Raw genomic sequence first — 144,179 nt, 5'->3', positions numbered from 1 at the left:
GAAGTTTCTAGTTCACCTGTACATAGAAACCTTGGTTGAAAACGGTTTCTAACCAAACACACCTAAACTGTCAGTGGAAAGGGTTGAAGGTCAAAAAAGGAATTTTTTCCATTTTATCTTTATAGATTGTTTGAAGAGTTTTCCAGAAGCATGTATGAATTTTATAAATTTAGGAAAGGGAGAAAACAGTCTAATTTAGCATCTTCTTGCTGAAAACCCAGCATGTTTTTGCCTTGCTTACCCAGTGGAAATTTCTTCATAATAACCTCCACAAGCTTGAAGGAAGACATTGCATCCCACCTGCTCTTTGGATCGCTTTCACCAGCTGTGCTAATTTAAAAACTGTTTCCATTTTTGGTCAATAATCTAACTCTGCTACAAGATTTCCATGTGCAATAAAATTTCTTTTAACCAAATTGGTTTTGTGTTGGGTTTCTGTTTAAATGGAAAACAACTGTTGTTTGGAGAATTAAACTCATCTAAATACACCCACACAAAACTACAGAGAAGATAATTTAATTTTCTCCGATGCTTCAGAAGTTATTTACAGAATATTCTCATTTAGAAGACAAGTTATTGTCACATATGATGGCATAATATACATGACAGATGTGGAATGTTGAGCTAAACTAAAATGATAACAACCTGAAAAGTTGCTATATGGTATCAACACACCTGGTATCTATTTCTCTTGAAAATCAAGTACAAATCAGACTTCTGGTTTTAGCCAAGACAGAGCACCCTACTTCTCCCAGGTTCTCCCTCTTACAACCGTGGGCATCACAAGCAAACATGGGAAGACTGAAAGGAGAAAGCAGGTGAGCTGCCTGGGGACTTCGGGACTTGAGAAACAGCATGGGGTGAGTTCTGCTGAGGAGGTTCCAGGGTCCGCGGGCACGCCTGCTGAGTCGGGCACTGTGGCTGTAGGTGCACCACAGGGTGACGGGAGACCCCAGAGGAGGCTCTTTTTTATACTTGCTTCAGGTGGAATCTGGCACAGGGAGCAGACTCAGCAACAGAACCTAAAGAGTAGAGAGGAGCGATGTTTCTGGTGACCAGTGTGTCGCTTAAAACACACCACTGAGCTGCTCCAGGAGCAGGTGAACACTTTGAACCCAAAGGCCTATTTTGCAAACACAGACAGCTGGCCCACTGGTCCATGAGGTCCATGAGGGCCTCTGCTGGGAGCACCTAGTACAGGAGCAGAACCTAGAGGTTGGGCAGTTAGTTTCCTGCCCTGGTCCAGATCCATCACTGAGTTGAGTGGAGTTCAGCCTAACACGCAGCACCAGGAGATGCAGCCTGGACATGGACAGCTAGGTAAGAGGCAAAGGCTGTGCCAATGATGGCCAGAGTAGCAGTCCACACTTTAGCTGGAGCACCTGTGAGATGTTCCCCAGGAATTCTAGGGAATGTAGAAGAGGTGGGAACCTAAAAAAGCAGGAGTGTGTAGGAGGTGGGGAAGGAAATAATGATAGTTTTGCAGACAGGGGTCTCAATCGATAGAAATCTAGGCCAGTGTTCTCAGTCTTGGCCACCTGTGGAATCACCTGGGGGGTGATGCCTGAGTCTTGCCTCCATGAGCAATGAACTAAGAAAGAATTCTTGTTCTGAAACAAATCATCTCCAGATTCAGTTGAGTTGCACTGGGGAATAAAATTAAGGTGTGTGTGTAAGTTGGAGGAAGGAAAAGAAGGGATGTGTTGCTCTGGTCTGGGCATGAAGTGCATACATACAATGTGTCTATACAATGGAAAACAATTTGATGTTGGCCACACAAAGGAGGAAAAATCACGAGTGAATCAGAGACATGTGCTGGGCTTGTCTCTGCCCTGCCTTCCTCGTCGGGGCAAGATTCCTAGCCTGTGCTAATTGATGGACTTCTCTCTGGCAGAAAGCAGGATGTGAATCTCACCTCCAAAGTGAATTGGAGATATTCAAGTTAAGGAATATAGGGAAATAGAAATAAAAAGCCACCAACTCATAACCAAAGTTCTTTTCATTCAAGTGTCAGCAAGTCCTCAGAGTGGATGTGTCCTATTTCATGTACATGAAGAGAAAGTAAGATGACATGAGGCCAGGAAAATAAATACTAGGTTTACAGTTAGAAGCTCTTTTGTTGATGTGGGCATGTCCATGTGTGATCCGATATAGTCTGAGCATTTCACGATGCACCAGGAGGCAAAAAGCCCTCGTCAAGGAAAAGCCCCACACATAAGAAAAATGCCCACGTGATCTAGCCACCCTGTTACCCAACGAGGTGTCCTGGGGGTCCAGGGAGAGTCTCTGGGAATATTTGTCCTGTTCCCTTCTCCCCAGTTCCCAAGCCATATTCCTTCTGTTCAGCTAATTGGAGACTCATTTGGGATTATTAAGATATTTCTGTCCCTTTCCCCATAAGGTAAGCCTAGGGTATCATAAATATACATTATTCTTGGTTACTTAAGTTAGAGTTTATGCAGTTTGATCATTTAAAAGGAAAAGATTTAGATTGGAACCAAAATCTGTTGATCTTTTTTGCTAACTGGGGCCAGCCTATATAATGAAAGGAGGGACATTGGGGCCACTGGTATTATCAAATTATCTAGTTTGAAACAACAAAGAGACTTAGAAGAATGCTAACTGGCACAGGGGACACATACTTAGAACACTTGTAGGGAATTTGACAGTGAAAGGAAAAAAATGTGTTATTTTTATCAAGTACCCTTCTGCAGGCAACTGTTGACTGTTGTAAGTTTTCAGAGCTGGAACTCTGCAAGGGATAGACCACACCTCCTAATATTTATTTGAAAAAAACTTAAGACACATCTCCAAGGAATTCATCCAAACAATTAGTGTTGAATGGAGAAAGAGTTTACTGCAGGTTGGAGTCATCAGAGGAGGCTCCCTGGAGGAGGTAGTATTTGGTTCTGAGGTTTGAGTGGAGTTGACCAGGAGTACAGGAAATGGAATGGCAACCCAAATAAGAGGCACAGAACATGCCAAGCCATCGAGGTGGGAAAGTTCAAGATGTTTTCAATGGAAACTAAAAAAAATGGCCTGGTTGAAGGGGCGATGATCAAGAAGATAGCTTATTGAATGCATTTTTAATGGTTTAATTAGGAAGGAGAGAGAGATGCATTCCAATGACATACTTCTTTACCAGTTTAAGAAACTTGTTTTTTAACCAGAGGTACCACTAATATCAGAAGCACAAGGGTAAATCTAAGTCACCAAAAAAGGCTCTTTTGGGTGCAAACATTATGGCAATTAAACCCAATACCCAGATGATTGACAAAAGCCCCCACCCTCGGGGAGCCCAGTATCCGCCTTCTCCCGGCTTATACCCCAGCAGATGAAGACTTATGGAGACATTTTACCCTGAGAGCTCTAGCTGCCCAGTCATCTTTGTAAGTTTCTCTAGTCAGTTCATGATTTTATTCTCCATTTACTTCATGCATCACTAGTCTCTTTGAACCTTCAATGAACTCCAGACCTGTGAAAGGAGTTTTAGAAACCAGGCTAGCGGGTGAATCCCAGTCATTACCAGGAGCTTGCAATGGGCTCTCTCTAGTAGCATCATTTTCTAGGATTTCACTTGTCCTTTCCTTCCGTGAATTTCTTCTTCTGCACTTCACACATACTAACTCTGAGCTTTCTCCTCTGACCTGTCTACTCTCCCACAGTGGTGTACTGATCAATTGCTCTCTAAAAAAAAATAAAGCCTTGATTTGCAGTGTTTGTTGGTTTCTGTGGTATAAATACTCCACCACAGCTGATGTCAAGCTGCTACCACCTTGAAATATTTAACAACCTACCAGAGAGTTTAGGCCCGGGGCCTCGCTTTCTGAATTACCTGTTTTGCTCCATGCTCCCTTCTCATTCTCCAGACAGCTCTTCCAATGGGCCTCTACTCTCTGGCCTTTAGAGGGATTGTGTGCTTGCTAATAGGGTTACAGCAACCAGGATCAGCTGACTGAAGTATCCTTGAGTCACTGATGTTAGACCTCTGGATGCTCTGCCTTGTATTCTACTGTTCTACGTGTTGGGGCTCACCTTCCATCTTTCATGAAGTTCAAAATTCTAGCAGGACCAGGTGATGTTGAATGCACACCAAGAAGCATTCAAAAGCTACTTCCTTCTGCAACAAAATTCTGGTTCCTTAGCATTCTGGGCACAGTTCTTTTGTACACTTGACAAGAGGCGAGAACTCTTATGCACTCCCCTTCAGTGCTTGGTAAACTACAATTACCTGGGATCTTGTTAAAGATGAAGATCCTGACACAACCAAGATGGCGGCATAGGTAAACACCTGAACTTGCTGCCGCACACAACCACATTAAAACTACAACTAAAAGACAAAACGAATATCATCCAGAACCATGGGAAGGCTGGCTGAGTGGAAATTCTACAACTAGAAGGAAAGAGAAAAGCTCATTGTGTCCAGTAGGAGGTGCAGAGGTGTGGAAGTGTGCAGGTACGCTGTTGTCTTTTTCAATCACGAGGGAGATACAAGCTCCCGACTGCTCTGAACTCCAGTTCCAGGTGAGAATTCGGGGACCCAGACTCATACGGAGAGAAACTGGACTGTCTGGCATCAGGCCAGAACGTGAGGGCAGCTTTCTCGCAGAGGTGCTTGCAGCGGTCATTGTTCTTACGAGGCTGCGGGACACAGACCCCGGAACCTCTCCGAGGCAGAGCAGACTGGCAGCCATTGTGGTTTGCTCCGCCCTGGTGATTTCGTGAGACCCTGACCCACCCAATTTACAACCCCACCCAAGCTGTGCGTAGAGGCTTTTGCATATGAATGACTTGGCCTTTCTCCGCCTAAAAACCTGGACAGACTCAGTGAGCGCCAAAGCCCCACTGAAGCCAAGTCCTGCTCCATAAGGGTGTCTCCAGCACAGAAGTTCTCCCATTGTAGACACAACTGGTCCTCACAGTCAATTGGCCTGGAGGTCAGTTCCTCCCGGTGATACCAACAGCAATCAAAGTTTCACAACAACAAGACTGTGCACACAGCCCACAAAGGGGTGCACCAAGAGTGTCCACCTCAGGTAATTAGGGAGGCTGAGCCACTGGGCCCTATAGGACACTTAGCACACAAAGCCACTCTATTAACACAGGGAAACAGCCAAAATGCGGAGACAAAGAAACAGGTCACAAATAAAAGAAATGGAGGAAAGCAAACTGCTGGATATAGAGTTCAAAACCATGGTTATAAGGTTACTCAAGAATCTTTTAGAAACCTCCGAAAAATATTGTGAGACCCTCAAGGATATGAAAAAGGACAAATTAGAAATTAAGCATACACTGACTGAAATAAAGAATAATATACAGAGATCCAACAGCAGACTAGAGGATCCCAAGAATCAAGTCAAAGATTTGAAATATGAAGAAGCAAAAAAACACCCAACCAGAAAAGCAAAAGGAAAAAAAATACAAAAATGTGAAGATAGTGCAAGGAGCCTCTGGGACAACTTCAAGTGTACCAATATCCGAATTATAGGGGTGCCAGAAGAAGAGAGAGAGCAAGATATTGAAAACCTATTTGAAGAAATAATGACAGAAAACTTCCCCTACCTGGTGAAAGAAATAGACTTACAAGTCCAGGAAGCTCAGAGAACCTCAAACAAGAGGAATCCAAAGAGGAACACATCAAGACACATCACAATTAAAATGCCAAGGGCAATCTTAAAAGCAGCAAGAGAAAAACAGTCAGTTACCTACAAGGGAGTACCCATATGACTGTCAGCTGATTTCTCAACAGAAACTTTGCAGGCCAGAAGGGAGTGGCAAGAAATACTCAAAGTGATGAATAGCAAGAACCTACAACCAAGATTACTCTACCCAGCAAAGCTATCATTTAGAATTGAAGGTCAGATAAAGAGCTTCACAGATAAGAAGAAGCTAAAGGAGTTCATCAACACCAAACCAGTATTACATGAAATGCTGAAGGGTATTCTTTAAAAAGAGGAAAAAGAAGAAAAAAGTAAAGATAAAAATTATGAACAACAAAGTGACAACAAATACATATCTATCAACAAGTGAATCTAAAAATCAAGTGAATGCCAAAACCGGTTTGGCTCAGTGGATAGAGTGTCGGACTGCGGATTGAAAGGTCCCGGGTTCGATTCCGGTCAAGGGCATGTAACTGGGTTGCGAGCACATCCCCAGTAGGAGATGTGCCTGAGGCAGCTGGTGGATGTTTCTCTCTCATCGATGTTTCTGACTCTCTATCTCTCTCCCTTCCTCTCTGTAAAAAATCAATAAAATATATTTAAAAATAAAAATAAATAAAAAAAATAAAAATAAAAATCAAGTGAATAAAAAATCTGATGAACAGAATAAACTGGTGAATAGAATAGAATCAGGGGCATAGAAAGGAAGTGGACTGACAATTCTCGGGGGGAAGAGGGTGTGGGGGTACAGGAAGAGACTGGACAAAAATCATACACCTATGGACGAGGACAGTGGGGAGGGGGTAAGAGCAGGGGGTGGGGTGGGACCTGGGTAGAGGGGAGCTATGGGGGGAAAAAGAGGAACAACTAATAATCTGAACAATAAAGATTTATTTAAAAAAAAGAAAAAGAAGAAAAAAAAGATGCAGATACTAATTCAGGCATGGGGAGGGTGCTGACAATCTGCATTTTTAACAAGCTCCCAGATGCTGTGCGTGCTGCTGGCCCCAGGACTGCAGTTTGGGCAGCATCAGAGTAGATGACTCCTCAGCTCCTTTCCAATGTGGTCATGTATCTCATGCAGAATCTCAGTCCTCTGTTATGGAGGGCGTTTCATCTATATCCAAAAGTTCTGATAATTTTGGAGGTCTGCCAGCCCTTCACCTCTGCAACCCCACTGTCCTCATCTTTTGCCATATCTTGGCTCAATTATCAATTACATCAATTCTGACTTGCTTTGTTAATATTTCAGGAATAAAACAAAAACCACAAAACAAAAATATATTGTGTGGAAGTGAGGGAGGAACCAAAGTTAACAATTATCTTCTTATTAGAAAGTTTTGAAAATATAGAAGGAACTAAATGAATTGAATTGAATTAATTTGAATTGAATTAGAGCATGCGTAGCTTTGAAAGCAACAGACTAAGGAAGATGGCTGGATGTAGACAGAGCTTTTCTATAATCTTGTAATACTCAGTTGGATCACCACTGGAAATTTAATAGTCCATGTTCTTCTCCTATTGAGCATTTATAGCTAAAAATCCCTATGTTTATATATAAAGCAGTGAGGTCTGAAGTTATATTATTTTAGCATATGGTATTATTTCTGATATGCAAATTTTGGTAGAGATTTAGGGCAAGTAGTGCTAAAAATTAAAATAAGAAAAGCCACCATCTACATTCTTCAACAGTAATATTTCCCACTCAGAGTTAGTGTTTTCAAATTACTCACCCTTCATGTTGATCACTTTCATACAGTATTCTATTGTCCTATTACCACTTTACTGAATCAACACATGAAATTTATATAAGAAAACAACAGTGCTCATGATTTCAGCAGCTCAGTAGTCAAGCCTTTCTAACTAGAGGGGAAGATATTAATTTTGAGATAAGGGGTCAAGTGTTTGGTCTTCCAAATGCATTTTTCAGAATGCATGCACTCCAGAATTTTCAGCTAATCTGCATGTAATGTAATATTCAATAGCATGAAGAGAAGATATTAGAAAAAGCATCTTAGTTCATATCTGCAACAATTAAAGTATTAGCATTGCGGATGGTTTTTATTGAAAGATTAAAGTTATTCTCTATTTTGACAGGTAAGTGCAATTCACTAAATAAATATTTGCAATCATTAAATAAATATTGGATATCAGCTATGTGCAAGACACTGCGCTTGCTACTATAAAACAGGCTGACCCAAAGATGGAAGAGTTACTCTCCAAGTTCTAAAATGTATTTTCTTTTCTCTACCTGTCAATGTTTCTCTTGGAGGCATCCAATCTATCCTATTAGACCGTAAAGTGGCCACATTTTTGTTCATTTAGCACAACTCCCTTAAAACTTTGGCCAAACCACATCAACTTTGTTAGTAAAATGAACATTTCTCAAATGTGCTTTTTTTTCTGGGCTTGAGTTATCTAAAAAGCATGTTTGAAGTAGTACCCAGTACAATCTGACAAATAGAAAATGTTGACCTTGTGAATAATTCCCCACTTGTTTAGTAGGTCTGAGCATCTGGGTGTCTGATGAAATGTATACTAGGATGCCACTCTTTCCACCAAAAGTTTCAATTCTCTGTGTGTGCGCACAGTACTTTCATGATTAGGAAACTATAGACCAGTGATGGTGAACCTATGACACGCGTGTCAGAGGTGACATGCGAACTCATTTTTTTGGTTGATTTGTCTTTGTTAAATGGCATTTAAATATATAAAATTTTTGTTTTACTATGGTTGCAAATATCAAAACATTTCTATATGTGACACAGCACCAGAGTTAAGTTAGGGTTTTTCAAAATGCTGACAAGCCAAGCTCAAAAGGTTCGCTATCACTGCTATAGACTGAAATGTACCACTGATTCAATAATAGATATTTGGAGAGGAAAGAAGCCTCTCTATGAAATGTATACATGGTTATAAATGTTGTAATAGAGAAAAAAAGTATCTCTTAGAATCAGGTAATATAATGTTCTCACAAACATACATATACATACATATATAATATATATTTTTGCTCATAAGCATACCCATATATACTTTTTAATATCTCTCTCTCTCTCTCTCTCTCTCACACACACACACACACACACACACACACACACACTATCTATGTGGGAAAACCTCCAACATCACAGCAAATATATTTCAATTTCACATCCTGATTAACACATGCCATTAGTAGAAGCACACTTCTCACATAAGTGATGTAATTTTCACAGTTTGGGTGCCATTTTCTCTTCTTTAACTATTTTAGTGCAAATGAGAATTTTAGGGCGATGATGTCTTGGGAAGTTTAAGTTTATGGCAGTCAGGAAATTCCCAAAGTAGATAAAGAACTTCTAAACATCACATGTACACACTATGGCTAAGTATAAATAGATCCTAACGTTGATTTTCATTGTGTTTAGAAGCATCTCGAAATCATATAACAAATGAAACTGGATTCTTCTTATGTTGATTTATATACTTTATTTAGGGTCAATGATTTTCTAAAATTCCATAAAATAAAGAAGTCAGATGTGACATTTTGACAGGGGAAGTTAAACATGGCTCCTAACTAACCTCAGGAGAAAAATATAAGGCAAAGGATGAAAGATAAACAAGAATAGAAGATGGCATAGCCGTCTGTCAGCCTCCCAAAGGATATGGTGGTTTTCATGATGGTGTTTTCTGTTTTCTTTTTCATGTTTTACTGGGCATCATGCTGCTCACTTAGCAACATTCCGGTATAGGATTGAGGCAGACACTACTGATAACAGTTAACTGGCTTTAGGCATCACTGGTAGATATCCTGGCTTGTTGACTTTGGTCAATGGTCTTAAAGCACTGGCTTTAACCCAAGATAAGAATCTCAAAGCTGCTGAATAGAAGATAGACTTTTTAACATGTATGTATGTATGTATATGTGTATGTCCATATATAAAAATGCAGGGCAAAAGATACTATACACAAAGTAAGTCGTTAGAGAAAGTAAATTTCCAGTTCCAGCAGATAGTGCGTCAAGATAATCTTTTTTATTTATTTTTATTTTTATTTTTTGCTAAAAGTATTACAAAGGGTATTACATAAGTGTCCTTTTTTACCCCCCTCCCTTAATGTCAAGATAATCTTAACCTAACCCATGACAGACAACTGGCAATGCCGGATAACGTACAGCAGTATTTTTAATCAGTGTACAGAAGTCTCTGTAAGAAAAGGACACCCCCAGATGCTAGAAACAAAGAGGGAACTGAAAACCCGAGAGCTAAGAATGTCTTCCGACGAAGGGGCTATTCTGGAAAATAGCTGTCCACTGCAGCAACCTAAAGGCTTGAGTAATTTTTCCCATTATGTTGACTTAAAATTCTGTAAATTTTACCTTAGAGCTACAAGCATGATGTGCATGTATTTTAAGTGTGTAACTTGATGAGCTCTAAAAACTATTCACACCCATGTCTCCATCACCCCAGGAAGTTCCTTAGGCCCCTTCCAGTCCATCTCTACACCCACAAGCAATTACTGTTCTGATTTTTGTCACCATGAATTCTTATCACCATGTTCCTGGATTTTATGTAAATAGAGTGACCTTATATGTATTATTTTATGCGTGGCTTCTTTCAATAGTGGGGTAGGAAGATCCAGATATCTACATATAACTATGTCTAAAAGGGTGCTTAACTGACAGAATTTAATGATGATGACAAAGGGCTACTACATTGAAAAGTGGACAATAGCAGTCTCCTGTTCTGCCTCATTAAGAGGCTGTTGGGGCCTGGCTAGTATTGCTAGGTGGTTAGAGCATTGGCCCGTGCACCCAAGGGTGGGGGGGGAGTTCGATTCCCAGTCATGGGCCCGTACCTGGGTTGCAGGTTCCATCCCCAGCCCCAGTGTGGGAGGCAACCAATAAATGTATCTTTCTCCCATGAATGTTTCTCCTCTCTCTCTCTCTCTCTCTGTCTGTCTCTCTCTCTCTCTGTCTTTCTCTCTCCCTTTTCTTCCCTCCTTCCACTCTCTCTAAAATTCAATGGAAAAAATATCCTCAGGTGAGGATTAACAACAACAACAAAAAGAAGCTGTTGATCCTCTCGCTGGGTAGTTCAGTTGGTTAGAGCATTGTCCTGATATGCCAAGATTGCATGTTTGATCCTCAGTCAGGGCAGATATAAGAATCAACCAATGAATGCATAGATATGTGGAACAACAAAATGATCTCTCTCTCTCTCGCTCTCTCTTTCTCTCTCTCTCTCTCTCTTTCTCCAGTGTGGATGGGGAATAGCATTAGTGTTGGGCCCATCTTCATGGTACAAATTATTCCTGTCACACAGGTGTGCATCTGTGTGCAAATGTTGACTTTTTCTTCAAGGATCATAGTTTCAAGATTTGATCTCCACAGGATACAATTATTTATAGACCATCTTCAAGCACCGAGTCTCTGTTACTTTGTGAACCTGAGTAATCTAGCAGCTGCCTGTTTCTAACATGGACATGATGGGTCTTCCCTTTCTCTGGAGCTGGGGAACAGGCAGGCTGCAGTCAGTTTTCCTGGGACAAAGATATGGGAAGGCTTCAATACCTACCATATTTTTCCGTGTATAAGACACTAATTTTTTCTAAAATCGTTAGGCTGAAAATCGAGGGGCATCTTATAGACGGAAGTCAGCCGAGGAGGTAGCTGTGCAGATGTGTAGCTGCCCCTACCTTGTCAAATAGGCTTCCTCCAATCACAAGCCTTATTGTTACTGATGTCAGCTGGTGCCGTAATTGGAGGTGGAGGTGGAGAGTGTGCCGATGCAACAGGGACCAGAGCATTCTGAGCCCATAAAGATGTCAAAAAATAAAAAGATAAATACCGGTAAGCGATTGTCTTACTCTGCAAAATTCAAACTGAATGTAATCAGCTATGCAAAAGAGCATGGAAATAGAGTTGCAGAGAGACAATTTGGACCTCCTCCCACTGAGTGTCTGATTAGACAGTGGAGAAAACCGGAAGAACAACTCCTTAAGATGCCAAAAAAGAAAAAGGCCTTAAGAGGAAAACCAGCAAAATGGGCAAACTTGGAGCAGAAGCTTAAGACTTGGATTATGGCGCCAGAGTGGTTTATGTTGTCAACCAAGCTTATTCAATGTCAGGCAAGAATGTTTGCAAGCGAAATGAACATTGTTGATTTTACAGGAAAGACCAAATGGTGCTTCAATTTCATGAGGAGAGAAGGGTTGGCCATGAGAACATGAACAAAGTTAGCTCAAAAATGACACCAGTTTATGAGGATGATCTCACATATATAAACAGTGACTCAGAAGACAGCAGTGATACAATAGAAGTTGAAGAAATTGATATGTCTGGAACTAATCGTGATGAAGAAGAGAGCAGTGATGCAACAGAGGCTGAATAAAGGGATATGAGGCATAATAGCATAGTACTGGTATGTAAACATTACCTGTGGTAATTACTAAATAAAAATGTGTTCTCTGTTTTATGTTCAAAATATTGTTTTCTTAATTTTGGGTTGGAAAAGTAGGGGGCGTCATATACATGGGGGCGTCTTATACACGAAAAAAAACAGTAGTTTCCTTATAAAGGTCTCTTTCTGTTTGAAGAAGCTCTTGTGCAACATCTTGATGCTTCCTCCAATCAACAATAGCACAGAATTCCTAGTTAATTATTTTATCTCCAAATTACATGCATGGCAAGCAGTCTGGAGCAGGGAGAGGGATCCTAGACTGGTTCCCTCTTACTTTTTCTAAAGATAGTGGTGATGATGGTGGCCTAGAAACACTATGACATTTCTTTGGCTCTCCAGATATGGGAATGAATGAATGAATGAATGAATGATTTGTTTAATGCCTGGGGAGAAGCTAAAATACCCAACTATAAATACCCCACCTTTAAGATTTTGTTATGCAGGTGGGCAAAGGGTGGGGGTGGAATAGAGACATCTGTAATAATGTCAACAATAAAATTAAATTTAAAACATGTTTTAAAAAGAAAAAGAAAAGGATTTGTATGCACATCACTGCATTCGGGTGAGTGAGCATTTGGAAGCTTACTAGGCAATGATTGATGCCGACCCTGAGGAACATATAGACCCGCAGGCCTGTGCCATCCTTCAGGTGCTCCAGACAAATGGGCACACCGTCAGGAGAGCTGTCACTCCCGGCTTGTTAAATGGGGCCGTGCCAGCTTCCCGGGCTGGAAAATAAATGCAGGTGATAACGGCCTAGCAAAGCTCAGCCCACATACCACGCAGGTGGCCTTAGCTGATGGGCTTTCTCTCAGCTCCTCTCCACACAGGAACACCTAGGTCAATACATAAATTACTCTTCTAGTCCATAATGGCCACGGTCTTTGTTAGAAGCTCCAGGCAGGATTTAATTCCAGCAGTTTAGGCCTGGAATGGACCTTGAAATCCAGTCAAATCAAGGCTGCTGGCATTCAGATCTGTGCTTCGTGACTTCTCAATCTGAAGTGCCACTGGCCACCTTCTTTAGCCCAGCAGGTGAAGGAAGGAGAAAACATTGTTGGGCTGAGGCGGAAGTGGGAAGGAGAAGGGAGGTGAGCCATGGCCCCCTGCCCCGTGCAGGAATGGAGAAGTAGAGGAGAAAACGTCAGTGAGAACAGGGGACTGGGAGGCTGGGGGAGACCAGTGAGAAGTTGCAGACCTCAGACACTGGAGGTCACAGCAAACACTGATGAGGAGCAGAAGGGACCCAAGGAAGAGGCTGGGCTGTGAGGCAGAAGCAGAGGAGGTGTCTTTGAGCAGCCAGTCCCTCGCAAGGGGGTGCCTGCTGTGCAGGTGCCTGCAGATGCCCGCGGCCTCCCTCTTGGCCGGGCAGTCACTGCTGAGCAGTGAGTCAGCACCAGGCAGTCATTCATCCTTTTTTGAAAGCAAATTTCTAGTCATTTCTGAAAGAAAGAAAAAAGATTGAGGGAGAGCTGTTTTTCTCCCCTTCAGAACTGATGTGAGTGAACCCATCATGTTTTACTAATACGTGTAAAAGCAACCACATCTTAAGAGCGGCGTGGGATTAAGGAATGAATGCTACTTGAGTACATGTTATCCAGCAGCAACACATGAGGATCCATCAATGCACCACCACCCACTTGAAATATTCAGAAAACCAAGTGGAGCTTCCTCGGGGGGAGATAGAAGAGGGAAAGGGGAGGTAAATGGTGATGGAAGGAGACATGACTTGGGGTGGGGAACACACAATACAATATACAGATGATGTATTACAGAACGGTACACCTGAAACTTGTGTAATTTTATTAACCAATGTCACCTCAATAAGTTCAATAAAATAAAAATAAAGAATAAAATCAGCTTTTTGATGAAAAGTAAAATAAAATAAAAAGAGACTAGAGTGGGCCAGCTCACTCACCCCATGTGTTTCAATAATAAACACAAATGGGATCTGCATCACCTTCTGTCCCCGGCCCCTCTCCACACTTTCAGAGCCCCCACCTTCTGCTTGGGGCCCTCAAAGAACCCCACACACCAGCCGTTTCCTCTCATGTCCCAAAACCTGGATCTATCCTTCCGGGCAGCACTCCCTTTCATGCATAAACCAGTCACAGGTATAGGTTCTATACTTAAATATCCTGGTTCAAATCCTGCCCCACTCCCCCGCCAACCTTACTGGCTGTGTAAATTTTGGATGTGTATCTTGATTTCTTTAAGCTTCAATTTCCTCATCTCTAAGACAGGAACTATAGTACCAAGGGTCATCGTGAGAATCAAGTGCCATCATTTGTGTAAAACACATCCCACAGTATCTGATGCGTAAGCGCACAATAAATATCATCATCGTCACGGTCCTTGTCATCGTTGTCTCAGGTCTTTTCCCCACTCAGATTATACCTGCTCTCTGTCTTCCTCCCTCAACATACAGGGGTAGTCCCACCTTACCAGGGCTGACCGGCAGACCCTGAATGACGGGTGAATGGTTACTCTGACACACGTTTCTGTGAAAGAGAAGCTAAGGGGCTAGTTGGCATCAGGAGCCAAAAAAGCCTTGATTGCCTGCCTTCTTAGGTTTTTATTGTCACAACAGCTTGAACTAAAATTAACCTCTAGATACAATCAGCAGGGTAAACAACCAGGAGGAAACACATGCTTCTACGAGGTTGGGTCTAAAAGACTAAACATAGAGATTTTAGTAAAACACTTGGGAGATCAGACTTGTTTGGAAAGGTCAAGGTAGGGGCTGTCGCCTTTGGCAAGGTCCCTCTAGAGGCCTCCGACCTTTAGGAGAATCCTCCTTCCAGACTTTCCAACCAAGTCCCATGCTTCCCCACACCACCTCACATGCTGTCTGACACTGGTCTGCTAATCCAAGGTATGCAAAAAGCAGAGGATTTGGACAATGCCAGGACTGAGAAGGAACATTCTTGATTAGATCTTTTTGGACATTTCAAGCCATGCAAAGCAGGTCTGGATGTTACATATCTATACTAATAAAAGGGTAATATGCTAATTAGGGTGGTTGTCTTCCGGACGTCCATCCAGACATCCATCCAGACAAAGCCACAGCAGCTGTGAGGCCTGGGGCTCAGGAAGCTGTGGGCTCACGCAGATGTGAGGCCTAGAGGCTGCAAGGCCCAGGGATCACGGCAGCTGTGGGCTCAGGGAGCTGCGAGATCTGGGGCTCAGGCCTTGTAGCTGGCAGTGGCAGCAGCAGTGGGGTGATGGAGGCAGTGCCTTCCCCTGATCAGCCCAGTCGCCTCCCGCAGAAGGAGGCCAGACTGCCCGGGGGGAGCAGGCCTAAGCCGTCAGTAGGATATCCCCTGAGGGCTCCGGGATTGTGAGAGGGGTTAGGCCAGGCTGAGGCCCCCGCCCCAGTGCACAAATTTTCATGCACCAGGCTTCTAGTTTATTATATTGCTGGTCCATCTGATGGAAGTGTGGGATTCATAGTAAGGGTGCCCTAAAGTTTTGACCAAATAACTTCTCTGACTAGCAAACCAGGCCATCTGCTCCTTCTTTGTATCAGGTGGCTTCTAATCTGCTTGAAACAGGAAAGTTACTATAGAACCTACATTTATAAGCCGGTAACTATAGCATCATGTGGTAACACCACCATTCAGATAGACAATATTAATGGTGATGACAGCTACTATTTATTGAGTTCCACTATGTGTCTGCATTTTATTAGTTGATTCCCATGGTCAACATATTTCATCCTTATAACAACTCTTCTAGAAAAGCATTATTACCTTAATTATGCAGATGAGAAAATTAATGCAATGTGGTTTAGAGTCACCCAGTTAGCGAGTGGCAGAGCCAGCTCAGCAACTTTTTTTAGGTTCTCCTGACTCCAAAACTACTAACCCATGCTGGGTGGCTGGAAACCGGGAGAAATGGTGGCAATTACAAGAGTGTGGCTGAAGAGTGAGCAATTTCATAAGGAAGAGAGGTGAGGGAAGCATCATAGGAGATGAATTTGACCTTGTAGGATGAGGAGTTTGCCAGGTCAACAGGAAAGAGAGGGCTTGAGCAAGAGGCCATCTGAGCAGATATGAAAGCACACTGTCTCTGGGGAACTGGGACAGAGCAGCCAAGTGTGCCAGTGAACAAGAGCACAGGGGTGGAGCTACTGCCCCTGTAAGTGGACTGGTGTGTCCCAGCACCGGCAGCACCACCTCACCTCCCCCACGACCTCCAGCGTGGACTGTGTGGCCTTGCCCCTCTGGCACTGCATTTCCGATCTGTTCTGCTCTGCTCAACTCCCACACAGTGCTGCCTGACATTTCATACTGATGTGCTGGGACCAACCCGGCTTCCTTTCCTGGTCATCATTGACCCCTCCAAATAGTCTGCGCCCAGAAGCTCAGGACAATCCACCCATCCAATCTAGCTTGAGACTGAGGACATTATCCACACGCTATCCATTTCTCAGCCCCGGAAATGGGCTTGGGCTTCACTCGTGGGCCAGGGATTTTAACCAGGGATATGTGGATGGGCTCCATGGAATCATGAACTATTAGAATTCCAGGAAGAAACACTCATAGATAACAGAACAAACTGATGGCTGCCAGATGGGATGGGGGTATGGGGACTGGATGAAAATGGTGAAAGGATTAAGAAGTACAAATAGGTAGTTAGAACATAGTCACAGAGATATAAAGTATAGCATAGGGAATATAGTCAATAATATTGTAATGACTATGTATGGGGCCAGGTAGGTACTAGATTTATCAGGAGGACCACTTTGTAAATTATATAAATGTCTAACCACTATGCATACTAATTAAAATGATATTGAATATCAACTGTAATTGAAAAATAAAAAACAATAAATTTAAAAAAAGGAATTCTAGAAAAACTATTTAACTGAACTGCTAAAGAAAAACTACGTTTTCATTAGATTCCTGAAGTGTTACCTTAGGTGGCTAGATATTAGGAAGAACGCAAAGGGAATCAGACACTGAGCCTGCTTGCTTCCCCAGGCAGCTACAGCTTCATGCACAACCCACGCCCAGGGGAGCATAGCATTGTCCCTCCAAGGGGATTAACACCCCCCATTTCTCCCTCCAGTACTGGATTGTCAAAATGGGGCAAGGGGAGGTGCCTAACCTTAGAGGCCTGTCAGTCTAACCTGGGAAAGGGATCATTGGCTAAGGGGTGGACCCATGAGAAGCCCAGGAAAGCGTGGGAAGTTGATTGGTTATTTTGAAAAACCTCCTAGTTAAAACCCCAGGGGAACTTTCTATCTGTCTATCTATCTATCTATCTATCTATCTCTCCCTCCCTCAACCCATAACACACTTGCCCCTGCACTCTCTCGTTCTCTCCATAAGCAACCATGCGGGTCTAGGCCACCTGGGGCTCTTGACTGACTGCAGGGGCTCCAAAGGACTATGCTTTAATCTGAACCAGAAACTCTGGACACTGGCCATTGCTTTGGCCTTGATGAAGACGCAGTTGGGCTTTTTCCATGGCGGGATGAGGGAGATGGGACATTGGGAACCCGGGAGGGGCAGCCTTCCGGAATAAACCTTGCCACACCACAGCCTCCTGTACTTGGGTCCTTGGACTGCTGTCCTCAAAATCCCAGGGAAGAACCTGATTTCTGCCCAGCAAAGGGCAATATGACTTTCTTAAAAGATTAAAAACCATAGAAATGCTTCAGTATTGAAGCCACTAGCTACATGTGGCTATATAAGTTACCTAAAGTTAAATAAAATGTAAGATTCAGTTTCTCAGTCTCACTAACCACTTTCCAACGTACCTGTGGACATTAGCACAGATTGGAGAGCATTTATGTCATTGCAGGAAGCTGTTCGATAGTGCGGGCATGGAGCATGGGGAACCACTGAGGACAGTACACAGAGCAACCACGTGATCAGTTACATGGTGTGAAAGGAATGGGGGTCAGATCTGGGCAGGGAAAGCCACGAGGCTCTAGGAGGGACTGATCTTTTGCCATAGCAATGGCCATAGAGCTGGGGGGTCACAATCGCAAGAAATGTTTCAGGGCATTTGGGGAAGAAGCGAACTAAAACACAGAGGCAGAAGAAGATGCCAAAGCCAACTCTAAACCTCATTTGAACAGTGGAAAATGCCAACACATTACTTCTGGCCTCCCTTTTCTTCCACTGTCCCCTCATTCACCTTAGACACCCTGGCCAGGTCCGGGTCAGGGCCTTCACGCTGCTATTTCCTCTGCCTGGAATATTCTTCCTCTAGCCTCCAAACGTCTCCTTTCCTCTAATCCTTCAAGTGTTTGCTCAGTGTTTGGGAAACCAGCCTGAGTGACTACACTCAGCAAATGCCACAGAAGCAGGTGTGAGGGTGAGGAAGCTGATGAGTCATTCTTCGTGTGTGAATCTGTCAACAAAATGCTGGGTCATCACAGATCAGTGACAGTATTCACTGAAGGGCAGCATTTGGAAAGAGCTGACTTGCTCTCACCCCAGGTACCGAAGGCCCTCAAGTATCCGTATCTTTTCAAATCTTCTCTCAGGAAGTATCCTGATAAACGTATTAATACTGGGTTCTAAAATAGTAATATGTGCCAACCCGAGTGCTTTTCATTTTAATGTGGGAAAGGGTCTTAGCACAGACTGGGTCTCTAATGGTGGCTTTTCATGTACAAGTCTGGTGAGAACCCACTTCCATACTCCTCCCCTCACAGGGGGCCTTCTGAGCTCACGGCCTGACTAAAGCAATTTTTTGAGAGGCATTCAGCAAAGGGTGGACAGAAAAATTCTTTGTGACTAATTCCCCATTACTCATAAAACTTAAGTGGCTCAAACCTCCCCCCTCCCCCTCTGAGCATGTTGGTAATCACTATGTTACTGTATAATATGAACATTTCCCAATAGAACTAAACTCAGGCCTATAAATATACATGATTAAGGCTTCAAATATAGCACTGCTTTCTTTTCATGGGGCTATTTCTGTGTGGTGATTGCCTGGCTGATTTGCAATTTTCAAATACAAATGGTTTTTCTCCATAACTAAGGGTACTTGGCAGGGTGCTGCACACCCAGGCCCTCTCTGTGCAAAAGTCTGTTAAACAGTGTTAAGTGCTCTTCTGAATTACATAAGCAGAGCTGACACCCGGCAACTCCAGATTCTGCAGAGATGAAATAGTGTCTGTTGGGTTCTCTTCTGCTGCTAGAGGAATACGGACTCTTGGAATAAACAATGAAATGATCATGAGCACATAGCACTGTGGTATTCTAAATTAAATGCACCGTGGCAGAAATGAGGAATTAATGCCGATGGAGATTTCTCTAACACTGGATGCATAAGGAACTAAAGCTTGTTGAAATAAGAATGATGTCAATAAATTCATAACTATGGTGACTGAACCAAAGAAGTGGCTGAAGCAAACTCATTCCATGGCTCTCCATCTAATAGAGAGAAAAGTAGACTTATGACTTATGATCTCAGTATCACAAAAGAACTTTTCCAATAGCATCATAGACCATACAACCCATCTCTGAGCCAGGCCTTTGTACACAAACATAACAAAATGGTTATATTTTGAAGCAGCTTAGAGAATGATGGACTTTGGAGTCAAGTTCAAATTCCAGTTCTTACTTATAAATTTTGTAGCTTTGGACAAATAAGGCTTAGAGAAGTTTTCTCATCTGTACAATGAGGACTTTAAAGTACTACCTAAGTTTCAGGGTTATTGAGATTAAATGAGACAAAGCATGTAAAAAAAGCCCAGTACCTGGCAAATACTAAATACCCAGTAAATATCTGTTAATGTTTTGTCCAAAAAAAAATCTATCTTTAGTGTCTCTCATTGATTCTGAACACTTGGTAAACTAAAAAACAATTCTAGTTTGTGATACGCAGAGTTAATTGGGAGGCTGAACTAGTTGATGTATAATAGAAATTTAAAGTGCAAGTCTTGATAAATCCTATCTTTCCCCTTGTTGTATATTACACTCTTTTAAAACTATTGTTGTTTAACCTGTTCCGACTTTGCTTAAAATCAAATGGTTTTCTAATAGAGTATCACAAAAACTCACAGCAAACCTATACTTACTGATGAAATGTTGAAAGCTTTGTTCTTAAGATTGGGAAAATACAAAGATATTTAACATGACTGCCTCTTTTCAACATTGTGCTGGAGGCTCTCATTAGGCCAATAAAGCAGAAAAGGGAAATAAAGACATATAGATTAAAAAGGAAATAAAAGTGTAAAGATTGAAGAAGAAATAAAACTACCATTATTCACAGATGACATAATTATGTATGTAGAAAACCCAAAAGAATCTACAAACTATAAGTGAATTCAAGATCGCTATATACCAATATACAAAAATATATTACATTTCTATACTTTTAATGTAATTAAAAGTATCATTTACAATAGCATAAAAAGATTGAATACCTAAGAATAAATTTAACAAAAGATGGCCAAGGTTTTATACAGAAAACTATACATTATTGAAATTAAAAAGACCTAAGTAAACGAAGAGATATATTCCTAGATTGTAAAGATAGCAATTTTCATAAAATTGATCTGTAGAGTCAATACAATTCAAATAAAAATCTCAGAAAGTTAAAAAGAATTTTTTTTATAGAATTGACAGGATGATTCTAAAATTTATACAAAGACTAAGGATAGCCAATATCTTGAAGAATATAGCTACAAAATTACACAACCAGATATCAAGATTTATTATAAAGTTATAGTAATTAAAACAGTGAAATGTTGGTACAAGAATAGAAAAATATACCAATGAAACAATTCCAGAAATACACCCCACACATATACTTGATTTATGACAAAGGTGACACTACAGGACAGCAAGGTAAAGGATGGTTTTCTAGTCCTAGTTGGTTTGGCTCAGGGGATAGAACGTCAGCCTGCAGACTGAAGGGTCCCAGGTTCGATTCCAGTCAAGGACACATGCCTGGGTTGGGGGCTCAATCCCCAGCAGGGGGTGTGCAAGAGGCCTTTGATCAATGATTCTCTCTCATCATTGATGTTTCTATCTCTTTTTCCCTCTCCCTTCCTCTCTGAAATCAATAAAAAATATATATGTTAAAAAAGGATGGTCTTCTAATTAATAGTGCTCAGTTAATCTTGGTCCCTACCTCACATTACACAGAAATAACAGTTTAAGGAAACACACAATAAGTACATTCTGTATTATTTCATTTACATAAAGCTCAAAAACAGGAATAACTATTCGTGACATAAACGGGGGATCTTTCTTTTGGCAGGGAATGGCCAGTAGGGGCCCAACAGGAAACTTCTGGAGATCTGGCAATGTTGTATTTCTTGATTTGGGTGATAATTATATGACTGTATTCACTTTATAAAAATTTATTGAGTTGTTCACCTATGACTTGTGTACTTTTCTGTATGTTTAATATATTTCAGTAAAAAATTAACAGAAAAGCCGTAACCGGTTTGGCTCAGTGGATAGAGCGTCGGCCTGCGGACTGAAAGGTCCCGGGTTCGATTCCGGTCAAGGGCATGTACCTTGGTTGCGGACACATCTCCAGTGGGGAGTGTGCAGGAGGCAGCTGATCGATGTTTCTCTCTCATCGATGTTTCTAACTCCCTATCTCGCTCCCTTCCTCTCTGTAAAAAATCAATAAAATATATTTTTTAAAAAATTAACAGAAAAAAGTGGTCACACATGGTTGACATTGGAACCAAGAGTCTATATATTTCACACACAAAATACTCTTCTTCTAGTGCCATTTTGTTCTAAAAATAAATGTGAACATTTCATACAATATATTACCAAGTGTATCCCTCAGGATCCCTAAGTGCCTACTGAGATGTAGAACCTCCTGCTCATGCGAAGTCCTGCTAATTCAGAAACTCCTCATAGCTGATACATTAATCTGTCTGAGAGGAGCAAGAGAACTTTGCATTCATTTCACCTGCCTTCAAAATTTCAAACTAGCCAGGTAATTCCTATCATTGTTTTTGGTTTTGTTTTTGTTAATCCTCACCGGAGGATTTTTTTTCATTGATTTTTAGGGAGAGTGGAAGAGAGAGGAAAAGGCAGAGAGAAACATTAATGTGAGAGAAACATATTGATTAGTTGCCTTCTGCATGAGCCCTGACCAGGCCCGGGCTGGGGAGGAGCCTGCAACTAAAGTACATGCCCTTGACCGGAATTGAACCCAGGACCCTTTGGCCTGCAGGTGAACACTCTATCCACTGAACCAAACTGGCTAGGGCTGTAAGTTCACTTCCCATGCCCAATGTTAATAATATTATGGCAATTTGTAGAGGGCCGCCTGGGAGGCACCTAGGCATTTTCTTATCATTATTGTCAGCTGAACTCAGAGCATAGGCAGCCACGCCCTGGGAACATACTTCCCCAATAAGGCTGGACATGTTAATCAGGCAGGGGCGGAACTAGATATGTAAATCTAGGCCTTTAAAATAAACCTGCTGTGTGGCTCTGGCTGCTTTTTGCCGCCTCTCCATCAGAGAGGATGGCGCTCACCTGGCCCCAGCTTAAAATCTATTTCTGCATCTTGGTCTTTCTTTAATTTTTTAATCCCCAGCTCCTCTACTCAGCAAATGGACTGTTTCCTTTTCCATGCGGGACATGGAAAAGAGAGAAACAGCCCTCCACAGCAATTTAAGAGAACCACTTGATCAATTGAAGTATCAATGCCAGTTGACAGTCATGACTTCTCATCAAAGCTAGGACTATATTTCTGCAGAGGAGACACATTCTCTGCTTGCTCAGAGGAGCCCACCATTTATTTAATGAGTTCAACTAGATCAAAAGTGCAATGGTAGCCTCTAAAAAATGTATCACAATTGATTACTTTCAGTTGTTTTAAAAGTAGATTTTACTCCCGAGAACTTTAACTCAATGTTCATTTTAGCTCCCAAATGTGCTAATGCTAGATTTGTGATAAGTAGTTAAATTGGGAGGCTGAACCAGTTGGATGTATAATGATAATTTAAAGTGCACGTTTTGGTAAATCCTATCTTTCCCCTTATTACATATTAGACTCTTTAAAAACTATTGTTATTTAACCTTTTCTTAAAAATCAAATGGCTTTAGGATAATTAACTAGCATTTTGGAGACATAGCTTAAGTACTATTTACTAGAGACCCTTCCATTATGTTCCTCAGACCTTTTTCAAACCAAAAGCAAGTATTAATTTGGCTTTCACCCATAAGTCTAAACACTGCAAACATTGAAGCATACTTTCCAGAGACCTCTTATTTCCTGTTCTGATTCTGGCAAGGTAGCCTCCTCTCTGGTATTCTAACCTTGGGAGGAATTCTTCGGTAGGATCATGCGCACAGTTAAGTATTGCTCTTTATACTTTGTCTCAAGTAAGTAAGTTTAAAGAACAACAATGGTAAGGGGTTTGCCTGAAAAGCAGATGGTGGGTCTAGTCCCTGTTCAGTCGACTGTGTTGTCCCAGTGGTTGGCAAACTGCAGCCCCTTGAGTGTGGCTCTTCCACAAAATACCATGTGCAGGCGCGCACGTACAGTGCGATTGAAACTTTGTGGCCACACTCAAGGGGCCAAAGAGCCGCATGTGGCTTGCGAGCTGCAGTTTGCCGACCACGGTCGTAGGCAAACCATCCATGCCTCAGTGTTCTCATCCATGAGTCAATGGGACAATTTCTGGCATCGTTTTCTGTCAAACATACAGGAGGTGCTTGATAGTCAATGACTGCACAAGAAATAGGTAATTTCAAAGACATTTCCCAACTTTTTATCATATTTAACTCAATCCACTTCTGTGAAAGGTAGTCAACCAGCAAAATAAAATGCAAATTAACCAGGTCTCCTGTTCCACCACTATTCTTGGGGCAGTCTGGGAATAGAAGAAACTAGCACTGGAAGGTGCTGCTAGAAAAAGGGGCAATGAAAATACAGTGATATAATAAGCACCTTTAAAAAGGTGTATTAGTCTTTTTTTTTTTTTTTAAGGCGAGGAAAAACTTTCTCTCTACCTTAACATCTGTGGCTGGGGCCTGTGAATCAAACTCATAAAAGACAGCTTAACAGGAGAAAAAGCATACAGACTTGTAAATGACTGAACTAAAAACCAGAAGAAAAAACAAAACAAAACAAAATGGTCAAGTTTATAAAAGAAAATTTAATTGATATTTTAAATTTTACTTCCATGGGGGCTACCCAGGAAAGAAAAGTCAAAAGAAGCAGTAAGACTTGGAAGCTTATGTCCCGTTTTGACAAAGAGTGATCAATTGTGCAGTAAATAGGCAAAGGAAAGGGGGGTGGGCTTCTAGAGGGGGTGAGTCGTGCAAAAGTAAATATATGGGGAAACTGATGGAAAATAAGGATTATGTTAGGTAAGGTTTTTTTTAATGTAGGCTCATCTCAGTGCCATCCGTTTCCAATGATGAGGACCAGAGGGGACACCTTTACAAAGGAAAATCTATGCCATTCTTCCTGCATCTATTGCTTCTCAATTGCCTTCAACTCAAAATAATCTTTATGCCGAAGTGGCGTATTTTAGGATGGCATATTATGACCCCTTAATATTCTAAGAAGCAATCAGAGTTCAATTGCTTCTATAAAAGTATTAGTTTCCAACCTGTGTTCTGTGGAGCTGCTTAACATAGAGGACCCAAAAGGGAAATAGTAAGTCATTACGTTTCCTAAACTTATTTGACCGTGGAGCATGATTTTCATAGTATGTTTCAAGACAAATGTTTCCTGTAATACATATTGAGAAATAGTGGGATCAGCCACATTTGTATGTAAGTGCAAAAGTTTAAGTGGCCACTGAAATAAGTATAAGCCAAAAGGGAGAGAGCAACTGAATGAAGCTGCCAAGTGTCAGTGAGCAGTAGCCATGCTGCCTTTGAATCATGCTCTGGGACTGAGCTCCGGTTGGTTCCTAGGAAGAAAAACTAAAGCATCGAAAGCTTCTGGGTCCCACTGAATTGAACCCCTTTCTTGGGCACTAAAGAGCGCCAACGGATGAAGGAAAACAGTCTCATGCGCTCATCTCCATTCGTGCCTCAGTACGGTGCCAGCTGTATTATTCTTAAACATCTATTAACATGATTGCTTCATAATTACAAAGGCTAACTGCCAAGCATTTTTCACAGGAAGCAAGGCAATGCTTGTCTTTAATTGCTCTATTGGCTGGTGCAAAAGGGTCAACATTTAAAAAAAAATCTTTTAAATCTTATTTTGATTGAAGAAACACCTCTAAAAATACCACTTGAGGGGCTTCAAGATAAAAAAGAAAAAGCACATTCAAGGTACAAAACTGAATAACTGCAACAATATGATGATTTGGGGGTAGGGAGTACAGGATCCAGGAGGATGGAAGTCATGCCTTCCCTCCCGTTACGCTGTGCTGCCAGAACTCTAGTTCCAGAGACCACCCTCCATGCCATGCCAGACCTACTCAGGTTCCCAATCAGGGGGCATGATTCTTGATCCTCAAAGGTCAATTCCACCCATGTCCCTTCTTCATCCTCCTCCATGCTCCCTGGAAAGGGGCAGAGCTAAGCACCCACATCAGAGGATTGGTTGCAAATCCTACATTCTCAAAGCTTCAGGGAAAAGGGGAGAGAGAGCGACTAGTATTTACCGAGCACCTAGATGCCAGATGTTTTCATGAACATCATCTCATGAACAAACAAATCTTTTCCTTATTTTGTACATAAAGGAAACTGGGACTTAGACTGGTTATAAAACCAGTCCAAGGTCAACCCAAATGCTGATGAGTAAATTAGGTTAAAATTTGAGCCAGGTCTGAGTCCAAGGTCTGTTTTATAATATCATGCTGTCTCCTGATCATAAAACACTCATTTTATATGGGAGCATAGATGGCCCATTTCTCCCAGGATCTAGCAAAATATCTCAACTTTCCTCATCACTTCTAGAGACCTGATAATGTTTAGATCTTGTCATTCATTTGCCCAAACCAATGAAGCTATTTATTTTCATCTCTGGTAATAAACTTTCTTAACTCAGCATTTTTCAGGAAAAAAAAAATCTAAATTCTTGAATTGCTTCATTTCACGCTCATTCTCTGTGCGTGCATCTTTTTGGCTTTTAAAAATAGAGTCCAAATCATTGCGTATTCAGATATGACACACAGGAAGGAGCAACGGGAACACTAATGTAGTCTCTGGGCGAAGAGTACCTGTGTCTGTAGTTACCCTAAATTAAACAGAAAACTCTCAGATTTATAAATAAACCAAATACTATCCTAGGCCTGTAGACTTGGATTCTACCCCTCTCTTCACAGATACTACCCTAACTAAGAACATTTGATTCAGCCTCATTATTTAAAACTAGAGGCCTGGCACATGAAATTCATGCGTGGGTATGGTCCCTAGGCCTGGCCTGCAATCAAGGCCATCTTCCCCAGCTGCCCGCAGCCGGCCCTGTCCCAATGCCACCCATCCCCAGTTCCCCATTTGCCATTGTGTGATTGATGCCTGACGGCTGGGGGAAGGGACCGAGAGGTTGGCTGTTCCTGCCTGCTCGCCCAGCCCACCCCCGCCATGGGTGGCCATCAGGCAATTGGAGCCTGCTGGCTGAGGAAAGAGACTAAGAGGTGGTCAGTGTGCCTCATAGTGACTGGTCCAGAGGTAGTTCTGGTCGTTCTGCCGTTAGGGTCACTTTGTATATTACCCTTTTATTATATAGGATAGAGGCCTGGTGCACAGGTGGGGGCAGGCTGGCCTGCCCTGAAGGGGGCCTCAGATCGGGGTGGGGGGTCCCCGCTGGGGGGGGCGGCCTGGGCGAGGGGCCACGGCAGTTTGCAGGCTGGCCATGCTCCCGGTTGGGGTGGGGGTCCCCACTGGGGGACGGGGCCAGCCTGGGTTTGGGGACCCTAATCGAGGTGGCAGAGCCCAATGGGGAGTGGGGCCGGCCTGGGCTTGGGGATACTGAGGGTTTGCAAGCCACACCCCCGATCAGGGTGGGGGCGGGGCCAGCCTGGGCGAGGGGCCACGGGCAGTTTGCAGGCCGGCCACACCCCTGGCTTTGTCAGGAAGGATGTCCAGAAGACGCCCAGTCTATCCCGTTTAATTAGCATATAACCCTTTTATTAGTATAGACTAGAGGCCTGGTGCACGACATTTGTGCACTGAGGGGAGAGGGTCCCTCAGCCCAGCCTGCGCCCTCTCAGGAAGCGGGCCTAAGCTGGCAGGTGGACATCCCCCGAGGGGTCCTTAGGGCTGCCATGGAGGTGGGAGAGGCTCCCACCACTGCCACTGTGCTCACCAGCCAGAAGCCGGGCTCCCTGCTCCTTAGTGCTGTCTTGGAGGCAGGAGAGGCTCCCACCACTGCTGTGCTCACCAGCTGTGAGCCTGGCTTCTGGCTGAGCAGTGCTTCCCCTGTGGGAGCACACCAACCACCAGGGGGCAGCTCCTGCATTAAGCATCTGCCCCCTGGTGGTCAGTGCACATCATAGTGACCAGTGGTTCTGCTGTTCCGTCGATTTGCATATTAGCCTTTTATTATATACTAGAGGCCCGGTGCACAAAAATTTGTGCACTCGGGACGGGGGGGGGAGGGGGGGTCTCCCAGCCCAGCCTGTGCCCTCTCGCAGTCTGGGACCCCTCAGGAGATAACGACCTGCTGGCTTAGGCCTGCTCCGGGGTGGCAGAGGGCAGCCCCTGGTCGGGCTCAGAGCAGGGCTGATTGGGGAGTTGGGGCGCCGCCCCCTGTGACACTCAAGGCAGGGTCGATGGGGAGGTTGCGGCGCTACCCCGTCATGCACAGAGCAGGGCCAATCAGGGGGTTGGGGCGCTGCCCCCTGTCACTCACAGAGCAGGGCCCATCAGGGGGGTTGGGGAGCTCCCCCCTGTCACACACAGAGCAGGGCGGGTCAGGAGGTTGGGGCGCTGCACTCTGTCACACTCAGGGCAGGACCAATGGGGAGGTTATGGCTCTACCCTTTCACACACAGAGCAAGGCCCGTGGAGGGGGGTTGGGGCGCCACCCTCTATCACCCACAGAGCAGGGCCGATCAGGGGGTTGGGGTGCCACCACTGTCATACTCAGGGCAGGGCCGATGGAGAGGTTATGGCTCTACCCCGTTACACACAGAGCAGGGCCCGTGGGGGGCAGGGGGAGTTTGGGGCGCCGCACCCTGTCACACACAGAGCCGCAGGGTGATCAGAGGATTGGGGAGCTCCCCCCTATCAGGCACAGAGCAGGGCTGATCAGGGGGTTGGGGCACCTTCCCCTGTCATGAACAGAGCAGGGCGGATAGGGAGGTTGTGGCCCTGCCCCCTGTCACACACAGAGCCGCAGGGCAATCAGGGGGTTTGGGCGCTGCCCCTGTCACTCTGATCCAGTGCCAGGGGGCCTCACGGCTCTGCTGATCCCAGTGCTGGGAGGCATATTACCCTTTTACTAAATAGGATAGAGGCCTGGGAGCTGGCTGGTTTGCCCTGAAGGGTGTCCTGGATCAGGGTGGGGGTCCCCACTGGGGTGCCTGGCCAGTCTGGGTGAGGGGCTGAGGGCTGCTTTCAGGCTGGTGATTGTTGACCGAAGCTCCCAACCGCTCCTTTTTTTTCTCTTTTTTTTTTATTTTATTCTGGGCCAGCTTTAGCTCTGGCTCTAGCTCTGAGGCTTCCGCTGCTGAGCATTCTATAATTGAAACAATGTATAACTCCAGCTCTGAGATCCCAGCCGTTTGTTTAGCTTCTATATTTGTTACAAAGTTTCAAACTGCCGGCTCAGAGACCTGCAAGGCAGGCGGGGACCGTTGCAGTCTGCAGTCACTGAAGCAAGCAAGCCTCATGTTTGCTTCCAGCTGCCTGGCTGCCGGCCGCCATCTTGGCTGACAGTTAATTTGCATATACTCACTGATTAGCCAATGAAAAGGGTAGCGGTCGTACGCCAATTACCATGTTTCTCTTTTATTAGTGTAGATGATGATGATAAGAGTTGTTCTCTTAAGTTCCTTAAAAATTCTATAGTTAACTGCAACTCATTGGCCTTTCCAGAGATAACACAATCTGAGATAATTCAAATCCCACCACCACAGTCCTTTTTAAAATTTCTTTGACAAATGCAAAGGACATACCCATCTTCCAGTTAAATTTCCTTTTGAGTCCGACAAGAAATCAAGCAAAGAAAAAGGTATAGTGATCCAGCTAGACCGTGATTTATAGTGTTTGGAAAACAGTTTACTTAATGAGGAAGTACCATAAAAGTTTGCTTATCTTGGTCACAGGTATTATAATTCATATCCCTAAAGGGTAGAGAGAAAAATCATTCTTTTCCAGGAAAGACAATCCTATATAATAAAAGGCTAATATGCAAATTGTCCCGACTGAGACTGACCTGGAATTCAACTGGATAGGGCTGACCAACTGCCCACGGACCCTCTCCCAGCCAGCACCGCCCCCGATTGCCCCCCCCCCCCCGCCCCCAACCCTGATTGCGGCTCCTCCCTCTGGTCAGTCTGGCCCAATTGGCCCTGATCAGGGCGGGCCGGCCAGACCCCACCTGTGCACAAATTCATGCACTGGGCCTCTAGTAATACCATAAAGCTCCATCCCTCTTGCTTAGCCTGATACTATATATTCACCTGATACTATATGCTTACAATGAAAATAATTCTGCGGGTGCAGGTCCTCACACAGATGCCCGTAACCCCTGCTTTCGAAATCTTATACTCGGAGACATCTAACAGGCTACCTGGCTCAATCCTTACTGGATAGCAGACAACCTACCTTCCTAGGGACGTTTCCTCATCATTTCATGCCCCTCATCAGCCCACCACTTCCATTTCCCTTCCTCACCCACATTTACACAAGAGTTCTGAGGCATGAGACACTTGTGAGAGTGAATCACATCCACTACCCCCTGGTAGAGCTGAACAAACACTAGTCACTCAAAAATACCCTCCCCTGGCCTGATTCCTGGGTTTAATTTCCTAATGAAGTGATCATTCCTTCAAGATGGAGGATCAGAAGCATTTCAATGGCTGTGTGTAGTTCTTATTTACTTCATCAAAGGTTCTTTGGACATGGTCAAGCCTACAGGTACATGTAGTAGAGGTGATATTTTGGGGGAAATGCCTCCTTTAGCCACTCTAGCAGATGTCAAAATGGAGGAGAGAAGTAGTGGGCAATTTCTCTCTCCACATATACAAATATTCACCCTTTCTGGCCACCCATGCAGGGACCTTATAAGCAGAAGTCCTTGTCAGGAAACTTTAGTCACTCTCAGATAACTCTACCTTCAAGATCATCCTTCTGCCTCATTCATGTGAGGACAGCACAGTACTCTCAGTACAGTGCTTCTCAAACTACAAAGTGCTTATGAATCCCCTGGGGACTAGGTGGAAATGCAGATTCAAATTTAGTAAGTGTGGGGTAGACTCTAGTGCAAGGGTGGGCAAACTTTTTGACTCGAGGGCCACAATGGGTTCTTAAACTGGACCGGAGGGCCGGAACAAAAGCATGGATGGAGTGTTTGTGTGAACTAATATAAATTCAAAGTAAACATCATTACATAAAAGGGTACGGTCTTTTTTTTTTTTAGTTTTATTCATTTCAAACGGGCCGGATCCGGCCCACGGGCTGTAGTTTGCCCACGGCTGCTCTAGTGCCTACATTTCTAACATGCCTTCAATGGACACTGATGCTGCCGATTGCAAACCACGCTGGAGTAGCAAGGTCTGCGTCTCTTTCCTCTCCCAGAACTGGAGCACATAATACCTTAAGGTCTCTTTGTGGCTGGTTATCCACCAAAAGAACTAAGCCAGGCAGGAGACGCAGAACCTTGGCATGCTGCTCTCACTGCCCAGACTCCAGTCCTTCCTTCCTGCCCAGGTGGAGTTGCCACATTCTTGCTTAGCTAAATGACCAACCTGGCTCAGCCCCCCCAGCCTTATCTGATGCCACTCTGCCAGCAACTCAAACATCCGGAGCACCTGCTCTAGGACACATTCCTGGGCCCTCACCTGAGATTCTCATTCATTAGGTTGGGAGTGGCCCCAAGAAGAAACAGACACTCTAGGTCAGTGGTTCTCAACCTTCTGGCCCTTTAAATACAGTTCCTCATGTTGTGACCCAACCATAAAATTATTTTCGTTGCTACTTCATAACTGAAATGTTGCTACTGTTATGAATCATAATTTGATATGCAGGATGGTCTTAGGCGACCCCTGAGAAAGGGTCGTTCAACCTCCAAAGGGGTCGCGACCCACAGGTTGAGAACCGCTGCTCTAGGTGATTCTGATCCATTAACAAATTTTGGGGAAGGAAATACATGTAACCTCTTCAATGGATTTGAGAAACCTGTAAGCTATGGTTGTTAATGCCTTTACGTCAAGGCAGAATGGTTAAAAACAAAACAAAACAAGCTGAGCATTTCATTCTATGATAGAACTATTTCCCCCCGAATTTCAACACTTGCTTAGGGGCATTTATGATTATTTCCAGTGCAATCTGTCTTTTTCTTTTTTATAGAAGTTCACTAAAAGTGTAAAATATGTCCTATATATCCTATAGAAAATTCTTTTAATGTAGGTATGATTAAAGATACACTCAATTAATGAGAAAAGTATCAAAGGAATGATGATTTGCCCCCCTGATTGAACTGGAGTTGTTCATATACATACAATTTAAAAAATATATCCAAGAAGAACAAACACTGATATCAGTTAACAAAAATAAGGACTGAACATTATTACCTTTAAAATGGCAAAGGCAGATACAAAATACAAAAAGTAACTTTACAGATGAAATGTCCTCCCTAAGAAAGGCTAGCATTGGCTATTTAGTCTCTGGGGCAGATGTGGCATCTTGCTGGGTGCCAGCCTCTGTGGGCACAGCCTCGGGGCCAGCCACAGCAGCAGTGACTTCGGAGGCAGCGGAGGTGGCTTCTGGACTGGAACCAGTCCCTGCCCCACCAGAGGTGGCCTCCATCTCACCGGGGGTGGCCTCAGTCTGAGAGGCTAACAGTTCGTGACTGACGCTGGCATCTGTTAGACAGGGGATGTCAGCCTGAGTAGGCATGCCCTCTTCTTCTGTTTCCATTTCTGTTTCCTGGCTTTGAACCTCCTCACTTTCTTCTACCATAGCAGGTGGTAACTGCAATAAAGTCTAATAAAAAAATAAAGAAAAGGAAAATATCAGTATAAATGAACTCAAGTAAAAAGAATTGGCTTATAAAGTTAAGCTCTCACATTAACATTATTATCTTCCTAATAAATACTGTTCGCTGTTAAGAGTTCTCCAGAACAATGCTGGCTATTTCATTTTACAGATGAAAAGCTCTGATGACAATGGCCTACGTTTTGCTGAATATGCCAACACGGATATCACAAATGATTAAAATACATATTAATTCTCTAGAGAGGAAAATAATATGAAAACCTATTAGATTTTTTAGCAAAGGGATTTGCTGTCACACTTCTGGAAAAACAGTGGCTGATTAGGACTGATTAACACACCGAGTCGAGAAGGGCCAACTTTGATCAAGGAGCCCTGTGAGGGGCAGGGAGAAACCAAGCCCTGGGACAAAGCCATGGCAGGGAGGGGGGAAGGGACCAGACTCTGTCCCACCCAAACACTGGAGCAGCTCTAGATGCTGAGCCTGGTTGCTGGAACAGGTGGGAAAGGGGTTAGTGAAAAATGAGAGGGCTTACCAAGAGGCATGAGGACGCTTTGGGGGATAATAAATATGTTCATTATCCTGACTGTGACGATGGTTTCACAGGTATATACATGTGTCAGAACATCATACTGTATACTTAAATAAGTGGCTTTTGTTGCATGCTAAATTATATCTACATAAAGATGTTTTGAAAGTATGGATGTTACATGAATAATAACAACCCATTTTGGTTTAGTTGGTTTTCTACAAGGAATCACATATTTAAAGATTTATTTTGAGGTGAAAGGAATACAGTCAATAATACTGTGATAATGCTGCACAGTGATTCCTAAATTAGTGGGGTGATCACATTGTAAGGTATAAAAATGCGAAATCACTATATTGTACATCTGAAATTAATATAATTAATATAATATTATAAACCAGCTACACTTAATTTTTTTTTAAAAAAATGATATATTCTGCAACAGATAAGATTCTTTAGTAAGAAGAAAACTAAGAGTTAGTGCTGAGAAAACTCACCTGATGATAGTGATGGGTGGTCTGTATCAGGTGCATATACATGTTGTACACAAAGTTTGCCATTTGGGGCATATTCTTTATTACTTGTACTTCATGAGATGGCCTCTCTCCATTCTAGAAAAGGCAAAAGGGAAGTTAAATATAGTGAAAAACACTAAAAGCTAGCATTCCAATAGGAGCCCATCTCTCTGTTTTATGTGTAAGCACTATTGGGTTTAGAGTACATAAAGATGTAAGTGTGAGAATCTAATAAAGAAGGAAAAAAAGTGATTCCATTTAAATGTAGAAAATGTAGAGATCAGGAGGGAGCCAAGAGTCACTAGCTTTTAATACAATTTCAGGCTGGTAAGTCCAATATGAATTTTGGTCCACTAACTAATGTAGAAGAAAAAGAGAGAGCAATCATTTGGAGAAAAAAATCACCAAAGTCTAAAGTAATGGTTCCTCATACTGTATATGTTCCAAAGGCAATTCTCAAGATTATTCTGAAAGAAAATGTTAAAACTGTTCTTCCTACTGATGTTTTTCTAAAAAATAAGAAGCTAACATTTACAATGAGAAGCTAACAATATCTAGACTGTCAGTCATGAAGGTGAACATTCAGAAGGAATTTTTACTAATAAAGAATGCATATACAGTAAGAGATGTCGGCAAACAGTAGTCTAAAGTGTCAGCGTTGTGTATCTATCAGGAGCATCTGGGGGAGAATGTTCATCAGAGGCCTGGGCCTGGCCCCAGAGATGTTCATTCAGTGTCTGAGATAGAATGAGGTGCTTCAAGTAGAGTAGTATCTGACCACAATCTCAGAAACAATGCTTTCTATTTGTTCAGGAAAGTACAAAATTTGCACTTTTTCCTAAGCTATACCAGAATAAAGATGAACAACTTTCCTATTTATAATCAATCATACAAAGTCTCCCCTTTCTTACTACAGAAAAAATTCAGAAAACCATAAAGGTAAAAAACTTTTATCAAGAAATAAATAAATAAAAGTGTCTTAAATAAAAGTAGCAAATCATTTAAGGCACATAAAGTTAGAAATACTCAGTACATTAAGTAGCATTCCCAGAATTCGGCAGGGTGGCAGGCTTGCATGTCAGCAGGTATTCTTTTGCTAATGGTCACTTTCTGCAATGGTCACAGCATGTGTGTGCAGAGGCTCCCATGCTGCTACAACCACAACACTGCCTTCAAAACAGGAGGGTTTTTTGTTTTGATCCGTTTGCTTATTTTCAGGTGGCTTTGCTGGGGAGCTGCCTCTTCTGGGAGGCAGTGCTAGCTGCTCAGCCCTCACTGCCCATCCCCACAGCCTCTTGAGCAGAGCATGGGGAGATGCTATCTGACCTCAGTCCCCAGGCTTGAATCCATGGTGCTATGCAAAGCACCAGTTTCTACACTTCTGCTCATTCATATTGCCTGAACTGCACTCCCAGTTTTCACCAGGTATGTCCCTGCAGCCCTTGGGATTCAAAGCACCTGGGGAATCCTTTCAACCCCAAGACACAGAGGCTCTGCCCCAGACCTCTTGTCAGGAACCTCTGCTTAATCATTAGCCCACAACAGATGGAGAACCTAAGCGCTACAGGATTGTGTCCAAACTTCAGAGATTGACTCTCAAGGCTTTACATGACCCCACCCCATCATATCTCTCCACCGGTTTCTCCAATTCCTCTACAGCAGCATTTCTTTACCTATTTGGAAGGTACTTAGCATTATTATAAAACAAACACACAGAATTTAATCTTGTTTTTTCCCTAAGAGGGAAGAAAAATGTACTGTAAACATTTAAAAGTTTTGTTTAAATTCCAATGGATCTCCAAGACATTTCATTAAATGAAAAGGCAAAGCCCAAGTCTATATAGTATGCTTACCTCCATGTAAGAAAGAAAATAAACAGGTATCTGTTCCTTTGTGCCAAGGTAATATATAAAGAATAAACCAAAAACTAAAGAGATTGCTTTTATGGGGGAGAGGAGAGGAAAGGGAAGAAAGAAGGAGGGAGAGGAAACCGGAAGCAGGGATGAATGAGGAGGGAGTGGTATTTCTCTGAGTATAACTGTTTGTTAAGTATACGTGTATGTGCTGCTCCCTCCCACATTTTCCCAGAATGTATGTTTCTTAAGTCTTCTCCAAGAGCTAAATTATTTATTACTCTGTTAAGTTCTCCTTACAAAGCTACACAATGACTATGAACATGGACTCTGGAGTCAACCTGCCTGGGTTTTCAAATCTCGAATTCTTCATCCACTAGATGCACGGCCAAACTACTTCTCTAATCCTCAATTTCCTCATGCGTAAAATTGGGTTAATAAGAAAACCTCCTGAGCAGGGCTGTTACTGAGATGAAATAAAATAATGTACATAAAGAACTAATTGCTTGATACATGATGAGTACTCAATAAATGTTGGCATTTATTATTTTTATATAGAAAATCTAATTTAGTTCCTTAATGCAAGCAACATTCTTAAATCAGTACGTAATTGGAAGATCTGTCTGATCATGTTCCTACCTAATGTAATCATCCATAAGAGAATACAGCTCAATAGAATGAAGAAGCCCTACCTTTCTACAGGTTGGGAAAGGTTCCGTTGGAATTATATGCAAATGGAGCGGGCGGGCTGTGAGCTGGCTGAAAGCTGGAGTGAGTTCGAAACAGTTTTGGAAGAGGGATACTCTGGCGAAGATATAAAGTCCAAGTCTGGCTCGAGACATGGCCACCACTAAGCGACGAACATCCCTTTGGGGAACAAACAAAATTAACATACATCAAGATTAATAACACATTTATGTAGCTTTTTAAATTTTTCTTACATATTCTACTAAATATTCCTATTAAGCTGTGTCAATAAAAAGTTAAGTTTCTTCAAAACTTAATAGAGTAAACATTAAGTTAATCAATGTTATGTGACTAGTAAACCAAGTACAAAGTTAATGCTTTATCGCTAATCTATGCGTTGGCTTCTTCTTTTGGGAGAGATCACAAAATAACTGATGCACTGACTAAAAAGATCCAAGTAGCTACATTGGTATTATGATATAGTTCAGTTGTCAGTCACCAGTAGTAAGTCAATCTGAACCAATCTTCCTCCATTTCTTCACCTACAAACTCCAATGCTCCTCAAAGTGAAATTTTACTTCCTGGGTAATTCTCACCACAGTTTTATACTTATTTGTAATAATAATTACAAATATAATCATATATAGTATGATGAGATGGTATAACACCACATAACACCCTGTCTTTTTTCATGTATTACTCTAGTACCTGGGCTCAATGTGAATTCGAAACAGTTTTGGCCTAAAATAAGTATTCAGTGTTCACATAAACAGTAATAAAATGGCTAAATTGAATGACACAACTACGCATGTGACTATCTAATGAATTATATCAGTTTTCTTTATCTTTTAAAAGGAATATATGCTTTTAAAACTTTATTTGAGTCAAATCAATTTATAAAAAGAGTGATATCCATTAAGTCTAACTTTAGTATGTGTTTTAGTAAAAAAAAAAGATAATTTTAGTTTCAAATGTAGAGGACAGTTTTTCTGGAGATGTTCTTACATATCTATTTGGATTTGTATTTTACAAAAAAGAAGACTTTCATGAATAATAATAAAGTTTGGTAAGATCATCTAATAACCAGGGATTCTCCCATCCCCCCACTACACAAAACTACGAGGTGTTCACTTAGGTAGGAGAAAACATATCCCTTCCCATAACGTTCTGGTCTCCCCTTCACACCCAGAAGGCTCTTCACTCTAGGCAGGGCACAGACCCAGGGCTGCAGCAGCCCTGACCTGGCTCCTTGGAGGAACCGTGCTCTCGTCCTCAGGGCTGCAGTGCAGCAAAGAGGCTTTGCAAGCCTCATCTCCCTGCGCAGGAGGAGTGTTACACTAAGATCCTCTGCAGATGCAGGTGTGGGCACCTGCTAAGGATATGCCCAGTGTCTCCCCAACTGGACTCTAAGCTCCAAGAGGGTAGAGATCACGAATATTAGAATTATTTATACAGACTCAGAACCCAGCACACTGCCAAGTAATAGACTGACTTGAAAGAATTTATAATGAATGACCAAACACTATGAGGATGACAAACTACCAGTCAGAAAAGTAAGTGAGCAGACAGGGTTCCTTGGAGCTGTATCTTGAACTCAGAGCAATGAGATCACCACCTGCTTTCAGTCCCCCAAACACGGCTGGGCAGAAACACTGCCCAACAACAGGCTGTCGTTCTGACAGACCCTTATGAGGACAACACAGGAAGTGACAGTCTCACTGCTTTGCACTTAGCAGGTCCCCAGCATTTCTATTGGTACCTGGGCTATTGAAATCAGGTGGGGACAAGAACAACAAATGTTGGGAAAGGGACTAGAAATGTCTCACTACTCTGGCTTCTGAACGGGTCCACAGTGTCCTAAGACACGTTTCTGGAACTAAAGCAGAATAATCTGGCTCCTATCATCTCCTAAAGAGTCTACCCTGGATGAAAAAGATGTGGGCAAAGGCAATATGACCAGCACAGGGAAACAGAAAGGGTTAAACGCAGAGTTACACATGACTTAGGTAACTACACCCAAGAGAAAGGAAAACATGTCCACATAAAACCTGGTACATGAATGTTCATAGCAGCATTATTCATAAATGGCCACAAAGAAGAAAAATCCCAAATACTCATCAACTGATAAATGATCAATGAAATGTGATATATCCACACAATGGAATGTTATTTGACAATAAGAAGAAAGAGGTATTCATACATGGTACAACAGCAATGAACCTTGAACACATTATGCCAAGCGATTCCATTTAAACAAAGTGCCTAGAACAGGTAAGTCTAGGACAGAAAGGAGGATAGTGGTTGCCGAGGACCTGGGGAGAGAAGGGAGTGACTGCTGATAAGTATAGGGTTTCTTGTGATGAAAATGACCTTAACTGATTGTGAAGATAGCTGCATAACTCCATTAATTAATATGCTGAAAATCACAGGCTTGTACACTTAAAATATATGAGTTGTATAGTATATGAATTCTATCTCAATAATGCTATTATTTAAAAGAGAAATAAGAAGGAAGTAGGTTTCCTTGATCTCTTGAAACGTAAAAAACAAAATATTAGAAAAAGAAAGATATGAAAGATTATCTCTGTGAACCAAAATATCCAAGAAAGGTTTGGTAAAATTCTAGCTAAGGTACCTAGGGAATTTACGTAATTGGAATCATAAATAATACTTAAATTAAATTTCTCCTGTATAATCTAACAACACCCGAACCATCACCAGAAACCCCGATGAAGAAGCTGGACGTTCAAGAGCAAATTTTGGCAAAGAAGATTGATTACGTGGATAATGGTATTTTTGCTTAGAAAATCTTGATATTAGACGATACCAAAATCAGGTTCTTTTTTAACCTTTCATTTATAATAAGCATTTTATCATCATCATCATCTATTTCGTTTTTAAGTTTCTAGAAAAGTCAGGCAAAAAATAGCAGAGAGCTAAAGTCATGGGAATCTAGAAAAGACAAAGCACTACAGAGTAAGAAAAGAGGTGGGGAGGAGAGGAAGCAGCGCTCATGCACACACACTGAGTTTTTACGAGATTTAATTATATAAATCGTAATGATGCCCCATTCAGAGAGCAGCCAGCTGTAACTCTCACTGCGGAAAAGGAACTGCTTTTTAGAGAAGTTAGTCTCCAAATACTTGCTTGACAAGTAAATAAACAAAAAAATAAACTGTATTTTAGAATGCTACGGTCTTCAAACAATTTCTTGAAACGTTCTATCTTTGCTTACTCTTACATAAAGTTATCAGTAGAATGGAACCTGACCACTGGGCTAAGCTCCAAACAGAGCTTGACTTACTGATTACACTATGAGAGCTTCAAGAATTTTCTCTTTAATCTACAAAATAAAATAATAAAATGAACTCTCCATATAGTTTTGCTATTAAATCATATGAGATGAAGGTTTATATAAAATTAAACAGCTGCTTTGTAATAAGAAGATATTATTCCCATAAATCTCTAGCGCATAAGTACATCACAATAAGTGACAAAAATAGATTATTGTTTGTTTTGACAATTCTTAATCCTGAGAGAACAAATGGTTCCTTTATTCTCTAACACTGAAGCTGAGAGACTGTGTGGAAACACCAGAGATCCTGTGTGATGAAAAAGTCATTCTGAAGAGACGCTTGTACCACTTTACTTCTTTTAATTTCTGATAGATCCATTCTTACTCTCCAACATACAGCACCAAAAGCTGTCATAACAATTAATTATACTTTAAATTTTAAAAAAGTAAAACTACTTAGCCACAGGAGTTTAAAACTGAAGCAGAGAGTAAAGTTCAATGACATTATGACAGTTTTTCCTTACGCACCTCAGGTGGCCCACTGCCCTGGTTCGTACTAGAGAAAGAAGAATATAATCATTCTGTTGACCTTGAAATCTGTCAACAGTTGTCACCTAGAAAGAAAAAAATGGTAAATATGGCATACTTAAAATAATCAATCCAAAATAAACATGACCATATACTTGGCATTCAAAAGATGAATTAATGAACATGAACTATGAAATAAACCACGGTAACCAGATGGCTATGTCCCTATGTTACTCATTCACAGTCTTCCCCTACTAAACTACTCAATTCCATGAAAGCAAGCACTGTGTTTAGCTCATTATCTGGTATCCTGGTTTGATGCCCAGCAATATAACTTAAGTTTGCTCACTTATTATTTAACACATTCCTAGTTCTCATCTATAGCATTCCTCTATCAAAAAATAAATAATCTTCATAGTACTTATTGTTCAGTTTGAAAATACATGTACAAGTAAGGAAATTCAGGGAGGTTTCCGTCTAATGTTGGCACCCAAGCATTTATCTTTTTCATTAATTCAACAAGAAGTTTAAATGCTTATTCAGTAAAAATTACAATCATAGTCCTATCTTTGGAAGTTAACATTTCTTTTTAAGTCAGCTTCACAGAAGTATAATTGACATACAGTAAAATGCACTCATTTAAGTGTGCAATTTGATATATCCTGACAATATATATTCCCTTAAACCACTACCACAACCAAACTTTCCAAGATCTCAGGCCTCTTGTTGTCAAATCTGTATTCCCCACTCCAGGCAACCACTGAGCTGTTTTCTGTCACTATAGATTTTTTTAAACCAGTTCTAGAATTCTATTAAAATGAAATCATACACTATGTACTTTTTTGCCTAAGTTCTTTCACTCAGCATATGTTTCTGAGACTCATCCATGTGTTGTGTACATTAAAGTTCATACTTTTTTACCTCATTACTCTTCTACTGAATGCATATACCACAATCTGTTTATCTACTCACTTGTTCATGGCATTTGAATTGCCTCTAGTTTTGGGCTATTTTGAATAAAACTGCAATGAACATTCTTATATAAATATTTTGTGCCATGTTTTCACTGCTGTTGTATAAAAGCTCAGAGTTAAATTGCTGAGCTATGTGGAAAGTGTGTGTGTAACTTTATAAGAAACTGTCAAACTGTTCTCTAAAGTTGCGGTACCACTTTATACATTCATCAGCAATGTTCCAGTTCCAGAATTCCAGTCGCTCCACATCCTTGCCAACACTTTGTATATGTCAATCTTTATAATTTTAGCATTCTACAGTGTGCATAGTGGTATACCACTATAGTTTCAATTTGCATTTCCCTGACAACAAATGATGGTAAGCACTGTTTCACATGCTTATTTGCCATTCGTATGTCTTCTTGTGTGAAATATCTGTCCAATACATTTGCCAATTTAGTACTGGGTTGTCTTCATTTAACAGTGACTTTTACAGAAGTTCATATATTCTAAATTCAAGTGCTTTGCTCTTGTGTGTGGATGTTATATTAGGAAATTCTGTTGCCATCCTTACCATGTGGAGAGCTTACCTCAAATGAGAATGACTGGCAGACGGATGAAATGAAACTTGGTCTCTGACTACATCACCAAGTCCCTCTAACCTGGAGCCATGCTACTTTCATCTTGCAATGGCAGGGAGTAACTGTCTTTATTATTTGAATTAAGTTTTTCTATTTTTATAAATAAAAGAACTCAGATATTGAGTTTCTTCTATTTCTAAACTTCCTACGTCTCAAAGTTATTAGCTTCTCAATTTTGACTGTCTATACCCCTTATGGAGTGTCTAGTCCTCACTGCAGTCCTTTCAATTTTGTCTTCATTTCTATAATTTTGTTTTATTTTCTTCCATTTCATATTTTGTCTCTTGCCGAGTTCTTTAATTCTCTACTTGTAGCCCTCCCTCTCAGATACGGTTACTTCATTAAAGTACTTTAAAATCCAAAGCTAAATGTGTATTCAAAATTTCATCTGTTCCAGGCCAATGTGGTTTTTTCTGGAACATGTATCTTGTCAATTAGTATGTTTTGATGCTCTTTACCTGATTTTTTTCCTGTATAAATTGAGCTTGTGCTAGTTTCTGCTTCTCCACTATTTCACCACTGAGTAGGTGGATTTCCTTACCCACTTATTATGCGAGTGATTAGGGTGGGGTGAGCAGGACTGTGTTTTAAAGGCTGGATGTTTTTTTTGTGTTGTTTTTTTTTTTTGTCACAACCGAAGGTTCTCTTTTCTTCTGCTACTATAGAGACAGTCTATTTGCAAATAAAGCTATGGCACATACAGTTCACTGAGAGGTTTCTTTGAACCAATCTGGGACCAGGAAGGTGTCTGCTCACCCCAATTCCTGAATCCGTTGTTCAGAAACAGGGATGTGGCTCTTATACTTCAGAGAATGCCACTCACCTTCATGAAGTGCACACTTGCAGGCACTTTCAAGACCAGTCCCCTAAATTCCCTTCTTCCCCCCATTTCCTTCATGATTTTTGTCACCCTGTGTTCTCTCACTAAAAACGGAGTCTGTCTTCTCTTCCTCCCATTTTCCTCTTACTTTTGGATTATTTCCAAGGAAAGGTGAAAGAGCTTTTATACAGTGACCAAAGTCCTAACCTCATCATTACTAATATATTTGTTTGGTTATTCTTTCCAATTTTCAACCCTTTATTGATAAAATCAAGCATATTTATTTATTTTTTTATATTACTCCCCCACATCTCATTTGCTGTGGACATGACCACAAAACATTTTTCCCACTAGGTTTTCTTTCTGCTACATTGTTAGCATTTGGCCTATTGGGAACATTTTATGAGCCCTTACTTATATTTTTGCCTAGATCAGCACTGTCCAATATCAATAAAACACAAGTTATATGTGATTTTGTAATAGCCATCAGTAAGATTTTACAATAGCTATCTGAGATCTCTGGAGTCTTGCAGATGTTCTGTCTAGCTAATCCTTCTGGGTTGCTAGTGACCAGACAGTTTATTGTGATCACATCATCATCCTATATTCCTGTTATATAAGACTAACTGATGTGGTAACTATGGATTGAGCAAGAATTATCTTTAAAAGGGTTAAGACTCAAACTCAGGAGGAACTAAGGCAGTGGAAGGAATCACAACATGTGAAATTCCTTATATAAAAATTTATTAACTTTAAATAAGTGTGCCTATGTTACACATAATAAAAACCTTTACAAAAAAAAATCCTAGGTCTGGATGCACTTCACAATTCTTAATGTTCAAGAAAAAAACACTCCCTTATATACACACAAAAAGAGACAGAACAAATTATACTTTTGCAAATAAAACAAAAAGTGATACAATTCCCATCTCTACTCTAATAATACCTAAATAATCTAATTTTATTATCCATCATTTTGCCAGCAAACATGTCATAAACATTTATTTCTGATTACTATCTATAAAATTTTCAGTGTGGTAGTTGAGACAGAAGTTCAAAGCAAACCAACAACACTGACAGATAGGTTTGTCAGAGAATTACTTATAGTTACTATGACAGCATTTTCTCACATATCTTAAAAGGAGATAGCAAAGAGACGAAGTGGGACAATATAAATAACTCATAATAAATACAAATCTTTCCATCTTACCAACATCATAAATAAGAGAATATATGTATTATATTCATAAAATTACCTTATTTGGTCTTCCAATCAATGGATTGCTCCCACATCGTCTATTGATAATGTCACGAATAAGATGCTTTTGCCCATTATAAGTTGTTAGAATACTGATCTTGTCAGCAGGATAACCAAGTAAACACATGTACATAAAGAGTGCCACTACATATTCTGCCTCTCCAAGATTCTGCAATGCAAACATAATCAGATTGTGCATTTATTTTCTTTTCTTTCAATTTTATATAATTAACCAACTAGCACAATTTGTTCATTTATCACACTTCAAGTGGTGAAGAGTTAATAATTTGGACAAGTGAACACCTTACATGAAACTGAGGAGTAACATTATCCTAGATTAACATTGATAAATAAATGTAGAATATTTTAAGTGTTACCCTTTAACATTTGCAATATATTTGTAATAAACATCATAAAAGTTACCAACTTAAAGACTTAATACTTTTGGGACCACAACAATCACAATGCAGATCGATAATTTTCTGCTGCAGGGTACTGGAACGATGGCTATGGAAAGAAACATTAACATAAAGGGGCGAGGCAACTGGTTTAGAAGCCAGTGTAAGATTCAGTCTAATAACACATCCATCTAGCAGTACTGTAGTCAACCTTCCATTTTTACACCATGCTTTTCCTTCTTCATACTTCACAGTATTTTTGTGTTTTGTGTTTGTTCTCTAGGTTAAGTGGGAAGAGGATGTGGCCTCATATTAGTCAGTCTGGCTGACTCTGGGGACTGGTCAAAGCTGGAGGAAAGGAGCTCCCCTGGGCCTGAAAGTCAGGAAGCTCACACAGGCTGCTTAGTGCAGGTCAGGAGAGACTGATGGACGGAGTAAGAGATGAGGGGAGAGAGTAAAAGGAGAAAGAAGCATAACATATAAATCAAAAAAGAAAGACAAGAAGCTGCATTTCATGTTCAGGCCATAGGAAAATTACAGGAAGACCTTCAAAAAAGCCATTTATATTCTGTGACACTTGTGACACTCACACAGCTTCTCTCTTAAATCTTCTGGTTCTTTGGAAGACAGCAGGGAAAAGAAGCTGCATGGCCGTGTAAATCTTATCAATTTCTTATCAAGAGCAAACTACATTTATTTAAGCATCAGCTCTAATACAGGTAAAAGGAATCTTTTGGTGTAAGTGCTGCCAGGTCTTTTTGTACCATTACCAATATATATTTATATATTTTTGTTTTTCTGTTCCTTTTTATTAATAAAATGGAACACTATAGATATACTTACAACTTGATTTTTTTCATTTAATGCAGCATAAACATTTTTCCTGCCAGCAAACCAGGTTATAATGTTGTCATTCTTAGTGGCAATTCAGTATTTCATTATATGGAATAGGTAACAATATAATCAATCCCTACTGGTAAGACATTTAGATTGTTGCTAATTTCCAAAATAATTTACAGTAAAAGGTAAAAGAAACATTTTAGCATATAAGGCCTTTGTAAATTCATCTAATGTTTTTTAGGAAGAATTCCTAGAAGTGAGAACATTGTGCTTTTAATACATACTGACAATCTGCCTACCAAATTACTTTCCTACTAGCATTGCATGAGTATCGAATTTCCCCAAACCTACACCAACATATAGTATCAGAGGTAAAAATATGTGCCAGTGATTTGTACTTGCTATAAATCTATATTTGTGTGTGTGAGAGAATTGCATATTCTTGTCCTTATTGCATTTTGTTGTTGTTGTTGGGGAGCTGGTTTTTAAAAAAGCAAAAACAATTTATAAGAGTTTTATATACATTCAGATTTCAACCTGTTGTCTGTTAAATGTTGAAAATAAATTTTTTTCTCAAACCAGTATTTTTCTTTATGATTTTTGCTTCTGGTAACAAGCTTAATAATCTTTCTCACCCAACATTATATATTCGTCAATACTTCCTTCTTTCTGGAAAGTTTTCTTATAGTTTCCTTTGTGTATGTATCTTTAATCCATCTGAAATTAGATTTTTTGTGCTGTGTGTGAGGAGGGGATTTAACTTTCCTTTATTTAATGACTAGCCACATGGTTCGTATCACTGATTTAGGTAGTAGTTCCACCTGCCAAATGCAAAATAAACTTAAAAGTCTTATGTTTTTTTCTTACCTGATAAAAGTAAGGATTAGGCTCAGATTCTCCCACTCCCTGAAAATCTTCAACATTGATGAGCTGGAAGTCATACAGCAAGCCAGCATTTGCTGTGCTAAACTCCGGCAAGAGCTGCACATGGGGTAAGTTGCCTAGTTTCTTGTATCGCCAGTTGTACAGGTTGCACAAGCTTTCCAAAGACAAAGCCCCCCAACCAGGAAATATTAGCAAGGTAAAATCCTTTTTAACATAGATAGGGCATTTCTAAGGAACTGTGCTCTTCCTCTTAACTTTCATGCTCCCCACTTTGTGCTCCTCTTTCTAGCAGTAATGTCTTTTCATCCTTTGCCTCCCTACTTCTACTAACCAAATCAGAGGGCAGACGACAGTACAGAAGTGACAGCTCCCAAGTGCTCTCTGAGGCCATGCTTCTTCACCCAAATTAAAGAGCAGGGAAAAGTCCATAAATTCAGGGAAATTTTGAGGTAACTATGAGATGGGGCCTGTATACTTTATGAAGCAAGAGTTGGTGTGTTCTCCTCTTGTTCACTTTTTGCTTTATATTTCAAAATGATATTAACAGCATATCTTTGGGGGGCATAAAAAAAAGGACAATGGAAAAAATTCACACCCCACGCCAAGGCAATAGTGGTGCGTTCAGATACTGAGATGACCAGTTCCTGGACAGCAGGGAGTGCTTAGAGTGTATACAGAAGATGCCATCAAATACCCGGACTACGGAGTTGGCGCCCTTAAACTAGAGTAACCCTCTACCTTGCTCTGGCTCTCCCTTGGGCATCGAGGTCCACAGTAGGAACTCCAACCCGGACAAAGCGAGTGAAGAGAGACTGCTCCATGTTGGAATATTTCTGAAAGGCCATGTTCTTAATGACCGGAGGTAACTGGTGATGATCACCAATCATAATCCATCGTTTCAGTCGGCTAAAACCATCCTGAGGATTCTGGAAATGACAAGTGAGGAAATGGCAAAATATTCTAATTGATAGATTATCCTGCTTGTCTCCTACTTATTGCACAAATTCTTGCTAAATGGCTTCACTAGCTTACTAAATCTCCATATTCACCTGCTCCACAGAGAGGAATCTGGCACATTCACTGAATGACTTGTGTATCAAGTATAGGTGCCAATGCGTCTGGCTGATGGTGTATGAGCAAGGATGGAGGATTGAGAAGGCAAGCATGGAATTACCCTATTTTAACATTTAGAGTAATCCAAAGAGGTCTGGGAGGTATAGGTCAGAATTAGACAAAGAGTACACAGAAGGAAACAGATGTCCATACAGGTCAACGTAAACACCTTGCATCACAATTATGCCGAGGGCCAGTTCTGAACCCCCCAACGCAGTAAAAATTACACCTTCTTTCATTTCCTATGCTACTATTTCACTTTCCTACTTGTGTCTCCTTATCCTTAAAACATATCCTGATAAAATACATTTCAAGTCCCAAATAACTTGGCTCATAAAAAACTATTTTTGGAACCAAATTTATCTGTAAGTTAGAGCAATCTCGATTCTTAAATTAGAATTCCACATTTTGTTTTTAATGCTTTCATAGTAAAGAATATTGTGTAATAAGAAACATACTTAAACATCATCATTTAGCTCAAAAGATTTAGGCATAAGATAAAGAAAAGCACTGTACCCAATAAACATCAAAAAGAATTCCAGAAACAACTCTAATGAAAGAAACGAAAAAAAAAAAAGTCTATCTTTCCTCCAAACACTATAAAAATGCAATTTTCTTTATTAAAATTACTTAGTTTTTCAAAAAGTAGACTGTGAATTTTTAAACAGTACTCCAAGAAACAATACAAACTACTAAATAACCAGTGAATATTTTAAAGAAGTTTACAGGCTTAAAATAGCGTATCAAGCATAATGATGTTAAAGAAAATACGTAACTATGGCAATTAGCACCCTAAAATTATCTAGCTTTCTGATCCTGCCCCTGCGAATTTCTGTGTCTCAGATCTCAGTATCTTACCTGTAGAAGAAGAGGTATAAACGTTTCTATCTCCAGGATCTGAGCAGCCTCCTCCATTAAAATGTTGTCATACTGAGAAGGGGAGAAAAAAGAAAGTCTATGAGCAAGACAGCCTGAAAGCCAAACATACCATCATAACCACAACCATGCAAAACAACACCTAAATAATTTCAGGTAAAAGTAATAAATCAATCAAACAGAAAGTTCACTATCTTATTTATCACTGTGCCTCTGCTTCTCCAAATTGTCTTTAATCTCAGGGAAGCCCCCTAAATATATAACTCAACCTTGAGGAGATCTTGTATATCATTTCTTGGACTACAATATCAATTCAGTTCTTTAAATTCTACATAAGCAAATCAACTTATGATTATATATGAGGTCACTTTCATTGGTACTTCTTTTTAATGTTTTTTTTTAAAAACTTACATTCAATATTATTTTGTAGTAGTTTTAGGTGTACAGCATAGTGGCTAGCCCTTGGCAGTTCCAGTACCCAACTGGCACCATACATAGTTATTACAATATTATTGACTATATTTCCTATGCTGTACTTTATATCCCCATGACTATTTTGTAACAACTAATTTGTAATTCTCATCCACCAGTACTCTTATCATAGGTAGTATTTTGGGGTGAGTTTTTTTCCTTATGAATCCTACCAGCACTCAACAATCTCTGATTCAGCCCCTGGCATTCAATATATCAACAAAGTATGTCAATTTTACCTTAAAAAACTCCCTCTTGAACCTATTTATTTTTCTCCATTTCTACTACCACTATCACTCTAGTCCAGGGGTGGGCAAACTTTTTGACTCGAGGGCCACAATGGGTTCTTAAACTGGACCGGAGGGCCGGAACAAAAACATGGAGTGTTTGTGTGAACTAATATAAATTCAAAGTAAACATCATTACATAAAAGGGTACGGTCTTTTTTTTTTTAGTTTTATTCATTTCAAACGGGCCGGATCCGGCCCGCGGGCTGTAGTTTGCCCACGACTGCTCTAGTCTAAGCCACTACTCTGACTACTGCAAGCAATCGCTTTACTCCTCTCCTGTCTTATACCACCTACATCACTGATAAAACAGTCATCAAATCACTTCACCTCCCTGGTGTCATACCTTTCATTGTCTTTGGGAAAAAAATCCATTATAATGTGTTGTACAAGAGATGAATTAACTTAGGGCATTGCCTTCCTCTCGTTCTTTATATGTCACCTTTCTCCTCATTATTATGCTTCAACCATGTTGACCTAGTTTATCTTCTCAGAAATGGCAAAATCATTCCTGCCTCTAGTCCTCTTCATGCTATCCTCTCTTCACTTTGTCTGCTTGGCTCTTTCTCATTCTGAAAGTATCAGGCTAAACCCCAATGTGTCTAGGCCTCCTCTGACCTCCCAATCTAAAATGGTTTCACAGTATTCTTTTCCTTTGTGTCACAGCACACAGCACACCACATTTGTAATTCTGCGTACTTACTTGTCCGATGCCTGTATCCTCCCACTACCCAGTTTACCCAGATATGTTAGGTTCTGCTCATCCTATCATCCTATCTAATAATAGACAAACACGGTAATTGACTGTACCTTCGTTACGCCTCCCATTGGCTAATCAGCACGATATGCAAATTAACAGCCAACAAAGATGGCGGCTAATTTGCATACGGCAGGCAGGGCGGGACAGTGCCATCCCGCCTGCCCTGCCGCCATCCGGGCCTGCTCTCTGAGACCCGGGGCGGCGGGCGTCCCGTGTGCGACCTGACCCAGGGCGGTGGGGCGGGACAGCATGGCTCCTCTGTCACCCCAGCTTCCTCATCACAGTGCCCTTGGGGGCCTAAGCCTTTAGTCGGACATCCCCCGAGGGCTCCCTGGCTGCCAGAAGGATGTCTGACTGCAAACTTAGGCCTGATCCCCCAGGGAGTGGACCTAAGTCGACAGGTGGACATCCCCCAAGGGGACCTGGACTGCAAATGGGCGCAGGCCGGGCTGAGGGGACACCCCCCCCCGCAAGTGCACACATTTTTGTGCACCAGGCCTCTAGTCAAGGCTCATAAAAGGCTAATATGCAAATCAACTGAATAGCGGAACGACAGGTAGCTATGATGCGCACTGACCACTAGAGGGCAGATGCTCAATGCAGGAGCTGCCCCCTGGTGGTCAGTGCGCTCCCACAGGGGGTGTGCCGCTGCTCAGCCAGAAGCCGGACTCATGGCTGGCGAATGCAGCGGTGGTGGCGGGAGCTGCTGGCGAATGCAGCGGTGGTGGCGGGAGCCTCTCCTGCCTCTGATGTCCGACTGCCATCACTTGGACATCCCCTGAGGCTCCCGGACTGCGAGAGGACACAGGCTGGGCTGAGGGACCCCTCCCCTCCCCCGCCAGTGCACAATTTTCATGCACCATGCCTCTAGTATGTAAAGTAATAAAAAAAAGTCTTTCTCCAACATAAAAATATTTAATTCTTTCTTTGATGGTTACTTCTTTTATCTGCCTAATTCTCTTCTAGATCAATTCTCAACATGTTTTATACTTCCCTCCTAATTCTGATTGCTACATAGTGTATCTTATACCTTGTTTTATTGGTAAAACACGGTCTTTGAGAATCTCACTAACTACATATTAGAGTTCCTTTGTTTTCTGTTTTAAGATATTCTCTTATTTTGTTTTCTAGGGAAACGGAAGGTAGGGGGATAATATTTATTCTTAATGCTTAATTAACACCCCCCTTTTAAACTAATCTACACTAATAAAAGGGAAACATGCAAATTGACCATCCCTCCGCTACACCCACCAGCCAATCAGGGCGAGTATGCAAATTAACCCAACAAAGATGGCAGCCACGGAGCTGGAGGCTTGGGTTGCCACAGGCAACGGAGGAAGCCGAGCTTGCTGCCCACCCTGGCCGCCGCTGAAGGAGTGGCTGGGAGCCTGGGTCTCCGGGGGGGCGTGGCCAGCCTGAAAATGGCCCTCAGCCCCTCACCCAAGCTGGCCACACCCCCATGGAGTAAGAGTCCCCACTGGGGGGCCTGGACAGCCTCCAAACAGCTATCATCCCCTCACCCAGACTGGCCAGGCACCCCAGCAAGAACCCCCACCCTGAAGGGGGTATGGCCAGCCTGCAAACAGCCATCAGCCCCTCACCCAGGCTGGCCACGCCCCCCAAGCGGGGACCCTCACCCCATGGGGGCGAGGCCAGCCTGCAAACCACCACAGGCTCCTCGCCCAGGCCGCCCCACACCCCAAGAGAACCTCCATCCCAATCCGGGACACCCTTCAGGGCAAACCAGCTGGCCCCTACCCATGCACCAGGCCTCTATACTAATAAAAGGGTAATATGCTAATTAAATGGGAGACCTTCCAGGAGACCTTCCGGACATTCTTCTGGACAAAGTCATGGTGGCGGGGCTCAGGTAGAGGTGGTTAGAGGCCAAGAGGGGAGGGCAGTTGTAGGTGATCAGGCCAGGATGGGACGGCAATTGTGGGTGATCAGGCCGGTGGGGAGGGGGGGGGGCGGGGGGCGGGGGGTGTTGGGGGTGATCAGGCTGGCAGGCGGGGGCAGTTGGGGGTGAGCAGGCCAGTGGGGAGGGAAGGTGGGAGCGAGCAGACTGGCAGGGGGGCCAGTTGGGGGCGAGCACACTGGCACGGGGGGCAGTTGGAGGTGATCAGGCTGGCGGGGGGGGGGGGCACTTGGGGGCAAGCAGGCTGGAGGTGGGTGGCAGTTGGGGGCGAGCAGGCCGGCAGGCAGAGTGGTTAGGGGCAATCAGGCAAGCAGGCAGGTGAGCGATTAGGAGCCAGCAGTCCCAGATTGCGAGAGGGATGTCCAACTGCCAGTTTAGGCCCGATCCCTGTGAACCGGCAGTAGGACAATCTCCCAGGGGTCCCAGATTGGAGAGGGTGCAGGCCAGGCTGATGAACACCACCCCCCGTGCACGAATTTCATGCACAGGGCCACTAGTTTATATATATAAAAGCCTAAGCGTCTGGATGACTGGACAACTGGCCAGTAGCTATGACGTGCACTGACCACCAGAGGGCAGACATTCAACGCAGGAGCTGCCCCCTGGTGGTTAGTGCGCTCCCACAGAGGGAGTGCCGCTCAGCTGACAGACGGGCACAGCTGGCGAGTAGTTATGGCTGCTGGAGCCTCTCCCGCAGACACTCCACCTGTGTGCCTGAGCAGCAAATGGAGGCAGCAGGTGCAGTGGGGCCGGGATGAGCAGGAGCGGTGCAGGGCCCAGCCGGGGCTGGGCTTCTCCCCAGCCACCTGCCACTTTGTGCACTACTACGTGTTGTGCAGGATCATTGTGAAAAACTGGCTGGAGCCCGACGAGCTGGCGGGTAAGGCTGGGCTGCGGTGGTGCGGAGGTCCACTGATCTCTGCAAGCCAGGCTGAGGGACCCCACTAGTGCTTATGAAAATATGTTTGCATCGATATTTGTCCAAGATTGGTAGCTGAGCTGGATCTCCACTGGATAGGATGGACGTTCAAGTTCAATTCTGCACTGTTTCTTGTTGAAAAAGGTTTAGGCATGTGGCTGGATATCTTCTCTACATCTATCTGATACTGAACTTCCCTATTACAATGATTAATTAGGTAATCTGGGTGGAAGCTTAGAAGAAGGGAGATGTTCAAAAAGCCACATTTTCACAGAAGTCCCTGCATGGACTTTCACACTATGCAAAAAAGAATGGGAGAGGCTCAAAGAAAGTTTAAGGAGCTTGCTTTCTGAAAAAATCTAAAAATGTACTGCAATTTAACTTATAAAAACTTATCTATAGATTCTGCTTTTTAAAAAGGAGATTTTTAATCACAAAGCAAAATTATGACATAACTATACTGGGAATGTGCACACATGTCTCCTTGGGGACAGCACAGAGTCAAAAGATAAGGCCTAACATGGAAATTAAACATTCTTTATTGATATAGATTAAAACAACAAAGGAAAAGCTAAAAGAGTTGAAAGATTGGATAACTGGGGATAATCCCCCAAGAAATAGGGGACTGCCTTTTTAAAATTTTAAGCAGATCTATAAGGTTTTTAAGCTCTTAAACCAGATAGACATGTATAAATTGGATAAAAATAAAACGTTAAAATTAAAAAACATAAAAAAATCCAAGAGATACTATCAGCACTCATGCTAACAATCTTTAGGTGTGTAGCACAATGTAAGTATAGAAATGAATAATGAAAATGTGATAAGCTACAAGTAATGTGTTTTAGAATATGCATGTGGAAAACGGCATGCAAGCATAACATCCTAATTACAACTGCATCATCTCCCCCTGTTATTGAACTGATATGATTTAATATAAAACTCAAAGTATATTTTATGTCAGCCCCAAGAATAAAATATTTAGGTGAAAAAGTCTCACTAATAATTTTCAAAAGGGTAACTTCACACTACCTTTTAATACATTATTTGTCCTACTTGCAGCTGAGAAACCTTTTATCCGAGATAACAACAATTCTATCACCTTCAATTTACTTAACACCTATCTTTCAGTGAACGAATAACACTAAAAAATTTGTCAGTTACTTTCATCAACAACAAATGCTTTGCAAATTCTGAATTCAAACTAGTAAGGAACCCTATTTTAAACAAGCACAGATAAATCAGTTTCAGGGAAGTTAAATGATGTGCATTGAAATAGAGTCTACATCAGTATCACTAGCAAAGTCACAGTCTGCAAATTCAAATTTGTTTGCTCAATTATTACATTCCATTTTAACTGAGCCACAGGCTATACCATAGGCTTTAGCTCTCTGGTCTTTATCATGTGATTAAGTAATTTAATATCTCATCCTTACAGTTTAAATATTCCATGTCCTCACATGGAAGGCTTTTTCTTTACTGAATGAACAAATAACTGGGACTGAATGTGTGCTTAAAGCATGAACAATGTGAGCATATAGATGTTTATTTAATAGGTGAAAAACATCACCAAATGTTATCTTTAGAGCTTTCAGTTTTGTTCAGATATTTTTCACATAGTGAAAATATATTAATCTACCTTAGTAGGTATTAAAATTTGGTTAGACAATCATATGGATATATTACTAATTTAGAAAAATTACATTTAGAGTTCACTAATCATATAAACATCGGAAGTTATCACTTTTTAGAGACATTTTTAAGTTATTATAAATGCAAACTTCTAAAAGAGGTAGGCGAATCTCCAAGGGAAATGGCCTACATTAAAAACAAAACAAACTAACAGCTAAACAAATGATGAATTAACAAACTAAAATACAATTCTTTACCTTGAAACCTAACTTGACTAAATCATGTCGTTTTAAGGCAGCATGAGTACAGGTCATGGCAATGATTTTGGCTTCTTTCACCAAAAGGTATTTAGATCTGTCCAGTCCACTTCGAAGCAGTTCAGAGGCCCTGAATTCCTACAGAAGGGGGCGGGGGGGGGGGGGGGGGGGTGGGGGGGGGAGGGACAGTGAGAAACTATTTTAGGAAAATAAACACAGCTTATGCAAACATCCATACAATCCAGTTAATCAGACTTAATTCCTAAGAAAGATATCATAAACCAGGCCTAAGAATCATAATTCTCTTCATTATTAATTAGGTACTAATTAAATTCAAATAATAGCTGATAGTCAAGCTACAATTTGGACTGTTTTTGTAAAAGGTAAAACATTTGCATTATCAACAAGAATACTAGTCCTCACTGGGTGGCTCAGTTGGTTGAAGCATTGTCATATACACCAAAGGGGTGCGGGTTCGATCCCTGGTTGGGCGCTTACAGGAGGCAATCAATAAAGGTTTTTCTCACATCAATGTTGCTTTTCTTTCTCTCTCTTCCCCTTCCTCTCTTTAAGCATACCCTCGGGTGGAGATTAAAACAAAAAACCCCAAGAATACTGAATGAAAGATAAATTATCACTATATTTATATTACTCAAGGTCCCTCCAGGAAAATGAAACTATTTCAAGTATTCATAACAAAGGTGAATTTAATGCAGTGGACTGAATACACAGGTGACAGAAGAGCAGAAAAGCAATGAAGCGGGTCCCTGGGTTCCAAACACATTCTTCTTCAAACATATTCTTTGTATAGTGGTGATTCTTATTTCACCTCACTAGTCAGGATCAACCATCCTGGCTAACCAGCAACCTCACTTGCCTACTGAAGAAGAGGCATGAAGAACTAAGAATGCCCACGTGGCAGTCTCAGATTCCAACTCAAAGAACCACTGTTCAATCTCCTGATGCAAGCATCCCTTTCTCAAATATTAAGACTTTGACACCAGAAAAGCCAGAATAATGGGCATTCAATTCATACTAAATTTTACTTATTTCTTGAACTAGAACTATAAATATCTGCAATAAGCTCACTTAAAAGTAATAATCTGGTTTGTCAGATTTGAATATTTCATTTACTTCACATAAAAAACAAAACAAAACCAACATCTAAACTTAAAACCTTTAAAGGAAAGTTAGAAAAACTTGAGAATCCTTACCTCAAGCTGAGTGAAGATTTTCTTAATATGCCTGAAACATCCTTCAGCAATTTCCATGTCTTCTTCATAAGATCGACCTTTAAAAATGGGTTGAGGAGCATTTGCAAAGTATTCATGAAAAGGGAAGAAAGTGGAGACTTCCGTGACATCTGGCGATGTGTTACCTTTATTTTTCACTTTGCTGATATATTCTTCCCAGCGAGACATTACCTATTTAAAAAAAAGAGGACTTGAGGTTAAACTTGCCAGCTAATTATGTTTTAAATGATAAAAGAGAAATTTTGTAAAAATAAGGTCTGCTAGGTAAAGGGTAAGAAAGGCAATCTTTAACCCAAAATAACTATTTCTTACTAAAGTCACTGATGGACTAGACTGCCCTTCTTTTACCAAAATAACTTTATCTTTAAGATTATAGAAAAAAAGGTTCTTTAATAAAAAATGTACAAAGGGGAAAATACTTCTGGGTCATCTCATGAGACTTTACCTCAAACATTTCAGATTCTCCATTTATGCAAAAGGCTTAATGAAATTCCTTATGTTTTTTAATCTCAGTTTCTCTCCACACGTTAAGTTCAGCTTTAGCAGTTTTTAAATCAATTTGGCACTTAACCCTTCTCCCAGACCTTTATAATTTTTCCAATTCTCTTTAGTACATTTATAAAGAACTCTGGTTAAGCTGAGTATACATTTGAAAGCTCATTCTATGACTTCTGTGATAAGAGGTCAATTGTACCCTGGCATAATGTTAACTATGCCTCTACCTCAAAGTTCCTACTTAATTCATCTCAATTTCTGTGCTTCTCCCAGGTCTTTTCCCATTACACTCCCAGTTTTTCTCAAAGTGTGGTCCTTAGGCAGAATATCTGAGAAGCTAAATAACAATGTACATCCCTAGATGCCACCCTATATTGAAAGAGACTCTCTGGGGACAGAGCTTGAGAATTTCCTCTCAAACAACTTTCCTCATGTGATTCTTACATGTTGAAAATTTTTTAAAAATTAAATTAAAAAACACGTCGTTTTGACTGATAGCCTAGTGATTTTCATTTTGTGCCAAATATGCATTTAAGCATGATCTGTACTCCATTCTTCAAACTTCTAAACAGTCTGAGTCTAATGCAGACTACTTTGCAGGAGGATGCATATCTCTCCTGTTTCATAAGAAAACATGAAATATGTTCATGTTAAATGGGCTCATGTGGTTTGTGTATCCACTTAAAATGAGCACAAACCCATTCTTTCATATACAACTTTATACATCATTATAAGTGGTTTGTGTATCCAATTATAATGAGCACAAGCCCATTCTTTCATATACATCTTAAAATGTCATTGTTACAATTATACCTAAAATATACAAATAGCATTAGTATAAAGAGAACAAAGTTACACAAAGTCTTCATTATTTGATTAAGCTTTATTCCATTTAAAATTACTAGGAAACCAACTGGCTATTGAAGTTCATTTGTATTCATTTTATTTGCCTTTGTTTCTCATTGGCTTCATACCCAAAGAACTAACCTCACAAAAGCAAAAGAGCACACATCTAAATTGAAGTCAAAAGAATTTTTAACTTAAACTTCTGTGTATTTAATAAAATTAATTCTAAAACATAACTTATTTCTGAAAATTTAAAAGGAGATTGTTTTTCTTTATTACTTGATTAATAGTCATAGTAAAAGTAAGTTACAAAACTGCACTTTGTTACCATTAGGTAGCTGGGATATTTAGTTATTTATACTAATGAAAAAAAAAAAAGAGAATAACTAGAAACTTTTTCATAGCAAAAACGAAGAAAGAAAAAATTTTAAAGTACCAACACTGGCCTTTCATTGAAAGCATCATCAAACAAAGTTTGCAAAGAAAATTGAAGATTATAGAGAAAACAAACATTTAACATTCACAATATTGCTATGGCAATAGCATGTATTTCAAAATACTCCCTGAAAAAAAAAAAAAAAGCTTTCAAAAAAGATCTCAAAAAACCCATTTCAGTTTCCATCTGAAGACCATACAAGTGAAGTATGATTTAAAAACTCTTAACTTCCTACCTGATATAAGAAGAAATAGCCTGCAGTTTCACAAGTATATGAAGCATCCCCTGGAACCCCTAGGCTTTTTTGCAATCGTTTGACTTCTTCTAAAAGTTCTATTCTTCGAGCCAGGACATAATTAACTCTTCCATACCTAGAAATTACAATTAAGCAAAAAGGCAAAATTATGTAAGGAAGAGATTTGAAAGGAAACTGTCAGCAAAATATTCAAGAAAAATCATATCAGAAGCTATAAATGGCCAAATTAAATAACAAAACAAAACAGAAAACATAGTTTATATTTTACTATAAGTAGTAGTTCTTGGATCATTTTACACCAAAGTTACTTAAAGTGCACCCTATGGATCAGAGCATACCTACAAATGTGTTAGTAGTCTGTGAGGAAGAAAAATCAGACATCACTAAATACACCATTTAAGTTCAGCTATCAATTTTTTTTTTCCCCATAACAAGTTCTTCACAAAGAAGCAAACAGTACAGAGCATTCTGGTGCCAGTTCATCTCATCAGACCAAGAACATACAGTTTACCCACTGACTGCTTTGAATAGCACTGTTTTATACCATCACAAATATAGCTTTGTTCTAAAGGCTTTGAAATGTAATGCATTTTTCTTTCTGTCATCCCAGCATGTGGTTTGGCACCTGAACCTAGTAGGTTCACAAGCATTTGCTGAATGAGTAAGAAACCTAAAATTTGGACAGTATATATGAAATTTGAAGAGAGATATATAGTTAAGAAAAAAAAGTAGCGGCACCAGAATTGCATTCCAAAGGCTATATACATACTCTTTCCACTATAACAAAATGCCCCCTATGACCTTTTACTAATAAAGATCAAAACAGCTTTTAAACACTGAAGTTCTCATGTTTAAAGATTTGACAAAGGAAGAAATCATGTTCCTGGCTGCTCCAGAGTTCAGTTTACCTCTGAGGCAGCAAGCAATGATCAAGAATACAAAAGGGATAAGACACGGTCTATATTTTTAAGAATTTTCCAACTTAGAAGGATATAAACATCATAGCAGGTAATTTTTTTTTCTATGTGCTTATCTATAGTTTAAAATGTTTCCTACAATGCACACGTTGGTAATGAGAAAAAAAATGAGAATGCTTATAAAGAGTTTGTAATAAAATGCCAAATCTTGTACTATAATGTTAAATTTAAAAAGCAATATATAATAGAATCCTATGTGATATTTGTTTAATTACTCTGTAAATCTAAAACTATTATTTAAAACTATTAACTTAAAAAGGCAATTGTAAAATTATTAATAGTAAGATTATAGCTGATTATTAAAAAAAAGACTATCAAACACTTGTTTTGGATTAGTAAAATTATGGATGATCACTCCATCTGTACTGTCTCATTAGAGTTAACATTTTTCTTTATGAAAAATGATATCACTTTTATTATGAAACAATATTCACTATTTTTCTTTTTAGTTACAACAAAGGGACAGAAATGAAAGAATATGCCCAATTGATCAAGCACACACTTAACGAGACCTGGGGCTTGGTCTGTGTATCAGAAAGCAAAAGTATTTTTCTGTCTAGAAACTCAGTAAGTAGTACCTAAAACCATTTTCAAAATCCTACTTCTGCTCTGTTATAACATTCTTTAAAAACTATAAATTCCACTGCAATACAATTATAAGTATAATATTTAGCATTCCATCAGTATCTGTATGTTTGCTGAGTTTGGGGGTATTCGATTTTAGACTCTAGCCCTCTAGTAAGTTAGGTTTAATATGAGGAAATACTCATGGGAAGAATTCAGAGAAATATCATTGGCTGATCCAAAATTAATAATTAAAACCCCAAATAACTTAATGTGTGCTGTTCTTTGCTCTCTGATTTATTTTCCCCCTCCCCCTCTAACTTTTTAGAAGCTAATAAATGTTTGGTAAGCTCTGTAAAGCAAGAACTCAAAGTAGATGCAACATAATAATTTAACACTCTTTTAGCTTTTTTGATGTCTATGACCATAGTCTAAGGTCATGTTCATACTCAAAGACTGTATTAAATATGTGCAGCTGTTAATTATGCCTTCTGTCTAAAACTATGCTTTAAAAACGGATTTGAATACAAATGAATGAGTTATTATAAAGCAACTTTGAAGAAAAAACCCCCAAAATACTAACAGCAGAAGAAGTTTGAGTGATAAAATTTTAGTCACTCTACAATATGCAATATTAAACATAAAGCCTAGCTAAACTGGCATTAAGAGCCTGTAATAATATTTACAACTCCAAAGCTTACAATGCCATTAATCTTCAATTGCATTTCATTAAATGAATCAACTTCCTAGTTGATGCCTTAGACCAGGGGTCCTCAAACTTTTTAAACAGGGGGCCAGTTCACTGTCCCTCAGACTGTTGGAGGGCCGGACTATAGTTTAAAAAAAAAACAACTATAAACAAATTCCTATGCACACTGCACATATCTTATTTTGAAGTAAAAAAACAAAACGGGAACAAATACAATATTTGTATTTGCACGTGGCCCTCGGGCCGTACTTTGAGGACCCCTGCCTTAGACATACACAAAGGAGAATGTGAAAGATTCTTTGTATACCATTTCAAAACTCATCCCCATTTGCTCACCTGCTGAAATCTTTCTCTGTCTCCAGCTCTTCTTCTCCATGACCAAGACGCAGGAGGTGGCGCTCATCAATGTCTAAAGCCATGATTTTCTCAAACAACTGGTTCAGGGCCTAGAGAATAAAACCAGAAGGATGATGGTGAGTTTTAAAGAATCAGCAATCCCTTAAAAGTAACAACCAACATTTAGAAGGACAGAAGAGAAGAAGCATTGCTCAGTTAGATATGAATCAGATCAAAACAAAAAAGGAAACATCTTATATTTGTCCATTTACAATTACTGAATTCTGATATTTCTGCCTAAGTATACTAGGCCAAATAAATAACTGGAAACCATAAAAATCATCTAATCACTAAATCTCTGCTTCTAATTTATGAAAAGAAAAAGATTTGGGCTCAGTTTCTATTTCTCCCAAGTAATAACAATTACTAAAATGATGAATAACCACACCAGGTTTTATTTCACTCAACAAGATTTCCATGGATTGCAGAGAACTGGGAAGTCTTTTTGGTTGGAGAAGGACTCTCAGGAGTTGAGGGTGTAGGTAGAATGCACCGAGAGGACCACAGTGTGAAAAGTAAAGTGCATCATTCAAATCTTGGGCTGGAAGTCTAAAGATCTCTATGCACAATGCGCACTCATTTATAGCCAACTCTTCTGATGAAAGCCACCCAGAAGCCACTCCTTTCTACCTACTAAATGTTCTTATTTAGGGTCCCCTCAAATCCTAGTATTTATTATCTACACATATGCAGTTACAAGGTTTTTCAAAATGGGGAAGGTTCATAGTATGGGAAGATACACTAATAAAAACATCATTTAAAAATTAGCCCTCACTCAAATATCTCTCCTAATATACCATCAATATAACCCTGCCTGCCCATCAAATGAACATCCAATCTCATCAATATCCAGGTTATATAATATAAGTATCCTTTGCTATCAAAATTCTACCAATTAAAGTTCAAAAATTAAGGAGATAAACATAATTTTTAGAAAAACTCCCAACTATCCAAAATCTTAATATTTTTCAGCCAAAAGTTGGAGGCCCAACTGATCAGACCACATCACATTACTCACTATTCAAACCTTCGCTATCTAAACTCAGGAACAACATAGATTTAGATGGCAAAAATACTCCCACTGAAATCTTAGAAAAACTTGCAAGATTTCATTGTGAATTAGAGTGATGTTAGAGAATTGCTTGAGTTATATATGCACATAGAGATCTGGCAAACAGAATAGTTGTGAAAAAATCAACAATTTGATAGACATCAATAAGGATGATTTGATGATCTAAGGATCAAAAATGGCCCTTAGGAAACAATAAGTCTTTGACTATTTTTGTAAAATAATCCTCTCTATAATTGTGCTATTCAAATCAATCATTAATAAAGGACACCATAGAAAGTCATTATCAAATTATGACAAGATTTATTTAAAAACTAGAGGCCCGGTGCAGCATGAAATTTGTGCAAGTGCGGGGAGGGGGTCCCTCAGCCTGGCCTGCACCCTTTTGCAATCCGGGACTGCTGGCTCCTAACCGCTCACCTGCCTGCCTGCCTGATTGCCCTAGCCCCTCTTATTGCCCCTAACCTCTCTGCCTGCCTGTCTGATCGCCCCTAATCACTTGCCTGCCTACCTGATCAACCCTAACCACTCTGCCTGACTGATGGCCCCTAACTGCTTGCTTGGGGGCGGGGCCAGCCCAGCAAAGGGCTGTCTGCCTACCTTATTGCTCCTAACCACTGGCCTGCCTGCCTGATCACCCTTAAATGCTGGTCTGCCTACCTGATCGCCCCTAACCACTCTGCCTGCCTAACTGATTGACCCTAACCGCTGGTCTGCCTACCTGATCACCCCGAACCACTCTGCCTGCCTGCCTGATCGCCCCTAACCACCTCTGCTTCAGCCCCCGCCACCGTGGCTTTGTCCAGAAGGACATCCGGAAGATGTCTGGTCTAATTAGCATATTACCCTTTTATTAGTATAGATCAGTGATGGCGAACCTTTTGAGCTCTGCGTGTCAGCATTTTGAAAAATCCTAACTTAACTCTGGTGCTGTGTCACATATAGAAATTTTTTGATATTTGCAACCATAGTAAAACAAAGATTTATATTTTTGATATTTATTTTACATATCTAAATGCCATTTAACAAAGAAAAGTCAACCAAAAAAATGAGTTTCGCGTGTCACCTCTGACATACGTGTCATAGGTTTGCCATCACTGGTATAGATACATGAATCGCCCAGCCAGTGTGGCTCAGTGATTGAGCGTCAACCCATGCACCAAGAGGTCACTGGTTTGATTCCTAGTCTGGGCACATGCCTGGGTTGCAGGCTCAATCCCCAATAGGGGGCGTGCAAGAGGCAGCTGACTGATATTGATGTTTCTCTCTCATCGATGTTTCTATCTCTCCCGCTCTCTCTCTAAAATCAATACAAAAATATTTTTTTAAATGCACGTATTATTCTTTGTTCACTCTAAGAATTTGCAAATAGAAAAATTATCACAGACTAAATTTTATTAAATAGAAGAAAAATAAGTCTACACGTGTTTTTTTTTTTTATCAAGGTAAAATTTCAATCAACCCTCTTCACGGCACAATTTTAGTACATCATGCCACCATTACTATAAACTTCAAAGATATAAAAACATGATATGAATGAACACAATAGTATTTTTTTTAAAACCTGTTAATTAAAAGTTGATGAAAAACAGAATAAATGACATGAGCATTCTAAAAACCCCGTACTTCTTTGTAGACCAACTCTTTGCAGAACTGGTCAACTCAAGTCACCATTATTAATATGTATTCAGAGAAAATAAGTACCTTCGGAGGTTAAGACTACCATGCAAGTTTCATAACATGCTGAATGTTCTGAAAGCTGCCTTTCACATTCTACTTGAGAACTAACAAATGTTACTTGTTTTCCTTCCTTTCTATGAGTGACAGCTATCACATCACACAGGTAGACATAAAAATAATTTTTCAACCATTATTTACAAGAAAGGAATTTGTGTTTTTTTTTGTTTTAGCTGTTTATAAAGCCTTATGTATTGAACCTGCAATCTAAAATAGTCCTTCCATGTAATACATTCATATGTATACTTCATAAAGATTTAAAATTCAATCCAGTAATACAGTTTAGATTCAGTCTTTTAGGAATATTTGTTCTACTAGCAGAAAAAATGCTACTAATGCTTCAAAGTAAAAGCTCTAGCTCAGCACATAAGATGAGGGGGGAGCAATTTAATTTCATTTAATCCAAATATTTGACTACGTATCTAAATATTCTGCTTAGCTTTTCCACAGTCTGACACCCCCCTCAATTAGAAATAAAAGGTTGTTTTTATATTTTCTTCAATACAGTCTTTCCTGGTATTCTGTTTACCTATGATCAGGTAAGCAGAAATCTCCATTGTGCTTCCATGCATTCCTGCTCCTTCTTTACCTCCCCAAGGTCCACTCTATACATTTATGTGTACATGTGTGTGTGCACTTGTGTTCTCTCCCTTCCTTCTCTCCTCCCCCCAACCCCCCCCCCCCCCCCGACCCTTCCTCTCTTCCTCTCTCTCTTACCTGATTGGAATGAGTAACAATCAGAGTTCTCTGCTCTGGGAAATTGTGGTATATATTGGATATGATCTGAACCGCCACATCTGTTTTTCCTGTACCCGGTGGGCCCACAACCTAAAAAAGAGATAAACACATAGCAAACTACTAAATGGAATTCTAAAACTGAAAGATAAAATGTTTAAAAATCCATTGAATGAGTTTAATAGCTTAACGGACAGGATAGAGTCTATGAATTTCCAGACGGATCAATAGAAGTCACCTAATCTAAACAACAAACAGGAAAGACGGGGTAAAACAAGTCATAGCCAGAGCCTCATGAATCTGTAATATTAAAAGGTCTAGCATTCATATCACTGAAGTCCTAGAGAAAGAGGAAAACTATACAGTATAGAAAATGTGTTTGAAGAAATAACGGCTGAAAATTTCCCAAATTGGCAAGAGACATAAAAATCCACAGTATCAAGCTCTGCAAACCCCTAACAGAATAATCCCACAGAAATCTATGCCCAGACACACTATAATTTGATATTTGAAAACTAAAGACAAATTATTAAAAGCAACTAGAAAAAAAATGATACATTACATAGCAAAAGGATGTTTCAAATAATTATGTATTTCTTATCAGAAACAATGGAAGTCAGAAGGATGTAGAATAACATTTTTAAAGTGCTGAAAGCAAAGACCTATCAAAGCAGAATTTTATATCCAGTGAAAATATCTTTAAAGAGTTAAGGTGAATTAGAGACATTCTCACATGAAGAAACCAATGATAATTCTTTGCTAGCAGGCCCACTCTTAAATAAAGGATTGAGTAGATTGTGAAGAGTTGTATGTATATTGTAATTCTCTAGAGCAGCCATTAAGAAAAATTATACAAGGTATAACAAATGAACAAAATAAATCAATAAAAACATGGAACTAAAACTACACAAATAACTCTTAAGAATGCAGGAAAGGAAAAGCAGCAACACAAAACAAAGGGAACAAACATAAATAAAATGGCAGACCTAAATCCAGACACATCAGTAAATACATTACCTGGGGTCTAAACACACCAATTAAAAGACAGAGACTGACAGAATTCATAAAACAACATGCCCCAATTATATACTGTCTACAAGAAACTCACTTCCAATACAATAGGTAGTTTAGAAGTAAAATGATGGGAAAAGATATATCACATAAACACTATTCAAAGGAAAGCTGCAGTGGCTACATTAATATCAAAGCAGACTTTTGAGCAAAGAAAATTACCAGTGATGAAGAGAGACATTACTTCACCAAGAAGACATAACAATGTGTGTATACATATCATAAAGCTGTAAAATTTGTAAAGCAAAAACTGACAGAACTGAAAAGGAGAAACAGAATTGCAGTAGGAGACTTCAATTCTCTCTCAGTACTCAACTGAATATAAGCAAGGATTGAGAAGTACTGAACAATACTATCAACCGAATTCATCTGATTGGCATACATAGGACACTCTTCCACCCCCCAAACCACAGAATACACATTCTTTTCAAGCTCATATGGAATATCCTCCAAGATAGATCACATCCTGGGTCACAAAACAAACCTTAACAAAATAAAAAAACCAAAAAACTGGAATCATATTAAGTATGTTCTCTGACCATAATGGATTTAGATTGGAAATCAGTAACTGGATAAGAGAAAATCTCTAAAAACTTGGAAATTAAACACATGTCTAAATCAATTGTTAGCAGACCTTTCTGTTAAGGGCTAGCAAGTTAACATTTTAGGCTTTGTGGCCCAGATGATCTCTGCTGTAAGCATTTAACCTCTGCTGATGTAACACAAGAGTGGCCACAGACAACACATAAACAAATGGACATAGCGATGGTCTAATAAAACTTTATTTATGAACACTGAAATGAGTAGCAAGATCTCCATATGCGTAAGATGTCACAAGCACTTAGAAACATTTAATTCAGTTTGGCTTTTGTGCTTCAAATAGAACACACTATAAAAATCCGAAGCTCACTTCTAGTCTGAATCCATGTAAAAACATGTGTAACAATAATGCTCTTACCATAGTTAGCCCAGGCTGCATTCCAGCACGGATGGCCTCTATCTGTGTATGAGTGAACTGAATTGTATTACTGCAAATTAGAGTAGATAAAAAGTTGGATGAAAACACAGATGAATGACATTCAGTAAAAATTTAGACAACAGTGACCAGAGTTATAAACATCTGCTCTGCATCTGTTCTTGTTCTCCCAGTCTCTTCTCCCCCTCAGGCTGGCCCTTTGTGTATGTGTGGTAAAACTACATAATAAGAAATCTGCCCTCTTCACAACATTTAAGTGTGCAGTACAGCACTGTTAACTATGAGCCCAATGTGGTACAGCAGGTCTCTAGAACTTACATCTTATATGACTGAACAATCTCTTCTGAATGACTCTCTGCACCCCTGCCCTTCCACAGATCAATTAAAACTGAATGAAACTTGTGGACGGAGAAGACTACAGTTATTTTTCAATATATTTAGCCCATTCCAAACCTCATCTGAAGTGTCCAAGTTCTAGTTCACAATCTAATACCAAATGTCCTGCCACTGTATTAGTTATGGCACACACGCAACGAGCAGCTGTTAAAAGTAACATAGTTATAAAGTAAGAACCCTGTGCTCAATTTAAGGTAGCCCTCTAACGTTCATTTCTCATAGTATCTGAAAATGTTTCTTTCTGAAATATGACTACAGAATGGCCAAAAATGTCTGAACTATTCAGCTAGTTGATAGACTAGAAGGAAAGGGTATAGCAACAGAATTTCCTGGGATTTTTAAAGAATCAGAAAATAATAAAAAATATTACAAATCCCTTTGAAATAGCAAGCTATTATTAATTATTACAATTTGCCCAGATAGTAAAATTACCGCTTGGGTTGGTTGTAAGGGTAAGGACCCCGATTAGGAATAACATGAGGTTCAACAATTAAGGTCTTGGCCTCTTCAGTGTCTTCATCTTCCCCATCCACGTCTTTCCTTTTCTTCCCTTTTCCACTTCTTACTGGAAAAGTTATCCTATAAGACCAAACTTCTGTTTAGTTTTACAATTAACAATGTTTATCATTGTGCATAAATTGTGTAAAGAATAATCAGATCAGTAAGAAAGATTTATGATCTAAAGGCTCTCACTATCTGTACATAAATGTTGAAGAAAAGCAGAATTAAAAGCACTAAAATGTGTTAAAGGTGCTCAGATTAGAAAAAGTCATCCAATTAAGGAAAATAAAAAAAGAAACATATACTTAAAGTCACATGTAAAGTGCTACACACGCTGTCCTTGATTTAATTAGAAAAGACTTCCTGGCATCTAAGATGAGTTTCGAAGAATTCAGACATGTAAGCATGGGAGGGAAGACACTCTGGGAAGAAAGAAGCACCAGCAGCTTTGCTGGAGTGCGGGACACAATTTAAGGCACCTTTGGAATACCAAGGCTTTAAGGCAGAAGTTCTTAGCCCAGGGTCAGGGATACCCTAGGACAGTGGTCGGCAAACTGCGGCTAGCGAGCCGCATGCGGCTCTTTGGCCCCTTGAGTGTGGCTCTTCCACAAAATACCACGTGTGGGCACACATGTACAGTGCAATTGGAACTTTGTGGCTCATGCACAGAAGTCGATATTTTGTGGAAGAGCCACACTCAAGGGGCCAAAGAGCCGCATGTGGCTCGTGAGCTGCAGTTTGCCGACCACTGCCCTAGGAGGCAACTCCCCACAGGTACCTGGGGAAGTGAATGAAAAAACTAAAGTTAAAATAAAACATTAATTCTGTGTGCACTTTTTCCAGTCTTTCTTCCCATTCTGAAAGGACAGACAATACCCACCCCCATGTGCTAAGAAACAAAGAGGCTAAGAGGTTCATAAGCAACAGGAAAATTCAGTTTCTCAGTTAGGGAGAGGGATGACTCTAGCAGTAAAGCATGTAACAGGGACAGTGAGGAGACAAAGGCAGGAAAGACACTGCCACCAAAGACTGAAGTGTTTAGGGCCTAGAGAGGCTGTGGTCAGGAGTGACACATAACAGTATCCTGAAGGCAGAATCGATAAGGCACAGCAGGAATTAGAGGAGTAAAAAATTTTCAAAAATAATGCCAAGATTTCAAGGCAGAGTAACTAGAAGAATGATTTTGCCATTAATAGGATTTGGAAAGTTTAGAGGAAGATTACATTTAGGTGTTATAAGGATTCATGTTTTTAATACATAGGGTTATTTATACTAATAAAAGGGTAATATGCTAATTAGACTGGGAGATCTTCCAGACGTCCCTCCGGACAAAGCCATGATGGCGGGGCCGTGGCAGAGGCGGTTAGGGGCAATCAGGCCAGAAGGGGAGGGCAATTGGGGGTGATCAGGCTGGCAGCAGGGGGGTGGCAGTTGGGGGCAAGCAGGCCAGCAGTGGGGGGCAGTTGGGGGTGAACAGGCTAGCAAGGGGGGACAGTTGGGAGCAAGAAGGCTGGCTGGGGGGGCAGTTGGGGGTGAGCAGGCAGAGTGGTTAGGGGCGATCAGGCGGGACGGCAGGTGAGCAGTTAGGAGCCAGTGGTCCCGGATTGTGAGAGGGATACCAGATTGGAGAGGGTGCAGGCTGGGCTGAGGGACACACCTGCCCACGCCGCGCCACCGCCACCGCAACCCCCCAGTGCACGGATTTTCTGCACCAGGCCACTAGTTACATTTATATTTAACAACTAAAATTGTATGTAGTAATTTCCAGCTGAGGAAGCAGGCGCTCTCTTATCACCCAAGGTACACAAAGTGCTTTGTCACTACCTGTGTGATGGAACTCTAGGAACAGCGGTCGGTGCTTCAGGTACTTTGTCCTATTTCTACTCAAATTTTATAACCAAAACTCCTTTTACATTAAATATAACTATATTGCAAATATTTAAAACTTGTGAAAGCAAGGAAAGTTAAAAATAAAAGAATTTAAAAAACTAAACAAAAAACAAAAGAAAGTTCAAATTCACATGGGCTATGTGTATTAATTAGGAAGTATACCAGACTTTCCTATCTAATAAAGAGGGAATATGCTAATTGACTGCCATGCCCTCACAAAGATGGTGGAGCACAGTCCACTCAGCCCTGCCTCATCCAGTCTCAGTCCTCCAGTCCCCTCAGCCCCACAGGGGAAGGCAATTGGGGGCAATCGGGTTAGCAGGGGAGGGCAGTTGGGGACGAACATGCCCGCAGGGGAGCAGTTAGGCATCAATCAGGCTGGCCAGGGAGGGGTTAGGGGGCTATCAGGCTGGCAGGCAGAGTGGTTAGGGGCAATCAGACAGGCGAGTGGTTAGGATCCAGCAGTCCCGGATTGTGAAAGGGATGTCCAACTGCTGGTTTAGGCCTGATCCCTCCAATCAGCCCCTGCCGGATCAGGCCTAAACCAGCAGTCGGACATCCCCCAAGGGGTCCCAGATTGGAGAGGGTGCAGGCTGGGCTGAGGGACAGCCCCCCACCCCTCGTGCACGAATTTTGTGCACTGGGCCTCTAGTACATAATATGCACACATATTTCTTCAGTGCAATGCTATAAATATATTTATGTAGTACTCTTCAGACAAGCATTTACTGATCCCTTATAAGACACAAAGCTACTCTGACTGTGGTCTCAAAATAACTACTACACAAATAATTAGAACTAGTCAGTCAAATAAAATAAATTCACCCCAGTGAGTATACGATGAAGGTACAGATTGCCCAAACAAGATCCAGACTCAATGCTCAAAACTTACTTTAGCTACAGTCCTAATGGCCCAACTAGACTGACCACAGAAAGTCTGAAGGAGGACAGTTCAGACTTTACCTGAAAGGGGGTATCTGTAGAGCTGGGTCATCCACAGTTACTTTAACATTATGACCAGGGAAGCTGGTTTTCAAATGCTCAATGGAGAGAAATGTGTCGTTGAAATCCAGGGTGGCAATCTGATTGGGCATTTTTGAATAATGTGCACTGCTTGGATCCCCGTAACCTAAAATGATGTCATGCAGCCAGGCAGGTACCACACAGTCAGTGTTCATCAGGTTCCGAATAGTCTCCAGCACAGCCTGCCAGTAAAGAACAAAAAAAGACCGTATCAAGAAGACATCCCAAACATGTGCACTTGAGTGGAATGCAGAGCTGGCTGCACTAATCCAGAATTCCCGACTGTTTCAGGGCAAGAAGCTATTTTTTGCTGACAGGTGCTTGGCTAGACTGAATCAACAGCTATATTTTAAGCTGATGCCATACACCGAGTTAAACAAAAGACCAAACTTAGCAAGAACATTTTATCCGTTAGGAGTTAATTTAGACAGAATGTCATAAATGAATTAGACTTGACTTCTGCTGGGTAGGATGAAAATCCATCTGGGTCTACACAACAGCAAGAAAACAATACTAAACAAACCCTCAAAGAACATGCTTCCTCTAAGAAACTTCTGGAGTTTTCTCCCCTTTCTAATCCTTAGTTCCTCAATGCTAAGAACACACAACCAGAAGCATGTTAACGTATGCCTCAACCGTGAAACACATATTAAAACTGGCATTGTTTGAAATAAGAAATGAAAAATAAAGTGAGATAAAAAAAATCAAATAAAATTTCAGGATGAAAGAATCAAGACTACAATAAAAGTTCATTACAGTAGTTAATATATACATTCTCAAAAGTAATTACTGAAAGCCAAGGCAAATTCTCAGTCTTTCCAATAATTATTTCAAAGAAGTGATCTGTTCCACATATGTAAATCAAAAGGCTAGGGTATTAATGTCAAAGGCTAAAATAACTAAACCAGCCATTCTTACATTATAAATGCTATACAACCCAACAGAATAACAAAATAACAGGCTAGTGCATATAAATCATGTTTTTACCACATTGCTTTGTTTTATTTTCTTGCACTTATCCTAATTGATATTCTGCTATTCATGTTCTTGGTTACGTATTTACCATTGGTCAGCACCACTAGAATATAATTCCATGAGAGCAAGGATGTAGAACAGTTTAAGGATGGGATGAATGGACAGATAAATGAGCATGTTCACTTGATGAATAAGATTGAGTAGTCTCTAAGGTAATTATGATTCTAGTAGAGAGATAAAATATGTCATTAACAATGATACAAAGCATCAGAATGTGGCAAAGAGTAAAAAATACTACAAAATATACCAGGAGCACAATTTGAGGTAGATGAGAGATGGATGGAGGGGAGACTTTTGACATTAGAAAAGGTTTCAAGGAGGAAAAGTGGCATTTCAATTTAGCTCAAGTAAAGGATTTGTGAGAAAGCTTTGATTTATGTCATCATTAACATAGTCACAGAAATGTTTTGAAAAGCAGAGTGAAATGACCAGTGGGAGGGTATGAAGAACAGGTGACAGACTAAGAGGAGAACAGGGGTAGAGACAAAGGAGGCTGTTTTGTGCAACTATTCAGGCAAGAAGTATCCAGATAAGGACAGGCTGTACAAACAGGAAAAGAGAGAAGGAAATAAACGAGGGATGCTGCCCAGGTATAAAATGAAACACCAAAGAAACCAAAAGAGCATTTTCCCCAAACATAGGCAAGTTAATTATCCCTCCTTTCTCTTGGATCAGAACCTGAATGCCTCTTTGAACTTCCAGGACACTTCTACCTGCACCCTCCTTACGACTTTTGGCACCTCCTAAGCTTTCATGGTAACTATCTGTTTATATTTCTAACCTCACTTATTAGTAGTCTAAGCTCCCCAAAAGTATAAACAGTGCCTCAGTCATCTCTATTAGCTCTATGTAACTTAGCACAATACCAGACACAGTAGGCGTTTAAAAAAAAAAGATCAAAGTAATAAATATAAGAAACTTTTCATTTTAGTAAACTGACTGAAATCCAATCATTATTGAGAGAAACAAAACAGATACAGACAAAACAGAGACCTGCCCTCATAAACCTGCATTCTAATGTCAAAGAAATAACAATATAAAGTCATTCTAAGGTCATTTAAATAGCATATAATTATCAGGTATAATAAAGGCAGTAGGGGAAAATAAACATAATTGGATAAAGAATGATGAGAAAGGGAGAGGTTACTTTAGATAAAGTTGCCAGAGAGGGTTTCTCTTAAGAGGTGACATTTAAACAGAGTTGCCCATATAAAGTCAGAGAATAAGCCATGCACATGCCTGGGGATGACTGCCCAGGTACAGGAAACACTGTGCAAAGGCTTGGATTACTAAAGAACAGCAAAAAGGTCAGTGTGATTGGCATGGAGTGAATAAAGGAAAAGTGTTAGAAAAAGATGTAGGAGAGGAAGCCAGAAAACAGAGGGAAGGGGCCTCTCTGACTATGAGGACAACTTTCTACTGTGATAAAAAACCATGGAACAGTGTTGAACAGGGGTACCAGGTATAACCAGCATTCAGCCGCTAGGTGGAGAGTGGTCTAAGCCTTAAACTTTAAGGAAACCTTTGGAGCGGCAGTGGCCAAATGGTGGTCCACGGACCACTGGTGGTCCGTGAGGTCCGAAAGGTTGGCAACCGCTGGTCTAAGGGGAAGAGCAGTCACAAATGGAAGCAGGGATGTGAGAGATGAGGTGTCCTGGACCTGGCATCGGTGGAGGGGGTAAGTCAATCCGACTGATTGATAAACTGCAGGTGGAGTGTGAGACCAAAGAAATGAAAGGTATTTCCATTATTTTGTCTTCAACAACAGGGTAAGATGGGGAATAATAAATTCCTTTGTAGGTGAGGCTTTCTTTTTTAATAACAACAATGAGTAAAAAAATAATCAAGTGATAATGTGTAAGAAGCACTGTGCTTAGTGGAGAAAGTAAAGGTACTTGTGCAAAAGCTGGTATCACCAAATGCAGAACCGCTTAATGTTTAAGTTTTATAATATAGTTTCAAAGAATAATTTTTAAAACCTTCCTTTATTAAAACTCCTCTACACACAAAGTTATTATGAAAATAAAACTCTCTAGTCCCCAAATCTTTTTCCACTAAGAAGTAAAGTATAAGTACATTATATCATAGAGTAATTCAAAGCCCTAAGATTCCATAGGTGTTACTTTTGATTCATAAAAGAAGTCCCAGTAAACAAATAAACAAGCAGTTTTCTTTACCTCATACTGAGGCACAAACTGAATGTGATATACAAAAAGCAAGGAAGGAGGCTGACCTTTAAAATAACACATGAATTAATTCATATTTTAAGTTTCTAAATTGATCAAAAGACAAAAGAGATTTAGCAAATAAATTTCCTTAAGTTTCTATATTTAATCTAAGAGAACCGCTTAGAATAAAAAAAGCAGTGATGATAATTTTCTGAACAAATCATTTAAGCCTACTACTATTATTTGTCTTAAAGTTTTTCAGATTATGTAGCATTTTTGGTTTTAAAGCCCCCAAATTACCTTAAAGTTATTTTCTTTTGGTTTTCTCCTCATTATTATATTGAAAGTTTCATACACATCTTCTGCTCCATTTTGTATGGTATTGGTCATATCTTGTTGATACTGGTTTGGATCCAAAAACACTCTAAATGTCCTTGACTCTCCTCTAAGATTGGGTCTGGGTTCGGGTCCTAAACATTTTGAAAAAGTTTGTTAAATGAAATATATACTATTAAATATCTACTTTCCAAATATAAAAATAAGTTAGCAGTATTCCTTTTCTAGAAATGAGTAAACTGTCCAGACTTTACTCCAGCCATCTTCAAAAAGCTGAAAATAGTTTCTCCTTTCTCAAACTTATTACTATTTCTTCCCAGAGTAGTCATGTAATGTTTATGAGGCAATGCCAGGAACTGCAGTTATTTGAATATGACCTCAACTAAAATCGGAGCCTTGGAAGTCAAAGAAGTTGACTTTTGTCAGCCACTCAGAGCTCAGCTCCTACTACTGCCTTACATATAGTAAGTGCCTGGTGATCACTCTTTTCTTCCTTCCATATACCATAAATAATATCACTAGTATGAAAGAAAGTTTCATATTCTAATGGCTGAAAGCTCAGAGGCTTTTTCTTTCTGTCTTAGACCTCCAACTCTGGTCCCATCATATGGCCTTATGTTTATTCCAACTATCCTCCATTCCCTTCTATTTTTCTTTTATTTTAGTGAGAGAAGCGACCTAAGTATCAGCACTTTAGCAATGGTGCAATCTTGAAATCACAGGTAATAAAAGCGAATTGAAGTTCTATGAGAAGTTTAATAACCAAATTATAAAATAAGCACCGGGCATGGACGCAGTTATAATTTAATAGTAAGTATTAGCAAAAAAGTCAGAACAATGTAAGAATTTCAAAAAAACAATCAGTGATAAGATAAGAACTCAAAGAGCTGACTAGCCTTGTAAGGCAACATTTCTAAATGGGGTAATGCTGACATCCTAGGCAGGACAGTTCCTTCTACATGATAGTTCTGTTTACATGCTTAGCATCCCTGGTCCCCAACCAGAAAATACCAATAACTCACCAACCCCTACTCCTACACTAGTCATCTGACAACATAAATACTACCACACATTTCAAATTGCAGGGTAGTGCTATTCCCAATTAAGAACCACTCCTATAATGAATCAAATCAGTAAAACTTAAGAAGAAATTAGACAAATATATCACTGAACAACTAACTATAAGAGGTTTTATAAAAAGCAATACTGTAAATTAATGTAAAAGGAAGTTTTAAATAAAGATGATTTCAAAAGATCCTGTCCTTTCCAGTATCTAACAGTTTAGAAACCATATTATTTATTTCTAAAAGTGGGTGGTAGGTACTCTACCCATACTTTGTAGATAATCCTGTGTCAATTTAGTATATAAAACAACTACTAGTAAGATTATCACCTAATACACTAAAGGAAAAAAAGGCAAAGGAATCTATCATTATGTACACACACTCTTTCAAAAGCATAGATCACCATACCGTCTTCAATGACACGTCCTTTATCATCCAGCATGCCCTGGATTTCACAGCCTCGGACATAAACCAGGCCAACCTGCTCAATAAAAGGTCTCCTCCGGTCAAACTTGGTACCATACGGTTTCGTGGGACGCACAGTAATTAAAAAGCATACATCATGCTTACGAAGGCCTGGTAAAACATTAAGACATTTTCACTTATCAGAATGTCATTGTTTTTACTCTTTTGTTAGCAATTTCTTAAGCTCTTATCTTTAGAATAGAAATATAAAAATACATTTAAAATATGAGAGGTGGTCAAAAATTATATTTGTACTGTAATACAATTATGGGCTTTCCTATAACCTCTAATACTCAATGTTTGATAGTAGTAATTAAATGAAAGTTCCCATATATTAAAATCTGAACCTTTATACCATGAAGATATTACTAAATAAGCCCTCCACATCTGGCTACAGCTCCAAAACTGGATGTTTACCTTCATTCGTACTCTTAACATTCTTAATAAGTAACCAGAAATATGGTTAGCATATAATCCATCTCTATCATATTTAGCAGGTTCATAACATCAGTCATTCCAACCACAGTCTAAGTGTATTTCGCCAAAAAGGATCAACTCAAAAATAATTCATCAAGGCACAATAGCATTGTTTACAGACACCATCTTGAAAAGATAGCTGAGTATATATAGTTTCAATTGGCAAATATGGAAGATTTTTATAAGTGAATGTCAAGAAATAGGAGACTTGTGCCAAAGTCCATGGCTTTTCAGTTATCTGACCAAATTATAATTCAATTGGTTTCCCTACTCTATTAAAACTAGGCAATGGAAGACAAGGGACATAAAATTAGATCACACAGCACATAATATCATTCCACTTAATCTTTACTTATTTTCTGATTTGATTTTGTTAGCCAGTATATGACATAAATGCAAATTTAAGCAGTCTGTTTGCTCATAACCTTGGTAACAAGATACACAATTAAATCAAACCAGCAATGTGTATGTCTCACAGTGCTGGGACCGTTCTTGTTTGTTTCAATATAGAGTGGGATTCAAGTGTGTTAGAAATAATAACTCTTAATTCATAATAATGACTTTATTTCTCAACAAATTCTCTGCAAATTAGCAGAAGCAATGAGAACTAAAGGATCTGTTCTGTGATTTGTGACTTCTGATCTGCACGACTCGTTAAAAGGTCCAAGTCTTTGAGACAAAGAAGTGGCCCTGAGAGGTAAATTTCTCTCTACCAATGTCGCTTTTTGGTATCAAGGAAGGATGAATGCCCGTTCCCTCCTAAGGCAGATAATTTTACTGTGGGACATTACAGATCTACATCAAAAATACCTATATTACAATGAGCTCAACTACCTCTCTCCTTTCAACCATCTGCATTCATTCCATCTGTGAACGTGCCTTTTGAGCAGAATCCGGCATTTCAATTTCCTTAATTTTGTTTCCTTAATTTTAAATAAGGGATGGAGAAGGGCCTGAAATTCACACATTCTTACAGGAACAAGAAGAATGTTTTATAGTATTTACCTTAAATTCTTCAAAACTGTTCTGTTTTCACAGGGATAATATTCATTACTAGAACCTCTCTCTAATTTTTTGCCTCAGTTTTCTACTAGGTTACTCTTTGTGATCAATACTGGGTGTAAATTTTGGCTCTGGCCTCCCAGAAAACACTTTTCTCCCCACCATTCCTTAAAATATGAGTTGCTCCCCTCATAATACCCTATTGTTCTCTATCCTACCCATCAAAATTCACCCAATCTATTTCTTATTCTACCAGAGGCCTATGTTTAAAAGAAAAGAAGAGCTCTCCTTCACCCCCTCAAAAAATGACTGATGGCCGAGACCGGTTTGGCTCAGTGGATAGAGCATCGGCCTGCAGACTGAAAGGTCCCAGGTTCGATTCCGGTCAAGGGCATGTACCTGGGTTGCGGGCACATCCCCAGTGGGAGATGTGCAGGAGGCGGCTGATCGATGTTTCTCTCTCATCGATGTTTCTAACTCTCTATCTCTCTCCCTTCCTCTCTGTAAAAAATCAATAAAATATATTTAAAAAAAAAAAAATGACTGATGTCCTGATAGCAGTCTGCAAAGTAATGGAGGAAAGGGGACTGGATAAAACATTATTTTTTCCCCTTAATACCATAATGCAGACTTGTCATCTGTCATCTCTAAGTTTCTGTAAAGGATCTTTGTTTTTAAGTTTATTTCCAATGTTACATTGAGGGGTAGCCAATAAGTTATGGCAGTTTATTACCTATCATAAAACAGTGCTTATTTTAATACCTCCTTAACTCTAAAGGGCAATAAATAGAAGGCCTTCTCCAACAACTTAACATCTTCCTCAATATTTAGAAATGATAAAGGTACACATTATTCTAGATGTGTAAGGCATCAGATTAAAACTCTTTGGAAGGAAACTGAAGTTGCAAAATCTGTCACAAATGATACCCACTACAGTGGCCATTTGTCAAACAGTTGGCCAGCTTCTTTGCTGGATTCCTTCAGAATTAATGTGATAAATATATCATACAGTCCCTGTGGTTATAAACAGCTATGTCGACAGCAACGGTTTTTGAAAAGTAAACCATTAAGGGACTATCCCTTTCCTTCTGGCATGCCAAGAAGGTGAAAGGAGATAAAATGTACCAGCTACTATGTCTCACAACAAGGCAGCAAGAGCTCTCACAGACAGCTGGGAGAAAAAGATAAGTGCCAATTAAAACTCAGCTCATGCGACATTTCAGGCACAGATGTTAGCACTGTTTTAACCCTATCTTACGTAGTAACTCTCAACCTACTTATCCCTACATAAAATTAACTGTGGAACTCCCATCCCTCAAATCTTGCCTGGCAAAAAATAAAAAAATAACTCATTTAATATCTCTGAATTCTTATTTATTTACTGTTGAGTACACAGAATTTCACTAATTATCTGACTTCTCCCCTTTGATGAAAATAAACTATTATTATTTCTTTCTGAATTGTTTTGTAGATCCCCCTAAAATTCCTTTTGAGTTTGTCTAGTTTTAATTTTGTATCTTTATTTTCCATAAATGGTATGCATCCCTATTCTCTTCACTTTCTATCTTTTAAAAATATCTATTTTCTTGCTCTGCCTGCGTTCCCCCTTTCTTTAGTGAACATTAATATTTTTACTTTTTATGTTGATCTTACAAATTCATAAACATTACCTTACTAAATTTAAGATTTAAAACACTTTCAGCTCTGCTAATTGCAATTTTAAAAACACTTTGATATGAATACTATTTTATGCTTTTATTAAAGTACTAGAGGCCCGGTGCACAAAAATTTGTGCACTGGGTGGGGGGGGGGGGGGGTCTCCCAGCCCTGCCTGTGCCCTCTCACAGTCTGGGACCCCTTGGGAGATAACGACCTGCTGGCTTAGGCCTGCTCCCGGGTGGCAGAGGGCAGGCCCAATCCCTGGGTGCAGCCCCTGGTCAGGATCAGAGCAGGGCCTATTGGGGAGTTGGGGCGCCGCCCCCTGTCATGCACAGAGCAGGGCGGATCGGGAGGTTGCGATGCCTCCCTCAGTCACGCTCAGGGTAGGGCCGATTGGGGGGTTGGGGCACCACCCCCTGTTACACTCAAGGCAGGGTCAATGGGGAGGTTGCGGCGCCACCCCGTCACGCACAGAGCAGGGCGGATCAGGGGGTTGAGGAGCTCCCCCCTGTCACTCACAGAGTAGGGCCAATAGGGGAGCTGGGGCACCGCCCCCTGTCATACACAGAGCAGGGCAGATCAAGGGGTTGGGAAGCTGCACCCTGTCACACTCAGGGCAGGGCCAATGGGGAGGTTATGGCTCTACCCTGTCACACACAGAGCAGGACCCTTGGGGGCGGGGTGTTGGGGCGCCTCACCCTGTCACACACAGAGCAGGGCCAATCAGGGGGTTGGTGTGCTGCACCCTGTCACACACAGAGCCGCAGGGCAATTGGGGGATTGGGGAGCTCCCCCCCTATCAGGCACAGAGCAGGGCTGATCAGGAGGTTTGGGCGCTGCCTCCTGTCACGCTGATCCTGGTGCCGGGAGCCTCGCTGCTCCACTGATCCCGGTGCTGGGAGGCATATTACCCTTTAACTATATAGGATAGAGGCCTGGTGCATGGGTGGGGGCCGGCTGGTTTGCCCTGAAGGGTGTCCTGGATCAGGGTGGGGGTCCCCACTGGGGTGCCTGGCCAGGCTGGCTGAGGAGCTGAGGGCTGTTTTCCCCCTGGCAGTTGACTAAAAGCTCCCAACTGCTCCTTGTTTTTTTTTTTGTTTGTTTTTTTTTATTCTGGGCCAGCTTTAGCTCTGAGGCCTCGCTGCTGAAAACATGGATACAATGTTGCGGTCCGGGGCTGACTGAAAGCCAGTTTTGTTTAGCTTCTTATTTGCAACATAGTAATAGTTGCTTAGAGTTGCAGTTGAGAGGCGGGGAACGTTGGAGTCTGCAGTTCCTGGAGGAAGCAAGCCTCCCTGCTCCCTTCAGTGTATGGCTGCCGGCCACCATCTTGGCTGACAGTTAATTTGCATAAGGATACGCTGATTAGCCAATGGGAAGGGTAGCGGTCGTACGCCAATTACCATGTTTCTCTTTTATTAGTGTAGATTAAGGTATTTAATCATTCTTATATGATTCTTGGTATTTTTTACTAATGATAATTACAAAGACAACTGCCATTCTTTAAATCAAATTTTAAGGATTAAACTTCATGAGTTTAGAAGGGTAACATGTAATAAAAGTACTTTGCTAATTCTCTAAGTGAAAGTTTATAATAAAAGCATAATATGCAAATCGACCTAACGGCTGAACAGCAGAACAACCGTCTGGACAACCACACTATGACATCCACTGGCGCCAGGCCAGCCAAGGCGGGTGTTATGCAATTGGTCGGGGGCTCAGCCATCGCCCCATGATCACCCTACAGAGGGAAACCCAGGTTACTGGCCAAGCAGGGCAATCGATCAATCAAGGGGCTCCACAATCGTCCCAAAGAGGAGGCCCAGGCCACCGACCAGTGGGCTGCGGCAGGTGGGTGGGGCCTCCATCTGTGGGACGGAATCAATTGCACGACTGTCCCAAAGAGGGAGGTCCAGGCCACTGACCAGCGGGCTACGGTGGGTAGGCCGGGCCTCCCTCTGCAAGGCACAATCGATTGCATGATCACCCTGTAAGGGAGGCCCAGGCTATTGGCCGGCGGGGCGATTGATCAATCGGGGGACTCCACAATCGCCCCAAAGAGGGAGGCCCAGGCCACTGACCAGTGGGCTGTGGCAGGTGGGCAGGGCCTCCCTCTGTGGGGCGTGATCAATTGCCCCAAAGAGAGGCCCAGGCTACCCTGCGGTGGCGCTGTGGTGGGTGGGTGGGGCCTCCCTCTGCGGGGGTGATCCATTGTGGAACCCCAGCCAGGTGGGCAGGGCCTACCTCTTTGGGGCGATTGATCACAGGGCTCCCGGACTGTGAGAGGGCGCAGGTTGGGCTGAGGGACACCCCCGCAGTGCACCAATTTCATGCAATGGGCCTCTAGGATAATAAACTAAAAAGGTAAAAGGTAACCACTTTTTGAAATGCAACATTACCTTCCCATTCATCTTTGATGTGATCTCTGACATTGAGATTGATGGTGACATCTGCACGAACTCGGGTTGGCCAGTTTTCACCTATGTTGGGTTTGGCAACCTCAACCACAGTGAAAGCCACAATGGGTTGAGCCATTCGCGCCCAGCCACCAAATACTACACCGCCATATTCAGACTGCCTGAAAAGCAAAGAAGTGCATGATTACTAAAACAAAATATAACTTCTGGACAAGTAAAACCAGTAAGAATACATGTTTAGCTAGTGTTTAAGCCCTAACATAAGTAACTCTTATTTCTACACTTGAAAAAAAATAAGTCTCAATATATCGGGAGTATACAAGGTAGGATGAAAGAGGCAAACATGGTCCAGAATATGGAGGAACATCCCCACACCCCCCCAGGTAAGAAGGTAACTTTATGTACATAATAGTTGAACTATTTTGTCAAAGAATGAGACAATCCAGCACATTTAATTTTATTTTATATTCTTATCCTTTTTTCTTCTTCATAAAATAGTCTCAACTATTTAATTTTACCTTATGTACCCTAAGCATTTCTACAAGCTGTTTCAAAAACATTATAGAACAAGCTAAGATTTAAAAAATTAAAAACAAGCAAAAAATAATATCTATGCAAATGACTTCTTTAGGGTATAATAGTTAAATCATTTAAAAGATGCTACCATGGACTGGGGGGACAAATAATCAAGCTAGTTGTAATAACTAGAGCCACTAACATCCAAACACTCATTCTTTCTTCTTATATTAGTCTAAGTAGTGCTTTAATTTTTACATTAAATAGTATATTTAGGAAATCTGTAATATAAAAACTGCAGCAATACTCCAAAATTTAAAAGTACTGCCAAAAAAGCCATGATTACAAAGAAACTACATCCTAAGTAAAGGCTTTGTAGCATAACAAAAATTGTAAAACTTCATGACATCAAAGAGTAAACTAATTAAAAATAAAAATTTTCCAATCCAATGACTTGGTTCATACTGGGACAAAAAGGCACTACACCTTGTGCCTAAACCCTTTGTAATAACTTTCTATCACTGTCCCCATTTTTTCAACTTTACTATAGTACAGTTTAGTAGCATTAAATTCATTCACTGTAAATGTACAATTCAGTAATTTTATTAATTTACTAGAGGCCCCCAGTGCACGAAACTTGTGCACAGGGGAGATAGGCCACGGGGGGGGGAGGGGGGGAGGGGGTCCTTCAGCTCTTCAGCCCAGCCTGCATCCTCTCGCAATCCAGGAACCCTTGGGGGATGTCTGACTGTCGGTTTAGGCCAGATCCCAATTGGGCCTAAACAGGCAGTTGGACATCACTCTCGAAATCTGGGACCGCTGGCTCCTAATCGCTTCTGCCTGCCTGCCTGATTGCCCCTAACCACTCGCCTGCCTGTCTGATCGCCCCTAATCACTCTGCCTGCCTGATCGCCCCTAACTGCCTCTGCCTCAGTCCCCACGGCTTCGTCCGGAAGGCTGTTTGGCTGCCAGGTCTAATTAGCATATTATGCTTTTATTATTATAGATAGAGCCGTGTATCCATTCCCCCAAATTCAATTTTAGAACATTTCCATCATATTAAAAAATATTCCTCTCGTCCAGTTGCAGTCAATTCTTATTCCCACCTCTAAGCAAGCACTCAGTAATTTTCCCTAATTCCTCCCCCCTTATAAAATCTACCTGCAACACGAAGCATTAAAAAGTGCAGATTTCGGCCTCTCATAAACACATCCTCTCTTATCCTGAGCGGACGTTTCATCAGTCTGAAAACATGATCACTAGAATTATGTGATGAGGAAAAGTGCTGTGGCTACTTTTCTACCTTCAGGATACACGGAACATGCTCCTTTTTAGATCTCACTGCTTTTAAGTTTTCAATCATGGGCAATTAGGAATGAAAATTTAGAAAAATTTATTATCACAAGATAATTCTAAAAAGTGACATTTTCTTTTCCCTAGCAGAAAATGTAACTTTTAAAAAAGTTCCTTTATTAATAAACAAGAATTATAAGTGTTATTGCTTTATTTGGCATTTAAATAAAATATGAGTGAGCTGTATTTGATAAACTGCTAGTTATTAAGTCCCTACTTGGCAAAACGGCCAAAATTAGGTCCAGAATCTGAGCATGTAAATGCAAGGTAACCATAAATTCTAAGGAAGCTTTCTGATCAAGCACTCCCGGGGTTCAAACAATGGGCAGCAATTTCAGCAAAGCTGTGGGCAGGGATCATCAGCCAGTGGGTATACAAACTTCACAGTGCTAGCCTGCCTCCTGACTCAACTGATTATTAAGACAAAAATACTTTATGTTGTGTTTTATAGTCTCACCCAGAATAACTATTCACATAATAACTAATAAAAAATAGAATTGTGTATGAAATAAAATATGAAGGGAAAAAATAGATCATAATCACAGTGTCCATGCAGTTCTCTGTAATTAGTAAGGGGAGAAGTCTAGAAGATACCTGAAATGAATTCACACTCAAAATATGTTAAGCTTTTCATATAGAATACAGTATAATTGTATAAGTATGCGTGGTGTAACTATAATGTAACAAAAATTCATTTTAGAGAGTTATTTTACTTGTTTATAGTCACTTGTGATACGTAATTCATCTCCATCAATGTTATACTCAGAATGGAATAGTGACCGAGGGCATTTACCTGAAGTCAGTCAAGTCTAAAAGGAAAACGAACCTTCGCAGGGATACAGCAGAGCCTCCTGGAAGGGGAATGAAAGTCTCTTCTTAGCTGAAGGACTGAGCTGGCAGGTGGGAGGCTGAGCTCAAGCAAGAGAGTTTCTCAAACAACAAGACCGACTCACTGGCCCTAAGAGTAAACGCTGATGACTTAGTCTCTTCCAGGCAATCAATGGATGGAGGCCCAGGGAAGGCTTCCCAATGTTCCACTCTGTGCGACGTTCGGCCACGCCCTCACCTCCTGCCAGGTTCCCTCAACAGGCTGACTGACACTAGTGGTGACAGGACTAAACTGTCCTGCCCTTGCACAGGCCTGCTGCCAGCCCATACTCTTTCCTCTTTTACTGGTGCCCCACCTACTCCTCTCGACATTTCTCTTTCCCTGCCGCCTCCACCCCAAGGATAATGACCACTCTTCCCTTATCCCCAGTTCCATCCCAAATACCCAGGTTTTATATTTTAGCACTTTTGATATACATTCACATTAAAGTATTTCTCAAAGAGTATCTCCTGCCCTAACCAGTTTGGCTCAATGGATAAAGCGTCGGCCTGTGGACTGAAGGGTCCCAGGTTCAATTTTGGTCAAGGGCATGTACCTTGGTTGCGGGCACATCCCCAGTGGGGAGTGTGCAGGAGGCAGCTGATCGATGTTTCTCTCTCATCGATGTTTCTAACTCTCTGTCCCTCTCCCTTCCTCTCTGTAAAAAATCAATAAAAATATATTTAAAAAAAAAGAGTATCTCCTGTTTTGGAGGGCACCTTTGTGCCAGGTATATTATTTCTAAACACAGTATGAGCTTTCTGACAGAAGTATGTCAGTCACTGTTTGCATCACTGCATTGCAAGTGGAACCAGTTTACTTACCAAGGCTTCATTCTGCTGACACTGTCCTCAATGTCCTGCCTAATTTCATAAGTTGATTCTAAGCGGAAGAGATTAAAGTTCCTTAGGAGGTAATCATGAAGAGTCAAAAACTGCAAATTTAGCTTGGGTAGAGCAAGACAACCTGAAAAGGAAAATAACAACCATATTTGAATTTTTTTTTAATCAGACATCTGCTCTCTCAATAAAAAAGGCATAACAAATTTGGTAAGAATCTAATTTAATATCTAAAATATAGCATATTTAATAAGGTCTTATTTCTACTACCACACATAAGTGAAACCAAGTTAATAAATGCTATATACTAAGAATTGAAAATAAAAGATGAATTTCAACCCTAACTGGTTTTGGTCAGTGGATAGAGCAGTGATGGCGAACCTATGACACGCGTGTCAGAGGTAACATGCGAACTCATTTTTTTGGTTGGTTTTTCTTTGTTAAATGGCATTTAAATATATAAAATAAATATTAAAAATATAAATATTTGTTTTACTATGGTTGCCAATATCAAAAAATTTCTATATGTGACATGGCACCAGAGTTAAGTTAGGGTTTTTCAAAATGCTGACACGCCGAGCTCAAAAGGTTCGCCATCACTGGGATATAGCGTCAGCCTGTGGTCTGAAGGGTCCCAGATTCAATTCCAGTCAAGGGCACATGCCTGGGTTGCAGGCTCGATCCCTAGTAAGGGATGTGCAGGAGGCAGCTGATCAATGATTCTCTCTCATCATTGATGTTTCTATCTCCCTCTCTAAAATCAATAAACATATATTTTTAAAAAGATGAATTTCGCCAAAACCGGTTTGGCTCAGTGGATAGAGCGTCAGCCTGCGGACTGAAAGGTCCCAGGTTCGATTCCGGTCAAGGGCATGTACCTGGGTTGCGGGCACATCCCCAGTAGGAGATGTGCAGGAGGCAGCTGATCGATGTTTCTCTCTCATCGATGCTTCTAACTATTACTCTCCCTTTCTCTCTGTAAAAAATCAATAAAATATATTTAAAAAAAAAAAGATGAATTTCATTAATACAAGTAATCTGCACATCAATGATTCATATCCGAATAGCGCTTCTAAGAAGTATCTGAAGAAGGTACTTCCCTTCTCTGACTGTATTAATAAACAATATTCTTTCCATTATCTTCACTTAACAGTACTTCCTGTGGATAATAAATGACCAAGCACTCAGCAACATATCAAAAGTTTTTTTTAAAAAAAAAGAACCTAAAACATATTTTACTGGCAAATCATATTTTCATCATCCCTATGTATCCTTACCAAAGCAATAACGCACTTAAAAGCAAGAAACATTGATGTAGAAAAATTTCATATTGTTTATGTTAGTAAACTCTGACTTAAAATGTAATTCAATTGCTTTCAGGTCAGAGCCTGAGAGAAAGCATCTCCTTCAACAACATACTTTTATTAAAAAGAAAAGACAATTAAAATGTCACCATTTTACAATGATCACCGAATTAACAAATCTAGCTATTAAGCAGCAATGGCTACTAATATGACAAAAAGAGAGACAATCAGACATTGTGTGCCTCCCGATGAAAATAAACACACTAACACCAAGAATCTTGCCAAAGAGAGAGAACCTCAGCCTGATTGAGCCTCTGCATCCAGTTGCCAATTTGCAAGAAAAATAAGAACAGGGGACATGCTCATAGTCACTTAGAAAAATCCAGACTCTAGGAAACTATACAGGTTTCCATATGCAGGTTCCTCAACAGAAAGAAAAGGAAGGGATATAGGGGATACCTGTAAAGTAAAAGATGTTTTTTTAAATGTGCAGGACTGACTTTAGTGCCTAGGGATGCACAACTGGGTGATAAAACTATTTTAAAAATGCAAGATAACGATGGCTATAAAAGCCAAGAAATAAATGGTTACATTCAAGTTGAGGAAGCTGTGAGTAGAAAGGAAGGGTTCTGGAATAACTGACGAGGTAGCTATAAGGGTTTCATGGTGCTTTCCTTATGATAATTAGTAATGTTCTATATTTAGTGTTTATTTTATAATAAGAAGGCTTTAAAACGGTAAAGTTTTACAAAGATTTTCTTTACAATTCTCACACGGTATTTTTTATTTCTGCCCCAATTTTATACTTATTTTCTCTCCTTAGAAGCTTGGAGCAGCTCGCTGATCGTGCAGTCAGAGCTTGGGTCTTGCCTAGTTCACAGCACCAGGCATTGGGCTCCACAGCACAGCCCCATCCATGGTCAGTGAATAACAGCAAGACGTAGCCACGTCTCTGAAAACAGCTGTATTGAAGTCTAACCATTTGGCAACTAATCTCAGTCTATGAAATGTATAAAAACTTAAATTCTGAAAAGTATTCCTTTCTATTTAAATTCATTAACCATGGGAATGGAAGAAAAGTAATACTTTACTAATCAAAATATGTCTTAAACTCAAACTAGCATCTTTGACTAGTACCAAAAGCTAGCTATAAGACTGTTTACATTTTTAAGGACACATAAACTTTTAATTAAAAAGACAAAATATTCTTAAGTGTTATTTGCCCTTTAGGGAACGACTAGTCAATGAGTTAGATGTCCTACATATATGGTCACTAATGCTTTTAGTATGAACAAATAAGAAAAATGAGGAAATAATGCATTAATCACTGTCAGACATTCAGAGATAAAAAGATTGCCTATTCTGAAATCTAGCAGTTTTAGCACACTGGGCTTATCTGAGTCATATCTCAGGATATGATTTTGAAATAAGTTTTTCTTTTAAATAAATGTACCAATAGCTACACTGGCCATGTCTTTAAATTAGCTACATTTCTTCTAATTCTGTTGTTCAGAAGATTTCCTCAAATTTTTGAAATATGCTTTCAAAATGTGTGAGAATGCACTTTGGCATATACTCAATTGTGGTGAATCCTCATCCTTAGATGAGCAAAAGCATTTAGAAATGATCTGTTAAAATAGATAAGTGAACAAACCAGGTGGTACCATTTTGAATCAAAACTAAGGTTAATTATTAACAAAGGACAATGTGCTTTTATGGTGGGCATTACCTGGCTCTCTAAGGAATTCAAAAGAGCCTCTAAAAAAGCACTACCAAATATTTGGTGACATAATGAAAAGCTATACCTCCTGTATTCTTGATTCTCCTTACAACACAATTTTATTGCTTTATGGTCATATTTCACAGGATCTCACACACACACACACACACACACACACACACACGAATATGGTTAAAATTTAAATCCTTAAAGCAAAGTATTCAAAATACTAAATAGTTTCTAGTTTCTAAAGTTGACCTTGAGGGTACCATAAAATTATCCTAATGTAATAGTACGTAGGGGTATTTTAATTTACATATGAATTCTAAACTAAGTTTCATGCTACATCTGGATTCTGTAATTCTTTATCATACCTTCCCCTGAATAGTACTCAGTTGGGACAATATTTTCATCCCATATGATTTTCTCAGTTGGATACAAAGGCATCTGGTTCAACTGCTGAATCTGAGAAATTCGACGTTCATGACGAGATACCTAAAAGAACAGGTTCAAGCAGAAAGTTAGAAGCATCTTTTTTTAATCAAAATAATTTGTGGAAAAATTCACCTAAAGCATGGAGTGAGAAGTTTCATGTCTTGCAGTTACTGTAGCACTTAACAAGATATTTCATTCCCCTTTTCAATCACCTCCTCCCCTAAGAAGTCAAATATGCAGGAAGTACCAATTGTGATGGTCTTTGGAATCAGACAGATATGAGTTCAACTCCCAGTACCTCTACTTATGAGCTATGTAAAAGCCAGGCAAGGTACCTCAACCTCCCTGATCTTAGTTTCCTTTTCATTGAAAAAGATAAAATGTCAGTCACCTCTCAGGTTTCTTATGAAAATGAATGGACTACTATAAAATAGTTTCAAAGTGCCTGCCACATGCCAAGACTTTAGAAACCATAGCACTCAGCACTGGTTTATGTAAGAAAAAAAATGGAAGCCCCAAATCCTAGGCCAGTGGTTGGCAAACTGCGGCTCGCGAGCCACATGCGGCTCTTTGGCCCCTTGAGGGTGGCTCTTCCACAAAATACCGACTTCTGTGCATGGGCCACGAAGTTTCAATCGCACTGTATGTGCACGCCCGCATGTGGTATTTTGTGGAAGAGCCGCACTCAAGGGGCCAAAGAGCCGCAGTTTGCCGACCACTGAGATAGATGAGTATATAAGAGGAGTGTGGATGGGAGAGTTGGAAGGGGTCGACCTCAGCGAACGTACCTCAATCAGATTGAGGACGTTTTTAGCAAAGGCCAGCTTAGGAGTACCTTAATTAAGTTAATAACAATGTACCTACCTATATTTTTTAAGTTTAAAAAATTTGGCTCTCAAAAGAAATTTCAATCATTGCACTCTTGATATTTGGCTCTGTTGACTAATGTGTTTGCTAACTACTGTCCTAGGCAATAGTTTTCATTCTTATGCTGACTTGCTGAACAATCTGGGAAAGTTTAGTAATAAGCTGGTCTCAGTCTAATTTATAACATGAGAGAGGTGGACTTGATGAACTCTATGTACCCTTCCATTGTGATTTATCTCAAATACTGAATTAAGTTTGTTGCCTAATTAACATATGCTAAGATGGTATGTTTGAAAATGTGTCACATTCTCTTCAGTAGAAATAGTATTATTTTAGGAAAGATGACAGTGTGATATCATTCAAATAATATGCATATTTCAACTTTTTAATCATAATTTGGATATACTAGTAAGAAGAATCCAAAGCCTAAGGAAATCCTTCAGTAGAAGGATAAATGAAAGATAATGCTAGAGCACTATAAATTTTAAAAATTGTTTTCTTTTGGAATAACTATTTAAATTTTAAGGGTGAAATCTTAGCTATAAAACCCTAAAAGGCATAGAATCAACTCTATACTCAGAACTATTTTCCAATACAAAGATTCCTGGAAAAATCCTCGTTTCCAAACCTAACTTACAGGAGAAGATTTTAAATTGTCAGGAAACACAACAAGGAATTTTTAGAAAGCACTTGTAGTCAGAGACAATGAAAAGCGATTTATAAAAAAGAAAGCAAAGATGGTGACCCAGGACACACATTTCATGCAAGTAATATATCAATAAAAAGTATTTTTGATGGGTATAAAAAAATAATATAATGAAATTTTTTTTAAATTTTAAAAAAGAGTATTTCCCATACATGAATTTAAGTTAAAACCCTTCCCAAGGATTTCTCTCCAAATGGCACTTACACACCTGTCACCAGGCTTAAAAACACCTGCTACAAAGTTTCCTGTTACTACCCCAAAAACTAGCATATATCATCTTTCTTTCTATAGTAAGGAACTATATTTTGTACCCTATATTAAAAGAATTAGCTTGGAATATAAGTCATAAAACCATGTGCCCATTATGGTTCCATGTGTGTAAAAAATGTATATATACATCACAGTGCATGTTTGTATAAGTATAAAAATAAAATCTAAAACAAATGAAAAAAAAAAGCCATAACCTCAACCTTTTGGCAGTTAGGAAACAAAAAAATTAAGACAAGCTATTATTTTTTTTCCCCGTGAGACTGGCAAAAATTGGGATGACTTGTAATACTCAATATTGATAAGAGCCTAAAGAGACATATTTTATCTTTTTTAATTTTTTAAAAATAGATTTTATTGATTTTTTACAGAGAGGAAGGAAGAGAGATAGAGAGTTAGAAACATCGGTGAGAGAGAAACATCTATCAGCTGCCTCCTGCACATCTCCTACTGGGGATGTGCCCGCAACCCAGATATATGCCCTTGACCGGAATCGAACCTGGGACCTTTCAGTCTGCAGGCTGACGCTCTATCCACTGAGCCAAACCGGTTTCGACATACTTTAATACACTGTTGGTGGGAACATATGACTTTTGGAGGATAATATGGCTGCATCTTTTATCTTTTAAAAAAGCAGCACTATTCAGTCAAATAACTTCACTTCTTGGTACCTCTCCTAAATGTCCATATATGGGCATAAAGAGGCATGATCAGGATTGCATCATTATTTGTAATAGTAAACATTGCAAACAACTTAAATTTTCATAGTGGAAGTATGGTTACATACTCATCCATTTTATGAAATATTTTACGGAAATTAAAAATAAGGTCTGTCCCTTGCCCTCAATTTTTCTATGAACCTAAAACTGCATGAACAAATTAAAGTTTATTAAAAAAAATAATTAGTTTAAGAGTTAAAGCCCTCACTTCCGAAAATGATTAAGAAATCCTCAGAATTCTTAAACCACTAAGTTAGTGATAACTTTATTTCTAAACATTCCTGAATTTTCTAGTGATAAAGGTAGGGCTTCATATTCAAGGTCCTATATATGGTATATTAAATAAGAGTGTGTAACTGTGACCCCTTACAGGCAGGAATGGTGTCAGCTACCTATGGATCCCCAGTGCATGATTCCTGTGCCTGATATAGGAGTTGCTCATACATGTTTGCATGGAACAAATCCATTCCATAAAGCAGTTTTAAGAGGTAAAAAACTTGAAAAAATGCAAGAGATGAGAAAAGAAATCAGATAAAACCAAATGATAACAATTATATATGTAATCTTTAGTCCGAAAAAAAATATGTACCAATCTACATTTTTAAGAGTCATTCAAACAGGTAGGGGAAACCACGTGCAAAGTTTGAAGAATATTAACATGTATTTACCAGCAATTCTAGAAGAAATTCTTTATCAAAAGTTGTGTCTTCAGTTTTAGGAAGAGTTGGTAACAAGCAGAGGTATGATGCCACCTGGTGGAGTGTATTTGAACTGCAGAATAGAGAAGATTCAAATCAGAATATTATAACTTACTTCACTTCTGAAATATGTAATTTTATAGATCGTTTAAAAAGTTTTACCTAGAAAATATAGTCCTGTAACATGAGTAGCAAATATAAAATATCAGCAATGAAAGCCCCTAATACAGAGTTCTCAAAGTGTTTTCTGAAAACGTGCTGTGGTCCCTGAGAAGGTCCTTTCAGGAAGTCTGCAATGACTACACTTTTTTTATATTCATACTAATACAATATTTTTTCACCGTCTTTACATATACAGTGACAGTGCAAAGCAATGGCAGTCAAAGCTGCTGGCACAGATCAAGGCAGTGGCACCAACTGGTACTATAAGTAGTTATAGCATACTGCATGCCACACGCAGTTTTAACAAAACCACAAAACCCCAGTTTTAAGAATGTCCCTGATGAAGCAGTTATAAACTTGGACCCCTGAGTATCTGTTTTTTTAAAAATTCTGTGATAGAATGGGAGGTCCACATTTTGTATACGATGTTTATTTGAAAGAACTGACAAATGATGGCTATTCAGACTTGAATAATGGCAAAAATAAAAAATTTGAACCATCCGGACAACCTGGATGAAGCCAGGGCTGCGAGGGCCGAGCCCTTTGCACGAATTTCGTGCATTGGGCCTCTAGTATATACATACATACATACACACACCTTTGTCCTTAATCAACTTCTTCAACTCTACCAGAAACATGGCAGCAGCTTCATCGGCAAATGCAGCCTCTCCAGGAATTTTTATATCAGTCCAAGCCTATTCCTGAATCTGTATGGCCATCCCTTCCTTGCAGTAAATGCCCTGGTGTCACTCATTTCAGGGGATCCCTGGCTGACGTCTTCATATAGGCTCAATGCTTTCTGGCACAGCAATTGGTAAACGTTTTCTGTTTGTGTCCCCTACCCACAAACTTAAGGCTTTTTCCATCTTCGCTAAGCATTTATCATGCACTGTGGCCATAATTTTTAGTCTGTAGTGAGACAGCAAAACTAGCATGAATTTCTTTTTCCTTCTTTAGTTTCAAGATTCACAATTTCAAGGTTCAAAGACCTTAGCAACCTTAGCATACACTTTCTTTCTTATTAAACCAAGGAAGTAATTTACAGCTTCTCTTTGGCATATTCAAATTGTTGACATCACTACTCTTGCATTTTGGGGCATAAATTAAAATAACAATGAAATACAAGCACATCAACACTATAAAAGTTAATCTGGCTATCAAAATGGCAACTAAGTGACTAATAGGTATACAGCAAGGATCGCTGGACAAAGGGATGATTCACGTTCCAGGCAGGACGAAGCAGGGCAGTACGCAATGTAAAACTGATGATTTGTTTATTTCTGAAATTTTCCATTGAGTGTTTCTGTTTTTATCCACAAAAAGCGAAACAGTGGATAAGAGGGGACTAGTGTATGATGAACATTTTTTGTTTCTGTTGCATGTTGTTTATGACTGATGGGATACAAGGTTTATGTTATATTCTAAGAAAAAAATTAAAATCTAGGAAACTGTATGTTATGAAAAACATAAATTTTACAAAGAACAGAAAAGGATGGATAAATATATATAGGTCACTCAAAGATACCACATGCTAAAGAAGCACTAGCTAGTTCTGGTTGTCAATAAATAGGGCAGCAAGTAACATTACCTAAAGTACTATAAAAGAAAACATTAAAATTCTTTTTTCCTTTCATGTTACCTTACCTAAGAGGTCCAAATAACTTGACCAATGATCCCCGAGTATCTACTTCTGCCACATTTGAGAGGGCAAAATCATAGAGTTCAGGGAAATGTGCAAAAGCAGCTCTCTAGAAAAGAAAAGCAAACAAAAAAATATCAATAATTAATGTCCACATATTAATACAATCTACAATTTATATACTCTATAGTAAAAACATTTAAAAATATATTTATGCACTTCTCTTTTAAAGCTTCTCATATGTGACCTCTGCCTTATTTAGCTAGAAGCAGACAATACACTGGGGGAAAACTAGAAAAGTTCTAGCAGAAATGCAAAAACAAAGAGTCAATGTTCACTTTTTTATTTCTAAACTTGTCCTCTGAATATATAGGAAAGCCAGCTTCATTGACATGAGGGAAGAAAAACAAAACACTATTATCGAGAAATGGCTCTAACAAAACTAAAAGGAAGTTTTAATTTTTAAGGAAAATCCCCACTGAAGAGATAGCTTGAGGCCAAAAGTATAGTGAGCTTGTGCCCTGCTTTACATTAGAACCCTGGAAACAGAGGGCCTTGCAGGGTACCACCCCAACCAACATGGGGTAAGCTCGAAGAAAACAGAAATAGTGGCATTATGCTGATTTGATAGGAGAAAGAGATAACATCCCTAGTCTTCCTTAATGCCCATGTGGTACATAGAAGACCCAGAATTGTTCACGTACCCCCTAGTGGATCATGCAGAAGGTTGCCAAGGTTATGGATGAGCTTGCCATGAGATTAAAACAGGCAATGGCAAATGACCCTGCAATCCAAACCTAAAGAGTGAGCTAAGCTGGGAAATGAATGGGAGTCACTTCTCAGGAGAGTTCTAGCACCATCAAGAACAAAGCTGGGCCTCGTCAGCAGGGAGACAGCCAAGCTCCTTGAGAGCAATCATCATGCCCTGCCTGTGCCAGGAACACAGACCACAAGCCATACCAGCCAGGGTCACTTCAAGGGCAGAGGCACAAGGACAAAAACAATAACGCTCCAAGAAAAGCAGGAAAGGAAGTCTGAACGGAGACAGTGTGCCAATCACTCCTCTTCCGAACAATGAGGCTATCCTAGTGTTTCCACGCACCCCAGTGCGGACTGGGAAAGAAGAGGGAGAACAGAGAACCTGGGAGAAACAGTGGAATTGATCATGAGAGACAGGTGAACTTAAGTTTGAGTCTTTATCCCAAAAGTGACTTTTTAGAACAGAAAGAACTGAATTACTTTAAATTGACAAACAAAAGTTTCTTTTTGCCCTAACTGGTTTGGCTCAGTGGACAGAGCATCAGCCTGCGAACTGAAGGGTCACCGGTTCGATTCCGGTCAAGGGCATGTACGTTGGTTGCGGGCACATCCCCAGTAGGGGGTGTGCAGGAGGCAGCTGATCGATGTTTCTCTCTCATTGATGTTTCTAACTCTCTCTCTCCCTTCCTCTCTGTAAAAAATCAAAATATATTTTTTAAAAATTTCTTTCTGCCATCAGAGAAAATGGAGCTAAAGAGCAAGAGAGCATTAGTAGAACACAAAGGTATTCTTTTTTTTTTTTTTTTTTACATCTGAGTTATACTGGTAAATTTCATTACCTGTGTTTATCTTTAAAATGTACAAAATGTTGCTTTGGCCAGTGTTGCCCAGTTGGTTAGAGCGTCATCCTGTACACCAAAAGGTGGTGGGGTTCATTCCCCGTCAGGGCACATACCCGGGTTGTGGGTTCAATTCCTGGTAGGGGCAACTGTGGGAGGCAACCAATGAATCTCTCTCTCTCTCCCCCTCTATCCAATCAGTAAAAACATGTCCTTGTGTAAGGCTTAAAAATTAAAAATAAAAAAATTTAAAGTTAAAAAAATATATACAAAATGTTCATACTACTTTGTCATATGTTGAAATATCTCTTTTCATAAAATATAACTGATATTTAAATGCACTAAATTGGCCCAGTAACTATTATTTCTGAGTATCAGGATGAGGTCTATGAAAGCAAGACATTTTTTTTCATGAACTCAAAGTTCAAAATGAAAACAGTATTAAATTAATACCTATTCTATTTGTACTATGAAAATCACAAATTACTCATGGCCTGACATTATGCAGCAGAAGCAAAGGCTATCATGCATTTCAATTACCTGTAGAGAAGTGATTCTATCATAGTGAATGGTAGTCATCTCGTTCTCTGTCAGAGCATTTCCAGTCTGGTCATTAATCTCGAAACCAGTATAGAACTTAAGCATGTCCAAAAGCTGAAAGGATATATTTAAATTAACAAACTGTGTGAACATAAGAGCAAGAAAGCATCAACAGACACTGTTTATTAAAACTAATAAGTCCATTTACCTTCTCAGAGGTGCTGAAAAATTTTATAATGTAAACAGTACAACAAACATTTCAGAACATACCCAAGCGTGTTTTATTTATGTGAGAATAGGTACGTACGTGAATAAATTAAGTCTATTTCATATACATGGTTTACTTACACAGAGAAGAACTTAGGCTCCAACCCCAATAATAAGAGACATTGATGATCTAATCCAGTGGTCGGCAAACTCATCAGTCAACGGAGCCAAATATCAACAGTTCAATGACTAAAATTTCTTTTGAGAGCCAAATTTTTTAAACTTAAACTATATAGGTAGGTACATTGTTATTAACTTAATTAGGATACTCCTAAGGCTTAGGAAGAGCCACACTCAAGGGGCCAAAGAGCCGCATGTGGCTCGCGAGCTGCAGTTTGCCGATCGTGGATCTAATCAAAGCCAATCATTTCAATGGGGGGGAAATCAATCTACATGACTGCAAATTTATAGAACTATACCACTAGAGGAAACTCCTGAGGTCTTCTACTTTGGCCACTGAGAATTTTCTGAATGAGGGTTTTGGAATTCATGATAGGAGAATCTCATTCATGAGGGAAAACAGCAAGGTGGGGAAGGCTAACCTATCTACTCCTCTCCTCAGTCTCCATGGCCATCAGGCTGTGCTTTGGCTCAATTCCTGCTGCTAAGCGAGGCCTGCTTCCCCTGCAGCAGCAGCATCAGCACAGCTCATTAGGCTGCCTTTGCCCCAAATCTTTATTATTCTTAATTCTAATCTATGGCACAGCGGATAGGATTTTAATATATGAATCAAATCACTGGGATTTAATAAGAAAATGAGAAAGAAAAAGGAATGCTCACAGACATAATATAAAAGAAGTCTTATAATATGTAAACACATAAAAATTGTATCTCTAACTATGACCTCATCAAAAGACAAGTATTAGAAATTTGTTAGAAGACTTTTCTTCTGGATGACATTACAGGAAATGCAAAATGCTAACACTTTCATCTTCTCATCCAAGTTAACAAACAAAGCGTATACACATCCACGCTCTCAACTGCCTGGCAGCATCATCTCATAGAAGGAGGGCCATAGTGATAGGGCATAGTTTACTTGAAGTTAGTGCTCATCATCTGTTATATTCCACAGTGGTTATGTGGGACCACATCACACATAATTTAGTAAAATAATAATAAAAGCACATGTGATTAGCAAAAAGTTATAATATGTCAGTACTAGAGGTCACCTATACAGGAATGCATTCATTTTGTACATTAGGACTTTATTTTACTTAAAAAATGACTAATAAGAAATCTTCATTATTCAATTCAATATAAAGCAAAATTACTTTGTGTGATGCTCTGGTACTCCCAGTTTCATGGCAGAAAAAGGTCAATTCAGAAATAAGAACAGTACGTATGTTCAGATACATCAATGCTCACCTGGGAAAAAAGATGGCCATCCTCTTCCCTATGAACAAGGTTGGAAAGGTAGCAGTGAACCAAAAGGTGGGAGTCGTCCAGGATGGTATTAAACCAGCGCCTTGTGGGGAGTAGGGCCTAGAAAAAATAAACACCATGGCAGTAAGTCTGCAGGTTTTCTGTAGCTGAAGGTGAAACTATTGATATTTAACTTGAAAGTGTTGATCACATCCAAAGTCCCCTGCAGTCGCCCAAAGACGCCATGCACAAAGCAAGGTCCATGTTGTAAATAAACTCAGTGTTAATATTTCTCAAAAAATACAGATTTTTGAGTTTGTTTTTTTTTCATATAAAATCCTATATGAAATCCCAATATGTACTGTGTATAGGTTTAAAAATGAAGCTGCTTTGAGAAAACAGGGAGTGAGGAACCCTGAGTGGAGACTTCTTTTATGGTTCGCACCTCCCACACCCTCTCTGACAGTCAGCAAGGCAATGCTGCGGAACTGCCAGTGTGAAAACCACTAATCTAATCAAACACCCCCATTTTATGGTGAAGTTAATGAGGTCCCCAGAGGTTATAAACTAGTTACAGGCAGAGCTAGAAAGGGAATGAAGATCTCATGAATGACTCTGATACTCTGATCCTCATGCCAAGAAACCACCCCACCTTTCCAGATAAGGAGCAGACAGAAAGGATTTTCTTTCAATCCACTTCACTAAAAATGGACAGGAAATAAATTCAATCTGAAGGACACCAATTCTGTATCTGAGTTTTTCATCAAAATCCTTTACCTAATAGTATGAAATTTTCTTTTCTAAGAATCTTAATGAGAAAAATTGGCAATAGCAGCAGTATCGTTCTTCATCAACAATATTAGGCAAATTTTTAGAAGTAAGATTATTAAAGAGATGGCCACAAACCCATGATTTCAGCCACTATTGAGAACTCTGTGAAGAGGTATTAAAATGTGACAGAAAATAAACTGCCATTGCTGAGCTCATATTTAACAATTATACTAAATAATGTTTTTTCTACAAACAGCAGCCATCCGATCACTTCAAGGGTCAACTGCTTTGACTTTCTTCTCTGAGACACTCTGAAATAGGCACATTAAACTAAGGCCAGTTTGAGGTGATAAAAAATATTTCATATATAGTGTCATATGCATAATCTTAGCCGCCTTAATGATTATTACACGATAGAAAAGTCACTGCACACTTCTTACCTCTAGATCAATCATAAGTTCAATGAATCTTTCACAGTAATGAACTTTGTCCATAGTGACAGGTTCTAGATATAATGAAGAAAGCATGTTAGAATTTTCTTACTTAGGTTATCCTGTGTTACTAAATCCTAAAATTGGCAGTGATTTAAACAAGGCCACTTGTCTCTTATTCATCAGGATTGGACTATGACCAGAGTAAGGACCTCACATAGATTTCAAAAGAAGGCAGGCCCTACCCTTATGTTTAGCTCTACAAATATAAGAAAACAAAAAACCTAGCTTGGATCAGAAACACATTATAAAAATAAGATTTGCAAAAATATTTTAAAGTGTTAATTTTTAAAAATTTGTGAATGATTAGATTTTGAAAAAACCTGAGATATAAAAACTAGAAAGGCAGTTTTATATAAGTTCTCACCCCACTTTCCTTGTTGTCTTCACATGCTAATTTTCTAGAACTCCTTTCATGTGCATAAACACATGCATATATGTGCATATGTATGCATACAAATATACTATAGAATACATAGAAAATGGGTGGGAAAGATACACACCAAACCAATTAAAGGGATAATTTTTATGACTTTTTTCCACTGTACATGTATTTCTTTTGACATTAACATGTCAATGACACAGAGCGATAAAATGTTTTTAAATCACTTTTATTTTATACTATCCACGAGCATAATGCACTACTGTAAAAAACACATTTTTGTTGTAAATAGCTAGTCTTATGACATGCATATTTTCAGAGTACAAGGTTTTTCCGAATGCCAGAAAATGGTTTACCATTTTACTAGCTAAAACCATCCTGGCAAGATTGTTTCAATTAAAAAGGAGATAATTTCAGGGTCTCTACTGCTGCTCAGTCTAAGGACTCCCAGCAGTAACTAACACAGCACTAGACCTGTAGAAGGTACCCTACAAATGCTTATACTAATCCATTTATTAAATTTAATAGAGGCCCGGTGCACGAAATTCATGTAATGGGGGGTGGCGGGGGGGCCGAGTCCCTCAGCCCGGCCTGCGCCCTCTCGCAGTCTGGGAGCCCTCAGGGGATGTCTGACTGACAGCTTGCTCCCTGCAGGGAGTGGGCCTAAGCCAGGCAGTCAGATATCCTTAGTGCTGCCGCAAAGGCGGGGGAGGCTCCTGCCACAGCTGCTTCTTGTATGCACCCTGGCCGGGGATCAAACCTGCAACATAGGCAACATGTGACCAGGAATTGAACCTGCAACCTTTTGGCGTATGGGATGACGCTCCAATCAGCTGAGTCATCCGGCCAGGACAATGATCATTATATATTTTAAAGTGTATACTCTACATAGTATATACTTACATGTTTCATCAGTAAGTGGAGGCCACAATGGAGGGAAATCCTTCCTATTTTGTCTTGTACCTCATACCTCAAAGAAAATTCTCTTTCTCCCCAAACAGTGTTTGATGTCACTTGAAAACACTGTTCAGCACCATACTGTAAATACCATGTGGATAGGGTCTGTGACTATCTTGTTTACCACTTTGTCCTAGCTCCTTGTTCAGGACCAGGGTCTTGTAAGCAAGCTAAAAAAAAATTGCTAAATAAATGAACATTTCAATAACCATGCTGATGCCTTTAATATATGTGATTTTTTCATAGCAATCACAATACTGACTGGTAATATACTTGAAAAGGGGAGGACATACACTTCATCATTTTCATTTAAAATCATTCTACCTTACCCAGTTTGGCTTAATAGAGTGTCGGCCTACAGACTGAAGGGTCCTGGGTTCAATTCCAGTCAAGGGCATGTACCTCAGTTGCAAGCTTGATCCCTAGTCCTCATGGGGTCAGAGCTCACGGGGAGGCAACCAACTGATGCTCTCTCTCTCTCTCTGTCTCTCTCTCTCGCTCTCTCTTCCTATCCCTTCCACTCTCATTAGAAAAATCAGTGGAAAAATATCCTCGGGTGAGGATTAACAAAAGAATAAAATAAAATCACTCTAAGAGCCGTTTTTAGAATAAAGATTAGTAAATCCTATATGGACATCTAAATAACTTCACAAATAAACCGAGTAAAAGAAGACAGTTACCGGAAAGTGGGACTGACTTCAGCACGGAGACAAACTTCTGGATGAGCTGTGAAAGAAATCTTCTTTCTTGATAGGCTCTAAAATCACATTCAGAACAACCCATCATTTTGAAAAGCAATTATTTCAAAAGTAAAAGATATTGAACAAGTCTTTCTTACACTGTTCAAATGTTCCATCTCTCTGAAATTAGGACCATAAACTGAACACAAAGCTTCCTCTCTGTATGTAAAGACAGCACTACATGAAGAGCCTCATCCCTGGCCTAATAAGCAACTAAAAAAGCACCTTTTTCTTCTTCAGGTAAAAGCTTTCACTTGTGACTCAAAGGTCAGGACAAGAATAGAGTTTCCAAAATTTAATTATAGTCTGTCCTTAACATAAAAAATCTACTTAAGGTATGTAGTTAAAATAAGATGAGCAATTTTATACTTTAAAATGCTTAAAAGTATTAAATATAGTAGAGTATTACAATGTCTAAAAATTAAATGTAAGTTTAAAAAACAATTTCTACTCCTTACTAATTTAAATAGCTAGTAGAATTAGAGGGTTCCATGCCAAATGGCTGAAAGAATTCAAAGGAACAGGGCAGAAAGGTAAGTTTGGGAAGAAAAAGCAATTAGTGTTGTTTGCTTAAGCCAAATTGGAGTTCATGGTAATCCATCCAAACAGAAGTATACAGCAAAGAGTTATACAAAGATAGGAAAATGTGGAAGTCAGGGCCAGAGAGATTTAAGGGTAAATCATATTGAGGTAATAGAAAGAGAGGGTTTTTAAAAAAAGTACAAAAATGATGCGAAGACATCATGTAATTAGTCCAAAAGGAATGAAAAAAAGCAATTAAAGGTGGAGAAAGAAAAAGGATTACTGCTAGGACAGTCATGTAGTAAACAAGGCAAGAGCACAATTAGACCAGTTAGCCTCAGAGAGATAGAGAAATAAACTCTTCAGAGTATGCGGATCCTTTCTCTGTGTCCTACTAATAGAACTCTTGTCGATGAATACTTGCTACCAGACTTTTATGCAATGGATAATAATTACTATTAAAATAACCCATAACCCTCACCTGCTTCTTTAATCCTTATACTTGATTTGTTTTTCTCCTTAGCATGTATCACCATCTCATATACTATATATCAGTAATTCATCTGATTATGGCTGTCTTCCCCAACTAGACCGTAAGCTCCACAAGGGCAGGAATTACTTTCCATTATGTTCTCTGCTCTATCTCCTATGCCAGTGATGGCGAACCTATGACACGCATGTCAGAGGTGACACGCGAACTCATTTTTTTGGTTGATTTTTCTTTGTTAAATGACATTTAAATATATAAAATAAATATCAAAAATATAAGTCTTTGTTTTACTATGGTTGCAAATATCAAAAAAATGTCTATATGTGACACGGCACCAGAGTTAAGTTAGGGTTTTTCAAAATGCTGACACGCCGAGCTCAAAATGTTCGCCATCACTGTCCTATGCCAATGCTAAGAGTGAGGCAGTAAGAAAAAGAAAGAAAACTTGGATTGACAGCCTGAAGACTGTGGAGAAAACTGCAAACCATCCATGACAGACAGACTATGGACAAGAGGCAGGGAGAAGACCACTGGTGTACAGTAAACCCTCAATTTTGCAGACCTCAATTTAACGGACTTTGGATTTAACAGACAACATTTCCAGTCAGTATGTCATATGTGAAATTTAACACCCTGTTAATTTGAAATTGCCTTTAACCAAGATTTGCTTATAATTAAATTAACAGGTTATTTTTTTTGTTATTGATTCAGTTCTTTTTAACAAATTTTAATGAATAGGGCATATGTTGGAAAAAACACTGTAGTAATTTTGCCAACATAAATAAATATTATATATTTACAACTATAGCCTACATATTTAAATCCAAGAGTCACCACTTGCAAACAATGTTCAGCAAATGATTAGCACGTGATCACACTACATTGTGCTTGGTAATTGGTTCTGTTGTTAAGTGCATGACTTTCTGCAGCAGCTGTAATGCGTGCCAGCACATGTTCCCATTTGCACAAAGCCACGCCGCAGCCGTGTGCATTTGTTTCTCGCAGCGACGGCTGAGTGCACACATTTACCAGACCTATTCAGTATAAATTTAAAATTACAGTAATACATATAGAAAAATTTTCTGTGAAATTAAGCTTTCCATACATACTGAATTTTAATTATACAAATATGTCTAAATAAGTAAAAACAGGTAAACTAATTTGTTAATTTTTTCACATATGCATTCGGAAAACCTAATTTATTATATAATGGACTTTCAGCTTTAACAGACACCCCTTCGCCCAAATTAGTCCGTTATATCAAGGTTTTACTGTGCTTATCCCTCAGGTAGAGAGAAGGGAAAGAAGGAAAATGTGGTAAAAACACTTCTTAATCATTTATCTGGTTCACTAATATGTAAGGAAATAGCAAACCAGTCAACATCATCTAAGGCCCACAACCCAGCATAATAAACCAACAAGAATGAAGCTTTGGAAACATACTGTTCTCTCGCTTCTGGATCCATCTTTTCATCGTTCTTTTTAATCAAGTTCCAGAATTTTCTTAGCTTAGGTGTCTTTTTTAATTCTAATTCCAAGCGTGCCTGAAAGAATTATGAGATATTAAATCACCAGTAACCTCAAAATTCTCAAGAATAAAGATTAGATCAACTATTAGTTTTCTAATGTATGAATATAACAGAGCAATGGGATAAAACCTGAAAGCAATATGACAAAACCTGAAAAGTAAGAAACGAATAAGTATATTTTTAAAAACTGTTCATTTCTAATACTTGTTAATAGAAAAAACTAAGACAAAAGAAAATGCTTTTTCTAGTCAAGATTTTAAGCTCAATAATCATTTAAATTCCCTTATTTCTAAAATTAATTTCAGTTCGAAAAATAGGAGCATTAACATTTACGAGCAAGATGATTAAAAAAGTTTGAAAAATGAGTCTGCAGCAATAGACATAAAACAGATATTATAAGTAAACAGATATTATAAGTAAAAAGGTAATGTCCACATCACCATATTTTTTCCTATGGCATTTAGCAGTTTTTCACTTACTATTAATTATTTATATGTGTCTGTTTTCATCCCCATTAACTGGTACCTAGAATGAGCTTGCATATCCGAGTGTCTGCAAAAACACCCATGCAGGAAATGGAATCCTGAATAAAGTATTACACTGAAATTTGAGTTTTAACTTTACTCCCTAAGGTCTGTTAATTTGACTTTGATACCAGTATATATTTCTAATAAGGATCTGATTTAAAAAAAAAAAGAAGTCATTGATATTAAACATGATCTAGACCTTCTCCTATAGCTGTATGTATATATTCCAATTAAAGAAAATAAAAATTCAATTCTGTATTGAGTCTCATCCAAAGACATACATTAAGATAACCATAGCCTGGCTGGTGTGGCTCAGTAGTTGAGCTTAGGTCACGGTTTGATTCCCGGTAAGGGCACATGCCCAGGTTTTGGGTTCGATCCTGTGTGGGATGTGCAGGAGGCAGCCGATTGATGTCTCTCACAACACTGATGTTTCTATCCCTCTCTCCCTCTCCCTTACTTTCTGAAGTTGATAAAAATACTAAAAAAGAAAAAGAATAACTGTATTTTGCTAAATTAAGGCCCTTCTATATGAGCTCAATAGGTATTATCTTATATCACCTTATAGTACTAAAATTAGGTAAAATATACATTGGTTTATACATAAGAACTTTAAAACTGAAAAACTAAATCTATGATAAAATTAATGTATGGTAAATTAGATACATTTTTTTTAAAGCAGGAAAAGGGATTTTTAGCTACCATTTTATACTCATATTAAAGCTACATAGTCTAAAACCACATGCTGCACTTATAACATATATACAACTAAATTTCGAATTTAGATACTTACAGGCTGTAAGCCCATCCACATTGGGAGGGAGATAAGCTGCTGTACTTGACTTCGTATCAAGTCTACTTCCTGTTTAAAGCATAAATTAAACAAGTTTATAAACGCATGAGCATTTTAACCTAAGTCTTCACATATGCAACATACGTCTTTTTAAATTCTGGGGGGGGGAAATGCGACCAATATTTTTAAATTAATGACACTGTAATATTAAAAAGTTCAATACTTTGTTTTAAAAGATACAGTTAATCCTCATTATTTGCACAATCTGTATTTGTGAATTCATCTACTTGCAAAAATGTATTTGTAACCCCAAATGCAACATCCTGACGCTTTCAGTCATTCACAAACAACACAGAGCAGTGAAGATGTGAGTTATCCAACATGCATGTTTCTAGCTCTGCCTTCTCGTTTCAGCTCTTCTATAAACAAGTGTCCTTTTCCTGGTCTATTTAGTGCTACTTCTTTACATTTTTGTGCCTTTTTAGTGTGTTTTGCTATTTAAAATGGCCCCCAACCACATGGTTGAAGTGTTGTCTAGTGTTCCTAGGCTCAAGAAGGCTGTGACGTGCCTTACAGAGAAAGTGAGTTATATCAGATTTGTTCAGATGTAAGTCATGAGCCATTTGCAATGAATTCAATGTTAATGAGTCAACAATATATATTACATAAGGTGTGGTTAAACAGAAACATATAAAACAAGGTTATGTAGTGACTGGTTGATGAAAATGTGACCAGAGAGGCTTGCTGAACCTAACCCTATATTTCCCCTGAGGAGCAATGGCTCAGGTTTAGCTAATTCGGTGTTCACAGAAACTTTAAAGAACATAACTACCTCAGATCATGAGAACTGACCATACATTGAAAAATATAGAACATTTCAATAAGCTGGCTTTAAGTTAATTAAACTTAGCACCAAACTAATACTAATTAAATCTCATTTCTGTTCAGTTTTTGATAAGGAATCACATCTATTTATATTTGCTTTGTTCGGTTTAATAAATGTTAAAGATGTGAAAATGACATTAAAAGGGGGCATTATAAATCTATTTGTTATGCCTTTACAAGATCCATGTGAGATAGTACATGGTAACAGGTAATGACCATCCCTCTATCAACATTCAGTCTCCAGGACAGGAAACAACCCCATGCATTCTCCTGCAGGGGTCTAAGTGCACATCAATTCAGAAGCACTTATCTTTAAATAAATAGGCATATACATTCAGATAACCACAGGAGGGAAGCACAAATAAAATATTTATTATTGTAAATATTTAATTTTTTACAAGATAATCTTAAGAAGGGTTAGAAATGTATCATATACAACCCAAGAGATTTTCAAAGATCATCCACAAGTGCCCCTACTCAGTCAACTCAAAACGAGCCTCCTGCTGACCTGCCAGCCTGCGGTGAAGTATGACTGAGAGTAACGAAGGTGCTTCTGTCTGTAGCTATAGCACAGATCTCATCACTCAAAAGTCCTATTAACCAGACTCTCTGCTGCTCTACCTTGGAGAATTTCAGTTCTCATTATCATTTTTCTTAGAGTCTAATAGAAAGAAGAGAGAGCAAGTCCAAATCTATGAAAAAGCAAACATCTTATAAAATGGTTAAAAAGTGGCTGAAATCATTAAGCTGTTAGCATTATCCTCATTGCCCACTGCTGTGAATGAAGAGTTGCTACAGAGATAAGATCATCTACAGTCAACTTAAAAGAACAAAAAAACTTGAAAGTTCCCCGAAAAGTAAAGTCAAATTACCAAACTATTGAAGCAGTGATCAAGAAAAAGCAATAAGACTGTCTGTTCATGGAGTGAAAATTCACCATCAGTTTCAGCCAATGCTGCTTTCAAGATGCACTTGAAAAAGAATGGGAAGTGGTCTGGCTTCTTCTTGAAAGTCTGAGAAGAGAAAAATAAAAATTCATTTTGAAATAGCTTGCTCACCTCTTTTTCTTCCTTAAACAAGCATTGGTAGACTTTTTAGGAGTCTACTTAAAAACACAAATAATTACCAAAAGATTATTTGCTTACTTATAATTAACTAGAGGCCCAGTGCATGGATTCGTGCCCTCACAATCTGGGACCGCTTGGAGGATGTCGGACTGCCAGTTTTGAGAGATGTAGTAGTGCACGAAGCTGCAGGTGGCCAGAGAGGAGCCCAAGCCCGACAGGGTGCTGCGCCACTCCGGCTCATCCCAGCCCCCTGCGCCTGCTGCCGCTGAACCCAGCGTCTGGCACCCATTGGTCAGCTGAGCGGCGCTCCCGCTGTGGGAGCACACTGATCACCAGGGGGCAGCTCCTGCGTTGAGCGTCTGTCTGCTCCCTGGTGGTCAGTGCACATCATAGCGACCAAAGAGTCGACCGTGCTTAGGGTTTTATATATAAAGGTGGTAGGTAGCAAGTCAAAAAGTATAGGTTTCTGGACTATTGAGAGTTGCAGAAATCTTTGGCTAATACAATAATGGCTTTAATTTCTTTATCTTTTCTTCTGTGGATTATGCCTGTAACTACATAGGCTTTATTGTTTCAGTAAGGATCTGAAGTGGTTTAAATCTTCTGATTTAAAGAAAAGAAACAGCATCTTCAGCAAAAATTATAGTGCTCCCACTTTAATTAATCTCAAAGACACCCTCTCCTTTTTTATATTCCCTCTTTACTCTTAACATGTAAATAATGTTTTTTTAAAAAAAATTTTAATTAATAGTAAATTAGTTTGAAGGAAGTATTGAAACCAAATGAAATCTAGTATTATTTTTTAATATATCTATTCTTTCTCTCAACATTTAGTTTATTACTGGGTAAAATTCTGTTCTGAAAATATTATTTAGTACAGGTAAAAAGTTCTGCTACTTTGCAATGGCTTTAAGTGAACACAGTATGAAGTAACTTAAATCTGTTACCTCCCATGCAGGGACATTTTCTCTGAACTTCTCATTCACCATACAACAGATGGACATTAAATAGGCCTTGCTGGACACTTCCGGAGAATAATTCATCCAAAGGTAATTTTCAAGGTACTGGCTGTGAAGAGTGAAAAGGCATAGGATATTTCTTTAGTTACTGACATTTGTAATATGTCATTCACCTAAAAAGCATATTATTTACAACTTTCTGAGAATATTCTGAATTTCTATTTGTAATTTGAGAAACATTCACAAATTTACTTGTAATCTAGGTCACTGCTACTTACTACAAACTTATGTATAGCAAATGCAGCTTTGGAGAGTGAGAGTCTTATATTTCAAATAGGAAGACATCAAAGATTACTGACATGTAATTATCACCATGAGAAGATAAGGTCTGCCTTTACCTAAGTCTCTTTGTAGAGTAATAAATAAAAATATCTGACGTCAGTTTTAAAACAAAATGATATGATGGGCAGTTTCAGAGAGAAATGTAATTGAGAATTAACATTGACTCCTATCAGAACCAAGTGACTTCCTAAGAAAGATACTTAACAATCAAGAGTCTTTGTAATATTTAATTTACGAGGTATTCAACATAAGTCAGTTTTCAAGATAACTGGCATTTTCCCCTCAAGATGCCAAAATTCTTATTTTAAGACTGTGGTAAAGTATTCTTAATTAAATTACATGTTTCTGATTTTCAAAACATAACTTAGACATTTCTTATTCAGGGTAGTTATAAGCATCAATTACTGTACTGGGCTGTACTCTAAAGCAGCGGTCACCAACCTTTTGGACCTCACGGACCACTGGTTGGCGACCGCTGCTCTAAAGCACTAATTTTTAAAAAGCAGGATTTGTTGTTCCTACTTTAAATGATTCCACATGCATAACGTTTTAATCACTTACACCTGCACGTGCACGTGTGCATGTGTGCACACACACACAGACAATTAAGTGTTTTAGATTCTGCTATGCACTATAATTTTTCTATTACTTCTATGCTTCAAAGATCTGCTCATATTAGTATTTCCATGAATCTATCTTTAGCAATCCTTCTTGCTTAATTTGTGAGAACCTAGGAAGCTGGATAAGGAATATTTTACTCAAAATAATGGTCAAGGCTTCAAGTTAGAAACTAAAGTGCTCTTTCATAAATAAAATGCATGAAGAATCATTTCATTCCTTTCTTACAAATTTAAATTCTTTATTTCTGAATTATGTCCATTAGAATTTCTGTTAGCAATAGTCTGTTAATGTGTCTGAAATTTCTTTATTTCATGACATTTTATCCGGTTATAGAATTCTTTCTAGATTGATAGGATTTTTTCCTGTTTACTAATCTTACTCTATTATCTTCTCTATCATTACAATTGAGAATTTTATATTCAATCTATTTTCCTTCTTCCTCTTTGAGTAAGCTGTGTTTTTATTGAGAAGATTTTAAAATCTTCACTCTTTATTTGCTGCTCTGCAGTTACTCTGTTCACAATTTGCATTGTCACATAGAAATTATATAAAAGTCCCTGAAAAGTAACCAGTTTTTCAGTTATTAAAAATCGTTCACTGTCATTGGTGCCTGCGATTTGTTCTGTTGCTTTCTCCTTCGGTTCCTGCAATGCTTTGGTATCTGATATTTGTCAGAACCATAGAATTCTGGTTTTATCCTAATTGTATCCTCTTGATTTTTTTCCTATCTTCTTGAAAGATGATATGATGGAAAGGGCATTATTAACCTAAGGGCCAGGTGGGTCCAATTCCTAGCCTCAGTATTTTCCTCTATAAAATAAGGAAGATCTTATTGGGTTTACTTAGTAACCTCAGTATGCTTTCTAGTCTTAACATTAAGTCTAAAATATTATAAAATTGTGGAGGGAATGTCAGATATCTCTCTTTATTATTTTTTTAATAGAAGTATTTCATTTTATATGAATAACCGTGCTGCAGTTACAGGGTATCTCTCCAAAGGCAGGTCCAATTAAGTATTGAATACTTAAATGAGATCAAGTATTCAATAACAACACATTTCTTAGGCTATAGTAGGTAGTCAACTTACTAGTTAATTCATAACTATAAACTTTAATTTCTCTCTGTAAAACTGGTAAGAACACCTACTTCCTGCCATGTGTTTGTGAGGGTTAAATCAGTGTTGTGTAAGTAGTAACAGTTGTTAAAAGAGAGACTCTGACCTCCGATGCAGACTAAACCTCAAGGCAGCGTAGAGAAATAGAAAAATGAGTTCTGGCATCCCAACTCTGCCAATTACTTGACTGCATTATCTTCAACAAATTACTTCATCTCTCTGATCTCAGGTTCTTCCTCCACTAAATGGAAAAGTATAATACTGAATTTGCAGGGTCACTATGAGAGCTCTGTATGTAAAATATTTAACATTGTGCCTATCTAGTACAAGACAAGTATTCAATAAATGGTAAATATTACTATCATAAACAACAACTCTGGCTTTTATTTCCAGCCTACAGGCCATACCTGGTTGAAATATAACCTAATTTACCTTCATGATCTAAAAATTGTACATTCTCTTTAGTCTGAAATATTTATAAGTGGCTAGGTCAGAACAAGGCTGCCTTGGTAACAGCAACTTAGCTTGGAAGGGGAAAAAATGGCTATAGAATGAACTCCAATTTACTTAGGCTGATGACTAGTTGAACCGAGTAAGAGTTCAGAAATTGCTCAGCACACACTATCTTAATTATTGAGAAACAATTCAAAATACTAGTTATAATGACAATGTAGCATCATCTTTCAAAACAAAGGATTTCATATACATATTCCAAAATAAGCAAATCACAATACAAATCTTCAAAAATTTAAGAATTATTTTCTTAACCACTCATAGAAATGTATAAAAAATTTATCTAAATGTTAAATCATACTGTCATATTTAACTTCATCAAAGTAAAGACTTTTAACTCACCTAAATTCCAAGAGCATTATCTTTCTGATGGCAAACCTAAAATTATAAAAATAAATAATAAAAATATATAAATAGAAAATATAAACATTTCTGATTTATCAGTGTAGATGTATTTTGGAATCTTGTTTTAATTGACTCACATATCACAATAATCATAATTAGATATGCATTGATAAAAGCTAATTTTGCTTTTAGATTTTTTGGTTTGTGTTTTGTTTCAGAGTAGTTTATTTTTAAAAACTGCCAAAGAACAGTAACAAGTTCCCATGTAAGAAACACAATCAACACCATGACATACCAGGATATAACAGGATTCACAGCCAAATAATTCTAATCAAAACGCAAATGTTCGTTAATATTCATAATATTGGATTGAAATTGCCAAATGCTTGCATGTTTCAATTTCTTAAAAATGACCAACACTCGTTCATTTAATATTCAAATAGAAACAAGAGACACATGTATATATCACCATGTCTGGGAATCAGACTTTTCACATGCTTTGTAGTCTTAACATTAAGCCTAAAATATTACAAAACTGTGGAGGGAATATCAGATATCTCTCTTTATTATTTTTTTAATACAAGTATTTCATTTTATATGACTAAACCATGCTGTAATTCAGGGTATTTCTCCAAAGGCAGGTCCAAAGGTCCACTAATTTAGTTTTATCATTTTGTATATTAGAAACAAAGTAACCAGACCAGGACTCTGCCACTGGAAAAGAGCCTCTGGCTTTAAAAATTAAATGAATTATCTATGTATATAAAACCCTAACACACAAATAGGCCAAACGATGGAACAACCAAACAACCGGTCACTATGACATGCACTGACCACCAGGGGGTGCACACGGAACATGGCGGGCGACAGCAGCAGGCAGCAGAGCTCAGAACATGGTGGTCAGGCCGTGGCGGGATGGTGGAACAGGTGAGCAGGGGCCCCAGACCAAGGCGGGGTGCCAGTCGCTGTCATCGGGGCAAGCCTGTGGTGGTTACTGAAAATTCTTTGCTCCCGCACACCGCGGTCCCGTCCGGCACTCGCACCTGCTGCCAGCACTGGCCCCGCTTGCACCTGCTGCAGGCGCCAGCACTGCCGTGAGCAGCAGCTGCCGGCCTTGATTGCTCCTCAGAGCTTCTCCACCTCCCCCTGCTCCTCAGGGGCAATCGGGGCTGGCAGCTGCTGCTTGCACCCGCTGCTGGCGACAGCCCCACTCGCATCCACAGCTGGCGCCAGAGCCACCACTCGCACCTGCTGCTGGCAGAGAGGGGATGGCTGTGGCGGGAAGGGCCGGGCGGGGGCGTGGAGGATGTGCTAAGACCCTCCCTGTGCCCACCGTAGCCTCGTGACCCACAGTCCTTTCACGGTGCACAAATTCATACATGGGGCCACTAGTGAATATATAATATCCTAAGAGACCATTACCCTGTTAAAATCTTATTCCACCAATTTCTGATCTCTTAAATAGTTTCTCTAAGTAAGCAGTGTCATAGAACTTTAGTGAGAGAGAGATGAGGGTTTTTACTGTGTAAAAGCACCAAGATAGAACACTGCCAACTTACTGGCTGCCAGAGCCAGTCAGTCCAGTGAGAGATACAGCCACTTATGTGACACCCTCTAGATCTCCAACTGCAGACATTTCCCTTTAATTGCAGATTGGACAACAGAACTCACAAAGTGCCACTTTGCACATAACTGCAGCCTCCTGTGGGATCGGGCCTAAACCGGCAGTCAGACATCCCCCCGAGGGGTCCCAGATTGGAGAGGGTGCAGGCCGAGCTGAGGACCACCCCTTCCCCACCGCCCCTGTGCACGAATTTCGTGCACTGGACCTCTAGTAAGATATATTTTATATCTTACAAAATGGGTCTAGGACTAGACATCATGTCAGAAGCCATTTAAAGATAAGAATGAAAAGCTAAAAGTAACAATAACAAATATAAGTAATTTAAAGGATTTGGGGATGGTTATGTTTTTTGTTACCAATATTTACTGAAAGCATGTTTTCTGCCTGACTTTGTTCCAAGAGTGTAACATGAATTTCATTAAATCTTCCTAAAGTTGAGTAATTTATGTACAATAAATTGGGTCTATTAACCCTATTGTTAACTGGCTCATTAAATTTGATAAGGAAAAGAGGTGCGTGCAAAGGGAACTTCTGTTGCTCCTGTAATTGTCCCTGCTTCCTTTCTTGGGGTATGGTTGTGTGAAAACATGAGGTCTGGAGCTGCGGAGCCCCCTTGCAACCACACAGGGAAAGCCAACAAATATATTGTTAAAAGGCCGAGGAGGGCCCTGACATGCCAGACTTCTGGTCTACCTACTTCCAGATTTATTATTAAGTAGATGATTGTTAAGTGAAAAACAATAATTATGTGCAAAAGAAGCCAGGTACAAAAGATTACATACTGTGTGATTCTATTTACTTGTAGTTCAAAAACAAGCAAAACTGAACTATAGTGTTCATTTTGCATATTTACGTATTAAAATGGTAAAGGAAAGGGGCATGCAAGGGTTTCTGAGATGCTGACAATTTTTCTTTCATTTTTACCGTGGTGGTGGTTATGAATTATAATAATTCAGAAAATTATACATTTGTTTTATGCTCTTTCCTATTATATTTCATAGTAAAGGGATTAAAACATTTTAAATAAAAATAAATGTAAACACTGTCAAAGTAAATTGTTCTACAACTCCCTTTTTTTTCAGTATAAAAAGAACTTGGATGAACTCCTAACAGGATTAATAATCATAGCAAAGTGTGCTGGTCCAGCATCCTAAAGGGCAGTGAACCCTGTCCTAGTTAAGAACAGAGTTTGAATAGAGTCAGAGACAAGAATTTAATACCTGGCTTTGCCTGTAACTACTAGGAAACGACTTGGGCTGGTTACTTGACCTCTTGGTACCTCCTTTTCCTCACTTATAAAATGAGAATAATGTGACTATCATAGGGTTATTGTCAGGATAAACAAGCTACTACTGTATATGCAACATGCTCAGAATAGAATCTGGCAGATAGTAAGCACGCAAGAAGTAACAATTATTTTTAATACTGTAAAATCACACAAAAATATGTTAAGACAAGCTTGCCAAATTTGATAATGGATAGCAAACTTGATAATGGAGTTGTAAGCACAAGTTTCCACACTAATCCAAGCCATCATTATCTTGAACCCAACTACTATAATATCCCCCTAACCAATTTCCTGCCTCTTATCCCCTCCAAATTCGCCTTTAAAAATATTACCATTGTGCTTACAACTCTTCACTGGCTTCCCCTTACTCCTCAAAAATTCTTTAACAAGGTCTCTGGTCCTGCCTATGTCTGCAGGCTCACCAAACAATTGAAACGAAATAACTAGTCTCTTATTTTGGCATTACCATGGTTCCGCTTTACAGTATTTAGCAAAATTTACTTCATAAAACGCAACACATGAAAAATATCAAATCTGAGATTTTATAAGGTTTGTGACATTCACAACATAGATGCTTCTACTTCAAATGTAGTCAATTATCTTTTTATAATATGCACTGGGAATTTACAGGTGCAGATATGGAAATATACCCAAGATACATTGTTTTTGGTGTTGGTTCTTTTTGGCATGATGCTGAATGGTATGTAGAATATAAATTTTTTCTTGTTTAAGAAAAATCTGGAGCGGAAGTAGACTGGAACATATATACAGACAAATAAACTGAAGGTTAAGGGATAGGAACAAACATTTATTTATATTTACTCCCTTCTGTATATTGCTCAAAAAATTTTATTATATATATAAAGTACATATTTTATTATTTTATATTTAACTATTATGTACATTTTACTTTTAACATTTTTTAAATAAATGTTTAAAAGATTAATCAGAAAATAAGAAAGCTAGTACTAGTTGAATTGAAATAAATAATTTTCATATTTACTCTCCCTCACATTCCTTCAAAAACAAAATAAACCCTTATGACTCTTAAGCAGCTAGATTAAAGTTTTCTAGCCACGATTTCCCTGATGACCAAATCAAAAAAAGAAAAGAAAATTCTAATTATGATCACATTCAGTTAAGAAGTTAGGGTAAGATCCAAATTAGTCCCATCTAATCCCTATATATGAAAATTAAAGTCATTCCTACCTTGATTTGACAATCTCTTTTTCATATATATCTTCAATGACCTGTTATTAAAAATATAAAAAATGTTTACTATATCAAACAACATTTTTCAGACCCTAAATAGTTTTCAATTACTGAGAATTACACAAAAATATTTTGGTTTAGAAAAGCCATAAAATATTATTGCCATTGAAATAATACTTAAGAAATTTTTCATAATCCCATCACTTTCTTCAAAATGTAATAACAGAAAGCAAAATAGTAGGAAAGCATAAATAATAAAAAGAGCCCTAGAAAGAATCATTACAATTACGTGTTCAAACTTAAGTGTCCTTTGATGGGTGATTGGATTAAAAATGTGATTCGGCCCATGTTTCTCAGTGGTTAGAGTGTTGGCTCCACACTGAAGTATCAAGGGTCTGATTCCCAGTCAAGGGCAGGTACTAGGGTTGCAGGTTTGATTCCTGGCCCAGTTGGGGCACGTGTAGGAGGCAACCAATTGATGTGTATTTCTCACATCAATGTTTCCCTCTCTCTCTTGCCACCCCCCCCTTCCACTCTCTCTAAAAATCAATGAAAAAATATCCTCAGATGAGGATTAACAAAAATAAAAAAATGTGGTACGGCCCTGGGTGGATGGCTCAATTGTTTGGAGCATTGTTCCATATACCAAAAAGGTTGTGGGTTCGATTCCTGGTCAGGACACATACCAAAGTTGCAAGTTCAATCCCCAGTTGGGCGTATATGGAAGGAAACAGATCGATGTTTCCCTCTCACATTGATGGTTCTCTCTCTCTCGCCCTTCCTAAAATCAATAAAAACATATCCTGGGTGAGGATTTAAAAAAAAAAAAGCGATACATACATATATATGTAAATACTACTCTTCGATAAGAAAGATGAAATACTTCCATTTATGACAACATGGATGGATTTCGAGAATATCATGGTAAGCCAAATAAGTCAGTCAGAAAAAGACAAAAACCATATGATTTCACTCATATGTGGGATATAAAACAGAAAGCAACAAATGAACAAAGAATACAAACAAACAAAAACCTCATAGACACAGACAACACAGTATGGTGGTTAACACAGGATAGGGGGTGGTAGTAAAATGTAAAGGGGGTCAAATATAAGGTGACAGAAGAAGATATGACTTTGGGTGATGGACACACAATGCAATATATACATCATATATTACAGAAATATACACTTGAAAGTTATATAACCTTATTATTAACAAATGTCACCCCAATAAATTTAATTTTAAAACAATTTATTTGTATTATTTCTAGGGAAAATAAAAGTTTATAAGATCAGGATCTTTTTTAAAACTTAATTTTAAAGTGCATAAATATTAACAGACTCAGTCTAATGTAAACTGTGCTTTCAAAAGTCAGAAAGAAAATTTAAAATGTAAAGATATAATGGAAGCAAATGCTACTTGTTACACAGTTTTCCAAATACATAATGATAAAGCCTCAGAATTTCTATTTTTTTAGGTTAGGGTAGGCAGAATAGTGTAATACTTAAGAATTTAGGATCTGGAGTTGGAAGCCTGGTTCAAACCACCCATCTCTACTGCTGAGGGCTAGGACACAAAAAAGATATAATACAAAGTACCCCATGGGGTTGCTGTAAATAAGACAGCACAAGCAAGGAATTTAGTACAAATCCTGGCACATGGTGAGCCTTTAACAGTTATCAGTAGAAGTAATAGTAGCACTAGTGATAACTGAAAAAAAAAAAATTCCTACTGGAATTTCTTGGCTGGTTTGGCTCAGTGGATAGAGCATCGGCCTGCGGACTTAAGGGTCCCAGGTTTGATTCCAGTCAGGGGCACATACCCAGGTTGCGGGCTTGATCCTCAGTGGGGGGCATAAGGGGGCAGCCAATCAGTGATTCTCTCTCATCACTGATGTTTCTATCTCTCTCTCCCTCTCCCTTCCTCTCTGAAATCAATAAAAATATTTTTAATTTTTTTTTTACTTCCTATTGTAAAATTATGAAGTGCTTTAACATGGTATAATATATTATTGTTTTATGGTAACTGTAATGTCTTTTAACTGCTCAAAGTATATTTGTTAAATAAATGTGGGTGGTGGAGGGAGGCAATGAGGCAAGCAAGTCTTATTCAATTTATATGAGATTTTCTGTTATTGCTTTTCTTTTTATCAAAATTCAAATCATATAATAAAGTGAAGGGCATAATCTTCCTTAAATACCAACCCGTAATAAAGTTCTTCTAAATAGGCATATGTAAGTTCATCTGGAATTATTACTTGTGTTAACTAAAACAATCTGGATATAAATTTAATTTCTAAAAAAAAAACACCAACAACCTAAATAAAATTAGGTTTTAAACTCAATCTAGTACTGTCATCAAGATGTTTTTGTTATTAATAAAAAATGTTCCTAGGAACCCCCATACCCAACATATAGAAACAGAAACACGTATACAAACAGCATATAATAAGAGAATGCAACCTTCTTGATAATTAAGAATAACTAATATATGCCATGTATATTAATATCTTCCTAATGAATAAAATGGGGTTGATGACAAAACAAAATATATTTAAAATATTTAAGCTTAAATAATGTCAGAAATTTTGGGTTAAGTTGGACTAAGGGTACCTTAAACAACACAATTCAACTTATAATGGCAAAGCCTAAAACCAAGTCTTCATTACATGTTAAACGGCATGTAAAAGGTCAGCCCTATTTTATTTAAAGACCTCTCTTTAAGAACCTATTTCAATGAGAGTTAATTCTACATTTAGGAATTTTTTCCTTTCATTTATTCTAAATTGCATCAACTGCATCATAAGTCCATTCCTTTCCTTATTGACAATTACTGGTCTTTAGTCATCTATCTTCTACATTAAACTCCCACTTCCTCCACCATTATTAACGATCTTTATCTCAGTTCACCAACCTAAAAATAAAAAACAATAGATTCTATTCTAAATAAACTGGCAAAAAGTTGTAGGAAAATTTCTGCATTTTTACAAAGATTTTCATTACATTGTCATTTATAATAATGATAAATTTAAAACAATCTATGCATCTTAAACAGGAAAATCCACATACATTTTTTTTAAAGCTTAAAGAAAATTCAACAAAATGATAGTAGAGGTTATCGCTGAGTAGTAATTTTTATTTTCTTTATGTGTGCCTTCCATATTTTCCAAATTTTCTAATATGAATATTAGTTTGATAATTAGAAAACTATAGTTTTAACTTTTAAAAGTATGTTGCAAACTCAAAATGCTTACCTTTATATCAAAAGGTGATTTTTTCTTGATATGGGGAGCCCAGTATTTACATGCCAACTGCAAAAGTAAACAGTAAGTCAGACTGATACCATAGACTGATACTGAGATCTCTCACTGACAAGCTGTTTCTTAACAGGGCACTACTGACACTGCGGGGCAGAGTAATTCCACCTTCTAAGGGTCTATATGGGCTTGCAGGCCAGTTCACAGCCTTTGCCACAAACCACTAAATGCCATTAATGCCCTGCACTGCAACCTACCACTGTGATTTAAAAAAACATAACATACTTTTTAACCACCCATAGGAAACAACAGAGCAAAGTGAACAACCTTAGTCAAGCATCTTCAGCACAGAGATAAGGAGAGCCAGGTCTAGAAAGATTAAGTGAGCTGTCCAATAGTACAATGAGTTAACAGTTGAACCAGTACTGAAAACCAGAATCAAAATCTTTGGGAATATTAATTTATAAAATAAACCTTTAAATTATTAGTACAAACCCATCCCATACACACCTAAACAAAACCTTAAAAAAAACTGTAGTCTATCAATGGGTTATTATAGAGAATAAGAGTTGGTAGGTTAAAAAACAAAAAACAACAACAAAAAAGAGTTGGTAGGTTATATTTCAGCATATGAGGTTTTACCTAGAAATTGTGAATTTTAATATATTTACAATGTATCCAGTTACTTAGATGAATTGTATAATAAGAAACAACATGGTCTTACTGAGATACTGTTGTGTTGTTTTTTTTAAAAAAAGAACCTAAGCTACAATCTCTTCAAAAAATAGAAAACTTTGGCAATGACAAAGATTCAGTATATTTCTAAAACGGTTCTATGCTGGAGGCACTCAAATTATAGCTGATGAATGGATGAATGACATAAAATCTGAAATGTTACCTCTTCTATGAGGCCTTCTTCAATCCTACCTGACGATGACCAATTGAGTCTTCGTTCTCTTCATTTTATAAATAACCCTATTATAGTCTTGTCTTTTTGTATTATTAATTATTTGCTTGCTTATCTATCTTTCCTGCCCACTTAACTGGAACACATAAGAGATGGGACCTATGTCTTCTTTGCTACTACAGCTAAGTTTCTATCACAGTTGACAGACACACTTAAAGGGCCTCCCAAGCAGGGAGAACATTGAGCCTGAGAAAGTCTCAAAAACATTACAGTCATACCCCACTCATACGACACTTTCCCAAATTATCTATCACCTTCCAACCCAAAAGAAAACACTTTAGCCCCGATTATTCTGTGGTATTCTCACTTCCCTCATTCTGCTCCCTATCGGCATCACAAAACTCAGCCATCTTTTCCTAACATCATACCATTAAAAGAACTGAATCTAGCCCGGCCTGTGTGGTTCAGTGGTTGAGCTTCGACCTATGAACCAGGAGATCACGGTTCAGTTCCCAGTCAGGGCACATGCCGGGGTTGTGGTCAATCTCCAGTAAGGACATACAGAAGGCAGCTTATCAGTGATTCTCATCACTGATGTTTCCATGTCACTCTCACTCTCCCTTCCTCTCTGAAATCAATAAAAAAATATTTTTTTAAAAAGAGAACTGAACCTGATCTGTTTTCTTGGATTTAGGGACTTCCAAATAAATATGTAAATCCTATCATTTGATCCAAACTGCTTACTGTATGTCTCTACTTCATTAAAGATCGAGCAAACATTTATTAAGCATCTATCATGGCTTTTTTTTTTTTCTGAGTTTCTCCTTTTCCTTGGGGTCTAACCTGTGACCTCTCAGACATCTCTCCCTCCAGGAACATACTGCCCTTCCCCACACTCTCTAGTCTCATGTAAAATAGGAATTCTTCCAATTCTCCACTTAGTATAGCTATGACAGCTCAGATTGTTAAAAATAAATCTTGAAAGATATAAAATAAGTAAAAATATAGTGGCATAAATAAGTAAGGTCAAAGTTTAGATATCTAATCTTAAAACTAAATTTTAACCTCTACATCTCATTCATTCACTAATAATTTAAAAGCACCTTCTCTGGTCAGGTTTTGGGGGTTAGGGGAGGAGGAAGCAGAGGAGCAGGACCACCTAACGTCCTCTCCACCGAGAACACCTATTTCCCCACTTTCCTATTAATGTTTTAGACTCCATCTCTAATGGCACTTTCTCAATGAGAAAATTCTTTCCTTAGACAAGTGTAATCATTTTAAATTTTATTCTCAAAGCACTTCCCTCACATCACTCTTCTGGCATTTATCACACTGAATTATGATGACTTCTTTAAGTCTGTCTCCATCCACAGACTGTGAACTCCCTGAAGACAAGGATCACATATGATGAATCTTTGCAGCCAAAGAGCCCAAAACAGTTATCTGCCAAATAGTAAGCATTAATGTTTGCTATCATGGCCCAAGACTGCTGAGAATGATCATTCCTCTCATCACATCTTAATGCGCCAGTATATTCATTCATTAATTCATTCCCTCATTCTTTCAGCAAATACATACCCATCACACAAAGTGTCCTAATACAACGCTAGGTGCTGGCACTGCAAGGGGAGTAAAGCAGACATGGTCCCTAGCCTCAGTTCTCACAATCTACAGCAGGATATGGTACACAGTATATGCTTACAAACAACATTCTGTAGGACATCTCAGTCAATCCTACAGTTTTAAGTACCATCTTGAATTAATAACTTCAAAATTAATATTCAAACCCAGAACTTGCCAGCATGTTCTGGATTCACACATTCAACAGCCTTGTCAACACTTTCAATGGAATGTCTACAGGCATCTCATACTTGGCCAAAACAGAAATCTTGACATTCCCCACTAAACCTTCTCTTTTCCCAGCCTTCCTCATTACAGTAAATGTCCAAATCGTTCACCCAATTGTTCAAATTATGTTCAGTTTGTCTCTTCTTCCATCCCTCCACAAACCTACTGCCTCTAGTTTCAGAGCATATCAGTCTACTTCAATCTTTAATAGTAGAGGTGATCATCATTATCTGGACCAAACGGTAACCCTATTACTACTTTTGCTCTCCTACCCCCATTCCATGAATTAATGTGGCACATTAGCCACAGTGATCTTTCCGATAAATTACTCACTGGATTGCAATTAAAATCTGTATTTAGAATAAAATCCAAACTTTGTACCTCAGCCTCCAAAACTGTATACGATCTGGCCCCTACACATTTTCTGTCCTCATCTCAAACCATTCTCCCTCTTACTTCTTACGTTTGCGATCCTGGCTTTCTTTACCTTCACACGGTAAGACCATTTGACTTGCTATTTCTTGGACTGTTTTCTGCTCTTCCCAAGACTATCTCTTTTTTTTTTTTTTTGTACTCAGGTCTTAGCTCAAACGTCACCTCAGAGAGGACTTTCCTGCCTTTCATACCTCACCGCAGTCCCTGTCACAACATCTTGTTTCATTTTCCTGATAGCACTCATCACTGTCTGAAACTCTACTGTTCATTTGTCCGGCTCCTGCCTCTAAAATATAAGCTCCATTAGAGAAGGAAACTAAGAAATGACTTTTACTACAAAAAATGCAGGTATATGAAAAATGGAAGACCAAATCTAGTCTCAATTGTCAGTAAACGCCTCCCCAAAGTAATGAAGATGAACTATAATGAATTAGCCATATAAAGGAAGGGAGGTGGGAGGGAGAGGATTCCAAGCAGAGGGAACAATGACCAAAGGCCAGGAGGTTAAAACTGCAAGGCACATTCAAACAAGTGCAGCTCAGTATGACCACAGCAGAGATAGACAGGGAGAGGAAAGTGAGAGGAAAACGAATATAAGCACAGGCCAGGTTACACAATACTCTGAACATTTCGGTTCTTTTCCTAAAGACACCAACAACTCTTTAAAGATCTGAAGAAGGTAAGTAATATGGCCAGGTCTGCACTTGTGTAAAATCACCCCCACAGCAGTAGGAAGAACGGGCGGAGGAGAGCAAGAGGAAAGACAAGGCAGGTTAGGATGCCCAGGTGCAGGCAGCAATCAATGGCAACCTGGGTTCGGGTAGAGACATGTGGCGAAGCAGACAGATTTAAGAGCTTATTTAGAATGTAGCCCTGCGGGGTTAAGGGAAAGGGAGGACTCAAAACGACTCCAAGGCTTCTGCCCTGGCCAACCCGCTGAGACGGGGGCCAGGAAGCAGGCGGGGCGATAACCCCTGCACCGCACTATCTGCTCTTCGATCCAACACACAGCGCAACGCATGAGGATTAGGGACGTTTCCGAGGGCTGCAGGCTTGTGCTTCCCTATTCAAAGCCAACCGCGGTTCACAATGCAACACAGCCAACAGGTTCCAAATCAAGCGCGCAGGCCGCAGGGCGCTGATACAGATGCGCCTGTTCGGCACGGGTTCTCGTCGCTCCATTCAAAAGCCAGGTTACTCTACGCCCGAGAAACAGCCCAGGCCTTTCCCAACCACCAGCTCAGCATCACCTCCCTAAGACCCTCCCTGCCAGTCTCCGGGAGACCAGGGTGTTCCCTCTCCCGCGGACCCATCGCTCCTACGACAGACTCTACGACTACGAAGCTCACACGGTAACTTTCTGTTCATGCCCGTCTTCCCTAGAAGGAGACTCCACAGGGCGGGAAGGCCTTTCCCCACGGCAACCCCAGCACCCAGCGCGTCCTCCTCCCTCACACACGCCGTGCTCGCCCCATCGCACCTGGGTCACGAACTCCGCGTTGATCTGGGACACCGTAGGGGCCACGATTTTCTTGGGCTGAGCTGGAGCCGCCATGGCAGCACTCGCCCTCCGCTCCAGTGGGGAAGAAAGGACCGCTCCGAGCAACGGTGAGCCCGATGCACTTCCCCAGGGAGCGTTTGAGGCTGCACGCAGGGCAAGCACCTCCGGCCCGGAAATCCTCAGCCTTCACAGTCCCGCGGGGAACGGGTCCAGCAGCACCAACATTCCCCCGGAAGCGGTACGGAACTGAGCCGGAAGTCTCTGCAGGCGTTGGGTGTGACTAGAGAGGCAAGGCTTCGACCTCCTCCGCACGCGCCCCCTAGCGGCAAGCTCAGAGAAAACACCAGCCGGCCGGATTTTGAGGTCTCAGTGAGCAGCGCGCCAAGTAAAGATGGTGTTTGGTGAGGGTTTCTCTAGGTATGATTGCAGGGCGTGGGACGACTTAATGTTTCTTTCAGCTATAAAAAAGCAGTAGTGGCAAAACAGACCGAGAATGAAGGTCTCGGTTTTAACTGTTTTTAACAGACTCTTGGATATCTAAGTTGACTACAATTAACTGCACATATTTAGAGTAAAATCTGATCCGTTTTCAGTCATACATCCGTGAAAGCATCACCGAAATAATAAACATATGTATTGCCCCTAAGTTTTCTCGTGCCCTTTTGCAATCCCTGCCGATTGCCACTTGAACCCACCCATTCTCAGGCAATCACTGATCTGCTTTCTGTCACTATAGTTGTATAGATTGGTGGTTACTTTTCATAGATTTTACATAAATGAAATAATATAGCATGCACCTTTTGCCTTTTTTTTCACTCAGCATAATGATTTTGAGCTTCATCCATGTCTATGCACGTATTAGTAGTTTACTCCTTTTTATTGCTGAGTAGTATTCTATTAAACGGGTTTATGGCAGTTTGTTAACCTACTCGTCTGTGGATGAACATTTGGATTGTTTCCAGTTCTTGACTGTTATAAAGCTGCTATGAACATTTGTGTATATACATCTTACTATAAACATACATTTTCATTTCTCTTAAATACCTAAGAATGAACAGGAAGGAAATTTTGAGAGTACATGCTGAATTGGCTTTGACCTCATCTTATTAGAAAGCAAACTCATTCCAAGAGTGAACGAAAGGCTCTAAGTGAAGTTATAGATTTAAGGAGAATGTTAAGAGTTTGCAACAATGGCTCCATACCTTGATCCTTGGTACACTCAGTATATATTTGAGGATATCAAGGTGTTTTAAACTGTTGTGTATAAAACATAAAAAGTGCATTCCCTTTCTTTCCAGAAGCATGTAGTTTAGTTCGGTGGTTTTCAAAATGTAGTCTCAATACAGCAGCAACAGCTAACCTGTATAAATGCAAATTCTCAGGCCAAACCGACACTGAATCAGAAACTCTGAGGATGCGGTCAGCAATCTGTTTTTAATAAGCCCTCCAATTCCAGTGCATACTAAAGTTTGAAAACCACTGTTCAACAGTGACAACAGAATTATGAACAAAAGGCAGTGGTAGCACAGTGGATGAAATGCTGGGTAAAATCAGAAAGGCTTCCTATCACATGATCTCACTTATTTGTGGAATCTAATGAACAAAATGAATTGACCAACAAAATAAGACCCAATGCAGGGAGGCATGGAAAAGAGGAAGGAGTATTTAAGCTTAAACTTCAAGAATGTATAGAAATTTGCTAATGCAAATGCAAAGTATTACACGTTCCATATCCATTTAATAATATCATAGTACCACTTTTAAATTTTATTTTCTTCTCTTAGTATTAATAGAATTCTTGCAGTTAAACCTGAAATTCTAAGCCCTTTTGACAATAGGAGAAATCTCAAGATAGGAATTAAATGTTACCTTTCCCTAAAGCTTCTGAAAAGCAAATATTGTGCATCATAAAACAGTCCTTGCAAATGTTATTTCTAACAAAGGATTCTTACAAGATAACCAGACTTCAAAGACTGTTGCTAAAATGTCTGTAATTCTAATTGGTTATCTTACATAAACCTGTACATTGAAATCTGTTTTCTACAAGTCAGTTTTGAACACTTGAGTTTTTTCTCATAATCATGGAAGAAAAAAGAATAAAACCTGGCTCAACTAAATTTCGTCTTTGAAGAGTATGTCTGTATCTAATTTAAATTAATACTAAGTAAATGAGATAGAGGCAGGAAAAATAACAAGGACACTATGCATTGGAGGAACTAATTCTCTATTTCTTTAGTACAAATCTGGAGAGGAAGGCCAAAGAGGAGGCTAAATGGGTAGGCAGGTAAATCATGTGACATGAAATGGAGTTAGCACATCCTTTTGTACATGAAAAGAAGCTATCAATGAATTGTAACATGAACAAAAAAGTAAATGCTTAAATACCCATGTTAGGAAGTTCAGTATAGAAGGTGGATCGGAGTGGGCCTAGGAAAGTATGTAGTAATTAGTACCTTGATCCAGCATTATGTAATTTTTCCCTTTAAAAAAAAGTCCAAACTGTGTAATTTGAAACTTTATTTTTAAAATATTCTGAAATTTGAATTTTTCAAGACTCTTAACCACCACCTACTTTTCTTCAACACATACACATTGTGTCCTAAAATTGTAGAACCTATTGCAGTACAAAACAAGAAACAATAATTCCACTAACTAAGCCAATCAAATTACTTCTGTAAATAATCATGCTACAGCCTGGAATCATCCAAAGGAAAAATTCTTCTAATTCTCTTTAAAGATATTTATAAAGTTTATTTTTCAGAAAACCAAAGTAATTGACTCAGTAACACTAACCACTCTGGCATGCAGCAACTCATCATTTAATATCGAATGTTTAATCTTTTCATGGATGTATATAGTTTATTTTCACTCCTATATAGTTTCCACAAGAAGCTTGCAGTGATAGTAAAGGTAAATAAGTATTTTGTTACAGGTACTTCAAATAGCACTACAGTACATCTTTGACAAAATTTTTTACAATATTTCAACTTTCAATATGAAACAGTTTAAAAAGGCATAGGCCAAAAAAAATATACTATCACTTAGGCACACAAAGTCTAATAATCATACAACACTCTTAAGGACTCTCCCTGTTTGGGCTGGGAAAGAAGTATATGAGACATTTACTTCAAATAAAATTATATTAGCAGCTTAGAAAAATCCAAAAATACACGATTTCAGACATATTAAGGGGAAAAAACATCTTGAACCTTTCTTTATTCTTAGAAAGTATGAACTAGTTATTACTTGCTTTAATGTTACAGATGTGTTCTTGAAGTTTTGCCTAAAGCAACTTCTATAAACCATCATGCTTGCACTGGAAGAACGTACCTTAAGGAAACCAGAGAACTTATTCTTTAAAACATGACCCTCCTGCACATTTGTATATCATTTGGAATTTTATCTGTACTGTTTTGTGTCTTTAAATTAAGCCCGAGTTTCTCAAAATTCACTTGTAAAACATGTAAACAGTCTAACCCCTCTCTTTCACACACAGACAATTCACAGAGTAAATTCAAAACTTACAATTGTTCATTTATTCGTTCTCAATAGAGGGCTTGTCACTGTATTTAAGTGTGCTAGAATAAATAACCACCTGTTCTTTTCACCTTAGAAAGATAATGGTTATTTTTTTTCTTATTGCTAGGAAATGTTATTCTTAAAGATTTTATTAAAAATGGTAAGTATGAGGGGCAATTTGTGATTATCAGTCTTTTATAGTTTAAGATGAAATATCTCCCAAATCATGACAGTACTGTTTAGAAGAATGATACCCTCAATTCTATAAGCATCTTATTCTTATACAAGAATAATTACCTTAATAATTAAAATAACAATTTACTAAGGATCAAAATAACATTATTTTGCATTAGGATCTTATGAATAAAAACCATAACTAGACCAAATCATTGATTTTTGATCAAACAGATAGATTTAAATCATAGGATCACTCAACGAGGTATTAAAAGAAAGTTTTACTGAGATGTAAAAATTAACTACTGCTGTCATTCATGAATAAGCCAACAGACAAATTACATTTATTCCTCTGAAAAGATAACATTGCATACATGTTAGCAAACGACTGTGGCACTTGGACAATATCCCTGATAAACAAACATGTTAATGTATGGAGGTGCATCCTAATCTCTCTGCTACTTTTAAATTATTTTGGGAAAGACAACAGCAGATTGGGCAAAAAGTGATTATAATCACCTGTGAAAAAGGAGGTGAAGCTACCACAGAATCCTAAGACTAAACAGCTTGGAAAAAACCAGTGAAAATAATGCTATTTTCTCATCCATTTTGGCTTTTATTGTCTTTTTATTTTTTAAACTTACAACAACAAAAATTTTGCAATGGAATTTGAGCCACAGGTGAACAAAATTGTGCTCTCATGTGAAATGTAAAATAAATGAAGTATCATGGAGCTATTTGCTGCAGCCAAAAACCAATTTTTGCCTCCATTTTTGACTATTTCTAAAAGGAGATGGCATGTCTCAAGGAATAATTCCTTTAAAAAGCAAATGGGGCTGAATTGTTTGTACTGCATCATAGATTTACAACACTTCAATAAAGCCAAAGATGTATTACAATAAGACAGATGCTTACTTTATGCCATCAAATCATGTTCTTCCCCCTAAAAATATGGCTGTTCCTAAAGCATTGTTTTAATTTTCTATGTACCTTACCTTACTGTGGACAGGCAACTGCCTGTAAAATCATTCAACCTTATGCAGGCCTTCTGATGAAAATATATTTTAAATTATACAGGCTTAGAGAACAAGATCACCAAAGAGACCATAAGTTAGTGGCTCTGTCAGTTATATAACCGAATTTAACACTAGTTTTTCTGTGGTTGTTCCTTAAAATGAGTAAGTTGATGTCTCTTCCAGTGAGGGGCCTGTCTGAATGTTTTGCCACAAACTGAGCATTCGAATGGCTTCTGTCCTGCATGAATTAGATAGTGTCTCTCCAGTTTAGATGGAGATCTAAAACTTTTAGAACAAACACTGCATTGGTAAAGAAGGCCATCATTCCTCTCAGGATGTCCTGAATAACTACAATGACTATGATGGCTCTGCTCTGATTCCAGAAGGGAATTAGAGAGATAGGGCTGCCTGCTCCTATAGTGGGCATCAAGAATGAAATCCTCTGATTCTGCCTTAACTTTTATTTCTGATATTTGATCTGACTCCAAGACCTCACATTTTTGAAAACTAGGAGTCTGGCATTGTTGGGAAGCATTATAGTTAACATTATCACCCGGAAGAGTGAAAAGTTTGCTCAAATTGTCAAATTCTACTTGGCAAAGAGATCGTCTGTAAGGAATCTTTTCAATATGAGTTAATTTATGTCTTTTTAAGTGAGCTGACTGTCTAAAAGATTTCCCACAAACATTACAACCAAAAGGCCTCTGTCCAGTATGAATTAAATAGTGTCTTTGTAGTTTGGATACAGAAGGAAATACTTTCTCACATTTGTCACAAGGACACATCTTATGTCCAGTATGCATGTTTTCGCTTGGAACTGAAAAACCACATTGAAGCACTTTACAGTTACCAAAAAATTCCTCACCTGATGAACCATTGATAGGTATGTCCTTATTATTCACTGAATTTTCCATAATTAACATGTTTTCTGTTGTAAGGATACCTTTCAAGTTTTTCCCCATATTTTGGCTCTGGTAGTGCTTTTGCCAAGAAGATGGCAACATCAATGTTTTCTTCCTTTTATTGCCAACTGTCTTATATGTTCCATGTTTGCCAAGAGAACCCATAAGTGTTCTCTGGGTTTGTTCGGGGCTCTGCTCACCAGAAATAAGATCACATTTTTTCAAGAAACCGTTTTTAAATGATTTTTTGTCAGATCTAAAATTATCTAATTTCTTATTCCCGACATGTTTAAGCTTGGCCAAGATCTTTTTAACAATAGTTTTATAGTTGAGGCTTCTTTTGAAACTGCTTGGAATTTTGCCACTTCTGGCAGGAAAACACTTGTGTCCATTGAGAATCTTCTCTGACTCAAAACATTCTTCACACTCTGGACACTGAAAAGGAACAATATAAATAGAATGGACATCAAGTTGATTATTCTCCTCGGATTCACCTATATCACCATTTTCAAAACCATCCTGCTTTGGATTTAATTTATTAGGTAGGGGGCATGACTCTGGATTCTTCTTTTTTAATGAAAGAGTCTGAAAAGTCTTATTCCTGGTATGGATTTGTTTATGCTTCAGAAGTTTGCTTTGAATCTTAAATCCTTTTTGACAGAAACAACATTGAAAAGGTCTTTCTTCTGAATGTGTGAGTTGGTGGATCTTTAAATGAGTCGACTGTCGGAAAGATTTACTGCACAGGACACATTTAAAAGGCCTCTGACCAGTATGAATAAGTGCATGCCTATCGAGTTTTGATTGTGACGGGAACATCTTGCCGCAGATTGTACATGCGTGAATATTCTTCCTTTTCTTTGCAGGGCTGTAGGTAGGATCAGACTTAGTAGAGGGGTGTAAGGCCCATCGCTCCTCTGAGGTAAAAGTAGGATACATTCCATACACTGGCTTTTCTTGCTTGGCCTCCAACAATCTTCTAACCTGTTTAACATCATTCTGGTAGGTTTCATTGTGAAGGTGTTGGTGCTTCACGAACGTCTTCAGATTTTTAAAGTGGCGTTGACAAATACTACATTTAAAAGGCAGATTATGAGTTAGTTGATGTCTCTCCAGGTGAACTAGTTGCCTAAATGTTTTATGACACACATCACATTCAAATGGCTTCTGGCCAGTGTGAATGAGATAATGCCTAGCTAATTTTGATGGTGTTTCAAAGTGCTTGAAGCAAATATTGCAAATATATGGCCTGTTTCTAGGTAGCTTGTTGGCTACTACACACTGTTCAATTTTTAGCATTTTTAAATTGTTTTCAGCCATCATATTCTTCAGTGATACATTCGGATGAGCTCCATAGTATTATTACTCTCCACAGATGTCTAAAAATAAAAAATAAAAATGTATTAATTTAAAAATTATTTATTCATATGAAAAAAATAATTATAAATTGTCCTTTGGCTAAAGACATTTAGGATAAGGGGAAGACTTTTCTTGTGTTTAAAATAACTATTTTGGATGAATACTTTAGAATCATAAAACTAATTTCACACATATAGAGAAGTGATAAGTCTTTAAAAGAAATATTTAAATAACAATATAATTTCAAGCTATATTTCTAATTAAGATGATACACTGCCCTGCTGGCATGGCTCAGTGGTTGAACATTGACCTATGAACCAGGAGGTCATGGTTTGATTCCTGATTAGGGCATATGCCTGGTTGCAGGCTTGATCCCCAGTGTGGGGCATGCAGGAAGCAGCCGATCAATGATTCTCTCTCATCATAGATGTTTCTATCTCTCTCTCCTTCTCCCTTCCTCTCTCAAATCAATAAAAATATATTTTTAAAAAGATGATACATTAAGATGAGACTAAACTGATTTGTCAATATTTAGTTGCTTTATCACTTTAAAAAATTTAAGTGTAAGAATGAAAATATAATACTAAAAATAAGATGTATTTGCATTCAATTATAGCATACTATGGACATGATTTGAGAATGGAATATTTCATTTGTCAAAGTTAGATTTCATCATTAACACTATTTACTCTCAATTACTTCTTCTTTGGACCAAAAAAAGACAACATGTCAACTGGGAGAAAATGTCCCAGAAAACCTGGGTTCTAGTCTTGGATTTGCCACCGTATGATCTTGGTGCCAGGAAGAAGGAAATACAGATTCCTTATCTCTAAATCAGAAAAATGCCTCCTGATGCATCTGAACATGTTGAAAAACTGAAGCGATATAAATGTTAAGGTATCATTTAGCTCAAAACTGATCAAATTTTAAAACTTTATCCTTATCTACTTAATGTCATTTCTAGGGTTTCTAACTAAGATATAAAAACACTAATTAAATTTACAGTTCTTTTTATTTATCCTTTCCACTTCATTATAGAATCCCCAAAAGACAAGTACAGAGGCAAGGAAGTCCACAAACTGGTTACATATATACCTATCTATGGTTAAAAGTAATTGAAAGTTGATTGTGATTCACTTTTTAGGCAATATAATAAAAGGATCATTTTGTTTTCAGAGTTAATATAAAGATACAACTTTTCTTCTAATATACCTCTGTAGGACACATAGAAAAGGCACTTTCACAACCATCTTACACTCTATCTTCCCCTCTTTAATGAGAAAAGCCAATTTTCTTCTCATCCTTCTTCTACTACTGCATTCTCTTTAAATAAGGGAGCCAGAGATTTACAAAACAAAACAAAAAAATTGTTCTAGCTCTCTCATTCTAATGTTGTTATCTTCTAGTTGAGATCAGAGAGATAACAGGTTTACCAGAAACTCAGGGTTCTTTTGTCAGTTGATTTATCCAAATCCAACATATATACTATTTGCTATTTACTGTCCTCTCCTAGAAGACACCTTAAAGGCACATTAACCACAAAACCACAAACACACCCAGTGTGGTTCTCTTCAGCAATCCGAATCAGAAGGGAAAAAAAATCATAATTCATTTGTTGAGCAAATATCTTCTAACAGTTGCTTTATCACAGTGTTTTTCAAACTGCATGTCAGTATACAATAATGGATTGTGAAATCAGTTCAGTGGATCATGATCAGCATTTTTGTTTCATAAAACAGAGTTGAAAATATCAGATTGTATAACATGGTGATTTTCAACTGGTGTGCCACAGCAGCCTGGTGTGCTGCAAAAATTTAAAAAACATGCAATATCTGACTAGTCAGAACTGACCTCTTTTCCCTTAGATCGTCAAATTAAAAAATGACAACAGCCTACACAACAATAATCATCCAGTGTGAATGAATCAAAATTATACCTATTTGTTTTGTAAGATTGACAAAAAATATATTTTTTGGTGTGCCGCAGAATTTCAGTAATTAGTTTATGTGTACCATGAGATGAAAAAGGTTGAAAATCGCTGGCATAACATACAGCAAGGATAAATACTGTTTTGTGAAACTTCTGTAGGAAGAGGTAAAAAAGTTTGTGAAAGCTGTTCCTGGCATACTTCTTCACACAACACTAGACAGAGGAACCCACAACAAATCAATTACTTTATTCAAAGTGACTAAGTTATCTATTAAGTAAGATGAAGGCCTATAGGATGAGACAGGATTACTAGTATAAGGAAGACAACAGTGTCTGGTTTGCCAATATAATCCCAAAATAGTTATCAAAAATCTAATTAGAGGCCAAATAAAATATCCCACAGAGATTTATGCAAAATAAAATAAACTGATTGCAAGCCACTTATCCTAATATATAAAAAAGGGTGAGTCCGTCACATCCACAACGACCAGAGGCTCTACCTAACCCCCAGGCTGCACGTGCAGCAGGCTCTGGTGGATGGGAACTTGTGGCAGTGGAGATGGGGACGGGGGAGGCAGGGCCGGCACTCACACTAACTTACAACTGCACACATGCACAGACACGCACAGACACACAGACACACACAGCGCCCACCAGCTCACAGCCCTTTCTCCCTTTCTTTCCCTCCCTCCCAGCTCACTCTCGGAGCCTCTCTCAGAATGAGGAAACAAAACAGACTGGGCCTGAAGAGGCCTGAATGGAAGGGAGGGTGGGCAGAGGGTGGAGCGGCCCCCACTGGCCCCTTCCCCTCCCAGCCAGCAAAGAGGAAGAGGGAGGCAAGGAGGCCTGGAGGACTGCTGGGAAAAACAAAGAGAGACAGAGACTGGGCGAGATCAGGCCGACAGGGGAGGGCAGTTGGGGGCAACCAGGCTGGCAGGGGAGGGCAGTTGGGGGCAAGATCAGGCCGGCAGGGGAGGGCAGTTAGGGGTGATCAGGCAGGCAGAGGCATTTGGGGGCGAGATCAGGCTGGCAGGGGAGGGCAGTTAGGGACGATCAGGCAGGCAGGCAGAGAGGTTAAGGGCAATCAGGCAGGCAGGCAGGTGAGCGGTTAGGAGCCATTGGTCCCAGGTTGCGAAAGGGATGTCCAACTGCTGTCAGGCAGTCGGACATCCCCCAAGGGGTCCCTGATTGGAAAGGGTGCAGGCTGGGCTGAGGGAACTCCCCCCCCCCCACCCCCCCCCACCCCCGCACGAATTTTATGTACCAGGCCACTAGTATTAATTTATAAAATACCCGGATATCCATGTAAGTAACAATCAACTGCTGGTGCTATTAACATGCATTTTCATGATGGAGTTAGAGAAATTACAGGTGAACAACCTCCAAATCCCTAATTGCTAACACAACAGCAGTTATGAGGATTAAAAGTCAGTCACGAATCTAGTGAACTACCAAGAACTTGGCAATATATTTAATTCCTGTCGATCAAACAGGTGTTAACATAGTCAACCAAGACAAATGAGCCAAACTGATCAAGCCTTTGGACCCTTACTGCGACAGTGCAGGAGAGAAGCTAAAAGAAGTACTACTGGCTCCCCAGTGGTCTACTAAATGGTACGCCACTAGGTGAGAGCCAGGTAGATGCAGCGCACACAATCACCTTACTATAGAGGCCCAAACAAAAGGCTTCTGTCTCTTTATGGACCTGTGGGCCAGACTAGGGAGGAAGGAAGGACTAGGAGTGGAAGGTCCTGAGTCAAAATGCAGAGAAGTGCATCAGTCAAGGCCATTCCCTCCCAATAAGGTCATGGTGGAGACACCTGGGCAGTGCCTCAGCCAAGGTCCTCAGAGTGGAGTTATCTGAGCCAGGAATGCAGTACTGTATGAGCACAGCTAGCTAGCAGGAGGAGAAGAGCGAGTCCCTACATGCAACTCCCTCCAGAAAACTTCAATGCATTGACCATGCACATGTGTCTGTTTCATAAAACAGAGTAGAAAATATATTTTTCCACCTCCCACCGCCTGGCTAGCCAGGCAAAGCCTTGCAATTGTATATCCTTGGATCTGAAAGATCACAAAAAGGATTTTGGCCTGGAGCCTCAATTCCTGTTGTATATTTCTCCTTCTCTTTGTATCTATGAAATATCCTTAAAAGAAAAAAAAAAAATCCTACACTAGACCCACACACAAACTGCCATCTCTGATTATAAAAGGAATTGAGTACCTACAGCTCCTGTGCCAAATAGAGACTATGGTTTATCATCTACCACTAGTGACTAGGCTAAGACTGGGTACTATTGTCACTGATCTCCAAATCACATGGGAAACCACTCAGGAGGGGCCCTATATTGTTAGCACTATTGGTGGCGAGCAGTGATCTCATCTCCTATTTATAAGTGACAGCTCAGGGATCCCCAACGCTCCAAACGCTGTCCACCCCATACTTATACGGGGTGCATATTAATTTGATAGAGATCCAAATCCTACTTCAACTGATTCTCTATGCTCTCAATTAATTCTTTTGGTAAAAAACAAACAAACAAACAAACAAAAAACAACCCCCAAACTATGTAGTTTTTCCTATGTTAAACTGAAAATAAACAATAAACTAGCAAACCTCAATGGTTCGATCTGAAAACTCTCCTGACCACAGCATGATACACTCCGTTATAAGGCTGTAAAAACTGAACTCCAAAACGCCAAAGTTGCTTCAAGGCCAAAAACCTGTTGGTTTTCTAAGCCTTCACTCACGCCCTTAAAACGAAGTGAGCACTTCACAAAAGTCAATGAAAAAAGAAACGAAACACCTGAGAAACTCAGACAACTTTCACTTGGGACATAATCGCTGGCGACATTGGCCACAGCCTTTCCCTCTTCCTACTTCCCTCTCCCCCAGCACCCCTGGACGGGGGACCCTGACATCCGGCCCTCGCCCTAATCCAGTGGTTCTCAACCTTCCTCATGCCGCGACCCTTTAATACAGTTCCTCATGTTGTGGTGACCCCCAATTTCATTGTTACAAATTGAACATAATCAAAGCATAGTGATTAATCACAAAAATAATATGTAATTATATGTGTTTTCCGATGGTCTTAGGCGACCCCCCCCCCCCCAAAAGGGGTCACGACCCACAGGTTGAGAACCGCTGCGGGCAACCTAATCGCCCACAACCAACAAGTACGTAGGGGTTCCGCCCAGCGCAGAGATTGCAAAATCCCACACCAGGAAAGGAAGGGCAAGCAAGGGTGAGCACTGCTCCGGCCGCAGCCAGGGAAAATATGCCTTATGTGGCATGACCCTTGTGTCCCAGCGCAGGAAAAGCATTCTCCCTGGGCCTTCCTCTCGGCGATTCCCACTCCCGGGGAGACAAGGTCGGGGCGCGGCGAAGAGGAAAGGAATAGGAGCTAAGGTCGCGGCGCCCCCGTTCTGGGTCCCTGAGAACTTTGGGGGAATGGAGGCAGGCCCGACCCTCCCTGGGGCTCGCTCCACCTCACTCCCGGGCTCCTGACTTCCTCCTCACGCACCTGCAGCTGCCACGGAGCCGGCGGCCACACATCCCCGGAGCCGCGAAGGCCGCTGGCACACGTTCGTGGCACCGAGCGCAGGTCCTCAAAGCCGGCGCGGCGGCGGGCAGAGCGCGCAGGCGCGCACCGGGGAGCGCCAGGGACGTGGTCCGGCTGGAAACAGGCTCCCCGGAACCATAGGGCCGCCGTCGCCTCCGCCGGCCTGCGAGTCTCATTGGGGAGAGGGTGCTCAGAGAGAGGGGCGCCCCCAACCCCAGCGCCTCTCGCCCCGCGCCTCAGTTTCGGTGGGAAGACAACTGAGGAGTGAAGAAGGGTGCATTTCCTTTTTCAAAAATATTTTTTTATTGATTTCAGAGAGGAAGGGAGAGGGAAAGAGAGAAACATCAATGATGAGAATCATTGATCAGCTGCCTCCTGCACGCCCCCTACTGGGGATCGAGCCCCCAACGGGCATGTGCCCTGACCGGAATGGAACCCAGAACCTTTCAGTCCGCAGGCCGAGGCTCCATCCACTGAGCCAAACCGGCCTGGGCAAGAAGGGTGCCTTTTCCATCTCACCCCTGAGTGTCAACTAGGGAAACCTTGTGGTCCTGACCATTGGGCTCAAGGCCCTGCTGGAAACTGGCGAGCCGCCTTGAGGGCACTCTGGGTTGGTCCTCTCAACACAACACCACTCGGGGCTCCCTGTGCTCGCTCTGTCTCAGACTCTGACATCGTCAGATATGGGTAGGGGTCCGAGACAGGCTTTGTGATCAGACACAACTGGGCTCCATTCCTGATTCTACCTCTGATCTTGTTGGCTTCTGGGCGCCTCATTCATTCCTTATACCTATTTTGGTTGTGCACCACGTACAAATCTCTGTGCCTAACGTCTTAGTGTCTTCATATTGCTCTATCAATTAGATGAATGTGCTCAACATAATGTCTAGTGCGTAGTAAGTTGATTAATTGCTGTTTTTATATGAAATACAACAATTTTATGAAGTGATAGGTTCCTATTTTAAAATGAGGAAAATGTGCCGATACCGGTTTGGCTCAGTGGATAGAGCGTCGGCCTGTGGACTGAAGAGTCCCAGGTTCGATTCTGGTCAAGGGCATGTACCTTGGTTGCGGGCACATCCCCAGTGGGAGGTGTGCAGGAGGCAGCTGATCGATGTTTCTCTCTCGTCGGTGTTTCTGACTCTCTATCTCTCTCCCTTCCTCTCTGTAAAAAATCAATAAAATATATTTAAAAAATAAAAAAATAAAATGAGACCCAGACATTAAGGAACTTAACAGCACACAGCTGATACGCGATGGCAGTGGATTTGAGTACAGGAAGTCTAACAGCAGACCTGCAATTTTAATTCACAACTGCCTCCAAAATTATAGCTACATCAATATTTTATGTAGACACCACTAAGGTTTAAATGTGTAGTACAGTTACCGACTAGGATGGCACATTACTACTGGCTATAATGCTTACACATCTACTGAGATTTTGAGTACAAAAGGCATTGGAAAAGAATTTATTGTAGATTTGTGCAGGTTCTGGTTGTAACTGTCTCTGATGAGGAAATGAGAACAAGTAACAAGCACATTTCTTTGACTGTAACTTTTTGCATTACTTTTAAAGGCTGACTGACAACAAAAATTGTTATTTATAATGTTAAAAGGGGAGATGTTGGGCCAATGAAAAGTAAGTCTATTTCTGTTGTGGTTACAGGAGGAAATGGCTAATAGAAAATGAGCTTTTCCTCCTCTTGTAGCATCCTTGGAGAAGTCATGTTTAGGAAAAGTTGAAGCCCCAACTTCCAATAGAAGCAAAGATGGAGAGAGGGAAGGGAAAGCTTTAGGTGCCCTGAGTGCTAATCCTAGGGTGGGATTCTGTTTGTTCAAATAAACCCTTGGAAACTTGCTCTATTCTACAGCTTCTCCTAGGAGCTCAGCCAAACCATGCAAACAATTGCATCTACCTCCAGCCACATAAATTCTTAGGAGAGATAGACAGACCATGAGAGACTATTACCTGAGGTTGGGGACTAATGGAGGGTACATTACCTGCAAAATAAATAGGGCTTTGCACCTGAATATGGAGTTGGAACACCAATGGGACATGGATAAGCTATTTTCCAAGGCCACACCTTACCTCATAACCTTCCCCACTTACCTTAACTGCTATCTCAGGAAGCTTCTGGAAAAAGGGGGAGAAATTATCATGAATAAGAGTCATCAGGAAGTTTTTATTAGGTGAGATTTGAACATGGACTTAGTAAAGGGTATAGTATGGATAAATAGAATATGTGGAGGCAGGATTGAACACTATAGACCGCAGCGGTTCTCAACCTGTGGGTCGAGAACAATGAAAATACATCCTGCATATCAGATATTTACATTATGATTCATAACAGTAGCAAAATTACAGTTATGAAGTAGCAACGAAAATAATTTTATGGTTGGGGGTCACCACAACATGAGGAACTGTATTAAAGGGTCACGGCATTAAGAAGGTTGAGAACCACTGCATAGGAGAGATGGCAGTAGTGACAAGGAAAAGTAAAGGAATGTCATGGCATACATTTGGGTTAGTATCTTATCTCTGCAACTTGTTAGTGCGTGTCCTTGTAAGTTATTAGCCCTTTCTGAACCTCTGTTTTGCTATCTTTAAAATGAGGAATGTAATCAATCATCCATTTATTTAATGATATATCATGTATCAAACACAAGAGATTCACTTCTAGGTATATAAAGATGAAACAGTGAGGCTCTAGACTTCAATACAGTTTTCAGCTCAGAGCAGCATGCAGACAAAGAAGTGCAATACAGTGGGGCCTTGACTTACAACTAACGAATTTTTTGAGATACCAGCTGTCTCTCCACCGATTTTTTTTGCATTGAGTTGACAGAGTAATTTGAGTTAACGAGCTCCTTAACGAGCTTGGTCTTCGAAGGAATTAAACTCGTAAGTCAAGGCCCCACTGTATAATAAAAGAAAATATGTATGGGACAGGTGTGGGGATGCTGACTATTTAAATCTGCCTGGGAGCTTCAGGTAGAGATAATCTTTGAGTGGAAGCTTTAATGATCTATCCACCCATCCAGCTGTCCTTTATATATAAAATAAGCACTTGTGATGTGTCAATTCTTGTTCTAGGCATTGGAGATAGAGTAGTGGACAAATTGCAAAGTTAAAAATCTCTGTCTTTATATTTATAGTTGATATTTTATATGTCTATATGGCTATTGAGGGAGAAAGATAATAAATTAAAGTATAATATATAGTATTCCCATACTGATAAGAACTGAAGAGAAAATAAGCACAGAAGGGGGCTATGAAAATTTGGGGCTGAGGGCTTATTGGTTTTTTAGTAGATAGCCAGGGGTGACCTTCCTGAGAAGTTCTGTGACTTAAATTTTTTTTAAAATATATTTTATTGATTTTTTTACAGAGAGGAAGGGAGAGGGACAGAGAGCCAGAAACATCGATGAGAGAGAAACATCAATCAGCTGCCTCCTGCACACTCCCCACTGGGGATGTACCCGCAACCAAGGTACATGCCCTTGACCGGAATCGAACCTGGGACCCTTGAGTCCGCAGGCCGATGCTCTATCCACTGAGCCAAACTGGTTAGGGCTTAAAATTTTTTAAATATGTTTTTACTGATTTCAGAGAGAGGAAAAGAGAGGTAGAGAGAGAGAACAACATCCTTCACGCTGGCTATCTCCTGCAGGAACCCTACTGGAGATCAAGGCTGAAACCCAGGCATGTGCTCTGATCTGGAGCATGGGATGATGCTCAACCACTGAGCCACATGGCCAGGCAGAAGCTCTGTGATCTAATAGTAAAGAGAGATCCAAACCTGCTCATTCATGCTCCACATTTAGAGCTCACCAGGTGCTTTGCAAGAAGCTAGGACAGGCCTTAAATGCCTGGCAAAGTTTTTTTTTCTTTTTCTTCTTCTTTCTTTTAATCCAACAGGCAATGGGAGATTTTTGAAGAATGTTTTAAAAATATATATCTTTATGATTTCAGACAGGAAGGGAGAGGGAGAGGGAGAGAGAGAGAGAGAGAGAGAGAGAGAGAGAGAGAGAAACATCAATGATGAGAGAGGATCATTGATTAGCTGCCTCCTGCACGTCTCCTAATGGGGATCAAGCCCACAACCCATACATGTGCCCTTGGCTGGAATTGAGCCTGGACCCTTCAGTCTACAGGCTGACACTCTATCCACTGAGCAAAACAAGCTAGGGCTTTGAAGAATTTTGATGATAGATATGGCATGCTTAGATTTGTGTCTTAGAAAACTCACTCAGAAGTAATCTATATGTATAAAACCCTAATATGCAAATAGACCAAACAGTGGAACAACCAAACAACCGAATAACTGAACAACTGGTTGTTATGATGTGCACTGACCACCTGGGGCATGTGCGGGACATGGCAGGCATCGGCCACGGTGCGATGGTGGAACAGGTGAGCAGGGGTGCCAGACCAAGGTGGGGCACCGTTTGCTGTCATCGGGGTGAGCCTCTGGTGGTTACTAAAAATTCTTTGCTCCCGCGTGCCGTGGTCCCACCTGGCGCTCGCACCCGCTGCCGGTGCCTGGCACTGGCCCCGATCTTGGCACTGCCAGTGGGTGTGAGCGGTGGTTGCCGGCCCCGATCACCCCTCAGGACTTCTCCACTTCTGCCTGCTCCTGAGGGGCGATAGGGGCAGCAGCCACCCCTCACACCTGCTGATGGCGCCGACCCAATCGCTCTGCGCTGTCAGCATGTGGGAGCAGCAGTGGCAGGAGCAGGGCTGCTGGCAGACAGGGGACAGGGGGCCACGGCAGGAGGGGCTGGACGGGGTGTGGAGGATGGGCCGAGACCTGCCCCTGTGCCTACCATAGCCTCGCAGCCCACAGTTCCTTTCAAGGTGCACAAATTCGTGCACTGGGCCCCTAGTCTTGATAATAAAATGGAAGAGGCAAAATTAGAATAGCCATGCTGTCAGCTGAGGCTGCCTACTCCTCACATAATTTGAATGAAAATCCAAGTCTGTGGCTTGTGACAGTCTTAATGATACCTGTAAGTTCTTGCAATTTTCTCCTAGTATCTGTTCTTGGTAGCCCTTAACCTCTAGGCCAGGGGTCCTCAAACTACGGCCCGCCGAAAACATTTATCCAGCCCACCAGGTGTTTTTGCCACCACTGCCTGTCCTGCTTAGCAGCCGACTCGTCCCGGGCCCGCAGTGCGCATGTGTGGAATGTCTGAGGGACAGTGAACTGGTCCCCTGTTTAAAAAGTTTGAGGACCTCTGCTCTAGGCCAGTGGTTGGCAAACCGGCTCGAGAGCCACATGCGGCTCTTTGGCCTCTTGAGTGTGGCTCTTCCACAAAATACCTACTTCTGCGCATGGGCCACAAAGTTTCAATCGCACTATACAGGTGCACCCACACGTGGTATTTTGTGGAAGAGCTACACTCACGGGGCCAAAGAGCCGAATGTGGCTCTCGAGCCGCAGTTTGCCGACCACTGCTCTAGGCTATCTTCTTTTATGAAATAACACATTGAGTATAGAACTCAGCTTCTTCATCAGTTTCCGGAAAAACATCCATTCACGTTAATTTCTGTGTGTGTGTGTGTGTTAAAAATGTTTCATTGAAGATTTAGGAGTCACTGGGGGTTAGGACTTCAACTGAGAGGATGTAGGGCTTGGGAGCAACTGAGCCACTACTAATTGCATCCAAAATAATGCACTTGAAAGGAGTCCACCCTTTAAGCATCTTTCACAGGCCTTTTGGAATATTTTAAAGGCAAAAATTTTAAAACTGAGTTTTAATGCTTGTTAAAGCCTCTCCCGGCCCCCACGTGATCGGCCCGGCAGAGAGCTGACATTTCCTGTTTATATTCCACCTCCTATCTTTCCTCTTTTCTCTTCCTCCTCCTTCTGTGGAGCAACCAATAAAAGCATCCACTTGCCTCTAGCAGATAATCCACTAAAATCTGCACCCCTCAGGTGTCAGTTTCTACCCCCAAGCAATTATTAAAGAAATGTTCCAACAAAGACAACAGCTCTACCTTTCTAAGAGGATTTTTGGTGAATGAAATCTTATTTCTAGCATATATTTCCTCAAGAAAAATAATTGCAGCCTCTTGTATATTTCTCTACACAACCTCTGAAGGCAGAGTGGAGGCGGGTGGAAGTGGGGAGTGGGGAGTTGGGATCAGAAAGTAAAACACAGTACAGCTGTATTTTACTTAAGGCAATTGGACCATCTCCAAGTCATCGTCTAGTCTCAGTCTCCTACAGGATTGCCAGAAGTTTTCTCTAAAGCTCCACTGGGGATAATGCCTATTGGATTTCTGGGTCTAGTTACATAGCAGCATCCTACCCACCCCATCAACTCGTCATGTATTGCCTCACTGCGTAGCACCAGGGTTCCACAGTTACCCAGATGGCAGGCAGGATTCCTAACCTAAGGCTTTGACCACATTTGTTCACCGATAGAGTCAGGGTCGACTTCTGGACTCTCACTAAATGGCCCTTTGACTACTGTAACACCAGGGTCTAGGCCAGTGGTTCTCAATATTGGCTGCACATTAGAATTACCTGGGAATCTTTTTAAAATCCTGATTTCTGGATGAGGCCTAGAAATCAGGATTTTAAAAAGATTCCCAGGTGATTCTAATGTGCAGCCAATATTGAGAACCACTGGTCTAGGCCAGTGGTCAGCAAACTCATTAGTCAACAGAGCCAATGTCAACAGTTACAACGATTGAAATCTCTTTTGAGAGCCAAATTTTTTAAACTTAAACTATATAGGTAGGTACATTGTTATTAACTTAATTAGAGTACTCCTAAGGCTTAGGAAGAGCCACACTCAAGGGGCCAAAGAGCCGCATGTGGCTCTCGAGCCTCAGTTTGCTGACCACTGGTCTAGGCCAATGAAGGAGGGAGGGTGTAGTTGTGGTATCTACCAAGCTCTTTTGCCTCTGGGGTAAGGAGAGCTTGACACTGTGATCTCTCTCCTGTTTCTAGACCTTAATTTCTGGTGGACAGGATAGAGTTCTTCCCACAGGGACACTCTACCAAAAAAGTGCTCATCTTCAGAAGAACCAGAACAGACCAAGGCATTTCTCTTCTCAGCTCTGACCCTTAGCAATGCTGTGGGTTTGAAATCCATCTCTGAGGGCTGCTAGATTCCAAGGGCATGTATGTGAGATATGACTGATCTCTTGTTTAGGGCCTGACTTCCTAACTAGATAAACATTCAGTAGTCACGGTTCCTGTTTAAGGCCCAGGGCTTTTTCTGGGGTGCTCTCTGACCCAAAATGAGGGGGCCACTTAGCCCTAGTCAGGGAACTTTGGTAGTTAGAACTCTGAACTGGGCTGGCTGAGGGCTGCACACTTCACTCAGCTGGACTGGTGCCTTTACCTACAAACCTGAACAAAGTCTTTTCTGTCTTCCTTCCCTTGAATAACTTCTTTAACAGCAAGAAATGGAGAGGATACCTCAGATTTTCACAGGAAGTTCTCAGCTTCTCCTGTAATGCTTTGCTTTAAATTCCTCCTATAGCAACTTTCCCCAACAAGCCTGGATTTTTCCCAACGGCTTCCGGACTGCAATGTGGACTGCTTTGTTGCAAAAGCCTCTTAGGTTTTTAACACAAATGCAAAGTTCATTTCCCCTTCCAGCTGTTACATGGTCAAAAATCTGATTTATTTACCACATTGCCAAGTATTGTTAAGCATTCAGCTGCCCAGCGTACCCCAGGGGATGCATTTGCAGTTGGCGATCACATAAATTCCTAATTCTGGATCTTGCAAACTTTTAATTAGTTATTGTCTACATCCTGACAGCTACCCCTCTAATGTTTCAGGGGAGTGTGAAAATCCTCCTTTATGTATTACCTGAAAGTGTTTATATTTCTTGTGGTACATGGTGTTCACTAGGAGTCGTAATGGGCAGTCCCAAGTTTGAATCTACAAGGGACCCTGCCTCAGCAGAAGAAGCAGGCGTAATAGGAAGTTTTCATCAGCCCTGTAATGAGTTGCACTGTGTCCTTGAGAAAGATATGCTCCAGTTCTAATCCCGGGTACTTGTGAGTGTGACTTGATTTGGATATAGGATTTTTGCAGTTGTAAAAGTATTTTTATATGAAATCATCCTGGATTTAAGGTGAGCACTAAGTCCAAGTACCGATGGCTTTATAAAAAAAAGGAAAGGATGCAGAGAGACACACAGAGAAGCCCATGCGAAGATGGAGGCAGAGATGGGAGCCAAGGAATGCCTGGGGCCACTAGAAACTGAAAGAAGCAAGAAATAATTCATTCTTAGAGCCTTCAGAGGGACCAGGGCCTTGATATTGTCTTTTAGCCTCCAGAACATGACAGAATAAATTCCTGTTGTTTAAACCATTTGTGGTCCTTTGTCACAGAAGCCCTGGGAAACCAATATAAATCCAAGTATTTTTATTTATTCCCTTGACAAAACATTTATTGAGTAATACCATGTGCCAGGCAGGGAAACAAGACAGGCAGTCTTTGCTCTTATAGGGGCTACATTCTGATAGTGATGGTGGTGGGAAAGATAGAAAATAAACAAGTAAATAATAAATAAGCAAAGTAATTTCAAATAGAGATAAGGACATTGGGTTCGGGTGATGTGAGAGAGAATTGAGGTATGTGAGGACTTCTTTAGATGAAGTAGTCAGGGGAGGTTTCGGAGGGGAGAACATATGAACTGAAACCTGAAGAAAAAGAAAGAGCTAGTGATGTGAGGACAGATCAATGGGAGAGAGTTGCAGGCAAATGTTGCAGCTAGTACAAAGGCCCTCAGGTAGGAATGACCACGTTATGTTCAAGAATGGCACTTAAGGAGGAGGTGGTATAAGATGAAACGAGCTCAGAGAACGGTAGGGTCAGATCCTGTGCAGCCTTGTAAATCACAGTGAAGAGTTTTGTTTTATTCTAGATGCGTGTAGAAGCACTTGGAAGGCTTTAAGGAGGAACATAGTCTGATGTTGATTTTGTTTTTAATCCTCACCCAAGGATATGTTTTTATTAGTTTTAGAGAGAAAGAAAGAAAGAAAGAAAGAAAGAAAGGAGAGAGAGAGAGGAGAGAAAGAAAGAGAGAGAGGAGAAAGAGAGAGAGAGAGACAAAAAGAGAGAGAGAGAGAGATTGGTTGCCTCCTGTACACGCCCCGACTGGGGATTGAAGCCGCAACTCAGGCATGTGACCTGACCAGGAATCAAACCCACAACGCTTTGGTGCAGAGACAACACTTTAACCATTGAGCAACACAGGCCAGGGCTGATTTGGATTTTTAAATGATATCTACTGCTGCCATGTTGGAGTTAATTGAAGGGGTATGGGGGATTTGTAGTTTGTCAGTTTAGCTAAACCAGAATTATGTTTGCCAGTATTCCCTTCTCCGCATGGCTCAGGGTTGGCCAGCCCCACAAGAATTTTGTACGCTGTTTGGAAGGCAGAAAGGAAGCAGTGTTCCATTGTTTTTGCTCTTGAAAGGTTGGAGCAGGATACAAGGCACCGCTGCAGTGTCCCCACAGCCCTGTAATCTGCTGGCTCACTTTGCTGTCCTGGGGCCACATGCAGCCCACAGCTCTTTCAACTTCTGCCAACTTTTCTCCTTCAGTGTTTCTAAATCCTGGGCCAAGAGCATACTTAGCTCCATGACTAAGGGCATCAGCTTCTTCTGTGCGGCACATGCTCTCATCAAAGTTGGAGGCTCAGAGGTGGTGAGTGACTGACATTGATTCTAACTCGTCCCTGTAAGTTCAAGTTTATCCTCACAGCTTCCAGTTGATCCTTGCATCTCCCTCTTCATACTCATCATCCATTCCAGTGCCAGCCCCAGGCTCCGGCTCCAGACACACACACTGTCTCATCAGCTCCCAAACTTGTGTAAGGCCAAAGCTCTATAATAAACTCATACATATCTGAATTTACTTATATTTTTATTCTATAGCTATGTAAAATATTTATATAACAATATTTATATAAATGTTTATGTATTTTAATATAAATATATTTTATATATAAGTATGTGATATGTTATAGATTTTATAAATCTAAATATATTTTATATTTGAAATATTTAATATTTTATATATTTAAATATTTATTACATATGAAGTGTGTCTACTTTATGTATTATATATTTGTCATTTATGCATGTGTTTGTATATCTACATCTATACCTAAATCTATACCTCTGTCTAATCATCTATATTTATCTCCATTCTTTTGGTTCTGCTTCTCTGAGTGAACACTACTGAAGCAGTGGGCAAAAGTGAAAGCAGGCACACATGTTACAAATCATTAAGTCTGGAACCAGAGATCCAGAGATGTCACGAAAATGGACAGAAGTGTATTGAAGCAGGAATTTTGGGGGAACATAGGCAGGCTTAGGGATTTTTTTAGAATTGGGGTCCATGGAAAAACTCGGGGCTGCAGACCGGGAAAAGGTACATTTCCATAACACAAGGAAGCCAGGTGCAGTTACATCTCCATAAGACAAGGAGGCAGCAACAGGTATATTTCCATAAGACAAGGGAACTGGAAGCAGCCAAGAAAGGTCTATATTTACAAAATAAAGAGAAGGAAGCCCTTCATTCAGAAGGAGAAAAAGAAAGCCCAAAGGGAATAGGAAAACAATAGGGAAGGAGTGGGGAGAACCTCACACGTCCCATGTGAGGTTCAACCTTTGAGCCCAGGAGTTACTATAGCAACCAACTCGAAGGGAATAGTGACAAATCAGAGGGGATATCAAGGCACTAGGATCTTCAGCCTTTATAAGCCATGGGAACAGGACTTCAATTGGACTCTTCCCTCTCCCTACATGGGAGTCAGTTCAGTGGGACCCTTTTCCTCCTCCCTATGTGAGAGTCAGTTCAGTGGGACTCTTCCCTCTCCCCATGTGGGAGTCTGTACTTGTTCTTCAATAAATCTCCACCTTTGCTATACCACTTTCTGTCTGTGGATTCATTCTTCGATTCCGGCGGACAAAGAATCCAGGTTCCAGTCCAAAAATTCAGTATCAGTATCAACTTAAATGGTTTGGAGGTTGTGTTAGTCAGGGCTCCCCAGAGGAACAGAACCAATAGGAAGTAGATATATAGAGGAAAGCAAGAGATTTATTGTAAGGAATTGGCTCACGTGATAATGGAGGCTGAGAAATCCCGAGATCTGCAGTTGGAAGCTGGAGACTCGGGAGAGCCAATGGTAGA

General features: G+C 39.7%; 2 protein-coding genes and 1 pseudogene across 3 annotated transcripts; 1 reads left to right on the top strand and 2 right to left on the bottom strand.

Annotated features, from left to right (window-relative positions):
- Window positions 1–29,488: 29,488 nt before the first annotated feature.
- AQR (aquarius intron-binding spliceosomal factor) lies at window positions 29,489–120,719 on the bottom strand. Of its 2 annotated transcripts, XM_070425416.1 has the most exons (35): window positions 120,523–120,719; window positions 115,850–115,906; window positions 112,591–112,631; window positions 108,467–108,502; window positions 105,523–105,643; window positions 104,381–104,521; window positions 102,624–102,692; window positions 101,218–101,318; window positions 98,703–98,779; window positions 96,633–96,697; window positions 95,425–95,541; window positions 93,793–93,906; window positions 91,660–91,763; window positions 89,824–89,926; window positions 86,536–86,656; window positions 83,123–83,264; window positions 79,544–79,722; window positions 73,950–74,117; window positions 72,442–72,611; window positions 68,879–69,120; window positions 65,957–66,103; window positions 65,111–65,180; window positions 63,064–63,174; window positions 59,481–59,590; window positions 56,874–57,009; window positions 54,823–55,032; window positions 53,609–53,746; window positions 47,350–47,421; window positions 46,117–46,304; window positions 45,361–45,532; window positions 43,254–43,424; window positions 39,584–39,669; window positions 35,766–35,940; window positions 33,203–33,316; window positions 29,489–32,166 (listed from the first exon to the last, which is right to left on the bottom strand). In XM_070425416.1, exons 1-35 carry the CDS (start codon window positions 120,595–120,597, stop codon window positions 31,837–31,839), a joined length of 4,473 nt encoding a protein of 1,490 aa, XP_070281517.1. In that variant the 5' UTR covers window positions 120,598–120,719; the 3' UTR covers window positions 29,489–31,836. The 2 variants fall into 2 exon arrangements, with proteins under 2 accessions (XP_070281517.1, XP_070281527.1); XM_070425426.1 differs by lacking the exons at window positions 108,467–108,502; window positions 112,591–112,631; window positions 115,850–115,906; window positions 120,523–120,719 and adding an exon at window positions 107,718–107,788.
- LOC139001398 (small nucleolar RNA SNORA32) lies at window positions 42,279–42,398 on the top strand (annotated as a pseudogene).
- A 2,326-nt stretch (window positions 120,720–123,045) lies between the features above and the next one.
- ZNF770 (zinc finger protein 770) lies at window positions 123,046–133,054 on the bottom strand. The gene is made up of 2 exons (XM_070425404.1): window positions 132,967–133,054; window positions 123,046–127,533 (listed from the first exon to the last, which is right to left on the bottom strand). Exon 2 carries the CDS (start codon window positions 127,475–127,477, stop codon window positions 125,384–125,386), a length of 2,094 nt encoding a protein of 697 aa, XP_070281505.1. The 5' UTR covers window positions 127,478–127,533; window positions 132,967–133,054; the 3' UTR covers window positions 123,046–125,383.
- Window positions 133,055–144,179: the final 11,125 nt, after the last annotated feature.

The sequence above is a fragment of the Myotis yumanensis genome, unplaced genomic scaffold (genome assembly GCF_028538775.1).
Source record: "Myotis yumanensis isolate MYYU_CA2020_CCGP unplaced genomic scaffold, mMyoYum1.0.hap1 SCAF_1, whole genome shotgun sequence".
NCBI lineage: Eukaryota > Metazoa > Chordata > Mammalia > Chiroptera > Vespertilionidae > Myotis > Myotis yumanensis.
Note: the sequence above shows the minus strand (reverse complement) of the source record. Positions and strands in the feature narration are given on the sequence as shown.

Excerpts from the sequence above, each read along its gene's own strand:
- AQR (XM_070425416.1), bottom strand. The coding sequence starts at position 120,597 with ATGGCGGCTCCAGCTCAGCCCAAGAAAATCGTGGCCCCTACGGTGTCC. Across the intron at positions 105,644-108,466 it reads ATAATGCTCTTGGAATTTAG|CCAGTACCTTGAAAATTACC; the intron begins GTGAGTTAAAAG and ends CACTCTTCACAG. Across the intron at positions 69,121-72,441 it reads CAAAAGAAAATAACTTTAAG|GCTGTGCTGGAGACTATTCG; the intron begins GTAATTTGGGGG and ends CTTTACTGGCAG.
- ZNF770 (XM_070425404.1), bottom strand. The coding sequence starts at position 127,477 with ATGATGGCTGAAAACAATTTAAAAATGCTAAAAATTGAACAGTGTGTA.